The following is a 114948-nucleotide window of genomic DNA, read 5'->3' as shown; positions in this document are numbered from 1 at the left end:
TAAACTTTTTTTTTTCAAAAACACAGAAGAAAACCCAAAAGCGAAAAATATGACAACTCTATATTTTTTTGTGTCAGCTGATTTCGGAACATTTAATATGCAGTGCTGCCAATTTTTCTCGGTAAGCCCCGGGGCGTTTTTTTTATCCAGTTAAGACCGGTGGTAATAAAATCACGCCTATTATTAGATGTGTTTTTTATTACCACCGGTCTTAACTGGACAAAAAAAAAAACGCCTCGGGGCTTAACCTGAAATCTTGGCAGCACTGTATATTGAATGTTCCGAAAACAACAGACACAACAAACATTTAGAGTTGTCATATTTTTCGCTTTCGTCATTTTCTTGTATTTTTCATGTATGTTTTACAAAGAGATTAAAAAATGTATGCTAGCAAAACTATTTTAATACATTTTGTCCTTCCAAACGTGAGTTTTCACGTTTTTAAACAAATTCTAAACAATTTACGAAAAAATTAGTTTGGTAACACAGATTTAAAACTCTTCAAAAAGTTAAGCCCAGAGAAATCTCCGGGCTAAACAACTAAGCCCAAGGGGCTAAGGTGTTGTTGTATTTAACATGTAAATTGCTTAGCCCAGACTGCGTTTTTTTTGTCTAGCTAAGACCGGTTGTAATAAAAAACACACCTATTGTATTTTTACTTGCTCTATAGGGCAAGTATTGGTTTCGTGTAGAAAAAAAATCGAGGTTTTAATCAAAACCAACATTACGATTATGGAGAAGATCAAAAAAGTGGTTTTCGTCATGCCGTCCGTCGGTCTGTGCGTCTGTACGTCCATCTGTACATCGAGCTAGGGCCTAAACGGATGGATGGATTTGCTTGAAACTTGGTACAGATGATTTTTACATAATTCCCTAGACCCGTTTTTTTTATTTTTTTAATATCTCCATTTTAACGCATATCTCCTATATAACGTTTTCGAGGTATTGCAAATTTTTCGAAAACGGCTCTAACGATTTCGATTAAATTTGGTGTGCGCAATACTCTTATTGATTCTAACAAAACTGCGTTTTTAGTTTTTCTCAAAAAATTCGGAGAACGGAAATATGGCGTTGCCGTTTTTCAAAAATTAACATATTTTTTAAGTTCATATATTTCATCAAAACATGAGTTAATTTTATTCAAAATTTACAGACATAATTTTGAAGTGTCAAAAATAAAAAAAAAAATTAAAAAAGTTTTTGAAAAATTTTTTTTTTTAGTTTTTGAAAAAAAAAATTTAATTTTAATTTTTTTAACTTGCAACTTTATTTTTTGATTTTTTTTTCTCGACTAAACAAAATCTTAAATTTCCAATAGCTATTTAAGATAACGATACTTTGAACTGCAAGAGCAAGTACGTGCGACCCCAGTCGTGCATTTTATTTTTTTTTGTAAAACATACATGAAAATAAAGGAATAATTCGAAAGCGAAAAATATGACAACTCTAAATTTTTGTTGTGTCTTGTGTTTTTGGAACATTCAATATACAGTGCTGCCAAGATTTCAGGTTAAGCCCCGATGCGTTTTTTTTTTGTCCAGTTAAGCCCGGTGTTAAAAACAACAAAAACTTTATCTGTATAGATTTTTGAAAAATTCAGATAATTATCCAGATTTTACTTTCTCTCGATAAAAACAGTAGTGCCAAGGTAGTTTAACTGTTGTGTTCATACTTCATACAGAAATATCTTAAAATATTAACAAAAAATAAGGAGAAAATGAGGTTTGTAAAAATCTCTCATAGAAAAAAATATTCAAAAATTTGTTTGACATGGTTGTATTGAAATGTTAATATTTCGAGATATAAACAATGCACTTTTCAGATAAAAGTCTCAAATGGATCATGGTAAGATTTTTGAACAAATATATGTATATATAAAATTACCAAAGTTTTTTCGAAAAATTAGAAATACAAATAAAAAAGTCTCCACGTTTGATTTTTAAAAAATCGAAAAAAAAATCAATATGGCTACCTTCAAACGCTTATAACACAAGAACGGCTCAACTTATGTTAATGGTCATGGTCCAAAAATGTAGCTAAGAATATACAAATGATTTTTGGTTCTTTGTTAAAAATTTTTTTTCTAAATCCAACATGGGTGCAATGGCCATATGAATAGCTTTGGTTTTTTGTGAAAAAAAATTTGTTTAAATCCATCATGGATAACCCCTACGGAGTTAAAAAATAACTTCAGCACGGCACACTTTTGACATACAGCTGCCAAAGTGTATGTACAGTGGTGCCAAACATTTGGACCGATTTCAAAAATCCCGATGTCGTTTTTTTGCTCAAAATCTATATAGATAAACAAAAAAACACACCTTTTATCATTAGCTGCGTTGCTTTGGAAATATTTATCTACTGCTTAGTACTTAAAACTACTTTTGCTATACTGAAAAATTAGTTCAAAGCAGCTTTAAGTACTAAGCAGTAGATAAATATTTCCAAAGGAACGCAGCTATTAAAAGATCAGCCCTATCGTGAGTTTCACGTGGAATGTCCGAACGTGAACAACTTTTCGCCCGGAACTCACAATAAAGAAAAAGTGAAACTGAATTTTTCCGGGTGGCATCTTGTTCACGTTAAAATCACGATAGGGCTGAATGTGTGAAACTCGAGATTATTTACCACAATTTTCACCAGTCTCGAGCGCTCTTAAGTCCCATTCATATGGAGACACGAACTGAGTCTGCGAATTAATTTGATATTTCATTCATATGAGAGCGGCTAATTTTAATACAAAAAATGAAATAATATATTAAAAGTGAGGTTAAATTCGAGCGAAAGCGAATTATTAGTTCGCAACTGTGCGGAATGCGTTTTGTAGTTGTGAACTGCGAACTTACATTTTATAGTTTGTAGGTCGCAGTTGGTTGGTCGCACAGAAAATATAAAAATGCGTTTTTTAATACTTTTAAATAGTATTACGCAATATTCTATTTTTATATATGTATGTAAATAAGATTGGATTTTATGGGGAATCGTAGCAAATTTCCTATACGAATGGAATTCGAATAATACAAAACTTCAAATTCGCCTCCTAAAGCCTAGTACGCTGCTGAAGCGAAAAGAAATTTTCCTTGCAAAATTTCGTTAACGAAATCCTGAACGGAAAATTTCGTTTTGCTTTTCCTTTTTCAGTACGCAGTTCTAGCGAAAAATTGGAGATTTTTCACTCATTTGTCACTTACTTTTTACTGTCGTGTGCATTTTTCTTGACTCCAAGATCAGTGTTGACGGTTTTTTCAGGTTCACTTTTAATTCATTTATTTCTTGCTTTAAAAATTATTTCCTGTTGATTTTTCTTGATTTTAAATTAATTTTTATTTTGACTTTGACAGAATGCTCTATTCATAACTGAAAACCAAAAATTTTCTCCAAATCCATCGAATGGGACATCAAAAGAAGGGACTCTTTAGACTCTATTCATAACTGAAAACCATACGTTTGTAGGAGTTCGGGAATTCTTTATACCATTATACCAGTAAAATATTAAAAGCCAACCAAAGGTGAGGCCATCAATTGGTGAATGTAAGGTATTAAACTAATTACATAGAAAACAAAGGATAATAATAACTAAGATTTTGCAACCTTCATATGCATTACATGGGAATAATTAAAAAGTACAAGTTTTTTTATATTACTTATTATTTTTTATTACTTTTTTTTTGTTTTTATTTTTATTATTTTAACAATGATATACATACAGTTTTTTAAAGCAACGTAAAGAAATTATGTAGTTAAGCGATAGGATTTCCACATTGATAAAATTTCACATATTATGTATGTATGTAAGTCGAAGACTACTATTTTTTTGAGATTTTTCTTTTTACTTTAGTGTTGTTGTTGTGTATATAAATTAGCTTAAGTTTTTGTTTTTTGTTTCTTTTTTCTTTTTAATCAATAAAATAAAAAAATTGAAATTAACAAGCAAGATAAATCAGACACGACCCTCTTCGAGAGTGGATTGTGTGTTTGTTTCTTTTCAGCGGAATGTATTATTTTTTTGATCTGATTTATTTTAAATAAAAAAAAAAAATAATTGATGAAAAGTTACAACATTTCGTTTTAAATTTATATGACTTTTTTTCATTATATTCAATATTATCTAATTATATTATTCTAAGTTGATTCAAAATCTGTATTTTTTTGTTTCTTTCTTTCTTAAATACATAACAAAAAAGAATAAATATGTATTTGTTATGTATGTATAAATAATGCAATAAATTACTTATAATTGAAATTCATAAAAAATAGGTCGAGTTATACATAAGTTTAATGTATAATATATATTTCTTTTTTTATATATTCTAAGTTTATATATAATTTCTTATAAAACAATTCGTTTTAACGTAACGCAAATTATTTGTCTCGAACACGACAGAACAATCGATCACCATGTGTGTCAGTGAGTGTGTGTTTGTGTGTATGGTGTGAGTGTGTCTGTGAATGGATGTTCTAATTAAATGAAAATAGAATAGATCATCTCCAGACAAATAATAAAATAGAATAATTAAAATCAATTTAAAAATTCTTTTTGCAAGAAGCTGTAAGCAGGAGGAGCACCTTAATCATTTAACTTCGTCTGTTTTTTATTTCTTTTCTTAGTGCTCTTATACATTTATTCGCCAAATTGCAAACCATCAGTACTGCTTGCCTCAATGGCACGTTGTTCTTTTATTAAAATGTCACGAATAAATATATCCTCATCGGTTTTCACATCGATTAGATCCAACTCTAGAATTCGAGTATCTGGACTGATCTTGTCACCGTTACTTATTTTCTTAATCACTGAGACGAATTTTTGACCAACTGTAAGCTCGCGGAAGCGTAAACAATCTTCTAGAGCCCAGTCAACATTACGAGCAGTAATGCCTTTAAAAATAAGAAATTAAAGATTATGTTAATGTTAAATGAATGATTTTTACCATATAATTTCGCTTGAATTGCTTGCTTAGGAAGCTGACGGAACTTGGCTGGGAGTGTCTTCAACTGATCACATCTGAGAATATCAACATCTCCAAAGTCACAGAAGCTCACATGGATCATATCTTGGTATTTGTTCACGACAATTACTCTGAAATATATAAATTTAGAATATTTAAATTGACCAAGTAAGGAAGTAAAGCTAAAAGCGTTGAAAGAAAACTACATTATATATTTTTTTTAAAAACAGTTATCATATCTCAGGAAATATAATGAACCGTATCGAAAAATTTAAAAAATTTATTGGTTTGTAAGACATCAGTTATAATATTTATGCCATTTTTTTTATAACATTTATCGATTATAAGAATAAGAAAGTACCTTGTGTTTATAAAATGACATGAATTTGCAAAGAATAACATCGCAGCCAGCCCCAAAAACTAATAGCACCCCCACATTGCATTTATCTTAAAATTTATACTCAAATTGGGTATAAACTAAACGGAGTAAGGCTAAAAGTAATAGTGTTTTCAAATTAACTCAAAAAATTTGGGTCATAAAACTTTTAGAAAATACAATTTTCAACAAGTTTTGATTTGCATTTTTGTTAAAATTGGACAAGTTATTCACTAAAACTTGTTTTTCGTTCTATACACCAATGAAAAGGTCTAAATGTCTTCTTTCCGAAATAGCAACAAAATAAAATTGTATAACAATTGACGGATTATGGGGCAAAAGTTTTCTAAACGGTGAGTATAACATTGTGACCTTTGACTATCGGACGGAGGTTTTATAGGCTTTGAACGGCCTATAAACCAAACCAAATATCAGCCTGCTACGAATTTTTTTCTTGAAAAATCTGTTTTTACTGGGCTAGGGAGAAAAAAAATTTGAAAATGGTCTAAGCTACCCAAAACTTAAGGTTGAATTCGTAAAGGCATTACTGCTTTTGCATCACAACATGAAATTTGAAATTAGAGTTACTTTTGAAAAAAAAAAGTTTTTTGTTTAAGCCTGGAAGTCAATTCAATTATTTTGTTTTTAATTTTTGTAATTCTATTTTTAAGATTTTTACTGAAACAAAAAACTCAAAACAAAATACAATCCTGCTCAAATTTAATGCACACTATTTATTCTACAGATAAAATCTATTATAACTTTATAACTCATGTCACTATCTCAGTTGGAGTTGTAAAATATTGTTTATTTATTTTTTGTTGTTGGTAAAATGATCAAAAACGGGTTCTAACTGCAAAAGTGTGCGTTAATTTTGAGCGGGAGTGTAATTAAATGGAGTTCCATACTTAAAATGAAGCAGATCGCACTTAATTTTAGCTGATATTTTTTTTCCGCGGGAACAAAAATATAATTTTTTTGGCTAAAGCTGTGTAAAACTCGGCTGGCTGAAACTCTTCAAAAAATTTTAGTTCGGCTAAATTTTTTAGAAAATTATGAATGGAAGCTAAAATTTAGCTCGATCTACGTAATAGGCTTTAGGGCCATATTTCGAGTCTTGAGATATTACAGTTATAAAATGGCAAAAAACGTCATTAATATAAGGAAGATTGAAAGAGGAAAATAAGTTCAGATTGGAACCGTTACAGATTTATCTGTAGTGAATTACTCCACATAAGAATTTTTCTGACTTCAGATTTGAGTTCAGCACTCAAAAAACATTTAGAAAAGTATATTTTGGTTCTTGTGTCAAAAAAAAGATCCTTAATAACTTTAATTCGCCAAATTTGTCAAGCGATTCGCTAGATCATAATAGGACTTTCAACTTTTTTCCCAACAACACTTGCTAAAATAAGGCATATTTAGAAAAATAAAAAAGTTTCCATGTTTGAAGAGAAATTTTTCTTACGATTGCCCCAATGATGAGTAATAAAAGTATTGACGATCTTATTGGTAATCAAATGACAATAGCAACAAAAAGCATAGCTTTTTTTAGCTGAGTTAAGACAAGCGTTGGACTTTTGTTTTCCCAAGGTCAAACAGAATTAAACATTAAACAGAAAATTATTTGAAAGATAAAGTGCAAACTAAAATTACCTATGAAAGAAGCCATCCTTATTTTTGCCAGCATAAACTTGTCCAATTTCCACCATATCAACAGGAATAAATTCGTCATTATTTTCACAATATTCTTGTAGATCTTTCATAAGTTTGCGTAATTCTGGAAAATCTTTATATGGTTGAATCTACAAAGATACAACAAGAAAATAATATTTATTATTCAGTTTCATTTAATATTAGAAAATAAAAAAAACCTACCACAAAATTAAGTGGATTCGCCGACATTGTAACACGTACATCCATAAATTCACCCACATTTGGCACATCTTCGTAATTTTTTAATTTTAACATATAATCACTTTTTTGTGGTGAATTTGGCACAGAATTCGTTTTAATAGTTAAATTTCGAAAAGTTTGTTGTAAATCAACAGATGAATTATTACGGGAAGTTGCTCCGGGCGATGGTAGACTACTACCATCACCGCTGCTACTCTTTCCATCATTTAATGTAATCGTTAGACTATCATCCAAGAGGTCAGTTGATGAGCTGAAAAATAAGACAAAAAACAAAACATTTTTAATCAACAAAAAACCTCTTTAAAGCATGTAGTATATACCTTTCTAATTCCTGTTCAATTCGAATGACTTCATTGACATTGCAAAGAGCCTCACTGCCTTCAAAACGTTTGTAGACAATTATCAAAGGTATAGAACTTGGTGTTCCAATTTTGACCTACAATTCCATTTATTTTACAAAAAATCTACAATACAATCTCTTCACAAACATACCAACGCTCTGGAATCAGCAGGCAAAAGACCTCGCATCCTAGCAATAATAGCCGAAGTGGTCGGAGGAATATTATCTAATCTTGCTTTGATACCCTGGCGAGGGAATTTACTTAGCGCAGTACTCAACGATTCCAATTGGAACATATTCGAAATATGAGTCTTTTTCGTCATTCCATAATCAATATAGAAAATATCAAATTCGTCTTCATCCAAATGTTTATTGGTGGCATTGGCCAACACTCCTCGATACCATTGGTTATTGGTTTTATCACAAATTAAAAACATATTCGAACTTTGAATATCAGCTCGGGTAACTTTATGCTGGTCTTTCTTGAATTTTGACTCAATTAGTTGTTGAATGAGTTTCTAAAAATAAAAACTGGTTAGAAGAATTTTCTTTTTCTAATAAAACAAAATACAAACCTGAACATATTGCAACTCAGAGTTCCGTACTTGCAAGAAAACATCACCAGCGTCAGTAATATGCGTAATTAACACAGTTGTAAGTCCGGTACGTTTAATTTCCGGTGGTGGTGTATCATCACAGATTTGATGCAATACCAATGGATTTAAATTGACGTCTTCCTGTGAAGATGTGTCATAAAGAACAACCTGTATATTAATTACACTGTCCTCGGCATTGCCAGCAGTATAAACTTCCTCCTTCGTTAGAATCTCTCCAACGACACTCTTGCTTGCAAGCATTGCATCCAAGTGTCGTTTGGCATTTGGATTGCCAGCAAAGTCTTCCAAACCGAATAAACTAAAGGAAACAGCTTGCGGGGCCAACTTCAGGAACTTCTTTTCACAAATGTGCAACTGGCTGACCGGCACCCAGTCTTCATCACCGAAATCAATAAAGAAGCACTGACCAATGGCGTTCAATTTATCAACTTCGTCCAAACGCACTCGATGCCAACATTCTGCTATGCAAACTAAATAAATTTGTTTGCATGCCACCGAAACGGGACGGGTCTTCTCAGTCAACATGTGCATATCGATTTCGTTCATCAAATTGTCAAATTCTTCACTATATTCCTTGCCAAAGAGCCGAGCCCAAATCTCAGTAGTCGACACACAATGGGTTATGTAGAGATTCCAATATTTCTCGCTCCATGGTAATTTAATCGAATCGAGTGTATAAGATTCAGTTTCGGGCTCTTCGTTGTCACCAGCCTCAAAGTCATTATTTGAAAATATAATCAAACTATCACGTGTTGATGTTTCAGTTATGAATTGCTTTGAACCTTCAATCAAAGACCACCAATGATCGGGCAACAGTTGTTTGAATGTGCTCTCAAACCATTCGGGGAGATTTTTAGCAAAGATGCCGTGGGGATGAGATTTTAGTTCTTGGAATATTTTCTCTGTCAATTCTTGATCAGTGTCCGGACAGACGGGCAAATGCCGACGACTTTCTTGAATTTTGATTTCATCAATAGCCATACTAGCACAAGAGTATTTGGCCAAATTCTCATTTGGATACTCATTGGGGTAGGTTGAGTAAATACTTTCATTGACTAGTACATGACATTGGAATAGCTTTGAGAACTTCGATCGGAAAAAGGTGTATTCGGGTTGCGAACACCGTCTAACTACACAGTATTGTGAGAGTGATGTTACAGGATCGAGTTTCGGATTGAATTGGAAAACTTTTGGCGGAATTATTTGCTGAAAAAAAAAACATTAAATAAAATTTAAGATAAAAGAAATATTTATTACTATTTATTTATTTAGCAGAGTTATAAATCTCTTATAGACCAGAGAATATAATGATTATAATTATAATAAATAAATTCTACCCACCAGGGAATAAATAATCATTTTTATCAAAAAAAAATAAAACCGACTTCCATGGATCAAAACTGGGTTTTATGGTTTTTTTCATAGTTTGTATGGCCATGACTAGACGACATTGAAATGAGATCACACTGCAGGCAACAGCTTTCCAATAAAAAAAGAATTATCAAAATTGGTTCACTTAGTCCAAAGTTATGAGGTAACAAACATAGTTAGTCTGTCCTCTATAATTATTTCGCTCCAGAAGCACAAAAACTAATTGTTTCATTTTATTCTAATGAATTAAATCAAAATAAAGGGTTGCAAGCAATCCAATATACACTTGTCCTCTGATTTATAAATCTAAATATTTTTACATACATCAAAGTACATACAGCCGACTAGTTGAATTCTCAAAGGAAACGAAAATTGTGTCAGAGAAATTCGACTTGGAGGAATGAATATTATCTTTTTGCTTCAAACGGTTTCATTCAAAATGGTGAAAAAGTTCGTATTATAGGGAAATTCGACTTGGAGGCATTCGACTGTATATTCTTCCAGATTCAAGAGATTGAAATCCCAATAACAAAAGAAGGCATATCAGCATTCCAGTGAAGAATTTTAGTAGCCATTCTGGTGAAACGCTTTTGAATCCTTTTAATTCTAATAGAATGATAGGGTTCTATACAATGCAGCAGTATTCCAAAATAGATCGAACGAAGCTAAAATATACTGATCTAAACGTAAGAGGATCTGAGAAATCTTTTGAATTAGGCTATAAAACGAAGCATTGAGATAGCTTAAAGCCTAGTACATACTTGGTGAAGCAAGTCGTAAAGTGATTCCATAAATTTTTTTTTGGTCACCCGTGAAATTTCGTGGTGAGAAACAAATTGGAGAGTTTTGCTTCATGACGTGAAGTAGTTCACGTGCAAAATGTACGGGAATCTCTTTGACTCGTGAATCTACTCTCCTTATATATTTTTCGAAAAAAATTAATTTGAAAATTGAAAACAAACAAAAATTGTATGAATTCACTTCACGACTTGCTTCACAAGTATGTACAAGGCTTAAAACAATACAGTCAAACAGCCCTATTGTGAATTTCACGTGGAAATTTTCAATACCGAAAAATTTTTGTTAGCCCGTAGTTTTTAAGACTATTGTTCACCTGAAGGGAATTAACATTTTCTGCTTAACTAGTTTTGAGAAAACAAAATGTTCAACTTTTGTTTCAACTTCGAGTTGAAGTCAACTCTCAAGTTTGCCAACTCTCTAGATTGCTTCAAGTTGAGAAATAGTGAAGAAAATGGTTGTTAAAGACTACAAGGTGGTCATGGCACGAAGCCATGCTGGAGTGTAGAAATAACTTCTTTCATTACAGGAATTTTACACATCGGGCATATTTCATTTTTACACCCTGATTCAAAAACTGGATGAAAGTAGGATAATTTCTAATCATCAGGATAATATGTGCCCATGATTATGAAAGTGGACTAAGTCACTTTTTGCATTGTTTGAAGAAAAACTTACATAATAATTTTCTTATAACGATTTAATTATATTTCTTTTATGAAATCACTAGAGGAGCAATAAAGAAGTTTATTTACTGCGATTTCGCTTTCAAATAAACTTTACCCCTTAAATAATAATTATTTTTAGGCTAAATTTGATGCCATTTTTGGGAGTGACTAAGTCCACTTTCATAATTAAGGGCACATATATTCATTAAGGGAACGGTTAAAAATTACTGAGATAGGACAAACCTTTGCACAATTTTTTAATACAAAAGGAACAATTTTGTTTGTTTATCATCGTTCAGAAGATATTTGTAATTCACCGATGTTTACTAAATTTAAGTAAGAATCGGTGTTATCGAAATTTAAAATGTTTGGAATACCAGCCTTCAATTAAAATACAAAATCAACAAAAACTTACTTGAGTCTCATGGGTTTCATTATTTTTTATCACATTTGATTTACGATCGCCAAATGGACTTGGCTGATCCGATCCAGCAGATGACAAAGCTGGCGACGAATCTGGTGTGATTCCTGCACTTCCACCGCTGCCATTGGAATTGTTGTTATTTTTGTTGCACATATTATTGGTTATCTTTATTTTCAGTCTATCTTGAACGGAATTCTTTCCTGGGACACCGGGTCCTAATGAAACAACATGCGATGGCTGTTTATTATGGTAACCGCCGGAAGCAGAGTTTTGATGATTTGATTTTTGTTGTTGTTGCTGTTGCGGCTGATATCTTTTTTGTTGCTGCTGTTGTTGCTGATGCTGGTGACTTTGTTGGTGTTGCGGTTGTTGTTGCTGCTGTGACATGCGTTGAGCTGAGGCCTGGTAGGACTGTTGTTGAGTTTGTTGACGATTTGCCTGCTGCAAATGTTGCTGAATAACCATTTGCTGTCGTTGAGCCAGGATCATAGTAGAGGCTAAAGCTATCGCATTGCTATTCTGCAATTGTGCAACCGAAATCGCTTGTTGTTGTTTAGCATAGTTTGGAGCACCATTGGCTCCATTGTTGTTTTGGCCAAGTATTGCACGAGGACTGACTTTATCTTTATTCGCCTGTTGTTGTTGTTGCTGGTGGTGGAATTGTTGTTGTTGCTGTGATTGATGCGATTGATTTTGTTGAGCAGAATGTTGTTGTTGTTGTTGATTCTGCTTCATGTTTAGCCTTTCTCTAAGATCCTGGGTCGGTTGTTGTTGTTGTTGTGGCTGTGACTTGCCACAAGCAGTTGGCATAATCATGTTGTTGTTGTTCTTTTTGGTGTTCAACTTTTCACGCAAGTCTTTTTGTTCTTTTTGTGGTTCTTTTTGACCGCTTTTCAACTTTTCTCGTAAATCCTTTTGTCCACCAACTAAAGCCTGCTGTTGCTGCTGAGGTTGTTGAGTACGATTATAATTGTTATTGTAATTGTTAGTTTGCTGTTTATGCTGATGTGCGTTATTTCGGTTATTCACTTGACTGGTATTATTGTTACTATCACCACCACCATAGCCATTCATAGCATTTTGCGATTGAATAAATCTATTCAAAGTAGATGGCAACTTCTGATATACATTCGATGAATATGAACTTTTATTCCAACTTTGATCAGATGGGCGGTAAGGTTGTCGTATTTGTGCCTTCTTGATTGCCTTGTTCGACTTGCTGCCACTACTCTTCTGTCCACGCACTAAAGACGCTATATGCGAAGAGTTCTTGCTGTACTTGGCAGCGATGCATGTCTGGAATAGAGAGAATAAAATGGAAAAATACCATCAAGTTATTTTTAGATACATTTGCTGTCTGTTTGATCTAGAAATAAATTTGAAAAAAAAAAACTTACTTCTCCACCGAGTTTTGTAAGCACAAATTCCCCACTCTCGCGGAGAAGTTCTTCAATAGATTTATATCCAAGTTGGTTGGGATAGATGGGTCTGCTCTCAACTTCAGGATATTCTCGAAGAATTTCACGTAACGTACATGGTTGTTTGCGGGATGTGACAAGCGCACGGAAAACCGAAACTATGTTTTTTATTTGTTGTGCTGTGTCGGGCGATTTCGACATTGACATTGCGTGTTCCCGAACAACAACGTTGGCGCTAGAGGTTCTGTGTGTAAATTCTTCTTGTCTTTTTTGTTTTAAGGATTTTTTTGTTTTGATTTCTTTTCAGCGCCGTGGGCAGACAGGCTATGTTTTTGTCGTCGTCGTCAATTTCTGGTGCAGTTTTTAAATATGATTATTTTTAAAAATAGAATTCTATCATTTCCTATTAGGGATGAACGTTGTAGATGATATTTGATCTAAAAAAGAGAAAACCAGCATAATTAGAAATGAACAAACTTAACACTTTGAAATGATAAAAAAAAATATGTCAGAATTTTGATTTATAATACTTCATTAAGCTGCACTAGCGTTTAAGTTTCAAACTATACAGCACAACATCTGTGTGGATGCACTTGACTTAAGATCTTATTATACTCGTACTTTCAATATTGTACATACATAGATACTCGATGTTAAGGATAGTAAAACAACAACAAAAAAAACAGTCAAACATGACATTAAAATAAATTCTTAAATTCTTAAAAATTGCATTTTCATCTTAAAGACCATATACGATTAGGATCAGGGTGAGATGTGGGAATAATTCGCCTTATCACTGCGGTCCCTGATGGGCCTATTGTGATTTTAAAGACCATATAACGCCATGGTAAACTTAAGACAAAATGTACTATGTATAGCTTATTTGAAAAGTTATATCCTAAAAATTCAATCATTAAATAGGGGTAAACATGGTAAAATTTTGTTTTTATCTAAACGGTAGGTCGTCGAAAGTAGAGTAATGATAGAACTGTTGAAAAATTAAAAAAAAAGTTCAATACTGAGTTAGGGAAGATCACCGACAAAGTGGTTATTATTAAAAAACAACTACATGTTTCTGTATGGTTTTTTTTAATGGTTTCTTATTTTGAGGAATTTATGAAAGATTGCACGAAATCTCAAACATATAGGACTTATAGATGAGATTGGTTTACATTTTATTTCGCAAATAAATAAGATATATAATTAAAGCTGAAATAAGGAGGAGCAACATATCGTCGGCGTCATAGGGAAACCTAATAACTCCACCGTTTTTTCAAAAATTACTTTTAAATGTCATTTTTTAGAAAATATGTCAGCGGAGCAACCCAGAAAACTTGAAGTCATTTCGAAAACTTTGAATATACTTAAATTCAAATTTTGCACAGCACGTTACTCCCCAACTACTCTGTTGTCTCTCTAATTTTTCGTCTCTCCTGTAAAATTTAGAGTTTGGGAATTACGAGGCTTCCTTATGAGACCGACGATATGTAGACTTCAATGTATGTAGTTTAATTCTTTAGAAAAAATATTAAGCTTTTAGATAGTATATTTTTGTAAATAATTTTGTTCGCTTTTTTTTTTTTGTAAAATACGATTGCTTTAAAAAAATTAACATAATAAGATCTTACTCTTCAGCTTAAATTTTATACCATCAGATCGTATTATTATCTTATAATTTTTATTATACAAAAAAGCTTAAAAAATTTTTTCAATTGAATTAATATTCATGATTAAAGCCTCGATTATTTTTTGCTTGACATCAATACTTTGCTTTTAGAGCGAGTAAATAGAGTTAATTGTGTTCACAAGTCAATGTAAGACGATGTCTATTTAGCTATGAGTCAAACATCTGTTTTGATGATAATAAAGTTACGGAAAGCAAACATTCATTTGAAAATGATTTCGTCGAGACGATAGCGATTTTTAGATTTATAAAAATAAACACCATCGTTTGCCCTAAATCGTGTTATGGAATGAATGAACAATGAACTTTTACTTCCTTGTTCTGAAGCTTTTTATGTTGTTTTAGTTTATTCCATAGAGTACCCTTTTAAGACGTGTTAAAACTATTTTTGGGATTGCATGTTTCTTCATGCCACAAGGGGGTGTCCGGATTGAAACTAATTTGAACGCGGACTTGCACGCACATTTAGGTATGTCTATGTACGTCAAAGGTAACATTTTTTTAAACGTTTGTTATTTTTTATAGTTTACAAGCTCACAAGGGAAGTATTACGTTGATTGACCAAGTGAATGCTGAAATGAAAGTGAACGCTGCAGATTATTTTGAAAGCAGAAAATGTGTACACGGTATTAATATATTAACTTTTTGACCAATGTAAAAATGCATCAAGCTCAAAAGAGAAAATATTGTTAAGCCAAATAAAAACATGAGAGGTAGATTTCGGCGATTTAATTCGAAGTAATTTGAAAAACAAATTTTTGCCATTGACATTTTTCCAAAATTTAAATTTCTTTGTCCAATTATTTATTATTTATTTAATCTGAAATTAAATTTGAAGAATGCCATTTTAAGACAAAAAAAAAAGAGAAAATTCAAATAAAAAGTCTTTTGCTTCCCAATGGGCACGTTCAAAGAGCTAACATAAAGCTATCGGATAGCTTTTTGTTGTTGTAAACAATGTTAAAAATTAGCAAGGAAACGAACCATTTTCTGTCAAAAAATAATCTATAGGTATCCCAGAATTTCTGGTATACCTCAGGTATCCGAGTGATCAGCTGATATACATTTGGCTTTTTTTTATTTTGATTGCTTTTCGGGCTATTAAAAATAAAAAAAATTGCAAGAAATAAAGTCAAAGCGATTGTGCAAGTACTTTTCAACAATAAAAAAAATGTAATTTGCTCAAAAGAAAAAGTTTCCTCTTCTCAATATTTACATATTTTTTAGTAGCTGCTTGGGCAAGCTATCTGGATACCTCTTTGTTCAAAAAGATATTCCAGATACGGGTATCCCAGATAGCCTATCCGATAGGTGTTTGAACGTGCCCAATGGCAATGACTTCAAAGGTCACAACGATTAATTGTAATTTTCTTTTCTGTATTCATTATAGGAATCATTTAAAATAAACAAAAACGAAAGTTTTTCTAGGTATAATTTTTCAATGATCATCAACTTTTCAAGAAATCTAATTGCTAAGTTCATACCCTCTAATCAACCAATTTCATCTTCATTGTAGGTATATTTATAAACATTTATAATATTTTTTTTTTATTTAAACAGACAAACAAAGAAAATAAACATACATTTGCAAGCAAGACAACCAAATAAAACTGAATATACACAAAAGAAATCTTCAAATACGATAACTTCCCGCACGACAACAAGAAACAGAAAAACAGAAACAATTTTAAATATATTTCCCATTATCATTCCATTGAGAAGACAAACACAATCATTTTGCAAACAAAATTGCACAATGCAGATAAAAAAAAGTATCTCCATACCATACAAACAACAGAGAGAAAAGTTTAAATTTCCAAACTCAGGTGAATCACCCTTTATCAGCTCAAACGAAGTAACATACTTTCTTCCACTTATTTTTATTTTTTTTTATATTTATTCAGTTTGTATAAATGATAATAAGCTAATGCAATTTATACTTCTGCTCTGTTTGTATATTTGTGAGTGAATATATTTTTTTAAAGCAAAATAGCCAGCAGACAATAAGTAACACACTTTGCATGTGAGTGAGTAAGGTTGGTACAAAAAAAAAAAATATATACATATATGTACATTAGACTGGGCCAAAAAAATAAAATATTCTTTTTTTTAAAAGTTACTTCGAAAATCTTGTTCAGGATGATGAAAAAAAAATTTGGTGAAAATTTGAGCCGTTAAAAAAAATTTTAAGAGGTCTATCATCGGTGTTTTTTATTTTTATACATGATATGATGTTTTACAACAGAACTGCTAGACGATCAAAGTAAAAAAAATTTCTGTTCATTTTTTCTTATATAAAATTAAATTTCCTACAAAAAAGATCTAATTGAAAATTTTCGTCAGACGAGCCGTATTCGAGTAATTAAGCTTTTAAAATCGAAGTGTTTTTTCAATTCGCCTGTTTCACTTTGGAATTTTGTGATGAGCAAATAAGTGAATAGAAAAATAAAACCTCGACAGATTCTTATAGGAAATTTAATTCTCTACAAAAAAGGTCTTGTAGTAATTTTCCCTAAATTGAGTTTTGAAGAAGTTATTCACGATTTAAATCGAGAAAAAAATTAAAAAATCAATTTTCAATTTCAAAATGTTCTAATTCACTGAAAATTCAATATTTTCAAATTAGCAAGATGTTTTCTTGTAGGGAATTAAACGTTCTATAAAAAGTTCCTTGGCAGCAAATTAATTGCTTTAACCGTTTAGAAGATAATCGTATTCAAATTGCAAATGCATACTTGTCATAAGAAAACTATTGAAATCAGTGGGCATTGGTTTTGATACGAATATCTTCTTAACGGTTAAAGCAATTAATTTGCTGCCAATGAACTTTTTATAGAACGCTTAATTCCCTACAAGAAAACATCTTGCTAATTTGAAAATATTGAATTTTCAGTGAATTAGAACATTTTGAAATTGAAAATTGATTTTTTAATTTTTTTCTCGATTTAAATCGTGAATAACTTCTTCAAAACTCAATTTAGGGAAAATTACTACAAGACCTTTTTTGTAGAGAATTAAATTTCCTATAAGAATCTGTCGAGGTTTTATTTTTCTATTCACTTATTTGCTCATCACAAAATTCCAAAGTGAAACAGGCGAATTGAATAAACACTTCGATTTTAAAAGCTTAATTACTCGAATACGGCTCGTCTGACGAAAATTTTCAATTAGATCTTTTTTGTAGGAAATTTAATTTTATATAAGAAAAAATGAACAGAAAATTTTTTTACTTTGATCGTCTAGCAGTTCTGTTGTAAAACATCATATCATGTATAAAAATAAAAAACACCGATGATAGACCTCTTAAAATTTTTTTTAACGGCTCAAATTTTCACCAAATTTTTTTTTCATCATCCTGAACAAGATTTTCGAAGTAACTTTCAAAAAAAAAAATTTTTATTTTTTTGGCCCAGTCTAATGTACATATATATAAGCGAACGCCGCCGATCAACTCGATGACTATTGAAATGTGGAATTTCTAGGTCATAAATACTGAGAGCACTTGCTTCCACTGCTTTGCTACTCATTGAAAACTTTGAAACAATTAAATGCAATGTCGTATGCCCACCACTCTCTTTGGAATACATATTTACAAACAAAGTTATGTGTATAGAATTCTCCAACATTCAAATGTATACAATTTTTTTTATTTTTAAGATTGTTCATCTCTTCATCGTATGTCGAAGAATCCCTAAAGAACAACATTTAATTCATTGTTTTGGATTTTTGTATTTTGTAACAACTCTGACCGCAGACCGCCGTCAATGTCCAATTTTTTTTTATTATTTTTAAACATTTTAGATAATTGCATTAATTGCTTTAATTTTCAAATTAGTTTATAAACTTTAAACTTTTTGAGTGTGCGTAAAATTTTGGTTTTATTGTCTTGAGAAAGTGCATTGTAATTATTGTCGAGTATACATACGGTGACCATCCGTCCCAGTTTTAACGCGACTGTCCCGTATTTCTATACCTTGTCCCGGCTCTTTATTTATGAAACTCGGGACTTATTTTGTTATTTGTAAAGTAATTGTTCCGAATTTGCACATTCTTTGGGGCGAAATCGGCTAACGGGATAGTCGTAAATTGATAATCAAAATCGACGATATATGGAGCAAAATTATGGTTTTTTTGGCTATCAACTATCGCGTTAGACGATTTCGCCCCTGATTTGTCGATTTAAAATTTGGAATACTTTTACGGAAAACAAGAAAACATTGGTTGGAAAAGTTTTTCTAATTTTTCAAATAAAAACACTAGTTTTTAAAATTTACCTTCAATTATCTAGTTCCAGCTTTTGTTTGTCAAGTTGAAAAGCTACACATAGAAAATTCTGGTGAATAATAAACAACATTATGAACCCTTTTAAATTTCAAAATTTTTAAGGACATGTTAAAAGTTAAATTAAATTTTATGATTTCACAACTTCGAAATCCTTTAAAATAAAATTTAAATGTTAAAAAACAGTTCTCTCGATTTTCATAAAAGAAATATGTTTTTAAGAGTAACTTACGGTTCCTATTATAAAACCGTTTTTTTCATTTTTGTAATCAATGTTTTCAAAACATTTATTTGTCAGTAGCATTTTTTTTTTCAGTTTTTGAAAAAAAGGCTCCAACGATTTTTATTATTTGTTATACATATGTATATGAGAAATAACAAAATGGTACTTCCTTGAGTGCCAAAACCATTTAAAAAGATGTTTTTGTAACTTTCAAAACAAATTTTATACAATTTTTTAAATTCTTGTTTAAATTAAATTACAATTTTGTTGTGTAAATAATTATATAAAAAGCAACTTTAATTATGCGATCCTGTCCTGCATTTTGGTACAATTTTATAAAACATTTTTTTTTGTCCCAGGTAAGTAAGTATACGACTCTTTTTCTAACTAGGAACATTTTCCAAAAGAAAGCCTAGCAAAAAAGCTAACCACAGAAATTTAATTTGAAAAAAACTTGATGCACACTAAAAACGGAATTTTTTACCACTGCAAAAACCGACAAAAAAAATAAACAAACAAATTTCCAACCACTACTCAAGGAGAAAAAACAACAAAAAAAAACTTTCCAATTCACCTGCCTCACCGAGGTAGTTTGATGACCCATTTCGACGACTTCAACTAGAGAACAACATTCACTTTGTGTTTCTAATAAATAAAACATCAGCGTGTGCTTTTTTTTTTGTATTCTATTCATTGGTTTCCCTTCGCATTCATGCCTTTACAACAAAAACATACACAACAACAAAAAAATCAACAATGCATAAAAAAGCCACGTGTAGTCTATAATTAGAATAAAACACAACATACATTTATCATGTTGATTGTGTAATATTAATACAAAAGGAATAAAAAGCATTGAAAAGAATGTAAACACTAACCGATAAAATAACTGATAAAAACAGATTAACAACAAGGAATTTATTATACTTAAATGACAATGACGTATATTATGCGTACATACAGAATATATTTTTAAGTGGTAACAATTTAGCTAGTCTGCTGCTGTGTGTTCGATCAGGTGCCAAACGAGTGTGTGATTGACTGTTCAGTTTAACTGATACAGCAAAAAAAAAAAAAAAAAAAATTAGCAAAGTAGAAAAAAAGGGGCTTAACCGCAAAAAAAAATTTGCAAACTTTCTTGAGAATGGAATAAAATGTGCAAAGCAAATGTGTGAAATTCTATTGTTAATATAGGGTGTGTTATGATATCGTCAACAAAAAACAGACAAAATAGGTCTGTCATTAGCTTTGAAATAAGAAATTATCACAAAACTATGCTGACTAAGGTTGTTGGTCTAATCAAGATATCTTCTGATCATGAACTTGACTGGAACTCATATTGCCATTCAAATTAGGAAAAGTTTGTTGACAGTTGCGGTAGTTTTGATTTTTCGCTGCTCTTATTTCATACCTATAAAGTTGGGCAAATAACAGAAAATGAAAAAATAGTGCAAGAATTAAAAAAACATTAATAATATTAACGAATTCAAACGCAAAATAATAGAATGTGTTCAAAATAAACATAGATTCAAGGATATAAATTATTATACAATTTACAATTTACTAATGCACTATAAAATAGATAAATACAAAGTATGTATAGTAAATGTGATATAGTTATAAACTCAGTTTAAAAACTGTTTGCTGTTTTGATTCAATGAATGCAATATTGTGTTACTCTTGATTGAAACTCGATATGTGTGATATATTTAAAGAAAACAAATGTGCATTCATATCAAGATGAAACTATAAACAATTGTAAGCAAGTTTTTAACTTTTTGTCAGGTGGTGTATACATATACATATTTATTTCAAAAAAAAGTTGAGACAAGTTTTAAGCTTGAATGTACACTAGAAAGAAAATATGTAATAACTGGTGTACTAGTTATTACATTAAACCTTGTAGTAAACTTTTCTATTCCAAAAGTGAAAATGCATTTTTAAGTAGGCACCTACAAAAAAAAAACTTAAAAACACAAAATACATATGATGAAAAAACTGTCTGTTTTATAAATTTTTTTTAAATTAATGCTAAGCTAGAAAAAGCAAATCTTCTTGCAGGAAAAATGTTTCAATATTTCATAAATTGCCAAACGATTACAATCATTTTCTTTCGTTCTTTACGTTATATAATTTTTTAGCACCTAGCTATTACAAAAATACTTTTTTAAATATCGCCATGAATACAGGAATTTCTAGCTACATATGTATGTTAATATAAAGTTTTTGAATGATTTTAAATTTTGTATGAGGTGATGAATTCAGTTTTCTAATGATTTTCAATTTTTTACGAGTTGATGAATTCATCGATAAATAGAATGTATCTGGTATGCTAGCGTTTTGATTATTGGAATAGCAACCAACAAAATTGAATAAGTGGTTTCGTGCTGTAACCACCGTTTGGAACATTCTTCAGGAGTGATACAATTATTAAAAATTGTCTTATGGGAGTACTTACAAAAAAAAAAAAAACTTGATGGGAATTTTTATGATGGAAAAGTATACCTTCAACTCTGTGATTTCATCAAGAAAGTGCAAGTTTACAGAAAACCATTCCCAATATGGCAGAGTTGCAATGGAAGTTTGCAAGTAAAACAATTTCAAGAAATTTATTTTTTTCTTGATTTTCAAAAATAGATATGCATCTACACCTGATTTTTTCTTGATCCGTTATTGCAACCAATAAAACGATTTAAAATAATCCACTCAACCAAAATTCTTAAAATGTTTCATTCTGAGTTACAGCTCTATTTTGGGAAATCTCACCGATAGCTAGACATTTAAAAAAAAAAATTACACAAAATAAAACAATTTATTACATAAAAATCCCAAAAATTATTTGAATCAGTCGACATTCGAGCTGAAAATTTGTGTAACCAATTTTGGCCTCGTAGCCGAAATTTCCTAAACTACAGTTAAAGCTCTTATTACGGACACCTCCTTTAGGCGGACAATTTCTTACGACCGTGGATCTTGAATTGAAATTTCATACATTTTATGTTCTTAAACGGACACGGACAGCCATATCAGCCGCAATTTGGTAAAATGTATTCTCTTAGACGGGCAAAAACTTTTGTTTTAAGACTTATTGGAGACAATTTCGATGTGAATGTATTCTTGAACAATTCCTGATTACATTAACACAAAAAAAGTTATATCTTATTCGTTCTTAAGCCTTAAATACAATGACTTAAAAAGTGGGAAAGTAAAATTTTTTATTTCTTTCTAGCGCTATTTGTTTTTGGAAAAAACTACAAAAATTGTTTTTTTAAACCAACAAATAAGCTTTCTGCATCATTATTTTAAATTTTTTGGACGGAAAAACTGTCACAAAATGAGTTTTCGCAAATACAATTGAATGTTGTCCATAATTCAAAATCTAATTTGGCGCTTACGAATATTTGGTGGGAAGGGGTCGATATGTCTGCAGCTGTGGTCTGTAGTTTATTTTGTTTCTTCTGTCCTCATGTAAATTTTAGTTTGTTTATGAATTTCATGGATTACGGAAGTAATTATTTTTCAGGATGCCAACAAAACGCAGTGTTGAGTTTTTGTTAATAAAGATAAATTTTCATTATCAAGCCATTTAAAAATCGTTTATTTTTTGATTTTTTCCATGGACGGACAACTCCGTCCTGTACTGACAACTAACAAACGTAGTTTTGGAATTAAAAAAATATATCACGTTAGCCAAAAAGTACAGCCAACACTCCAAGGTAAACAAATTTAAAACAAAGTATTAAATAATATAACTATTACAAACCATTAAAAAAGAACTCTGAAAATAGGTATGATTTTTTTCTCAGAACAAAATTATTGGGGTAAGACCGGCCACAAGCCAAAAGAATCTCACAGGAGTAGGTGAACTTGATTTTATGAGAAAGTTCTTGCTAACAGATGACAAACTTATGAATTGTGACCTGCTTCACAGAATATCAGATCAGATCAGTTTTTGTGATACGAAAACCTCAAAAAACCCTATTCACCTCACTTTGTGGGGTTTTTTTTTTTATTACTTGTGAGATTTTTCAGAAACGTTAAATCAAAAGCCATATCAACAAGTTTTGTTATTTTTGGCCAATTGATGGCTACTTGGTCATGTTTGTTTACCTCTTCACCAGTGCAGATTGACCAATGAGAAAGAAGTGGAAAAACCCCATATAGGACAACTTATTCATAGGGTATATCATGTACCAATTTTCGCACAATGCATATTTTCTCTATTTGTTATTTGAAAGTTTTGTTTTATCGTGCTTTTTTTGCGGTCGACGTGTTTTGTATTTTTTATCTCTTTTGCGAAAAAAATGCTGCCACACAAACAAAAAATCTTTTTTTTTTCTAAGGAAATGAAAGAGAGCAATCAAAGAAAAATAATTTGAATTAACATTCCCATAGAGACCATAGACATAGTTGACTTCCTATCTCCCTCCTGAGAATTCCGGTCGGCCTACTTTATACTTTTTTTTTTATTATTAAAAAAAAAAATTAGATGTATAATGGAAATTAAACTAGAAAAACTGCTTGCTTTTCATGTCATTTTCTTTTGTCTTTTTAAATTATAATTGCCAAGTGACAATTGTTCAAGTGACATTCTAAAAAATAAAGCCCACACATTTTTACAACAATAGGCGAAGGAGACTCTTGAAACAGTTAACTCTTCAGTTCTCCTTCCTCCTCACTGAAAAACCTTACATACCGCTACCTACTCCCTTTTTCATAACCAATAACAAAATGTGGTTGAATGAGTGAGGTTGTGAATTGTGATCTTAAGCTGTGTCAAAATGCGACCGAAAATTCCGACGCAGTTGCCATTGCCATTAAATGGCTGCAGAATGCAAAATTTATTTTACTAAAAAAAGACAACAAATCCCAAACTGTCTGCCATTTGTCAACATTTTATTACAAATACCTATAAATTATTTAACATTTCTATAACAAGCTTGTCATTATACAATAAATTTACAATTGGAATTAGAAACATAAATAAATACAAAAAAAATAAGCTCACCTTGATTTCGCTTAGTGGTCAATATAAAAAAAAAATTCTTTTCAACTACATCGAATGCACACATAAATAGTCTATTTCTTTTTGTCTTTTGCTTTTTCAGTTTTTTAAAAGTCACACTTTTGGACACAAAATATATTGAATATTTTGTTGTATAAATTCTATTTATAGATTTTTTTGTTTATATTTTAAAATTGCATTGTACACATTAAAATGGAAACAAAATTATCGCAGCCAAGAAGTCAGGTCAGGAGATTCACAAAATTCCGCTTCCAATATTCGATTCAGTTGTAGCAGGCCACCAGACTAGTCCAGTCGAGAGAAACGGTAAATTGCAATACTTGTGTGCGATGGGGTATATTATTGCCTATTCTTTCATTTGCATGAAAGCTTGATGATGTGAAAAAGAAAACATCAAAAAATGTTTATAAAGAAATATAATATTTGTCTCATTTTATTGAATGGTATTTCTGTGAATTGTTATGATTTCTCTTTCTAAAAGTTTTCATGATGAGTGAGAAGAAGAAGTGCGACATTGGAGTTGTGTTGGCATTTTTATTTTGTATTTTTGATTCCCACTCACATGATATCTCTTTTTTTAGAAGAAAGAGAAATCTATAGTTTGTAATTTCCTGTTTTAAAATAATGAGCTTTTGAGAAACACACACACAAGTATTTTTTTTACATTTGGCTTTTTAATATGGTGGATCCCCAAGAATATGCAATGTTTGAGTACGACCCATTGTTGATGGGATTTTTATTCACTTTTTCGCAAAAAAGTAGACTTCTTTTATTAATTTTTGTAACACATATAAGAATTGACGGTTATATTTAAATAATTTTATGATTATTGTTCACTTAAAAGTGATTCTAATGGAATGAAAACAACAATTAGACGTGAATATAATATTTTCCGAAGTGAAAAGGCTAAAGCACGAAAGAGAACTGGAACTGGCGTCAAAAGATATCGAAAGTTAATCCTTGTAAGCTAAAGCTTTTTTTGTATGTCCTTATAATTATTTCATTCGAACATTCGAGTAAATTGAGCTTTTTCAATAGGGTGATGCATTTTCTGGGAATTTGGTTATTGATTTATTTTACTTTTACATCTTTGATGATGTTTTTCTTGGTAGTTTTTATCTTTAAAGTCATTATCAAATTCATATAGACCTATAACTTTTTGATGATAAAAAAATGCGCTTAATTTTTAAAAGAACCTTAAAAATTTAAATTTTTATGTTTTACGCACATACAATAGCTCTCCTTCCCTGCGTTTTTACTCGTCGTTGGTGTGACTCTTAAATCGACGAAAGTGGTCTAGAAACATTGTGAATTTTAACGAAATTCATATTTTGAAGCCATACTTCTTTTGGCGCGTTATACACAAAACACAAGTACAATTTACAGTTGAGCGCCCATTTTCCATTGTAACGGGTGTGACACATTTAATTTAATTTTGAAATTTTATTTGTGTACCATTTACTAAATAAGGTATTAAAAAAAATCTTCAAAATCTTATGTTAATATTAAGTTAATATATATTTTTAAAATTACATTTTGTTAACCTGTCTTGTAACGTATACCTTTAGATTAGGTGTAACGGGTGTGACGTTTATCTGTTTCGGTAAATTTTAGAAGCGATGTTGAGAATTTTTTTAATAACTCGTGGATATCGTATTGAATATTAAAAATCTTATTTTTGCAGCAAACATAAAATATAATTCCATTGAATGGTCATGAAAGATTTTTGTATGTTTTTCAATCTTATTTATTTAACTATTCACTAAGTTTAGTATTTTAATACATTAGTTAACCCTTTGTAACCCAACATCGTAAATTTTAAAATTAATAATGTCAATCGACAGGGCTTTACCTATAATAAAACACGTAATTTTTAAAAATTTAATAAATTCATTATTTACTTGGTTATTTCGATATTTAGGGAGTAAAAAAATAAGTTTAAATAATTTATTTTTATATAGGTAAACATGCAGAAATTCAAACAAAAAACTATCTAATATTTATTTTTAGGCACTTTTCAAAAATCCAAAAATAAAACCCCGTTAGTTTATGCAGGATAAATATTTTTTCTGGATTTCGTATTTTTTACACAAATTTGCTTATTTTCAAAAGAAGCCGAACTTTCAACATTAACTGCCAATTAAAAATATTGGTGGTATTTATTAGAAATATGGCGCATTATTTCGATAAATCAATTCTTAAAGATTATGTAAGAAGCTTTAAAAGAATAAAAATATGTTTTTTACAGATTTTGGGCGATCTTTTTCGGTTTGTTGCCTGTGGTATACTATATGTTATAGAGGGTTAATTCATTTTTTTTTTTCATTGTTTTTTAATATCGAGAATATCTTCAAATAAAATGTAACGGGTGTGACATTAGAAAGTCAAAGATATTATACAGGCTCAATGCAGATCAGTTGAAAGGCTAGATGGACGTCTTACGTGACTTAAGAAACGTGAAACTTTAGATATTTCTCACAAAAAAAAAAACGAAATATCGGAAAGATTTAAACAGTTTTTGAAAGTAGAAAAACAGTTCTTATAGACACCGCTCCAAACTATGTTGAAATTATTACAAACTTACTTCACATTAAAGCACAACCTAGAAAACAATCATAAATCGTTTTTATTATGGTAATATTTAAAAAAACGGAGGCTAATAGAATATTTTTGACTTTGGATTCGAGTTTAGCACCCCTTAACCCTTCACAAAAAATATATTTTGGTTCTTGTGGCAAAAATAAAAGTTTAATTTTTGCTGAATGTTAGATATTTATAATATTTTATTTAGATATTATGTATTTGCATATTAAATAATTCATTATAAAAATAAAATTATAACGAAATAAATATGTTTCTTATGTTCAAACTATAAGAAAAAACTATTAACCTAAATAAACTGGTCTCAAGTTCTCCATGCTTTCCAAAAACAATTTTCGCCTTCTCCGGTGTGCTTTTTCTCTGAATTCACGAGTATGGTCATCATTACTATCTTTTCTATTTTCAATCATCTTGTTTTGTTTTCCTTTCATTTTTTCTAACTTGTTAGATTTCGCCAATTTCGAATTGTTCAAAATTGATTTGCAAGCTTTAATTTGTTCTTCCCAATGTTTTATTTTTTCTTTTCCTTCTTCGAGGATATCAATTTTTGGTTGATTTTCCTTTGTATTATTTGCAATATTCTTACTCGGTATTGTCATATCCTTTAATGCATATTTACTTGTAGTTGTTGAAGAAATAGAAATATTTTTCTTATTATCAGAACGATTTTCCAAAAGGATATCTTCAAGATCTCCAATATCTTGTAAAATATCAACTGAACTTTCACGTATCGATGCAATTATTAAATCTATTTTATTTGCAAAATCTGTTTCATTCGAAGAAATGTTCGAGGACATATCGGAAGAGTCTACTTCTTGACTGGAATCCAGTTCATTGAATTCGTAGTCAATATTGAAGCTGTCAGCATCTTCGTTGGAAGACGATAAGGTGTCTTCGTTTAGTATCGAGGGAATCAATAAGGATAAGCAGAAAAATGTTCGAATAATTAATTTCATTTCGATTGATTTATTAATACTTATTTCAAAATTAAATTTAAAAAATAAATGAAAGATAAAGAGTGATAGTGTGTAAAGTCAGTATTTTGTTGAGGTTTGCATACTGCTTAAAATGAAAAAGGCAAACCAAAATTTGAAATCCATGCTAAGGAATATGCAATTAAAAGTGCAATGCACAACAGTAACTTGGAGCAAGAATGTATAAACAAAAATCATAGATTTTTTTATTTATTTCTCAACTGCAGACTTTCTAAGTTGTTTTGTGTTAGCAATGATTTTCCAAACCATTTTATTTCATACGGGCGTACGTTATTAAAGAGTTTAATTCGAATAAAATTTGTATTCACCGAAGCCCCAATAGACGGAAAATAACTATGTAATAGCTTGTATCGGATATTAGAAAAGAGATAAATACCCATACGAATTTTAAATAAGGTGGTTTCCACCTTATTTCCACGAAATGAGCTGTGATGTAAAGTAAATATTTACGAACATAACCCATACATTAAGGTTAATCAGGGGTCGAATTACGGCACACGATTACGATCATACGTTAACGTTTTGACTATTTCTGTCTCTATTTATTTATTAGAAAACGATAGGGACACATAGCAACCATTCGTTTACGAACGTATGCCGTAATTCGAGCCCAGGTTAATTTGAGAGAAAAAAGTAAATTCTACGACACCTTTTTCTAAGAAAAGAGTGTACTGGAAGCGCTTAAAATCCAATGGCATCGTCGTCGACTGCTGATATCTACTTCCCACCCTTTGGACATTGTCACCTACAACCATAAACAAAACAAGTCTGATTGCCATCCAACCCACCTGTAAGTCAGCGAGGTCTGCAATTGCAATTGACAATTGTTCCTTCCGATCAAAATCGGAACAATTGTCGCTTAGATGAACAAGAGAATGAGAGACACGTTCGACTGGAAACTGTTATCTCATCACACTCCAGATGTAAAGGGCCCAACCCATAGAATCCGTTGCGTCCGTTCCGTCGAAGTTTTTGACTGACATCTCGATAAAATACACACGTTCTTATGGGAAACGACCCATAAGCGACGGATCGGACAGAGACGGACGGATTCGACGGAAGAAGTTGCCCAACTTTCTACTTTTTCGTCCGTCGTATGCTTTGACATTGGTTGTCAACAATAGATCTGTTCAATTTTCTGTTTTAGAGTGCACACCGGGGAATTTCAGAACTAAGAACTGTGTTCTTTCCTTCTCCGATTTTATGAATTGTGAACTTTAATTGTATATTTGTAAAGAAAATGTAATAAAAGTAACATTTAATGATACTTCTAATAAATTATATCAATTAAATACTCAAATTCTGTTGTAGAGTTCAATTTTACTATGCCAAAGTCATACCTACAACTCATAATTTGTTATAAAAAATTGTTTTTAACTGAAGAGCAAGTATCTAGAGGAAATCTAGTCGTGCATTTAATTTTATTAAAAAAAAGAACAACAATAATAGTTGAAAATTTCTTGCATCAGAACTTCCTTAGTGCACATTCAGCGATAAAATACACTGGTCTGCAAGGAAATTCTCCTTTAAATAAAACTAAAGTTTTCTAAAGGATTTTTGTATGTTGATTCCGAATCCGAAGTCAGAATTGATCTAGCACGTCACGTTTTTTAGATATTCCCGTTAGAAAATCTCAAAAACCCATTTTTTAGCTGTTTTCGAAGAAATATTTTGGCATAATGTAATATTTTTCAATTAAAATTGTTACGGTTTATAAAAGAACTTATTTTTTTTCTTTCAAATTCAGTTTCAATCTTCTCAATATCTCTTTTCTTCTCCAAGATATCTTAATTTAAGTAAGTTTAGTAGGTTTGGCATATCTTATCATAAAAAAAAATGATCTCTAAAAATTAATATATCTTTCTCCCTAGAACAAAAATATACTTTTCTAATGGACTTTAGTGTGCTGATTTTGAATCCGAACTCAAAAAATTTCGGTCAGCTCTGGTTTGTGAGATATAGTAGTTTTTATTGAGATTTTCTAAGAAAAAACTTGATTTTGTGATTCTTTAATGCGAATATCTTAAAATCCTCACGTGATAGAATTTTTTTGACTTTGGATTCTAACTCAGCACATCAAAAACTAAAAGAAAAGTATACTTTTGTTTCTACTAGAAACAAATCTGAAGCAGTTTATCGAATGGTTTATTACAAATAAGATATTTCTAAATAGATAAATAGTATGTAAAATTACAAAACAAGTAAAAGTTTTGTTTAATGTATTTTATTATGGTTTTCTTTGCATATTTGACTTTTTAAATATAATGAGCGTTGATATTTTACATTTTCCTTAATTAAGGTGTTTTTGTTCATGTTGGATTTACTAAAAAGTAAAGGATTTCGATATTTCTGCTTTTTTTTATAAATCAGTATTTTAAAAAATGAGAAAACATTAATGTAAAAGGACATATTTGGTGTCAATCGATATTACGAGGGATAAGTCCTCCAAATTTGAGCTCAATGCTACAAATAGTTTTAATTTTGCACGAGTTCAAATAAATCTAAAAGGTTGATTTTTTAGAAACTACCCACATTTTTTCAAAAATCATTTTTACAAAAATGGTACCTGATAGAATTTTTCTGAAACCAGATTTAGATTCAGGAAAGTCTAATCTTTCATAATATCAAAAAAATATTTGAAGGAGAAAAAAAAAAAAGTTAAATTTTGCAGACCAGTGATATCGAACACACCTTGGAATTTGAAGTGAGCTGTCAAAAAGCAATCCGTCGTACGACGTATTCTATGGGTCACCCCTTTCTGTCCCAAACTTCAACTTCAACGGATGGATTGACGGAACGGCCGCAACGGATTCTATGGGTTGGGGCCTTAACTAGATTGCCAGACAACGAACGTCAAGAACTTAAATATCAACTTTAACAATCTTTATAACTTTTTTCGAATTCTCCTTCGAAACTGTGAGTCTCGGAAGGGCAGATTTTTTAAGTTATAAAGAGTGAGATGGTGTGAACAATGAACATACTTAATTTTAAAAGATTTACAGATTTTCAATTTTTAATGGCGCTTTTAAATAAATGTCAATAAATTGGGCTTTAGAGTCATATTCTGAAACGAAAGTTGTATATCAAAGTTGAACATAAATACTTAAATTTAAAGCTGCCTTTTAAAAGAGAAAATTTTAAAATTTGTTTCCGATTCGACCGTTTTTTTTATATTTTTAATGGGAACTTTAAATAAAATGGGGAGTGAAGAAATTTGGCCTAGGTAAGGTATTAAAAGTAAAAGCAATTTTTATTTATTTCTACTTCAAAAATGAAGTGGATAGAAGACGAACTAAGTGTATTAAAGACTATGCATATGTGTCCTTAAATTATTGTTTCATCAGATTTTTAAAAACTTGGAGTTATAATGTCTAAAAATGTTGAGATGATTTGGTCCCAAAATTTACAAAACAAGTACATATTATCAATAAAAGTGATTTAAATGCTTTTTCCACTTCCATCAACTTGCCCATCTCCACCCTGAACAAGATTTTCATAAATTTCCTTCCAATATTTGTCCTTTCTTAAGCGCATATTCACCAAAATAACCTTGTGTCAAATTTATCTACCACGTTACATATAGCTTCGAGCATCCAAAGACTGATTTAAGTCCATATTTATAAAGCTGCTTACTCTTAAAACTGCAGTCTTCTTTTAACCACCGTACGCCACTCTTTGGCGGACGTGTTTTCTGCAATTTCAGCAAAAGAAATTAAAAAAAAAAAAAGAAAAAAACTAAAAACGTTTCTCAAACCACTAAAAAAGTGTCAGAATTTTTTGTTAAAACGTTGTTCTTTGTGTTTTATTTCATCAAAAAAATTCTGTTTCAATTCGTGTATTTCGATCTCTTATTTTCTCAAACAAACAGAATCATAGTTTAAAAAAACCTTGATTAATTTTTAATTCAATATTTTAAATGGGCGTTGCTATGTTGAAAGTTTTCTAAATTCGTTTTTGGAAAAACTATACCTTTTCTAAAGGTCTACAGTGCCTTCTTCTGAATGAAAAATATAATCTTTTTGCAATGAACTTAATACCAAATATGTGTGCTATACAATTTATATTGATTTTATTTTTTTATAACGGTTCGTATAATTGGAGTAAAAAGATCTAAATAATTTTTCGAAGGTAAGTAATGGAAGAAAAGTTACAATTCCCTTAGCCCCTTTTGAAAAGAAATTTTTCCATATCGATTTTTAGCCAGACTTTTTTTTTTTGTTGTGTGTGTTGCCTTGTCTGACAGTTTGTTCTTTGTATTGTTTCGGTCATGGTGAAAATTAACGTAACACGAACCACAATCTTCTCTTTTTTTCTTTTCTACTCTATTACTCCGAATATGAATTTGTAAAAAGGTGGAAATATATAAGGGAAAGAACAACCTTCTCCCCTCCTCCCCTATTATTTTTTTTGTTAGGATTTTTAAAAGTATTTTTTTTTCTGCATAATTTCAACACGTGTCAAAAAATGGTGGGCTGTAACCAAGGTAGTTATTGGCTTGAGTTTGGCCTTGTTAAATTTTTCATAAACATGACGTATTGGGAATTTAAATTTTACATGAGTTGGGAGCAAAAAATAGCAACCTGACGTAAAAGATATACCAAAAAAAGCTATAACCTCAGAATGAGCCACTTGAATGGCTTCCAAGAACTTATGACCTTTATTTTTACAACCGATTCATCTAGAAGCTAAAATACAACATTATGGAGAAGTGTGACGCATTATTTGCTGGCTTTAGCTTTAACAATATAGAATCGCCTTCGTTTAGAAGTTGTCAGGCTTCCTCGCGACATGCAAGAATCACATTAGTTATAATTATGTTGATAATAATGTGCTCATGCAATAAGCAATTGTTTTGCTCATTGCTCATGGGTGTGTATAATTGAACTGCCAAGTAATTAAATTTAATCTAATTGATATTTTGCCATAAGGTTAATCTAATATATTTTAGATTATATATTATTTAGGTACACTATACCCATTTATTAGATATGAAACAGGTGATTTGCACATATCAACAAATTAGAAAAAAAAATAAAACTTTTGTAAAAAAAAGGAGGAAATCAATAAAAATAATTTGATGCCATAAAATGAAAGCAAAGTCTAAAACCAAGGTGGGACATATTTTGAACTTTTGAAAATTAGAAAAAATCTAACAAAATTTTTGAATTCATTTTGTTTACCTTTCGTGCTTATTGATTGTCAATTTTACAAATGTTTCAGCTATTTCAGAATTGTCACTTAATGCCCAACTATAACACGCATAAGCAAACAAAAAAAGTTTTGAGACAAACTTAAACTGTAATAAATTCTTGATTGGTTGTAAAAAAAATCTTTCAAATAAGACGTAGTTTGGCAAAGATAAAGCCATTTAAAGGAAAAGGAGCAAAAATTATAAAAACCGTCATAACTCGAAAACGGGACGAAGACGAGAAAATTACCTCTTATGTTTTTCGACTTAAAACGACCTCAGGAATCCATGGTTTTCGTTTGGGGCGGTGACTGTGGGACACCCTGTATATGTACATATGTATGTAGGTATTAGAAACGAACAAAAAACCTGAATTTGATAATCAGAAGTCAGGCTCAAAATTTGTAAGGGCTTTCACGAATTATGCATATCAACTTATATCATAGAGCACTAAATTGTGTGAAAATTAAGTTAAATATTTAGCCGATTTCCAATTTTGTAAAAAAATTACACATAGTGACTTGTTAATTTTAAAACTTCAAAATTAATAATGTCTGTGTTTTGTTGAGTCTTCCCTATTCTTTTATATTATAAAATAATAATGTGGAAGCCATGGCAAAACCAATAACCTGAATTTCAATTTCTTATTTAATTAAAATCAACAACAAATAGGTCAAGAGTGTCGAACTGATTGTAATTGCATTAAATTAAATAACTACTAGGTATACAAATTTATTTTGTTTATAATGCTGACGGATTCGTGACGTTAATTGTATGTACGTGACAGACTAATACCAAATAGCCAAAAGATTTGTTCATGTGTTTTTATTTTCGAATAAAAATCACTGCTATCCAAACAATTGCTTCAAAAAAAGCTAAAATGCAGCGCGCAGAAATCAACTTTTATGTTATTTGTTTTTTTTTTTTTTTTTTTTTTTCAAAGTGACATACCTACCATAACTAATGACGATACTCAAATTAACAGGAACAAATAAATATGTAAAAGAAGTAGCGCCAGTTTCTCTTTCTATCAACTTGCTAAATAATTTAAATAGTTTACTTGACAATGACATGAAAAGGAAGTTGTTTCTTTAATTAGCTTAACACCAACAAAACTTTACTAAACTAATCACCATAACAAGTACTGTAAAGCTTTTTCTTGAATTATTGTGCAATTTGGTACATATATACAAATATACATTTGACAACAAAACTATTTTTAAAATTAGCAAATTAAAATACTGTAATGTTTTATTCCGGGTTCACAATAAAACTTATTTAATTTCCACTTATATTTCCGTTCAAATAAGAACACACTTTATTTCAACTCAATTTACTTTTATTATTCGCTCAAACAAACACACTTTTAAATCACTTTATTTACTACTAACAATTCGCAACACTTTATTTCACTTTGTACTGTACTCTTTCACTTTCAAGATTAAACTGTATCCGGTCGGTGTCCACGCTGCCCTTTTATACCTGAAATTCGGAATTCGAGAATGTCTTCGAAGGTTCTCGTCTTTGCTTCTCGAAGCTTCCTTTCCAAGAGGGGGCGCTTCATACTTCCAGTCCAGTGGGATATTTTGGGATATTCAGCAGTCGAGGGAATTTCTTTGGATGCGTTCAGAGGGTAGTTTCTTAATTACTAAAGGTCCGTTCACATTTCTACCTTTACTGTAGCAGGTAGTGTGTTCAGACTTTTATCTTAAAAGTAGTTCGGTAATTCATCGTTACATTGCCCCCCTCTTAGGATTGTTCGTCCCGAACAACTCCATTGCTTCTTTCACCATTATAACGATGTAAACGGTCACAATGAACTACCTTTAATTTGCCTCTTACCCCTCTCTGTATACGGTAAACCACGTCGTTGATTCTGGTTATTACTGTGTAAGGGCCTTCCCAGTTTTGTTGTAGCTTCGGTGATAGTCCCTTTTGTCGGTGGGGATTGTAAAACCACACAAGTTCTCCTTCTTGAAACCCTGTTGCTGTCGCTCGCGCGTCATATCTTGTTTTCATCCTGTCACTAGACGCTTTTATATTTGTCCTTGTCCGTTGGTGAATGTCAGCCAGTGTTTCTTTCAGGTTATCAACATACTCATCTATTTCCTGTGGCTCATTTGGAACACATCCGAATTTTATCTCACTTGGCAGCCGTATTGTAGAACCAAAAAGGACTTCCGATGGTGTATGTCCAGTGGAACTATGTGTTGCACTTCTATAAGCCATCAAGAATAATGGAATATGTCGATCCCAATCTCGTTGATTATCGTTGACTACTTTTGACAGGTGTTCTTTAAGTGTCCTGTTAAATCGCTCAACCATCCCATCAGATTGTGGATGAAGCGGTGTTGTTCGCGTCTTCTTGATGCCAAGGAGTGAGCAAACCTCTTGAAAAATCTTAGATTCGAAGTTCCTTCCTTGGTCGGAATGAAGTTCCATGGGTACTCCGAACCTGCTCACCCAATGAAAGACAATCTTATCCACAACTGTTTTGGTTTCCTGGTTTGGGATGGCAAATGCCTCAGGCCACTTGCTGAAGTAATCCATCACTACGAGGATATACCGGTTTCCTTTGTTGGTTTCGGGAAAAGGACCTGCCACGTCTATTGCAATCCTCTCAAAAGGTGTGCCCACATTGTACTGATGCATCTTGCTTTGCATTTTTCTAGCTGGTCCTTTGCTAGCGGCACAAGTATCACATTTTCGGCACCACTTTTCAACGTCTTCTCTCATACGTAACCAGTAGAATTGCTGGCGTACCTTTTCCAGCATCTTGTTTATGCCTAAATGGCCTCCAGAAGTTCCCTCGTGCATCTCTCGGAGAACATCATTAACCTTTGACTGAGGTACGATTAGTTGCATTACATAAGATTTACCATCTGCGGATTCCCACTTACGCCTGAGTAACCCTTCTTGCACATGAAGTGAGTCCCATTGTGCCCAATATGCTTTGAGATTGGGGCTTCGGTCGGAGATGTCGGCCCATTCTGGTTTCTCTTCATGTTCCTTCCATGCAAGGATGGGTTCGATGTCCGAATCTTCCTGTTGGGCCATCCTGAGTTCTTCATTACTCCAGCCGCAAATGGGATCAGCTCTCGTTCTTCTTACAGCGACAACTTCCTTTTCCTCTAGCCGTGTGCAATGCTTGCAGTCTTGCTTGCACGGGCGCCGAGATAATGCGTCTGCATTTGAATGTAGCTTTCCTCTTCGATGTTGAATCTGACATTGATACGTCTGGAGTATCTCGATCCATCTTGCTACTTGACCCTCTGGATTTTTGAAGTTCAAAAGCCAATTTAGTGCACCATGATCTGTGCGAAGAAGGAACTTCTGTCCATAGATGTACTTATGGAAGTGCTTTGTTGCCAATACCAGAGCTAGAAGTTCCCTTCTGGTCACGCAATAGTTTCTTTCTTGTTTCGAGAGTACCTTGCTGAAATAGGCAACGACCTTTTCTTCTCCGTCATGAACTTGCGATAAAACAGCACCAACTCCAACATTACTTGCATCTGCGTCAATGATGAATTGTTTGCCTGGAGTCGGATAGGCCAACACAGGAGCTTCACATAACCGCAGCTTCAGTTCCTGGAAGCTTTTCTCACACTCACCTGACCATTTAAAGGGTTTACCCTTCTCCGTTAGCTGGTGCAAGCTTTTGGCGATTCTCGCAAAATCCTTTACGAATCGTCGATAGTACGTTGCCAGACCGAGGAAACTCCGAAGTTGATGCTTGTCCTGAGGGGTTGGCCAGTTCTTCACAGTGTCAACTTTTTCTGGATCAGTCATTACTCCTTGGGATGAGATGATATGCCCCAAATATTTGACCTCGGTCTTGAAAAGTGCACATTTCTTTGGATTTAACTTAAGATGCGCTTCTCGTAGCCTCTGGAATACAGCCTTTAGGTTTTCACAATGGTCATCAAATGTTTTCCCGTAAACGATGACATCATCCAAATAGACTAGGCAAGATTTCCAGGTTAATCCATTTAAAACGCACTCCATTAAGCGCTCAAAAGTAGCTGGGGCATTACATAGCCCAAACGGCATGACATTGAACTGCCACAGACCATTTCCTGTGGAGAAAGCCGTCTTTTCACGATCTTCTGGATGGATTTCTACCTGCCAGTAGCCACTCTTCAAGTCCAAAGTCGAAAACCATTGTGCTCCTTCCATTGCATCTAGAGTATCGCTGATTCTTGGCAGTGGGTAGCTGTCTTTCTTCGTCACATCATTCAGTCTGCGGTAGTCGACACAAAATCGAGTGCTTCCATCCTTCTTTTTGACGAGAACTACCGGTGATGCCCAAGGGCTTTTGGAATTTTCTATCAGCCCGTCTTTCTTCATTGTCGATATCATTTCTTCAACTTCACCTTGTTTGGCCAAGGGGAGACGTCTTGCTGGTTGACGAATCGGCCTAGCGTCTCCTGTATCGATTCGGTGCTGCACCAGTTGTGTTCGGCCGTATTGCCCGCTGGGTGAAGAGAAGATATCAGCATATTCATGAAGAAGCCTTCCAGCAACATTAAGCTGATGTTGACTCAAGTTGTCTGATTTGAGAATTTGAGTCTTTAGTTTCTCAGAGTTCATAGTCATCTGTGTATCCACCTCGTTGATCTTAGTTATTGCGGACACAGATTCACATTGCCCAACAACTTCTCCTTTCTTAAGCTTGATTGGGTACGGTTTGATGTTAAGTATCCGTACAGGTACCATGTTGTTCTTTGGTGCCACAAGAGTCTTCCCGATGATGATGCTTTCGGAACTTTGCTCAACTTCTGGTTCAACCATGAGGTATCGATGGCTTCCAAAGTTCCCCTTTAACTTGGTCCACACAAAAACTTCTGAAGAAGGAGGCAGGCACATGTCTTCTTTGATGACAGTTCTAATTGTTGTCGAGTTTTCAGTGCCATAGACCATTGGGATCTCTACATTTCTGTATTTCAGGACTTGATTACCGATATCCAAAATGATTCCATGCTCCTTCATGAAGTCGATTCCAATGATGCACTCGTCACATATATCTGCCACCAAAAACACATGCAAAAACTCTAGTTCTACCATACGGATCGTAAGACGAACTTCACCGTACACCCTTGCTGCTTCTCCTGTGGCGGTCTTCAGACGGTAGCTGTTGGTGTTATGTAGCCATGTCATCTTCACCAAGTCTCTTCGTACAATGGAGGCGGTGGCACCGGTGTCAATTGTAGCCACGTGTTGTTTGTTGTTTATGGTCGCCTCCACTGTCAGACTTTTGTTGTCTCGTTTAGTCTGTGAGACTTGAATTGTGGTTCTGGGGCCATCGATACCAGAAACCAGCTTCTGCCCCTCGAAGTTGGTTCTTACTCGTTTCCCGAATGGGAATCAAGATGAGCATGAGTGTTAGTTGTATCGCTTACCTGTTGTTGGGCAATATTCCTGTTTCCACAGTGTTCGCAAGCAGTTCTTCTTGGTGGCAATCTGCACTGCCGCTGGAGATGTCCTGTCTTGTTACAGTTCCAGCATCGAGCAGCTCCGTCTCGCTGGTTTCTTTGGAATGCGAGTTTTTGACAAGAGCATTCCTCCACTGCAACTTCTCTTACCCGATGAACGCCTTGAGAAGCCTGTTCTGCTGCTTCCATAGTCAGTGCAAACGCTAATGCTTCAGGAAGGGAACGTTTTCCAGCTGTTCGAATTGCTCGCTGAAGATTTATATTAGATACAGCACGTACAAAGGCTTCTGTCGCAAACTGATTGATAATGTCCTCTCCTGCTGTCGGATATGCCAGATGAGCTAACCTTTCAATATCTGCTTGGAGTTGTTGCAGAGTTTCTCCTCTTTTCTGGACTCTTGTATTGAGTTGGACGCGGAAGACTTCCTGCATATGGCCATCTCCAAAGCGTTTTTCAATGACCTGGACAAGAGCGTCAAAGTTACCATTCTTTTCTGGTGGTAAAGTTTGTAACAACTCAGCAGCAGGACCTCTAAGAGCAAGAGTCAGCGCTATACATTTGTCTTCGTCATCCCAGCCATTTGTTGTTGCAGCTGCCTCAAACTGTTTCTTGTAGATCGACCAAGAACTTTGTCCATCAAATGTTGGTGGATGCATTTCCTTCTTCTTTGGGTACTCACCAGAACTTTCTCGGATCTTAATTTTCCGAACCTTGTCAAGTTCCTCAGTAATACTTTGCATTTTAATTTCTATTTTTTCAAATTTGTCATCGACTTGGTCGAATTTTCCTTCTACTTTCTCGATTTTTTCTTGAGATTGTTTTGCAACGTCTTTTATGGAAGCATCAAGAGCAACAAACTTGTTTTCGATCATATTTAGCTTACCTTCGATGAGGGTTTTCTGTTCATCTAGAAGGTTCTTTTGCTCTGTGCGTTGTTGTTCCATTTGTTCTCTCTGTTCTTTGCGTTGTGTCTCTATTTTTTCTAGAACACTACTCTGTTGTTTTTCTATTTGTTCGAGAACATTCTTCTGTTCATCCTTTTGTTCTTTACGTTGTTGTTCCATTTGATCTTTCTGTTCTTCAAATTTTGCAAGGAGAACAGCCATCATGGATGACATATCGGAACTAGTACTTACTCGTTCTTCTATCATTTCAACTTCGAATTGAAATGTATCCAAATCTTCGTTTTTCTGGGTTAAATAATCCTGTAGACGAATAATGAGATCATTTTTCGATCCAGCAGTAGGAAGACCTCGCTTAGTTAATTCCGCCTTCAGCTCAGTCAAACTTAACTGATTTAGTGTTTTACCCATTTTAACTTTTCAAAACGCGAGCACTTTTATTTATTTCAAAATGTTTTACACTTTGTTTATTGTTAAAACACACGCGCACTTTTTATTTTATTCGCGAAATTATCTGATTCGCACAAATAAATAAGTTTTATTCCACTTTTCTGACACCAATGTAATGTTTTATTCCGGGTTCACAATAAAACTTATTTAATTTCCACTTATATTTCCGTTCAAATAAAACACACTTTATTTCAACTCAATTTACTTTTATTATTCGCTCAAACAAACACACTTTTAAATCACTTTATTTACTACTAACAATTCGCAACACTTTATTTCACTTTGTACTGTACTCTTTCACTTTCAAGATTAAACTGTATCCGGTCGGTGTCCACGCTGCCCTTTTATACCTGAAATTCGGAATTCGAGAATGTCTTCGAAGGTTCTCGTCTTTGCTTCTCGAAGCTTCCTTTCCAAGAGGGGGCGCTTCATACTTCCAGTCCAGTGGGATATTTTGGGATATTCAGCAGTCGAGGGAATTTCTTTGGATGCGTTCAGAGGGTAGTTTCTTAATTACTAAAGGTCCGTTCACATTTCTACCTTTACTGTAGCAGGTAGTGTGTTCAGACTTTTATCTTAAAAGTAGTTCGGTAATTCATCGTTACAATACATATGTTTTTTTTAGAACTTTCTCAACAAACATTATCTTGCCCACGATGCGGCCAAGATAATTTGAAAATTTAATTTAATTTTATATTTTCAAATAATTTCAGCTATATTCGGTAAATTATACTTTGAGGTACGTATTTTGTAAACATAATTGGACATTGAAATTGAAAGCATTTTCTAACGAAGTACTTGAACATCATACAAATTATTTTTACATTTATCATTTTGTTATATTTTTTAAAAAAATATTTAAATCAATAACAAATGCAAGACTTTATTTCTCAGATAAATTATGTAGATTTTTGTGTTACAGACAAATGCTTTTTCACACCAAATTAATATAGAGATTTTGAGAAAGAATTTAAAAACCTCATCGAAACCAAATAGCTTTCCTCTTTGTTTCCGTTTTCATAACCTGGAACATAGTGGAGAAAAATTTCATCAAATTCATACCAAAAAGTTCAGTCACACTTTTGGTTTTATAACATAAAAGAATAATCTAGTTTATTTTCACAATATAAATCAGTTATGTTTTTTTTTAAGCAATATGGTTGTTTGACAGTAAAAAAGGTAACAAAAAGCTAGGGCGTGTAAATTATACATAATAATATTTCCCACCGTTTAGGCGGGAGGGAAAATTTAACACTTAAAATAAAGCGTACTGTACCTTTTTTTAAGGTCAGGTATCCATTCTTTAATTTCTTTTTTAAATTAAGTTATTTCGATCCTTACCCGGCCTCGTTTCGTAGAACGAAATTTCATGGCACCCACAAGATCGAGATGTAAAATATTGGCGTAGAGACGTCACATAATCGATATACGGGCCACAAGTCCATAATGAATACATATCTAATATCTCGCTAGCTAACAAGTGAATGATTTAAAGAATACTCCGGGCCCAAAAGAATAAATGTTTCAGAGACATAACTCCATAACATAAACATTTAGGTGAGACATATATAAGTCCACAAAAATTATTGCAACTTAATTTTATGTATATCAAAATGTGTTGTGTCAATTACTGTATTATCCTTAATTTGAGTTCATTGTGCTATGATTGTCTAGACACTTCGTTAGAAGTCGAATAATATAATTGAAAATGTATCTACCATCAAAAAAATAAAAAAAACATCTTTGTTTCTTGATTAACATGTCTGTGAAGAAATGGATATTTATGTAAAGGTATGAATGCTCCAGGATTTTTTGCTACTGCACCCATCCCTACCTAGAAATAATTTTAAATTAATCGATATCCTTTGTTGTCAATAAAGTGAACAAAAAAAAAATTGTTCTACAGGAGTAATCAATTACTCAAAGAGGGCACTTGAACATCTTCTTGGTTTTGGGTATATAACAATCTATCCTTATATATCGGTTGAAAGAGTCAACAAATTTTGATAGTGGCATGTGACAGAATCGATTTTCTATTCATTCACATACCTTTATAGAAGACTAGCCCCCAGAATGTTGTATAGTGTTATTGACTCAAGTCAAGGCAGCCAGCATAGTCATAAAAAGGACAATACGTACACGAGTCGATAACCGTATGGTTAGATTATATTCATTTTGTTGGATAAAAGGATACTAAGAAAGAAACACCAAGTGGCAATATGTTGCTATTGGCAATAAAATAGTAAACCAAAAACTGATACATAGTACTCGTATTTGAATATGTATTTGCAAATGTGGGTTTTATATTAATTTATTGATGAGAGGGTGTGTTGAGGTTAGTTAATTGCTTTGATTGTGTACAACACATGTAAATAATTTAGATTGAATTTGTCGACATTTTGCTATCGAATGAACTAAATTTTTAAATTTTTTTAGAATTAAATATATTTGGTTAAAAATCAAAAAGAGAATATGAAAATTGGTTTGTAGGTAAAGGTGATTTGTCAGCTAGGATGCGAGTCTTGGAAACAGTCTATCTATGGTTTAAACTGTTTGTTATCTAAATAATTTTAGATTTGTCTAGCCTTTGTTTCATAATTTGATAATATTTTGAATCGATTTCCAAAGTTTAAACTTCAACGGTCACTGGGGCGTATACGCAACTTTTTTTTACAATTTCTTTTTTTTCTTTTTCTTTTGCTATAATAATGATACTAGTTGACATATGAGAATCTTTTTTGGCAATTTACATTCTTTAGTTGCCAATCAAAAATTGTATGTGTAAAATTTTAAGTAAAATGTTAACAGAAATTATTGTTTTTATATTAAAAAAATACATATAAATCAATTTAAAACAAAGTCAATAAATTATGATAATTGAAATAAAATTGACAAAAAATAAATGGGGATAAAGATTTGCATTCTAAGGTACCTATATGTACATAAAAAGTATCATTTAGTTTTACTGTTTGACGCACTGGCGCATACTTGAAATAATCTAATCATAAGTTATTTTGGTTTCAGTTTTAAATAGAAATTTTTTCTTCGTTTGGTTTCTAATATAATACTTATGCAAATGCTATCAAATTGTTTTTTTTTTTTTAATTTTTTTCAACTACGCTTAAATTATTTTGTATGCTATTGGTGGATTTATTGAAAATAATATTTTTAATTTTTGTAACCCGCCTACTTCTACCCCCTTTTTGTGTTAGTTCCTCCTACTCAGAAGCAATAAGAAATATGAAACACAATAGCTATTAGGCTACTCTTTTTTTTAAATTTTGAATTGTCTACCACTCTTTTTGAAATACATGTAAAACCTTAAGGCACATAATCATTGGGCACGTTCCGGAAATGTTTCTGAACAAAAATTTGAGTAAATTGATTAAATTTGTTTGGATACTCTATTATTGTCACATTTCGAAATTTACTTCACTTCAATAAATAAATGATATTAATTATAACCGATAATGCACTTTTTAGTCGTTTTTTACACAAATAAATAAAATTCTGCTAACGAAATTCTATAATTAAAAACAATCAGCTGTCATGTTGACAAAAAAAAACTTTCCTAAATTTTTAGAGACAATTTTCTTGCCTAATTTTCCAGTTAGCTTGTAATGTAGGAGTATCAACCAACATTACCAACTTAATGACTAAAAAGTGATATGAATCTGAAGTTATTTAGCAAAGCCTTTAATGAAGATTCCCCTTCTGGCTACAAAATGGACTCTTAAGCTAAAAATAGTAGTGCTTATAGTTATTGAGAAAATGCAGGTATGTCATCTTATCCGACTGTGTCATCTTGCACACAACTCCCCCACTTGTACTTAAAATTTTCAACTAAATGGTAGTTATACTAAAGTATTACTTGAGTACCAAATTATTTAAATACTTTACAGGTATGTTTGAGTCCATATTATTGTTAGATAAATCGATTGTAGATTTTTTAAACTAAATTCTTTGGCGGAAATTTTCAGTCAAATTTGAGAGAAAAGTAAGTCAAACCCTACAACAACAAAAAATTAACAATTTGCAAAAAATAATTAAAAAGTTAAAGTTCAAAAGCGTCACGCCATTTTTTACGAATGTAGAACTTCACCTTGCGAACTCCAATATCGAGTTAATTCAAAATTGACACTTTTTTAGTTGCAACACTATACTTCTCAACGTAGGATATGTTTAAATACCCAAATCCATGATTGACCCAAAGTTAAACCACAGCTAATCGGCTGAACCACGGTTATTATCATTCTCATTTGATGCCAAGGCAGTGTTCTTTTAGATTCTGGAAAAATTTCGCCTAAATGTGGAATAATGGCAAATAGATGATATATCACGAGTCCATTATCTTAAAACAACATTGCATTAAAAAGCATAAGAAGTTTAAAAAGATAAAAAAGCGTTCTGCTACTCTAAAAAGTCGTTTAAAACTACCAAAGAGTCGACCCGCATTCTATTTCGCATTCTCATTCTTTTTTAGAGCCTACTCCCATCTTAAAATTAGTTTAGAGTAGGTTTTAGGCGTTCGAAAATTTGAAAATTTGCGCTCTTCCTTTGATCATATTTAGCTAGGAAGATCTACTTATCTTATTGGTAGACATTTTGTTGATATCATAATAATAAATAATTTAAAAAAAACATGCATTGTATAACTTACCTTTTTTTGAAAAAGTTGGACGAACCAGTTATTTTGTGAATATCAGTATTTATCGATTGATTATAATCATTTTCTGTTCATACTTGAGATAGGTGGTCCAACGACAGCCCATTTTATTATAAATATTTGTTTATCAAGGTACGTCAATATTTATTTTACTAAAAGGTACTATTAATAAAAACCTTGGGATAGTTACGCATGTTTTTTATTTTTTAGGCTTCTCGGAAATGATACGACGATAAGGCCCAGTATTGAAAATAATAGCAAAGATAAAACTTATTGTATAGCAATCAATGAGTACATGAGTAGTCTTTAGTCGTTTGTGAGCAAACGGAATTTTTTAACTACCGGATATGACTAATTGATATACCATCTAATTACTTTTGTTTATTTAATTGCATCTGAAATATATTAAATGTATTGTGGGGTTCTATTTTCTATCAAAAATTTTCATTAAGATAATGAAATTAAAACCCAACAATCACGTAAAATACCAGGCAAATAAACCATAACAATATATTGTGTTCCTATGCTCATAAATGTATATAATTTCTCTAAGATAAAGCCTATATTAAATGAAAGAATTTTTGCGACGCAATTCTTTTGGCTCTACATTAATATAATAAGGCCTTTATACATTTGCACAACTATGGTAAACAAATATTTGCCGACCAATACGTGTAGTTTCATAAACAAGAACAATATATCATAAACACAAACAATATACGTACGGACAGGTTAATTTTATTATAAACAATTGAGAGAGACGACTTTTGCCCCAAAATGTTTGCCAATTATTAGTGAAAACATACATTTGAAGGACAGAATCGCTCGAAGTAATCAAATTTCTTATCATTTGTTTTATTCGTTAATACAAATGTATATGTATCATCAAAACCTGTCACGTGTACTTTAGGTCACCATTACTATTTAAAAATGAACAATTACTATAAACTTGAGAAATAAGATTTAGATAAGATAAAACTAAAAATTCAAAACTTCGTAGAAATAACTGGAAAATTACTGACAAGATTGCAACATCATCATTATTCCTATTTGCGTCGTTAAAATAAACTTAAAGAAAACAAAATATTATATTGTACCTGATAATTCAATAAAAACGAGTAAACATACAGTGGTGGCCAAAATAATAAGAGTGAATCAATAAATTTTCTTAATTTTAGGTACTTGTTCTTAAACACTTTCCAAAATAAAAAATTTTAATACACGAATTATGCTTGACGTTAACGTCAAATATTTTCGAAACACTGAACATTTTCAATTAGTATTTGCAAAACCACCGTCATTTTATTCAAGAAACTCATTTTTTAAGTGGACAAAATAATAAGAGTGTTTTGTTAAATTGCATTATTTGTTGGTAATTTTTATATTATCTTTATTGTTTATATGAAACCAACTTAAATAACAAATTTTAGTTTTGAAACTAAAAAAAAATGGGCCGCGCGAAGCATTGTTCAGAAGAAGAACGGCGATTGATCATCCAACTTAGGGATGATGGTAAGACCTACGATTACATTGCAAATGCGCTCCATCGTTCTCCTTGTGTTGTGGCGGGGGTATTAAAATCCAGGAACAAATCAAAACCGGTCGAAACAAGAGGACGTCCAAAGAAAACGTCACCCACTCTCGACAGAAAGATTGTTAGAGAGGCTCTAAAGGATCCCTTTTCAACATCCACCTTTATAAAAAGAAATCTGTCATTGGATATTAGTTCTCGAACCATTCGCCGTCGCTTGCAAGACAATAATTTACATGGAAGAATTGCAAGAAAAGTACCACTGCTTAGTAAAAAGAATATAAAACATCGTATTGACTTCGCAACTACTCATCAATCAACTGGTAACCCAAGGAATTGGCAAAATATACTTTATAGCGATGAAACAAAAATTAATTTGTTTGGATCTGATGGCCGAGTTTACGTCCGAAGGCAAAAAAATGCAGAACTGAACCCAAGGAACACAATAAAAACCATTAAGCACGGTGGTGGCAACATAAAAGTTTGGGGTTGTTTTTCACATGCTGGTTTAGGTCCTATCTTCTGGATAAAAAACATAATGACAAAAGAAGTTTATCTTAAAATATTGGAAGAAGTTATGCTTCCATATGCCGAAGATCACATGCCATTAGTGTGGACATTCCAGCAAGATAACGACCCCAAACATACCGCTAAAGTAGTTACAAGGTGGTTTGATGAAAAAAAAGTGTCAGTTTTGCGATGGCCATCACAGTCCCCCGACCTAAACCCCATCGAGAATCTGTGGAAAGACCTTAAACAAAGAGTATCATGTAAAAAAACCACAAATTCTGAGGCACTTTGGAAAGAAATCGAGCGTCAATGGTATGCGACACCCGTCGAAACATGTCAAAAACTTATTGCCTCTATGCCAAGAAGGTGTGAAGCTGTTCTTAAGAACAAAGGCCACGCAACCAAGTACTGAAGTCTTAAGGTGACTCATTTACTCTGACATTCCTGCTAATGATGAATTATAATAGGTATTTTCCTTTTTTCTTAGGAAACATCTGATTCACTCTTATTTTTTTGGCCAGGAAAAATGTACATCGAAATAGATTTTTCTCAATTTTCACTAGTTAAATATTTTTTTTGTTTGAGAAATTGGCATTACCACTCTGGTAATAAGACTAATTTTTGTTATTTATGGTAACTTAAATTTTATTGAAAAAATAAACTGCATAATAAGATAAAATCTTAAAAAAACGATTTCACTCTTATTATTTTGGCCACCACTGTACATGCAAATGTATGCATTTACAACATGCATAATTAAGTGATTAACAAAAATAGATTTTTTTGTTTTATTGTTCTTCTTCGAAAAAAAAAAAAAAACAGTATTATGCGATAAATTTATAAATTGCTTTCAGGCCATTTTTGTTGAGGAAGCTTTTTTTTTAATGTAAGACAGCAAAATTAATTGATTTTAAAATAATAACCAAAATAAGAATCGTTATTATTTAGAACAGAACTTTCCAAATGACGGACACGCCTTTTTTTGGAAGGCAAATATTTCAGAAAAAAATGGTGAGTCCCCAACCCACCCAATATTTCGTTTGCGCGTTATTTAGGGAAGAAAAATTATTTTATTATGACTTCTTAGATGCCTTCTTCTTAGAAATTACTTTATAGAATGAATTCTAAAATTGTAGCCAATGCCATTATAAAATATCAATTCCATCTTTTGACATTAGATAAGTTTTGGATTCTCCTTAATTGCCTCCTTAATTGCCTGGAAGAATGATGGCACCCTCGGTATAGACAAATTGCAGTGAATTGGCGAATTCACTGTTGGAAGATCAAAAATCTCCGCTGGGAGAGAAGATATACAGGATAATATTATAAACAAATCTGTCAAAAATTTGAAATGTTGGATTTTAAGCTTGGCCTTGCTCTACAGAGTTGCCAAAGTTACTGGCCTAAAACCAATACAAATTTTAATATACCAATACAAACTTTTTGTAAAAAGGCCAATTTTGCTTAAAACTAAAACTGCTATTAATTTTATGTAGTTAAATAATTCTTTGTGAAAGATTGAGTGCACTTTCGATGCCAAGAAATTTCAGTTTTCATAAGTCAATATCAAAACAACATGCGAGAAAATTGGAGCGAATTCACCTGTTGATAGGGACAAAATTCTTCGTTGATACGGCGACTTGAACTGAAACTAGTATTATACCTATTGTAAAAATGTTTGTAACAAATTTTGAAAAGCAAATTTTATGAATCCTTTAGGCACACAAAAATAGTTTTTAATTATAGACTTAAGACTAAAAAATGAGTGTGTTTTTAGATACTCTATTGAATTCTTAGAAATAATGTATTGCTTGATACTTAAAGTACAAAATTGAGGTATTTATTGAGCCAAAAATTTAAATCTAAACATCTATGCCAAAAATCAAAACTTTCGGATTTAACAAACAAACGACGATTCTTTAAAATTGGGAAAGTTAAATTTATATTTTTGATACCAAATGAAAGAGCTTATTCTTATTTGATCAAAAACCGAAAATTGCAATTTGGGGTTTTACCCCTTTGTACCGTCGGCAAGCTCATACCGAAACTTTCATACTATATATTTCATTGAACTTAAATGCTTGAATAAGGAAAGAAAAATACACCGAGTACAACGAATAAAATGTTTTTTTTTTTCAAATGCAATGACATAGGTGTTCACAAGCAAATAATGCTGTTTGCTAGCAACTTGTTCCAAACCAGGTTGAGTGATACCTAAGTATCCGAAAAAATTCAGCGTTAGTCGGAATTGATTATGTGTGTACACCTAAATCAGCTTGAGTATTCGGTGAACTCGCTGTATTCTAAGCATAATGTGTACTTACTTACGAGTATCAATTTTTATGGGTACTCTGAAATAAATGTTTTCAAATGAAGGAGTGAAATACATCCTCAGAAATGCTAAAAGCAAAGATTCATTTGTTTTGTTTGAAAGATTTGAATACAGCTAAAAACCCTAGTATCTTTAACATGATGTTCAAACAAACACAAGAGTTTGGCACGTTTTTATGATTTGCCATGAACTCTCCCATTTTGCTTCCTTGAAAATTATTTTAGATTAAAAATATTGCCATCCGTTAATAGTATAATTATATAGTATAAAGAATGTTATGAGTAAATAACATTCTTTTTTAATCTCTCTCAAAGGAGAAACATGCCCTGTAAAATTTTAAATGTTGTTCTTAAAGTAAAAAGCTATTCATAGTATTCATTTAAAGATCAATATCTTTTTACATAGTTGTTCTATACATTTGGCTTTGGGTGTTTTATTAGACCAAAAGTGTCTCATCATCAGAAATTGGTAAATGAGGTTGGAAAACGTATTTTGCGACGGCTTTTTTGGTCGTATTATAATAATTAATACGACCAAAAAAACCGACGGAAAAACGTGTTTTAACCCAAATTATTAAGTACAAAGTGGTCAATAAAATCATCTGTAACATAAGTATTTCATGTGCAATACACCAAAAACTCTTGTATCGACCATTTTAGAGCAAAGTCGTCCAATTTTCAAAACTAATTAATTGTAGAGAACGAATCAAATTTAATGCATTTATAACGAAGTGCAGTACCTATTTTCTTTCTTTTTCTTGCTAAGCCAGCTTACTATTGCAAAAAATTGTTATTTTGAATTTTAATTCTCAAAAATCTGCAACGTTTGGTTTTTTCCTCCACAAAATGTTGATGACCAGCTCTATAAATCATTTCTTATTTGAGGTTACTGCGAGGGGAACAATTTTTACTTCAATATATGAATATCAACACCAGCAGTTTCAATAAGTTTTAATAAGCTTGTCAGAATTTCAATAAGTACCGCTAAAAACTACACCCGGGCGCCACTTTTAAATATAATTTAGCTTTAAAAATCAAGTCTTTTCCATATGCCATCAAAATTTAGAGAAAAGTAAATTCTAAGTAGCTATACATAGATTAAGTTTTACAATGTCATCGATCGAAAAATTTCCAATTTCCATAATTAACATAATCTATAAGGGTTCATTTTCTTTAGGTCTAAAATACTTGTTTGTCAACAAAATATCACATAATTTGTATACCTTCTATTTTTACAAGCCATATTTGCTACCTAAAATTCACATATATATTTTTTTTAATTATATTTACAGATTATAACAAAAGTTGGGCCCGTGAGCAGCAGACAGCGCTTCCTTTTTCTTCGTGAAAAGCAAAAGTGCAGTGTGATTGATTTTCTTTTTTTATTATTTATTTCGTATTTACGTATTTGCGGGATAGAGAATTTTTCGAAATACATTAAATTGCATATTTGGCAAATAATTGCATTGAAAAAAAATATATAATTAAATACTCAACAATATATCTATAAAGCGCGTTCTAATCAGCTGTTTCTTGATAATAAACTAAGTTTATGTGTAATATAAATTGTGTACGTTTAGATACTTTTTTTTATAATCATCAAATATATAAAAAAAAAATAACAACAACAATAACGTATAATAGAATCTATAACGCATACTATTACACATCGAGTATCTGTGCGGTCATTGCTGTTATTTTGTAGTGGTATTTAGGTAAATATACGTCAAATACTTGTTTGCTGAGAATCAACTTTTGTGTATATATAGCGGACGGGTTGCGATCATTTCTACATAGAGACTTATTCAGTCGGTTAATATCTTTTGATCCGTTAGGATCGTCTAAGAGACAAATAGTATACAAGTGTTAAAAAAACAAAATCTATATTCATATAGAGGACAAAGAAACACATTTTTGAATTCGCCGCATTTGAAGCGAAAGCAATTTACATTAGATTTTATTCGGGTGTGAATAATTATTAAAATATTTTTTTGGTCCTTGGTTGTCAAGGAAACAGATTTGCTCCTTAAAAAAGGGCATTTATTTTAATTTCATTTTAATATAAAAGAAACAAACAAAAACGGACCACATTAATCAAGATATTATAAAGGAAAATTCAACAATCGAGTGCAGTAAAAGGGAACACAACTTTGGATATTGGGGCCTTGGCCATTGTATGGGTAAGTGAAATCTTTATTTTTGTATTTATTTTAGTTTTTTTTTTTTTAATGAAAAATTACTTTGTCTTGTTTTAAATTAATGATGAGAGAGAAAATGCAAGGTGTTTTATTTTTTTTTGTCTTCAAAATAGTGACGGGCGATAAATAAAATGGCGTTGTAAGCAATTGTTTTCTAATTATATGCATAACTGTATCTAAGTATATGTACAGTTCTTGCTTAAAATGTATGACAAAAGTTGATTACACTTTGTAAATCATAAAAGTGTGATATTTTATTACACTTAGGTCAGTTGTTTTCTTACAATTTTGTGTCGCACTTTCGGGGAGGGTTTTTTGTTGTTGTTTGCTGACAAAGAAAACTTGTTTATATACGCAGATAATGTGCAGTCTAGTCATAAAACTTATATTTTATTTAATTGAATAAGATACCCGCATCCGGTAGCAGTGAAGAAATTTTTATGATTAATGTGAATAGTTTCGAAAATATGGTAAGGGTAACTACATACCATTTTTTCAGTATAAATCTAAATTAGAAAGGGGCTTGGCTTCGTCCAAAAAGTTAAACTTTAGATATTTGTTTATTTTTTTTAAATTGAAAAATTTTCTAACAGAAATTTAGATAAAACAAAAATACTTACTAAAATAATCTCTGTAGTAATTACAATAATATAACAAGTTTTAATTGAAATTGACCTTGTGATTTTCGAGTTATTTGGTCACAAGCATACACATACAAGTTTTTTGCATACATTTCGAGAGAAAACCTACAAAGATGTAAAGAAGTTTTCGTTTTCGCTTCTCTTTTCATAAATAAAGTACACTACTTATTTATTTCTTTGGGTGATGAAATAATCTATTTCTTCCTGTGTTTAGTGTGGAAAATCACACTCATTTAATGGCATGTATAATAGAGTGGGCCGAAAAACACTTTTTTTCGAATTTCAAATCGTAATAGCGCGGAAAAGTTGCGAATGGTGATGACTAATAAGGGTTTAAAAAATAATCAAAATCAGTTCATATCTTCCGGTCGCGCATCGGCTCTGAAGTATGAAAAAATTTTTAAAAAATGGTATTTTTACAAAAAAAAATTTACCACCCTAACATATTATTTTTTGAACATTATAGCTTTAAAAAACTCTCATGTGAGCTAAATATTAAGCAGAAAAAAAAATTGGCTCAAATTGATTAAGGACTTCGGTGGCACATGTGTTTCAAAATTTGTCAAAAATGGCAAAAATCATATTTTTGCGATATTTTTTTTCCTTTTTATAAACTATTTTTAAAATTATTATTTTTACCAAATAAGAATTAAAAATGAAGTTGACACAATCAGTGAAAGCCGTGAAGTTGCTGAATATATAAAAATCTTTCGGTCAAGTACGCTTTGGCTATTTATTATTCTCTTTGCCGCACAGTGGTGCCTTTGGTGCTTTTTTGGCTTCAAAAATCATTTTCACGGCCATTTCTTGATGAAAAGTCATGAAATTTAGAACACTGAAATATATAAGTATAAGATATACGAAAAAGCTACCAACTTTTTTTTTACTCAAAATGGTGGTCCCAAAATGGCGATCAGAATAAGCATTTATAGAATCTTCTTTTGCGAAACTGTTTATAAGCTAAAAATTTAGCTAATTGATGAAAAACAGATGTTCGACTTTTGAATTAGGTACAACTGTTCATATTTAATGAAAAAAAATTCAAACATTGTTGAAACAAAGTTCAAAAAGAGTCAAAATAGTAAACCGCACTTTCGACCTTTTTTTTGTGCTATTTTTTGATTTTTTGTTTATAAAGCTCAATTTTTGATATCTTCCTTCTTTATTTTCATAAAAAATTGACTATTTTGGCTTTATATAATTCCCAACTATGTTTAAAAGTAGATATTAAGAAAGAAAAAAAATGAAAAGATAAAAAAACTGTGCTAACTTCAAAAGGAAACAAAAAACAGCACAAAAAAAAGGTCGAAAGTGCGGTTTACTATTTTGACTCTTTTTGAACTTTGTTTCAACAATGTTTGAATTTTTTTTCATTAAATATGAACAGTTGTACCTAATTCAAAAGTCGAACATCTGTTTTTCATCAATTAGCTAAATTTTTAGCTTATAAACAGTTTCGCAAAAGAAGATTCTATAAATGCTTATTCTGATCGCCATTTTGGGACCACCATTTTGAGTAAAAAAAAAGTTGGTAGCTTTTTCGTATATCTTATACTTATATATTTCAGTGTTCTAAATTTCATGACTTTTCATCAAGAAATGGCCGTGAAAATGATTTTTGAAGCCAAAAAAGCACCAAAGGCACCACTGTGCGGCAAAGAGATTAATAAATAGCCAAAGCGTAATTGACCGAAAGATTTTTATATATTCAGCGACTTCACGGCTTTCACTGATTGTGTCAACTTCATTTTTAATTCTTATTTGGTAAAAATAATAATTTTAAAAATAGTTTATAAAAAGGAAAAAAAATATCGCAAAAATATGATTTTTGCCATTTTTGACAAAATTTGAAACACATGTGCCACCGAAGTCCTTAATCAATTTGAGCCAATTTTTTTTTCTGCTTAATATTTAGCTCACATGAGAGTTTTTTAAAGCTATAATGTTCAAAAAATAATATGTTAGGGTGGTAAATTTTTTTTTGTAAAAATACCATTTTTTAAAAATTTTTTCATACTTCAGAGCCGATGCGCGACCGGAAGATATGAACTGATTTTGATTATTTTTTAAACCCTTATTAGTCATCACCATTCGCAACTTTTCCGCGCTATTACGATTTGAAATTCGAAAAAAAGTGTTTTTCGGCCCACTCTAATGTATAATGACTTTTAAGCAGGGAAGTATTTATTTACATGTCTCTAATTTTGCTGATATCAAATGAAAAATTGGCGCCCGGGAAGAGGTTTCAACGATACTTGTTCAATATTGACTCTTTAAATTACGCGAAAATATGTATAATGTCTTTTTATATTAATTACTTGTATGTGCCAACAATTTTGCACTTCTTACAAACACAAAATTGTGCTTAGAATAATTGCTAGGTCATCAATATTTTCGATAAAAAATTTTATTTCAACGAATATCAGCAAACATTTTTTTTATAGTTTTTCCCTTCAGTTAATATTTGCTTTTATACCTAACCAAACCATCACAATCATTTTTCGGTGGAAAATTCTTTCCTGACAAACAACCCTATTCTGCTATTCGATTCACGTGAATCGAAAGATTTCATTCTTTAATCACGTCAAACAGGCTCAACTTTTCGAAAGCAAAGCGATGTGTTCCGCTATCTTAGAAATTCTAAGGAAAAAAACTTGCTGAAATTTAATTTTAACCTCCATTTAAAGGCGTCTTATTTTAGACTCTCACGTGAATCGAATAGCTGAATAGGGCCGTTAATTTTGGATCGTGATACAATTTTTAACTATAAAAGTGTAATCACAATTCACAATCTCAATAACAAGATAATTATCAAATTTATAAAGAATTTTTTTTCTATAATTTTGAACATGTTTAGTAGCACGTTTTGATTAGGAAAGTCCAAAATTCACGGTTTATCTTAAGTTATAAAATTTTTTGTATCAGTTAAGCTTTTAGCAATTTTATTCAAGGTCTTTCAAAGTCGAGTTTATTTTGGAGGTGATCAAGCACTCTTAGGAAGATGAAAACCATAATCTAGTACTTACAATAGTTTATACCTGCTCTTCTACACCAGGAAATGGGGATTGTGGTTTTATTAACCGCGTCCCTTTCGATGTGTTAACCACACTTATGAGTAGAAATCTAGTACAATAACCATACAATTCTATCTACTTAAGCAGAAAATTATTTGTTAATAATAATAATAATAATTTTAACTATATGCCTGTAAGACCTAAGGTACTAGATTTTCTAATCACCTGCTCATCCACCAGCTATTGTTGATTGTGTAATCCACTAAAAATAATTAGCAAAGTATTCATAAGCACTTCTCCACCTCTAAAAAGACGCAGCTTAAACGTGAAGTCTTTTCTTCAGTTTATGTTACAACGCAAAAGACTGGCTTTTAATATGATAGTTATTGTTATTATTATATTACGTTTCTAGAACAAAAAAGAATTACTGCCAACCTTTGTTCTACACTCGGGCGCCATTTTTAACTAATTGTTTACACAAATGGCTTTGAAAAAAGGTTTTTGCGATATAGAGGTTCTTTGTTATTGTTATTGTTATTGTTTACGTTTTTGTTTTTTCTCTATTGATAATTGCAACAACGCAATTAAATAAAACCACACAATGTGGTCATATGTCTTTAATCAAATATCATATTGAGATTTAAAAAAAAAATCTCCAGCACTTTTCATTCATGACTAATACATATGTACGTGCAAGATCAACGTGACCGCAAAACCTTCAATTTTCTATCAATTTATAATATCACATTACACTCTCATTGACAGATTCTACACTTTAACTCAAATCCCCACACTATAAATAACATGCGTTAAAAACGTGTCTGAAATACTCAGACTCACATGCCAAGTCTCATAACACACATATGTAAAAAATTATTAAATCATCAAATACACATTCAATAAAAACTAACTGTAACTTGTCAATATTCTTTTTCCAAGTATCACCTACTCATTCAAATATAAAACTTTTTTCATCACAAACAACAACAGCAAAATAAAGATACAATAAAAACTTATGGATTCATGTGTAGGTCGGTATCGTATCTTTAGGTTGTCAGATAGTAACCAGACAAAAATGTTTTTGGGGGTTTTACTTTCTGCGTCATATAAGAAGACGAGACGCGTGAGCAATCTATTTTTAGAAAAGAATTCATGAAATACCTACTAAACAATTATAATGGAAATGGAATGTAAATATTTTTTTTTGTGTTGTTATGGTGTTTAATGATGACTCACTCATGTTTTGTATTTGAACTACAAAAACAAGATGTGTGTCACATTTAGTAAGAAAGATAATTTTTTCAGTAATTGGAAATTGCATTCTTAGAATTTGACACTTGGAAATGTAAATAATACAATTTTTCCATTCAAATGGCGCCCATTTTAGGATTAAAAATGACTTTGTTTATCAATGTTATTGTCTATTAAAGGAGAAATTGTAATTTCCTTTGATGTATTCTTATGTTTAGATGAATTCAAAAACAACTGGAATGTAATTATATAATTTTTCGTAGAATTTCAATCAATATTATCGTTTTTTTGCACATGAAGGAACACATGTTTTCGATTAGATTGCTTGCATAGAGACTTGTTTTGTTAACTATGCATTTGTTATCGGTTCGGTTCGATAACATATTGCTTTTCTCTGGCACGTGTGTAAGGGCGTTCAAGTTCATACATTTGGATTTTTTGTTTAGATTTTAAGGTTTTTTGTACTTTTAAGTTTCATATTTGAAAAATTTAAGTAGATTTTCATGTTTTTAGAACAAGACAAAGAATTTGTTTTTGAAGTTATACTTCTTTTCTCGCGTTTGTATCAGAGTGTAAATCTACACACATGTCAAAATGACATTTACATAAATTAACTAACCTAGCGATTAAATGCATGTTCATACTAGTACTAAAAAAGTACTAATAAAATTGATTGTCTGTGAGTGAGAAGTATAACTTTAATCAGGATTACATACAACTTTTTTTTTTAATTCATTTATGTAGAAGAAGTAGCATTATTTATTTTTTGTATTTCTTATTTTTACAGAGCGTTCTAAAAACTCTACGATACTAGGAGACGAGCCGGACCTGTTCAAAGGAGCACAGGGCCGGATTGGTCTAAATTCAAGCAACGGTTTTGCCCATCAAGCATTTACCGCTGCCTCTGCTGCTAAGCCTTCTCCACTTATTCCTTCATTAAGAACAACCAAAATTAATTTAGACGCTACATTAAATGATTGCGAAAGGGGCTATGTGCCGACGGTTGGACGTTGGGGCGCCGAATGGCCAAGTTGACTCGCCGAAGCCAGCTTGGGACGTCATATTAATGGATCGGTTATCGGATCAGTTGGATTGACTACAGCCACTACTGCATCGATTACCGCCGATCCGGAGACAACATGTAATCTATCACGCAACGATCATAACAGGGCAATTGTCCAAAATGGTCAACAAATCGTGGACAACGATTATGATGATAATGATTATGATGATGACGATGATGAAGACGATGACGACGATGAAGATGACGAGGCAGATGTTAATAAGGATATTTGCGGTGCATCAGCAACATCATCCGGGCAAAAGTCATATAATGCAAATAAAATCATTGAAAATTTGACATCATCTAATAATGATGGAGGAGCAGCTGCATCATTGTTTGCCGATGCAGACAGATGCAGAAGCATTCTTAAGCTTCTCGAAGAACAGCAACCAAAAAGCAGCAATCAAGAGAAAAAAGAAAAATGGTATGCTGCTGAGGATATCTATAATTTAAATGCTTTCAATCAAAATAATGGTGTCTGGCCATTAGAACATCCTTTGCCATTGCCAGATTGGTCTACCGAAATTAAAGAAACTATTAATTTCGATAATGTTTGGCAATATGAAGATCTTAATGCATTGATTGAAGCAAAACTCCATCATTTGCTTGAAGAAACACACTACGATACAGTACATTTGTTTGTAGACTTCTTTAAGGCCTTCAAAAAGACCCGACGTTCTGATTTGAAGTCATTTTTCCAATTCTACGATGTTCCAATTAATCGTCGCCATCATATGTGTGTTAGTTTGGCCATGGAAATTATGACAAGAATTATGGATATCTTTCCAATTTTGGCCAAGTACATGTATATTGTATCTTGCGAGGAAGATGTTGCAGCTTTGCGTGATTATATTGAAACTAGCGAAGAATGTGGTCTTAATTCTCCAGAATCGAATGTTGAGAAAGAACATGCCATGGTTGCTATGCGCATATCAATTGGAGGACGTCGTGGTATAATGATTTTAGATCCCGGTTATCATGTTGCTAGAGCAGTTACCGTAATGGAAGATCAAATGTATCCTCATACAGGTAAAATATTATAAATGATCATTTTTAGTACAAAAATGTACTAAACTATTCTTTTTTTTTTCTATTAAAAAGGTTGGTTTACACAATCCATCGAACAGCATTGCCAACGTGAATATTGCTATAACTTCAGCAAACACAGCAACAAATACATCGATTGGATGGAACGAGAAACACGTAACAATCAGCAGACCTATAAGACATCATTGGTCTATGTTGAGCATCCTTATTTGACAGCAATCGATGTTACTGTGCGCAGGAATTTGGTTTATAATTTCCGTTCATTGTTGGCACGTGACGCTAAGGGAAGAGTTTTGGCTGGAATATATTTGCCATTATTGTCGAATATAAATGAGGCCCAATTTACAATGTTCTATGATGGGCCAAATGATCAGCGCATTAAAGTTAAATTTATGTTTAACGTTTTCAAGAATCCAACAAAGGTAGGTTTACTTTAAAAATTATTCAAAATACCATTAAGAGAAGTCTCTGTAAGCAAATTTAACTGTCACATTTTTAGTTTTCTCAAAATTTCCAACAACTCAGGACGGTGTTTACATTGGCCTCACTTCGCCGAGTCGATTCATTTTAACATTTCTTCGTTGCTTTCTCATTTGTACCTCATGGTCATGGTGAGAAAGAGAAAGCCAAAAGAGGCAGGAAATTTTAAACTCATTTAAAATCTTTGGATTTACAGAAATGTCAAAATGAGTCCGCGGAATGAGCCCAATGTGAACACCGTCTAAATGCATTGGTTTGCTTGTGGTGCGTGACAATAATTGTTGACATTTTTCGCATTCTATAGAAGATTTGGCATGGCTTTTTACACGAGTAGCAATTTGACAGTAATTTTGTCACAATTTTATTTTTTGTCGTTAAATGTTCTGCTCGTTTTTTAAATAATGACAAGCCGCAAATAAAAGAATGAACTTGCTCATTCTTTGTCAATTAAATGAGTATTTTTTGACAGTTGTTGATCAAATTCCTGTCAAATTGTCATTCGTGTAAATGTAGCATATGTCAGGGTTTGCATTCGACGTTTATTCCAATAAAGATTTTTCTTTTTTTTTGTAATAAAAGTCGCTTTGGTGGTGGCACTCATTAGTAGACAATTAGTAGATCTAGTACTATAATCTACACATGATTTTTTGTTCGAGTAAATATAAATTTGTAGTTGGTAGTACTAGATTTCTTTTTCTACTCATGAGTAGTCTACCATTTGCAAAAAAAAAATAGCTTATGAATAAAAACCAGCTCCTTTGAATTTAAAACTCCTAATTTGTTTTTTACATAATTTTTAACAAACAGTTTTCATTTTTTTTCTACATCATAATGTAATTTTTCTTATATTTTTCAGATTCCTGAACATGTTTTGTCACATTTGGAAAAACTAGCACCCCAATTGAACATGATCTATTCAGATCTTCTTGAACTTTGCACATCTTTAGCTGAAGCCGTTACAGATCAAGATTTCATCAAACAAGTGCTTGATATCAACAATGACATCAATTCAATGTCAGCGGACAATTAATTGACACTGAAAACCGTTAATCATCATTACGTAGAGGATATAATAGTCAACACCTTTTCATTTACAAATTCCATTAAAAAGATTTTAAATGCTTTTGTTAAATTTGTTTTTCGTTTAGTCTATTAGAATGTATAGAAAAAATCATATATAAAAAAAAAACACAAAAAAAAATTAAAACTTTTATTCCACAATACACACATTTTTTTTAAATCCTGATTTTCTACTACTTTTTTTGTTTTTAATTTTCTTTTTATAACTTCGTTTAGGACAAAAACTATAAATAAACAAACCTAAAATCTATATTATTATTTTTAGAGATTTTTGTATTGTTTTTCAAAATATCTATGGTCAGTTAGTAGAGGTATAACCAAAGATTATTCGCAAGTCCATAATCACACTAAATAAAAAAAAAATTGTAAAAAAAAAAACAAAACAAACACACACTTCGTAAAAACTATTACAAGTTTTTTTTGGAAAAGTAGGACAAACAATAACTACACCATTTTTGCTAAACTATCTCACAATGAAGAAGCGCATATACCAAGAAATCACCGGATCCTTTCTTGAGGATAATTTAGAAGACAGTTGAACTCAAAATAATGCTTAAATTGCTTACAAAAAATAAATAAAAAGCCAATAACACTTTATCCACAATGAAAAAAAAACACCCTTTACACGCAAAACATTTTTAAACCTTTCTACATTATCAAAAAATTATATACTGAATAGTAGCATCCTAAAGCGAATAATAGTAAAAAAATTATATATACAAATATTAACATAATATGTAAAAAAAAAAATTATGGGTACAAGGATAAACAGATATATTTAAACACAAAACAAAAAAATGATGATCTTTCAACTTTAGTCTAGAAATTTGTCTTTATTTTGAAACGTGTTTTTTTCGAAATTCTTGAAAATGTTTTTATTTGTTTATTATATAGAAAATCAATACCTCATAGTTTTGATTGTCTGTATTACATTCCAAATTATATACTCAGAATTTGAACAATTCAAGAATTTGAAAAAAAAAAAAGACACGTTTCAATTATTTTTTTCAAAATATATAGATTTTTTGTTTTTCAATTAAATTATTACTATTATTATTATTAATATGAATAATACATTTATTAATTATTGATTATTATTATAGAAAAAAAAAAACAAAATTTTTGTAATTGCCATGGCAAATATTCAAAATGATTTTAGATTTCTAATAAAGCATTCAAAATAGAAATGAAAGGATGAACTTTTTGCTGTCTCATTTTTTTTAATAGGGTATATTAATGGACGAAGATGTATAACGGAAACTAAAAGCTCTTGTTTATATATTAAACGATTTTCCTCTCTTTTGAAGGAGAAACAAGTGAGAAGTGAGGGAAAGGAAAAACTGGGGTCGAATCACCGCACAAGATTACGATCACACGTTAACGTTTTGACTATTGCTCTCTTTATTTAATCAATAGAAAAAGATAGGGACACATAGCAACCATACGTTAACGAACGTATGCCGTAGTTCGACCCCTGTTGTGTGCCTGGAAAATTCGCCCGATTTTTCCAGTCTGTTTTAGTTCTGTGTAGCCTACTTCCCCGTTTTATGAAATGTGTATCACAAATGTTAAGGCTTCCAAATGTTCTTATTTTAATATCACAAAAAATATGTTTTGGTCTATCCAACACTGTGGCAACCCTGCGGCAATTTATTTTTCAATTCACATTAAAAAGCGAATAGAGGATAAGGAAGAAGATATAAAAAACCGTTTTAGAAAAGTTTTTATGTATGTACATTAGGGTGTCCGTTATTTCCCAAAGTGATGTTTTCGGGGGTGACACCCCCCAGATCGAAAGTCTAGGGCCTAAATACGGGGAATTTAGCAAAAACAAATTTTTTGGAGTTCATTAACCCGTGCCTCTAAGGTCATACTTTCCCCATACAAATTTGTACGGGAAATTTTTAACTCATATATAAAATTTTTTTTCTCTCGAGTTAAATCATCTATTTTTAAAATGTTTGTTGATTCTGGTTGGAAAATAGTTCCTTTAAAAGATTACATTCAAAATTTCCCGTTAAAAATTTTTTTTATATTTTATTTCGGTTTTTGAAATTATTAGCTGTTTTCGTAGTTTTTGCTTTCACCTATCACATAATTTTAAATGCAGTTTTATTGGTTTTTAATTCTTTTCAAATATTGCATTCAAAAATTTGTGTATAAATCAAAAATTTTAATTTAAAAAATTTTTTTTTTTGAAATTTTTGCCGTTTTAGGGTACTCATAAGTACTGTTATTACCGTTTTTAAAAAAGTATAAAAGTTTCCAAAGTTGAATATAGGCGGAAAGATATTACAATTTGTATTTAATAAAACAGGGTTTTTCAGAGCAAAAATGTAGAAATAAACAAACAGTTCGAGAAAATTATTTATTTTTGTTTTTTTTTTTTTCTCTGAAAACCCCTGTTTTGTTGAAATCAGATTGTTTATTTTGTTAAAATAATAAACCATCGTCACACCATACAAAAATTTTTCGCGGTGCTGCTCTCAAATATAAGTAAGAAATTGAGTTTTTAAAAAACTTAAAAATGTTAATTAATCTGGACTAAAATAGAGTAAGAAATAAAAAATATTTTGCTTAATTAGGTAATTGTTCCTAATCATTGGGCAATGTTTTAGTGAAAGAATTGTAAAAACAAATTATTTGAAATATTACTTTTGGGACACCCCGTAGTATAATATAATAAAATATACCTAACTGGTTTTTCTAAGGAAACAAAAATTATGAAATTTGATTTTTTTTTACTAAAATGCATTTAAAAAAATGTGTACGCAGGTACATTCGATTGAATTATTTATTATTATTATTATTTCTCACTCACAGAAATTCACTTAGTTGGTTCACACCATAACAAAACTGTTTTACAATTATGAGCACTACCCTTCAAGCAAGAAAACCGAGTTCAGAAAAGACACTCCGACCTCAAAACGCGAAAAACGAGGTTGCACTCACACACTTGCAACTCTTTGTGTATGAACACAAAGTCGAAGGAGAAATCGTAGTGAAAATACCCATACATATTATGCAATCGGCTTTGCGGTGATTATAATTTCCATACGAATTTGAGCCGCCGGCCGTGGGACCCGTTTCGTAGTCGAGGTCGGACTCACGTTGGAGCCGATTCGGACCGAGGTCGGACTCGTTTTCTTGACGGGCTGTACTGTCCTGTCCTGGACGGTGTTCACATTGGCCTCAGTCAACCGACTCATTTTTACGTAAGGCCACACCGTCGCGTCGTGTTCAGACACAAAAGTAGTGTGAACACTCCACATTCATTTTGACGTTTGTCAAAACATCATATAGAATCTATATTGCAAGTAAAAATTACCTGTGTAATATTTGAAACTGAAGGTGTTGACTTTAGGAATTGGTCCAAGAAGTTAAGCTCATCGTAGCACCAGAGCTTTGGCGTGTATAAATCTTGGACTCCTGCCCCACTTTTATTTGTATTTATATACCGCATTCCTTGCACGAAAGTACTGCTTTCTAAGAGTTTTTATTTTGCTTTTAATGTCTTCTAATGTTGATTCAGGTCGATATATTTTGAGCTCCTCCGTGATGCTCTTGAATGCATAAACCTTTTTTATGCGGTTTAGTGCATCCTCGCACTGCGAATTGTACAACACGGGGTGCTGTTCGTATAACTTAATTAAATGTGTCGTTTGAACTCTATTCCAATTACTCATCTTAATTGTTTATTTCAGGAAATCAAACACGAGTTTGCAACTTTATTTCAAAATATTTATGTATAACGTAGTTTCGTTGACATAACACAAAGGAAAATGTAAAAAAAAAAATATTTTTTTTCTCGCTCCAACCCTAAGGCAAGATTGGGAAACTTCAAATGCCAAAAATGTTCCAAAAATTTTTAAATCTGTTTAAAATTTCTGCCTCACTTCGCCATCTCTTTCTCACCATAAAGAGCGAGTGAGAAAAAACACAAAGACGTCAAAATGAGTCGGTTGACTGAGGCCAATGTGAACACCGTCATTGAGTTTTTTTCTGTGCTGAACTGTTCTAGTTTGCTGTTCATTGACAAATCTAGAACAGTTTAGAACAGGCTATTCTGTTCTTGCTCTTAAGTCAAATCAGGTTAGAACAGATTCGTGAGAAGTGTCAAAATCAAAGCTGTCATTTTTAGTTTTTGTTTTGATTTAATTATGCGAATATTTCTCGGGTATTCGTGGTTTTTATAACTACAACAAAATTTTTAATTATATATTCCGCAGTAAAAACACAAAAAAAAATAGATAAAACTAACGAGAACCGATATGCAAAAAATTCATATAATTCACAATTTGTTGTTTTTTTTTTTATTTTGACAACTGACGTTTAAATGACTGTTCTAACTTGTTCTGACGTTTCTCACGAAACTGCGCTGTCCTGTCCTGTTCTGATCTAAAAAAACCTCGGTGAACACAACTAGAAACACAAATTAGAGTGTCTTCAAAGTGAACAGTTTGACGTTTGAGCACTTCTTGCTTAAAGCTTTAAGGTATAACTACATTGGCTCAAAAAGTGAAAAAGTACATAAGTGAAAATTTTCAAACGCATTTTTGTATAGTTTTTCGGGCTGGAAAATTAAAATAAATGATGCAGAAAGCTTATTTTTTGGTCTAAAAAACAATTTGTATACTCTTTATTAAAAAACAATTGCGATAGCCAGAATAAAAATCTTTTCACTTTTGTACTTTTTCAAAAAGTGGTGTATGTAGTTATGCCTTTATGGAGATAGTTATATTTGAGGTGTGTAATAGCGATTAAATTTCAATTATTCACAAATGCAATGTGTTCTTGATAAAGCCTGGTACGCTGCTCGCGCTAAATTTTAGCTCCCATACAAATTATCGAAAAATTTTAGCTGAGATAAAATGGATCCCATACAAATTATCGATAACTTGTATGGGAATTTTATCTCGGCTAAAATTTAGCGCGAGCAGAGTACCAGGCTTAAAGATAAATCATTATTGGAAAAAATCATCGAATGTAAACGCTGACTTAATAAATTTTTCATCTTACCACACACCCTTATCAACTTGAAGGCAAATTTCCCAAATTTCATCCCAAAACTTGATGACGTTCATCTACGTGGGTTATTTTTATCGACAACGTTCCACACAAACTTCACTTTACTTCGTCTACGTGGAAGAACTGTCATTTTATTTTATTCTCAAAAGTGGTCGTGCGTGGTTTGGCTTTTAGTGTGGAAAAGAAAAAAAATACTTTTCATCACAAAAATAATAAAATAAAATAATTGTTTTTTAATTAAAATAATCTAATAAAATGGTAATAAAAAGAAATCATTAAACAATTTAATAAAAAATTATTCAATTTAATATGAAAAAATGTGAAATCTATTTGGTTGACCGACTTTTCACCCAAACGAATTCCATTCAACCCAAATTTTAACCACCTTTCACTTTATATTGCAGCCTGCTCCTGCTAGTGCAACTTCCGTTGGAACTGGAAGCCGTTCCCCAAGCAAACTATCTGCCCCCAGAAGCAGTGCTGCTGGTGGAAGCAATGTTAAACAAAGGAAAACTACAACAACTGCTGCCAGAAGTCGCACCACAGGTGGAGCTGGCTCCGGAGGTATGTGGCGATTCTATACTGATGATTCTCCCGGTATTAAAGTGTAAGTAGTAGAAACATAACCATCAAATAATTAAATGTTTAATTAAATTCTTGATTTTATATAAATTTTAGTGGACCAGTTCCAGTTCTTGTAATGTCACTGCTTTTCATCGCTTCAGTGTTCATGCTACACATTTGGGGAAAATACAACCGTTCTTAGGTACTTCATTTAGATGACGTCGACAGTTTTCTTATTTTTTTATTAATTTCTTCCTTTCGTTTTTAAGTAATAGTTTGTTTAGAATTTTCTACTCTTTTATACCCAAATAGTGGGTTAAATTAAATACAAAAAATAGGAAAAAAACATAAATTTTGTGTTGTAAAAGATTGAAATTAAGAAAAAACTATTTAATAATGTAATTCATTCCACAATTTGTATGTGGCCAAGTAGAAATATAAAACTTAACATAATTTACATAAACAATAAAATACATTTTTTTGTAAAAAAAAAAAAACAAATGGTTTTTTGTATTTTTTGGGCAAAATCAATTTTTTTGCCTTGCAGTTTGTTTCTACGTGATATACCTAATTTTCCGGCATTTCATGAAGGAATGTTTCAAGGAGAGGAAATAGTAACTAATCATCTTCTTCATCAAATTCATTTAAACAAAAACGACGGAGTCTTGGAAAAAAATGACTTCTTTAAGAAACATGTATCCTAGTTTCTGGAGTAAGTTGTTTTTCTGCTGATTTTTTTAAAAACTTCGAAAATGGTTCAGTTCTTTTTGGTAAAATAATGATAATGTATGAAAACAAAATTATACCTACTAGCGTTTTTCTTTGATTAAATTAGAATAGTGTTTATTTCGTTTTTTTTTTTGTGAATTCCCCAACAACCTTTTATTTAAAAATGCATTGGCGCAAAATTTTAAACGATTTAGTAAAATGCTAAGACCATTTTAGTCAGTTACTGACTGCTTTTTGACTTAGTAACTTACTAAAATGGCTTTAGCATTTTCCTAAATTGTTTAAGATCTTGCGCCATTTTTATTAAATATTTGAAAGAAATTTAAATGTATGTAAATGCACAATTAAAAACTAATTATTGAATATGGTTTATCATTGTTGTTGTTACTACACTAAAGGAAAAAAATTAATTCGATTATTAGTCGCATTTTGTTCTTGTGGTTTCTAGACTTAAGAGGAAGTATTGAGTTATTTTTAAGTACATAATTAGATATGAAAGTCTATCAACGGCAACCAAAGATCTTAAAATGGTTTTCAATCGTTTTACGATTCTATCGTATTTTCCTAATGATTGGAAAAGTTAAAGCTATCTGTGCCCATAATTGAGGCCATGAGAACAATACTGCCCATAATCTCCTAAAGGCCCTAACTAGAAAATTTCCGATTTATATTTTTTTGCATATTTGGAGTTATTTTTCTGATTTATTCTCATTTATTTTTTTGGCCTAGGTCTTCAAATAATTCATAAAATTCAAAATGTAATTTTGATTTTTTAATTTTTATATGCAAATTGCGATATTAGATTTAGTGTTTCCCTCTATAACTCAGAAGTAAGAAAAGTGTAGTTAGGGCCTTTACGAGATTATGGGCAGAATAGTAGCGTTACCCACTTTTTTTCAAAAATGAGTTTTTCATAAAAATGGGTCTATTAATATATCTATTTTAATACAAAAAAAGATTTATGCAGCTAGCTACACTCAAAACTAGATGGCACTCATAAAAGTGTTGTTTTAAAAAACCCTGTTTCTTAAATCTCTCGTAGCTCAAAACTGAATGTTATGGTTAACGCCACTATTATTCTCATAGCCTTAATTATGAAAGTGGACTAAGTCACTGCTAAAAAAAACACCTAAAACTAGCATACAACTAACTATAATTTAACGATCAAACCTTATTTCAAAGTAAAATTGCAGTTGATAGACTTGTAAAGAAAGGAAAAAAAAAAGAAAATTATTTTTATTTTTAAGCGGAGCGATAATTCAATTAAACAAATATGGAGTTGAGGTCATTTAAACTTTTTAAGTGAGTTGATAGACTTGTTTATTATAGACTTGAACTCACGCCCTAGCGATTGGGAGGACGATGCACTACGCATATTTTATAAGTATGTCATAATGGATCTTATGATGGTTAAAGTCAGTTATATAGGTGGTATTATGCTTCGATGCTGCATTTTTTGTAGTGTGAATTTCTTAATGAAAAAGACATTTTGACAAACGTTCTTTCTCAATGTTCATAAGGTAGTACATTTAAAAATTTTCAAGTACTTTTTTTTAAAACTAGCCCAAAAAAATTTAAGAAATAAAAAAAATTGAACATTGTTTTTTATTTTTAAACTATTAATTTTTCTTTGATATACATATATTTCCGAAAATTTCACCGAGAGCCACTTCCCACACAATTTTAATGACAAGTTTTACTTGACAAGTTTTCAAAGAACTCTAAAAACTGCCAACTAGCACTTGTTGAAAATTTCGTAGTTTTTTCTCTTTGATGTGCAAAATTTTAATTGCATTGTTGCGACAACTACACTTGTTAACAATTAACTTTTCTCTCCTCAGCATTTCAGATTCGAATTTTGAGCAAAGGTATTCTATCGTACATATCGTTGGTCGAAACATGTAGATAGTTCAGTTTCTTTTTCGTTGCTTCCTTATAATTTTATAGAATATCTGTTTGACCATTCAATTTTTGCTTTACAAAAAATTAACCAAAAAAGATAAGATTTTTTATCTTCAAAAATAGTTTCACAAATTGTAGCACGTCGGATTGATTAAAAAACTACTATCTCCTAGCAGATAGTCAAACAAAAAACATTTTTTGTTTGTTTTATAAAAAAAGATATTTTATTTAAATAAATCGATATATACACACGTTTCTTCAATCAAAATTTTCTCTTCTTAAATCTTTTAAACTTATAATCAAAGAAAATATATATATTTATAATATAAAACATTATTCCCTTCTTCTTTTCCTGCATTCATAATTTTTGTTTTGCAGAAAATTCAAAGAAAAAAGAAAACTTAACATTTACATTGGGAAAAAAAATAATAATAATAAAACTTAATTACGTACATTGTCGTCTCGGGAGGGAAATAAAATACATTAAGGCAAGATTTAAAACAATCTTAAAAACTAAATTCTTAAATTTAATAAAAAAAACATGTAATAAAATTAAGTTAGTCTATCTGTGTGTATGTGTATGAAAATAAGGCAACAATTTTATCCTTTTCTTTTTTTAAATAAAAAAAATCTTGTACAGTGCTACACAGGTTTGGTTGTCTTATAATTGTAAATGTCCTTAAGTCTTTTTTGCTTTTTATTATTGTTTAAATATTTATTTGTGTTTTATTACATTGTGACCCATGACCCTTGACCATTCTAGCTTAATTCATTCCCTTCGTAGAGACTCTCACAACTATCCAACAATCGCAACACTGGAGAAATATCATACGGGTATAATGATCTCGAAACCAAGCGGCTTATTTGCAATCGCAGGCGAATCAAAACACTCATCGCTTCGTCCAGAGTGTTGGCACCCATGCCAAAGTCATGACAACTCGTCACAAACATTGACCAATTCAGTCGAATGTACTTGAGAAACCTAAGCAAATACAACAGAAAGCACGTCTCATTGCTAACAAGCAAGTCCAGCAACAAATCTGAGCTGTTTGCAATCATCTTGAGGAACTCTAGAAATGTGTAAACGGGATTAAGCATTGATACAAGTTCGGGAAAGGCATTATTGCGAAATGAGATGCCAGCTGTAACATCCAACGTGCACACCATCGCTTCAATTAGATGATCATCTTGGTCGTCAAAAAGATGAATCAGTATCTTACTAAAGTGACACTCTGGATGGAACTCTAGAGTGTTCTTAATGAAAGATTCGAGTTTTCGTAACACATCTCTGATTGATCTTTCTATTAGAACCATGTCCTGGAAGGCATCATAATCGGTGCTATCAATCGAACTATCCGACGAATCACTTCGGATTTCTTTAACAGTCACTGCAATGGACTTGAGAACTAAGAGTACCATTTTTTGAAGTATTGTCTTGTCCATTTCGATGGCATCTTCATCGTGGTTTGGTGTTGAAGCAAATCTCTGCATGGTTCCGGCTTCGAATGTTATCAAACGACCCTTAAAACCCAATAAGCTCACCATATTTTCCGGCTGTCTTCTCGGTAGCGATTCTAAAATACGAAAGTCCTTCACATGTCGAACAATCTGATGTGCTAGCATACAAGTCTCTTCAGGCAGAAGATCTTGCAGGGCTAAAGTGCTACCATAGCACAGAGCTTCGTTGAAAAGGCTCAGCATTTGCTTATAGATGGTACATGATAAATTTTGATTAAGCAACAGTTCGAATTTGTCCAATTGAGCGTAAAATGGGAGCGTCTCGACTATCGAGAGATTGGCTTTTACACTAATGATATTCTCCCAGAGATGCAGAAATGTTAGCACACAATTCTCAGCGTTTTCTAGTTCTATGTGATTCGATATCAGATTGCTCATGTTTTTAACCAAAGCAGGCCATTTGTTTTCTAGAATTTTTATCGTAATACATTTCAGATGAGTTGTATCGAAACTTTCCGAATCGGTTAGCGCCACAACATGACAACCATCCTCGGTTTGCAAATGACTCAGGTGTCTTTCTTCCGATGATGCTGCATCATTCGGTCTATTGTCATCGTTAGTGCCTTCTAGAATGTCCTCAGAGTCTCGAAAATGCACAGCAAAATAGTTAGTTTCCAATGAAGGATACACATGGCTGCTTGATGTCGATCCAGAAGTTGATGGACCTGCTCCACCTGCATCGGCTTGTTCTGATGAAATGCCTGCATTTCTCGCTTCAATCTCATCTTCCAACGGATGCAAATCGACATCTTTCCATTCGACAATTCGCTTGATGATTTCCAAGCTAAAATGAATCTTTTGAATTGCCACAAAATCCAAACGCTCAAACTGAAACAAATTGTCTACAAGTTTTTTAAGCCAATCATCGTCCATATTGTGCTTGGCTATAACTAAGAAGCTGGCCAATACTCGACCGGATAGAAATTGCACATATTTATTGTTGAAATTGGCTAACACGATTATCTCGTCAATGAGATTGTGATCGTTGCGTATGAGAGCATCACACACGTCCATTATTCGACTACAGATGAATCCTTTGCTGTTTTGTTTAAGGTACACGTCGAATAGCAACTGTAGATTCGATAGGAACTGGAGCAGCTTGTTTGTTGGCCACTCGTGCAGCGTGGCCACTCGCTTTACCCCATTCGAATCCTGGTGGTAGTGACTTTGAAAGGGTCGGCGCAGTGTACGTTCGCTTATGCCACACAGGCACTGTTTGGTTAGGTACTCCTCAAATTCACCCATTTCATTTGTGATGGTAACTATTGTTGGGGTAGCATTTGTTCGTGGCACTAAGTCGGGCATAGCTTGGGCGTTAGAAATAGCGCCGGTGATTGTGTGATTCCGATGAGGCGTCGTCATCTTATCGACTTCATCAATGCCTATCGTCGCAGTCGAAGCTACCGAGCTACTGCTGCAACTTGCCAGACTTGATGTACTACCACTGTGGTGATGGTGATGATGGTTATGACGATTCGAATATAAATGATGGTGCAGATCTTCGCTTGCTAAAGATGTGGATGAACTGCTGCTGCTGCGATTAGAAGAGGAGGATGATGATGGAAGTTCAGATGCAGTGGCAAGTATATCTGGCGGTGAGGAGCCCAGTCCCAAACTTCGTGTAGAATTTGGTTTTGTTGTTGAAGTAGGCGAAGGTGGTGCAGAAAATGATGAGGATGTCGACGACGTCGTCGCCGTCGTCGTTGATGATGATGAAGAAGGCTGATATGTGGTGTTAGGATCGGCATTATTATTGCTGCGGTTTTCTATTCGTTGACGTTTTGTCACTGGCTGCTCATTGGGCATTGTTGTTGTCGATTTTGAGGTTCCCGCACCGGGTGGACGCTCTTTACGTAGGACCATTAAATTTACTTTTTTGTAAATTTATCTGTGTAGCTACCAAATCGAGATGTTGTGTTTGTTGTTTTAAGTTTTCTGTAAATAAATTTGAGTTTTTTCTTTTTGAATAATGGACAATTTGTTTTATTGTTATTTTATATCTAACCACAACCATTGAACTTAATTAAAGGTGAATTAAATGAAAATTATTTAAAATATTTTTCTGTAGACTTCAAATTAAAAGAAAATATTTAAATTTGTATGTAGAATGGAAATTAGATATAAGTTGTTGAATTTTTTCTTGAAATTGGATGATGTTGTTTATGTTTATGATTAATGCATTTTTGTTTGATTTATTCAGCTAAGTTTTGTTTCACATTTCACCATCTTTTTATCGACACAACAAATGCTTTAAAAATATCTTACTACCATATTGGATATGCGTAACATTCTGGAGATGGGTTCAAAGTTGTTTAAGCTATATAATTTTACCAGTTGGTGAATGATATAATTATGTCAGCACATGTTATGTAGAGTGACTTGGTAACATAATGGTTAGAGAATTTTTTTTTACCGACGTTTTATAAAACCAAGTGAAGAATTGATGATGTTATCAAGGTGGGCGTGGATATTTAGCTCCTTATCACAAATAAAGCCTAAATCAAGGATTAAGGAGATAATAGGAGTGGGTTTATCACGGAAGAAGTAAATCCTTGGATATAGAGATAATCAATTACGAGAGAAATGCATAGTTTAGCATTTATTAATAATTAGCTCCAAACAGTTTTTTTGCAACATAAATTTAAGTCATATTGTAGTGATTAGAAATAGGAAGGGTTGGATGGTTTTGATTCATATCATGAGCATAAATGGAAAGCTCAGAATTGTGGATAACATTACCTACATAATTAATAGAAAGGACAAATAACAGTGGACCTAGACTTCCCTGCGTGGCATCAGAAGTAGTAGAGTAACTAAAGCAAATTATTAGGGAACCAGGCCAAACAGCTCTGATTTTGACGATTTTTTTTTTCAAACGTAGGTAATTAAAAATACTTTAAAGTCTATAGATTAAAAATTGCCGGTGTTGCCGTATTGTTTTTTAAAATTAAAATTAATTTTTTTTTAACAAAACCATTTTTTTTGCTTAAATTTCATAAAACAAATGATAGCAAAAGATTCTCTAGGTAATTTAAGGAAAATATATAAAAGGCAGTAAGGGACAATCTTCCATCGTTTAAGCGATAAATGCAATTTTCTAACATTCTGACCTCAAACACAAAAAAAATATTTTGAAAACAACGGCAACACCTACAATATTTTAAAATACATTTTTAAAAAGCCAGAAGCTCATTCTTATCTCTTAAATTTAAATCCATTAAATTTAATCAAGACTTTTTGAAAAAATGGTCCTTAAACTCAGAATTAAAAAAAAAATTTTATTAGAAAAATTTGAAATGACTTTTTTCCAAACTTTTTCTAATAAAATATGAAATTATTTAAAAAAAATTTTTTTCCATAAATATTATCAGTTGAATTTCGAAGCAAAAAAGGTAAAATATATCACACTTTTGAAAAAAAAATGAAAAATTACTTTAATTTCAATGGTTTTTTTTTATTAAAACTGAATGTTTGCATTTAATTATCAAAGACTGTGGTAAATAGGAACTTTAAATTTTTGCTATTTAACTTTCAACAGTAAGGGTTACTAAATGAATAAAAAATAATTTTATGTTTAGATGTTGAACTTTAAAAAAAAAAAATAAGTTACATTTTTTTTCAAAACTTTTATTAAAAAAAGTTCTTCGAAAATGAAATACTTTTTAATTTTTTTCATAAACCGTAATACATATTGACATTTCCTTTTATAATTTAAAATCATAATAAATGCGGCCAAAAAAATTTGAAAATAAATGCATTTTATATTACGACCAAGTTTAAAAAACGACATGTTAAAATTTTTTCAATAATTTTTTTTTTTCAAAAATCTGAGTTCAATTACCATTCTTTCAAAAGCCGTTCATTCAATTAACTTAATTTTAATTTTACATATATGACTAAGCTTTTAGCTTTTAAAAAATGTATATTTGAATATTGTAGGTGTTGCTGTTGTGTTCAAATATTTTTTTTTTGTGTTTGAAGTCAATTAATAAGAAAATTGCATCTACCGCTTGAACTATGGAAGATTGTCCCTCACTCCCATATATTTTTTTCCTTGAATTTCCTAGACAATCTTTTGGCATCAATTAATTTATGAAATTTAAGAAAAATTTTTGAAAAAAATTTGTTTTTGTTCACAAAAATCTTCAATTAAATTTAAAAAATCAAAACGGCAACACCGGCAATTTTTAATCTATAGACTTTAAAGTATTTTTAATTACCGACGTTTGAAAAAAAAGATCATCAAAATCTAAGCTGTTCGGCCGGGTTCCCTAATATTGCCAATTTTTGAGCTTTAGTTACTCCACTAAAGTGGCAGAGATAGTTTCAGATAAGGAGAAACTGAAGTTTTTCAAATAAGAACTAACCCATGAGATAAACGAAGGTTGAATTCCGAAAGCATTAAGAAAAAGGTTATTAATTTCATGGGGAATTTTATCGAACGCTCTACTAAGTCAGTAGTGATAACGTAAGCTTCATAATCGTTCTGTAAAGCACGAAGGGACTTAAAGATAAATTCTGTTTCATAAGTTGGGGGTAAACCATGCTGCAGAGGAGAAATTATGGATTTACAGTGAATATGTAATACATAGATTCGTAAATAATGTTCTTGCCTTTCTTAAAGATAGGGAAATGAATGAGCCCTTCAAGGTAATAGGAAGAGACAACTAAGAAATAGGTAGTTGAAGTAATTTCATAAGAGGAATTTTCAATTTCAATTTAAGCAGTTGGTGGCTTTGAGTGACAACTGAATTATAAGGCCCATTTCACTTGAAGCCGAAAACCATCCAAACGGTTTCGTTAAGCTGGTTTCTGGAAACACATTTTTATGTGCGCCTTCACATTACCAAATTAAAAACGAATGTATAAAATCTAGCTTCTTAGGAAATAGGTCTAATGGTCAGATAAGAAAATGAGGTCCCACTGTCTATTTAATGAATTGGTGATGTTATTTGCCGCATTATAAGAGGATTGATTAGAGCTGAAATTATGAGAAGCAAAAACAGTAGCGGGAGAAACATCAAAATTTTCAAGGAAGCGCGTAGAAATGTGGATCTGTTGGGAGCCCTTCCTGTTTTATTGAAACTATTAAGTGTGTCTTAGTTTTACCATCAATAGAGACAGAATCAGACTTTATTGTATATGTAGGAAAGGTACAAACTGTTCCATCGTATTCCGTCTGTTAATATTATTAACAGAGAGAATATATTTAAAAAGCTAGAAGAGAGTTTAACAGATGGGGAACAAAGTAGATCAAATGTTGGAGGAGGTACGTGGATGGTTGAATATTTGATGTTCCTCTTAATTTATGATTGCGGGGTGAAGTTTGAAAATGTAGAAGAGGTGGACAAAAAAATATGATTCAATGTGTGATATTGAAAAAAATTACGATAAAATAATGAACTACTGGAATTTTAGTGGAAGAAGATTCCGAGAGTATCATTCTTTTTTTGTTTTGATTTTTTCCCTTGTCGTTAATAATAATAATGAAAAAGCCGAAAGAGCGCAAAATTTACCGAAAATTTTCGATTGGGAGACCTTCTCCCGAACTCATTTCCTCGGGAGTTTTCATTCAGAATCGGGCTGAATGTTTTTTGCTATTACCAAAAATCACTTGGGGAATAACTATTTTACCCAACTAGAAATCGTCTTGAGTGGATTATAAAAGCAATCATAATACATTTGTGACAAAACATCATAATGGACAGCCATATCTTCGAGGAAATAAAGGATTTAATCTACATAAAACCTAGGCCAGGGATGGCGAACCTTTTTAGAGCTTCGTGCCATTTAAAAAAAAAAAATATTTGAGTGAGGTGCCTTAAAAAATAAATAAAAATTGTTTTTGGAACCAAAACATAAGCTTTCTGCATCATTGTTTCAAATTTTACGTTCGGAAAAACTGAGTTTGAAAAAAAATTAATTTGAAATTTTTCACTTTTCAATTTTTAGATGTACCTCAACAAAATAAAACAAAGAAACAAAAAATAAAAAGTGAAAGAAATAGTGTAGTATGACTTCTCTTGTTGTGAACTCGATGCCAAGAAGTTTGTATCAGGGCTACGTTTCGTCATTTTAAGTAAAATGCAGGCTGAACTGAAAGATAAACTTGGAATCATCTAACAATATGCTTCTAAGCGAATCTTTAATGTTATTCATTTGGACAAATTATGACTCACGGGCGTAAGTAGGTCTCCAACTTTTCCAATTTCATGTTTCCATCAATTTGGAATTGTTCGTCGTATTGCCCTCCACCCTATCTAGTTTGATTGATTCCAAATCTTTCCTCGTTTTGACTAATTTTTGAGTCGATATCGGACAAATTCGTTCAGCTACATTTCAATTTCTTCAATTTCCTACCAGTAAAATTAAGACATGTTAAATTTATCAAAGGATGTCGTATCAGGGTCCATAGTAGACCTAGCATTTCCGATAATTCTTTAACTTGTGAAAACCTAATTACCTACCGATAAAAAAAACTGTTCAGTTAATTTTACTTCGTCTGGTTTTTCATGTAAATTCAATCCGTTCTTCAGAACGTGAGTATCTGAGAAGAAGAGATTTTTACAGTTTTACAAAATCTCAAGAAAAATTTTACTGGAAAAATCGTTAAATGTCGCTCAAATGGCAATTGAATTATACTTAATTGGTGGCGTGCCGGAAATATTTTATGGGGTGCCACCAATGGCACGCGAACTTTGGCAAAGTCGTATGAAAACTCCTTGAATTATTTCGAAAACAAAGTTCTTGAGCAGTTTTTGTTCCCGTCTGAATTGGTGATTAGAACTGCATAGGTTGTACAAGGACAGTTTCAACTCCAACGCAGAGGGACGGCCTAGTAGAGGAAGACCTCATATGAGCTGGGAAAACCAAGTGGAAGGTGAGCTCTTGGCGTGCGTAGCCTTCTGGCGCTGGTCACCCTAAGTAAGTAAGTATTTGCGCTGTAGTCTACGTCACTATCTAGGAAGAGTAGTGACCAATAAAGTTTTTGAAGAAATAATTGAGACCGTGACTTTCTCGCATTATAAAACAGTTATCTTTGTGGTGGTTTAACTCAGTCAGGATCTCAACAAACCTTCCTTCGGGTGTTGTCTAGCCAGAATAGCGAACTCACGCAGAATTCAAATAAAATTTTCTGTAGCCACTCAATAAGTTGGTATTAACAAACATTGAAGGACACAAAATTTTGAAAATACAATTTACACTTTAAATCCAACTCTTCTTATTTTCTAAAATTCAACTTTATTCTTGCAAGTTTATATGAAAATATACCCAATGCCTCCTATCAATTAAAGAAATGAATCAAATAAAAAAAAAACAGCAATCTCTATACGACGCGTATAGTTTAAAAATAAAATATGGATGTGACTCAGGTTAAGACCGGGAGCTCCTAGCGACGACATGCCTGCCCACACTCACAGTGACACAGCGATGCAAAAAAAAATGAATTGCAACTAAATTTTAAATTGCACAAAAAAATGCAATATAACTTTGAAATTTCAACAAAACTATAATATTTCAAATAAAACAAAATTCTCCGAAATGCTTATAGCATCGAGGCGTGTTGAAGGGACCACCTGTTGAGAGCTGTTTCCGAATCCAGCTACTGTTCACTATTGGAATTTTTTATTTTTTCCCTCTCTAAATCGAGTTATTTTACGCAACTTACTTGAAAATCTAAAGAATTCTTTTGCTATTCAACTAATATTCTTAAATCACTTTAAATAAAATGATTATTTAAATAAATTAACAAAATTCCCAAACTCACGCGATTCCAAAAACTCAAATCAAGAAAAAGACGACGAAGAAATAAAAAAAAAAGATGGGAGAGCAAGAGACAAGAATTTCTTTCCACTGACAAAGGTGCTACCGAAATACGCACCCACAAGGTTACGTGTAAAAAGCGTGTGCGAATTGATGCACTCCATTTAGACATTTAATAGTTCTACACAATTCTTATTGATTTTTTTTTATTAAAATTGCATTATTTTGAGGTGATAATTGATTTGTTTTTCTTTTGAAAAAAAAAGTAAATTTGTGTGACAAATATTTACCTTTCTAGTGGCAAAATGTCACTTTTCTTTCAAATGTCATTTTTATTATGCATTCGTTTAGTTGGCTTCATGTTTGTTTTTTTTTATATCCTTTTCTTTCTTTTTTTTTGTTACTTTTTTCTGTTTTTGTTGATGTAGATTTAATTTTTATTGTTTTAGTTTTTGAATAAACTTTTATACACTTTTATTTAAACCAATTTGATATTGAATTTCTGAGGGGGGAATGAAATAAAAACGCTGGTAAATTGGAATAATACACAAGAAACAAGAGTTGTGACTTCTTAATTACACACAAGCACACAAGCTAAAATTATACGCCATCTTGGAATAGAAAAAAAGGGAGTAAATAATAACTTTTAAACGATTGCAGCGATTTTGGTAGGGAATAGTGGAAGATGGATTTAATTTGTATGTTTATTTGTTTTGATGGGAAATTATTTATAAAATGTATGTTTTTTAACATTTTGAATGATTCCTTTTCAAATTAGAAGCTTTAAAAATTGTATTTTATTTAAATAAATATTTTTATTTTAAATAAGATATTTGTTATTTGTTTACATTTGAAAGAAATTTGCTAATAGATGGCAGTGCGAACGATAGGTGGTAGTACAGTATGAAGCAAAAATATTTTGAATTGTTTGATTCAGCTATCGGTGGAGTAGAAGTTTGTTTGGTAACTTTTTTAAATTATCTCGGCTAAAATTTAGCGCGAACAGCGTACCAGGCTTTGGATCCGAAAGTGAAAAGTTGAAGAAGAAACATATTCAAAATTATTATTTGATGTTTTTTATGTTGAACAACTTACATAAATGACCTAGTACCTTTTATATTTTATATTTTTAACTTTTAATTTTATTTTCACAATTAGCTAATCAAACGCCTAATAAACAACTGATCAGAGTGATCGTTAATTTCAAAAGTGACATGATTTACAAAAGTTAAGGCTACAGTGACTATATCGCCATTTTAGAATCCTAGTTGACTTTATATGCTTTTCACACCAGACCCAAAAACGCGGTTTATGGCAAAAAGTTTTCAAAACCAGAAAAGCGTTCACACCACAAATTTACAGGTTTTTGTTTGACGTTTAAAATTTTTTGACATCTAAATGTCAAGTTTTCGATGGGATATAATTTTTGTTGTTTTAAATCAGCTTGAGCTCACAAAATTGGTCAAATAAAATGAACTCTGACAATTTAAATATAATTTTTTTTATTTGGTCGTTAAATTGTGTAGTTTTATTTTAATTTCTTCCGGAGAATAATATTTTGGCCGCCCCTCAAATTCTGTAGACATTTTGATGTAAATAGGACTGTTTTTTCGGCTGCCTTTGAGCTGTGGCTCCTTTTCAGCCCAAAGTTCCAACAGGAACTCTTCATCTTCGATCCCTCATTTGCTCTGCCATTTTCTATAATTAAAGCCTGGTACGCTGCTCTCGCTAAATTTTAGCTCCCATACAAATTATCGAAAATTTTTAGCCGAGATAAAATGGATCCCATACAAGTTATCGATAACTTGTATGGGAATTTTATCTCAGCTAAAATTTAGCGCGAGCAGCGTACCAGGCTTAATGAAAGAAATAAAAAAAGAAATTTGATTTATATTATCAAAAAAATCAACAAACCGCATTTGTAAAACAACTAGTTATCTTTGCCTGTCAGTTCTTTTTTTTTTTGTCTGCTGTCAGTTCTTTTTTTTTTGTGTGCTGAATTGTTGCTGAATTCTTCAAAAGGTTTGTTTCATTGACCTATTATATATGGACTGCCAGGACCAGGTTCAAGCTATGGTGGCGCCTCTTGGTAGGGCAGCGGGAAATAGTAATTTGACATCTAGTTTTGTGACTTTTGCTTGTCAAAAAAAAAAAAAACAATTTAATTGTTTGCATAAATTTTATGTTTCCCAAGAATAAAAAGGCAACAAAAAATTAAAAATATATTAATATATTATATATTTCACAGTTTTATTCCAAGTTTTATAATTTAAATTTTTATTCTATTCTTTCATTTCAGAAATCAATTTAACAAAAATGGACAATCAAATCAGTTTCACCAGCAGCAACTCAATCAGAGGAACCCTCTAAATCTCTCAAAAGAAAATCGGACTCTCCAGAGACAGCAGAACTCCAAATGGTTTGTTTGGTTATTTTGTTTGGAGTTGAATGTTTTCATTTTCAGGTTTTTGGCGAGTTTAATCAAAACTTGTGTTTTACGAAAACTTGTGGTTTATGAAAAATGTATGGAAAAACTTGTGTTTTTGATATAGCTTTTTAGGGGTTTTCGCAAAAACCGCGTTTTTGGCTTGGTGTAAAAAGGCTATTAGCCGTCACAATATTTCTAACTAAAATTTCAGTTTCGGTAAAGGTATTACCGAAACTACGTTTCTATTGGAGTTATATAAAATAATACAACAGTTTTTAGAAAACGTTATAATATGTATATTTCAATGTTTAAGCCCAGTACGCAGCTGAAGCGAAATAACAGCATTTAAACAACTAATAAGAAGTTGTTTAACAAGAGCTGCGTTCCTTTGGGAATATTTTATCTACTGCTTAGTACTTAAAGCCTAGTACGCAGTTGAAGCGAAACGAAAAATTTTCAAGTCTCCAAAATCGACAACAAAAATGCTAACGAAAAATTATAATCGAGTATCTGTCAAAGTCAAAAAAGTCCAAATTAATTTAAAACCAAGAAAAACCAACAGAAAATATTTTTAACAGAAGAAATAAATGAATCAAAAGTGAAAAAACAGTCAACGTTTTGGTTAATCTAGTACTATCATCTACTCAGGCTCTTCTTCCCGAGTAGATACGATTTGTATTGAATTCGTTGAAAGTGCGTTCCATTGAAAATCGCTAGTAAACAACTAGTAGTACTTTGCCACCTCCCAAAGGAACAGGGCTATTAGATGAAAATTTCAATTTTATTAAGAAAACCTTCATATTTATGTCAATTTGAGCTCAAAGCCCTAACTACATTGGCTCAAAAAGTGAAAAAGTACAAAAGTGAACATTTTGAAACTCATTTTTGTATAGTTTTTCGGGCTGGAAAATTAAAACAAATGATGCAGAAAGCTTATTTTATGGTCTAAAAAACAATTTGTTTTGTAGTTAACTACATACACCACTTTTTGAAAAAGTACAAAAGTGAAAATATTTTTTTTCTGGTTAGCGCAATTGTTTTGTGGAAAAGAGTATACAAATTGTTTATTAGACCAAAAAATAAGCTTTCTTCATCATTTGTTTTAATTTTTCATCCCGAAAAACTATAGAAAAATGTGTTTGAAAATTTTCACTTTTGTACTTTTTCACTTTTTGAGCCAATGTAGTTAAGGCTTTGAGTTCAAATTGACATAAATATGAAGGTATAACTACAACGGCCACTTTTTGCAAAAAGTCAAAAAGTGAAAATTTTCAAACTCATTTTGTGACAGTTTTTCCGACTAGAAAATTGAAAATAATTATGCAGAAAGTTTATTTTTTGGTTTAAAAAACAATTTTTGTAGTTTTTTCCAAAAACAAATAGCGCTAGAAAGAAATAAAAAAATTTTACTTTTGTAAATTTCCCACTTTTTCACTTTTTAGGTCATTATAGTTATGGCTTTAAGCCTGGTACGCTGCTCGCGCTAAATTTTAGCTGAGATAAAATTCCCATACAAGTTATCGATAACTTGTATGGGATCCATTTTATCTCGGCTTAAAATTTTCGATAATTTGTATGGGAGCTAAAATTTAGCGCGAGCAGCGTACCAGGCTTAAATATTAAAAAAAAAAACACTCTAGTGTGCAAATGCCCTAAGTCTGTCACCTTTTAACTTTACACTTTAAAATTTCCAATCAAACAGAACCATATGAATGACAACACAAAAACGTCAAACAAATTTCCCTGGTTCATGTCTTAAATATTTCCCATTATAAAGTTTTTCATTTGACATTGACCACATAAACTTTTGCTAGTCTATCCTGTTGGCTGATAAAGTTCCAATCCAAAGAGTGAAATTTTAATTTATTACTGCCCAAACTGCTATACTACTGGACAAGAAATTCTTTCTTCTTCAAAAAAAATTCAAAAAAAACACACAAAATACCTAATACGTGTGCTTGCACTAAATCAGTGAATTCATTAACATTCATTAAAATACAAATTGTATTCAAAAAGTGTAACGAGAAATAAGAAAAAATAAATTATAATCATGTCCGGCCTACCGCTGTTAACAACTGAACCAGCTTATCAAAAATTACAACAATACTACAATGAGAATGGCAGTAAAATTAATATCAATGATCTCTTTGCTAAAGATGCTGGACGTTTTGATAAATTCAGGTAAAAAAAAAGCTATTTAGTTTAAGGTAAAGATAAAAATTTCTTATTTTTTTTGTGGGATCTTTGAAAAATAAGCTCTGTACCTGTTAAAATGGTTTTTTCATTTTTTTTTGTCTAACATAACGAAATCGAAAATTTCTGCTCTCCCTACGGAAAAAAGAGAAAATGTTTAAAAATAGCCACAAATTGTCGTCCTTTTACAACTACAACTTTACCACCTAGTAACTCTTCGGTCTCGACTCAATTCGATTCGACTCGACGTTTTTTGGTTCGTCGACGATGATAACGACGACGACGATGTGGGAGAAGATGTACCCTCTATAAATTTCCGGTATATACACAAATATTGAACGAAGAGTAGATACATCACAGAACAACGGCTAAAAATCATCCCCTTGCTACTGTTACTATCTTTCCCACTTTGCCACCCACTTTTTTTATCACCTTCACCACCCAACCAAATCTCTGTGTTTTAGGTTACATAAATTACATATATATAAATAAAACATTATTTTGGTACGTATTCCCTTTCCTTTCTGTTTTTTTTATTTTTTGGCACTTGAGTCGATTCTTGAGGTTTTGAATGTTGTTTTTTTTTTTTTCTTTAAAGTTTATTGCATACGGAAAGTGAAAGGATTATGGTTCTGAGAGGGGTTATTGGTTTAAGTTGGTTGAACTAGGTCACTGGCTCAACCTTGAATTTCGCACACTCATCATCTCCCATCGCCCGCACATAGGAGTATTTTCATCAAAAACCTGACCAAAATTATTTTTTGTGGTTTTTGTTATTATATTTTTGTATGAAATGAATATTCTTACTACAAATTACAATATGCTTTTTTTAAATTTTTTTTATCAAATGTCGTTTTCGATTGAACGTACAGAAGCGTCCGGAAGCATTTAGAAGTCTTCTGAAACTTTTTTATTGCCATGAAAATGACAGCCAAAACGTTTCTCAGAAGAGAAATTTTCTTTTCGTTTTAAAATCCGAATTCACTCAAGAAGCGTGCACTCATACATGAATATTTAAAAGTCAAATTAATCACTCAATCAATGTTTTTTTTTATTTTTTTAAATAAATTATTGTTTTCTGAAATAAATTTTTTAATTAATTTTCAAACTTGCTTAAAATATTTTGGAACCAACTTCCCCATTAATTTGTTGAAAATTACCATTTTTGAACAAATTTATAAGATTTCTTTTTAAAGGAAAAAAAATTAATATAAATATTTGACAATTTCACACAAAACCACACAAATACAAAAAAAAACACCGAATTGAGTGGAAGCGATTTTACCTTTTTCATTCGATTTCAGAATGAGTGAATCCTTGAGTCAAACCAATCGAAAAGGACAAAGAACTCATAAATTTAATTATTAGCCTAGCCTCCTGTTGACATTATTCTGTTCAAATTTTAGTCACCATGCCTTATAATGGCGTTTTTAATTGGCAATCCGGAATTGTTCTTCGATTCGGAATCCCAATTGAACAGTTTTTTTTTATTCCGAAGAATCTGAAGTTTGGTGTGAATGTATTGTTTGAGTTTAACATGTTTCACATATATGTGTATTCGCGCCAAATTTCATTTGTATTTGTGCTGCAAACATTTTGTACTGCTGACATTTAAATCTATGAATGTGTGAGTGATTCTGCTTCTGATTCTGTTTTTAAAACCAGAAGAGAAATCCTCTTTTTTTCAGAATCAGAACTGTCAGTTTTGCCCAATTGAACGCATTCAGATTGCTTTTTTTTGCTTCCAGATTGCCAATTAAAAACACCATAACTTGTAAGTTTTAAATTATTGGCGAATAACAGGGTATACTAATGTCGAATTCCAAACAACCAAAAATTCGTTCTGCATTCGACTTGCAGTCGCTACTTTTTCCTTAAATGAATTCCACTGAAAAAAAAATTCGCTCCTTTTTTCCAAAGAATCGATCCTTTTTAAATCTCTTTTTTTTTAGACGGATTAACACAGATTTCACCACACTACAATTTTGCATAATGCAAAACTTCTAACCTAACTAAACTTTTGTAAAGAAATGAAGAACCAGATCCAATTTTTGTTTATTTGAGAAATATAAATAATTGTTAGTGAACAAAATAAACAAAATTTACGTTGTTTTGTTCCTAATATGAAGTTTTGTATATTCTCTTGTTTTTCATCGGTCAGTTGGAAACACATACGTAAACAAAAAAAAAGATCGCTACCTTTTTTAATTTCCTAAACAGCTAAAAAGTATCGACTTTAGTAGCGATTTTAGTAGCGACTGCAAGTGGTTGAAAGGAATTCGACATAAAACAAAATCATTAAAATTCAAAAAATAACTCTATTTTTATATAAAATATTAATATATTTTTAATAAAATAATTCTAATCCCAAATTGAAATAGAAAACACCATAAAATATTTTCAAAACTAATTTCTCCATTTAATTTTTTTTTTAGATTTCTAACACAATACTTCGATATCACATATTGAATAACATTTACCAAAGTAGTACCTACTTATTGAAATAAAAATGAAGTAAATGTAACAGTTCAGTTTGAACTCATTTTTTAACAAGACACGATCTAAAAACCCATTTATATTTAGAACCTGCCATACTTTTTGCTGTCAATTTTGATTTTTAGCAAAATCGACTTTTGACCAACTTTTCACTGCAAATACTCCTATGTGCGCCCTCTCCCACCCAATTGTGTATAGTAACTCTCCTTGGGCCAGATTTGAACTTGATTGTGTACTTGGCCTGAGGAAAATTAAACAACATTCGTAAAACATCGATACTGGTGTTTTCCAAATTAAAGTCGAAAGTCTTGTTTTTGTTTGGGAGCTTGTAGTAGACTCGTCGGTCGATTGGTCGGTTAAAAGGGGGAGGTAGGCATGTTACCTGTATTGCTACTACGTGATTATATTACACGATGGTATAATCTTCTTGATAATAATTAGTCAAGTGTTGCTAGCTACGCAAACATGTTTATTTTTGAAATGGTCGAGAATCAAGATCAAGGTTCATCATGATTTATGTTGTTTTTCTTTTTATTTTTGTGTTGCCGGCATTTTCAATGCCAAATTTTCCTATCTCTTTTTGTTTTAGTTATCAATTCTTTTTATTTTTGTTGTATTTTTTTGTTTAACTAAATCAGATGTTTTTTTTTTAAACAAATGCCAACAAAATTTTCCTTTGTTTTGTCTTAATTTAATTGAATACAATTGTTGTATGTATGCAGGTGTATACATATGATAGTGTGTGACGTCAGTTTTTGGCTTGTAATTAATTTCAAATTGTATCAATTGATTGCGTGTAGAATAATTTATTGAATTTTTGTTTCTACGTTGAACTTGTAGGTACACACTAAACACACGTAACAGTAGGTAATTGTGTGAAAGTGAAAAATTATTATTATTTTTTTACAAACACTGTGGCAATGGGTAATCATTATAGGGAGCTTCTTGCTATAGTTGGAAATAAATACAAAATTATATTCGCCAAGTTTCAAGTCTCTAACTTAATTCTAACCCGGTCCATCAAGAAGCTGAAATTTCTTATAAGAATAATATGGGGTTTTGCTAATTGAACAGTTAATTTCAAATCCTACCCAAACTATAGTATCTAGTCTTATCTTCGATTTTACGTTATGAAAATATTTTACACTTTTTCAGGTGCAAATATCAACAACTATAAGTTATTTCCATAGGATTTGAAGGTATACCTATTTTGAATTTAAGTTCAAACTGCTTTTCGTAGTCAAGTAGTTAAGTAGATTCTATAAATGAGGGGTTTCTTACGTTTTTAATTGTGTTTTCTACTCTAAATAAAAAAAAAAAAAAAAAATTTTAACATTGTATGTGCTTGTACGATGAAGGTGTCAATTTAAATTTTTTGCCAATTTAAATTTATGTCGAATCAGAACTTCCTTTTTTGCTTCTAAATTCTCTTTTAGTTTTATTCTTATTCACAATAATGCGAGGCGACGCAATGAGACGAGAGCGTTGCGTTTTATTTATTCTAATAATTTTTTTTATTTCATTAATGTAGACAAAAATGAAAAAAATGTTTCATAGACTTTGTACCTATGAATCAAAAACAAAAATAAAAGTTGACTATTCCAATTTTTGAAAATGTCACTGAACGCCTTATCTTCTAAGCGTCATTCGATTTAAAAATCAGGGGGCTCATTCCATAACTCGATTATCGAAAAACGATATCGTTTCGACGATGATTTGCTTTCCGTACTTTCAATAATCACTATCGTCTCAAACGATAACGTTTTTTTTTTTGCTTTCCGTAACTCAATTATCATCACGAAAACGATTGTGCTTGGACGATTACTAGACGATAGCTAAATAAGTAAATTCGTTAACAAAATGACCTAGTATTGTGAATCTTATCAATTTATAGAAACTTTTACTACAATAAAAAAGTCTGTTAACGATTAAAAAAAAAACAATAAAAAAATATTGTAATATTTATATACACATTTTTTGTTCATCTCTACCTTCCTTCACTTTTGGTTTATATTCCAAAATAAAACATATTTTCTTTATTTTTTGAACCGTTGTTAACAGTACTTGGCATAGAACCATTATCTTAATTTCAAACTTTCTCGTAAACGACTGAATTGATTTCTACAAAAAATTTTGCACGAACTGAAATTTTTAGATACCGAGAAAAGTATCTGTATAAGAATTTTATTCTGGTATTTCTCTGAGCAAAATTTAACCAATTAGCTCCTTAAAAAAGATTTATGCTATGTGGCGGAAAATGTCTTGTCTTTATTATTATTATTTTTCTCAGCTTCCTACTAAGGTAGTTTCTGAGTTTTTTTATTCATTCTGGCAATATGCGAGCTTCAAAATAAAAATTATAAAAACAAAAATATTCATCTACGGCGTTTTTTCGTGCCAATTAGAAATTCAAACACTTTAGTCACTTAATCATTGACAATTATTATAAAATCGTCATATAATTAAGTACCTAATATGTCATTACAAAGAATCGCCTAAATTAAATGTTTCTCTGTCCTTTGCTTTTGAAAATAATGTCGGTCGTGGTGTAATTGATTTCAAAACATAGGTATTAGTCAATTCATTGCGTGTTTATTGACTTAACACAAATATCGATATTTCCCTTTATTTGTCATGCGTTTTATAAAATACTATTAACTTTAATTGGGTCTGTATTTTTTGATCTATTTGTAATTGAGTATGTTGTGTAGAATATATCCCTTGATATACTCGTACACAATGTGTATAATAAATAATGTTAATCTATTTTTAGGAAACACATTATTCCAAAAGACAATTTCTTTTTTGATATAAAATCAATTTTCTTTTCTTTTTTTTTTTCTTTCATTTCATTTTTAATTGGATTCTTTTGAAATATATTAATCAAGCTAATGCATAGAAGAATAATAGAAACAGAGCCTGGGGAAAATCAAGTAAAAATATTGTTGAATAACATTTAATTTGTTTCATGTATTTTTGTTTGTATTTACTTTGAACTATTGTAACGGATATTTCTATAAATAAAGTACTCTATTTAATAATTATTCTTTTCCGTTGGGTTGGGTTAAGGAAAAAAAGATTTTTAACTGAAAGTTAGTGATGTTTTTGTAGAAATTGAAACAAAAATACTACGTAAATCTAGAAAAGTAGATTTGACAAATTTTATCCCGGATATAAAAAAATAAAAAAAATGAGAACGCACTTGCTCTTAGAATTTAAGTTGTTTACTTTTATAAAATTTTAATATAAAAACTTGGTAAATATAAAGAGCCTCTAAAATCCAACAATATGATGTTTATGCATTGTTGGATTTGTTTTTTTTTTAATATTTCATTTTTTTTTTTGAAAATCAATTTTTTAAAATTATGTGTCGAATAATAATTCCTTTGAGATAGAGTATCATTTTTTTAAATTTGTATTTCAAAAAATAATTATTAAAAAAGGGTTTTTACAATAAAAAACAAAAATTACAATAAGAATTTTAAATGGCGTAATTAGTTTGCAGATTAAGGGCCTATAAAAAAAGTATTTCCTTTTTTTCAAAGAACTATTTTCAGTTAATGACTGTCTACAAACTTTAAGTAGATCTTCAAAACTTCAGGGAATGTTACAATACTGGGCCATCCGTGTTTTTTGACTTGGGGATTATACTTGACTCAAAACTCACACTCAAATTATGATTATGTTATCAATATAGCTTATCGAATTCTAAGATTCGTAAAACTATTCTCTCAAGATTTGCACTATCAATTCGTCTTAAAATTTTATATATATCAATTCTTAGGCCTATACTTGAATATGGCTGTATTGCATGATCACTATAATATTCAACTCATATTGATAAGACAGAAGGTATTCAGAAAAGATTTATACGATTTTCTCTGCGTTTTCTGAGTTGTACAGTACCTTGCCATATTATTAGGCCCAAGCGAAAAAAAATACTTTTTTTTGGATCACGTTGATGTATTTTTAAAGTTTTTTTCGAAATATGTATCTTAAATTTTGTTTTGTCTCATTTACTTACACTCATCATGTAGATACGGATTGACTTAAAAAAAGTTAGAGAATTCATAAATTTCGATAAAAAATAACGTGCAAAAGGGATTAAGCTCCTTAAGACGTTTTCGTTTCGATTCTACGGTTTTGGAATAGGGTCGAGAGGCTCAATGATTCTATATCTGTGCATAATGATATCCTTTCCATAAAGCTAAGAATGTCACGTTATTCCTCGATACAAAAATTAAAGTATTGAAACGATCTGGAAATTCTCCGGTCATGAATCATGAAAACGTCTTTTAGAGCTTATTCCCTTTTGCACGTTATTTTTTATCAAAGTTTATAAATTCTTTAACTCTATTTAAGACAATCTGTATCTTCATGATAAGTGTAAGTAAATGAGACAAAAAAAAACTTTAAGATATTTCGCCAAAAATTTTAAAAATTGAGGAACATGAACAAAAAACTTGTATTTTTTTTTTCGCTTGGGCCTAATAATATGGCAAGATACTGTATGCGATTTGTTTAAAAAAAAAAGAAGAAGTGGTCTTATTGTTTTGTACGTCACTGTAAGTGTTTACTCCTTATCGCATTAAATAAACAAATGAAGCATTGCATTTAAGCACGTATAAGCCTTTGAAGAAGAGCTTTAGTTATTAAGCCATATTGGCAGTTTCATCCGGAAATTTGAATTACACTTTTAATCATTGTGAAATAATGGCAAAATGTTATTCACTTTTGAAAATTTCGGCCTTCTTCCAAACTTTTTCCCATCTCAAATGCGAGGTAATGGAGTGCTCGGTTGGGAAACTCTGCAATATTAATCAAAATAGATTAAACATCAACTATCCCAAAACGCCATTAATATCTTATCATAAGAAAAAATAACAACATGTTTATTCTGCTGCTCCCAGGCCGGAAACAAGAAAATACTGTCAATAACATATAATATTAAGTTTTCTGAAAGATGTCATGTTGTAGAGAGGTATTCTATCGGCTTAGAGGTCGCATTGCATTTTACAATACTCAGTCATTCATTTGTATTTAAAGTTACTTCTATAATAAATTAACTTATAGAAAGAATTAAATTCACTATCGTGCATTAAATCTGATATTTTATACGATTAGCTGGAGGCTTACAAAGATTACTCAACCTCTACTTATCACTTAATGTAAAGTTATAAATTTTATTAAACGATAATCGTTGTCTATTTGTATGGCTATAACCAGCAACAAAAAGTTTGCATTCACAATATCACGATTAGGTTGTTAAATGCATTTTATTGCATAACACCAAATGCTATTACCCAATGTGTTTTATCAAACTTATAACAGCTTTCCGAAAGTGTTTTATAATTCTAATAAACTTTATTTTTTTTTTATATTGCAGCTTACGTCTGAAGACTCCCAATGATGGAGACATTCTACTGGATTACTCAAAAAACCGCATTACCCCTGAAGTATGGGCATTGTTATTGGACTTGGCTAAAGTTCGTAAGCTTGAAGAAGCCCGACAGGCTATGTTCTCTGGTGTACACATAAACATCACCGAAGATCGTGCTGTCCTACATACAGCATTACGTAATCGTTCCAGCGATGCCGTCCTGGTTGATGGTAAAGATGTTATGCCAGAAGTACGCGCCGAATTGCAACACATGAAAGAGTTTACCAATCAAGTACTCTCTGGTGTGTGGCGTGGATGCACTGGCAAACAGATTGTCGATGTTGTCAATATTGGTATTGGTGGCTCAGATTTGGGTCCATTGATGGTTACTGAAGCTCTCAAGCCTTATTGCAAAGGATTGCGATCACATTTTGTTTCAAATATTGATGGTACACACATGGCTGAGGTTCTTAAGAAAGTCAGCTATGAGACAACTTTGTTCATTATTGCCTCCAAGACCTTCACCACTCAGGAAACAATAACCAATGCTACATCGGCAAAATCATGGTTATTGGAACAGGCTAAGGATGTAAGTATAATATGGAAATGTTGGTAGTTTTTTTTTTTCAATGAAATGTCTTTATTATTCAGCCCGCTGCAGTAGCTAAGCACTTTGTTGCTCTATCAACAAACAAGGAGAAGGTAACTGCTTTCGGAATAGACAGCAAGAATATGTTTGGCTTTTGGGATTGGGTTGGAGGACGTTATTCTCTATGGTCAGCTATTGGTCTATCAATTTGTCTATCTATCGGTTTTGAAAACTTTGAGAATCTCTTGGAAGGAGCCTACTATATGGATACACATTTCAAAACTGCACCGCTAGAAGCTAATGTAAATAATATTTTTTAAATCTATTTATTTCGAATTTTATTAAGGTGTGTTTTTTTCTTCTAGGCTCCTGTTATTCTAGCCCTTCTTGGAGTCTGGTACTCTAATTTCTATAATGCAGAAACTCATGCTCTGCTACCTTATGATCAATATTTGCATCGGTTTGCAGCTTATTTCCAACAAGGTGATATGGAAAGTAATGGCAAATTTGTAACCAAGAGCTCTCAAGTTGTTAACTATAATACGGGACCAATTGTCTGGGGTGAGCCTGGCACCAATGGTCAGCACGCCTTCTATCAACTTATCCACCAGGGTACTCGTCTCATTCCTTGTGACTTTATTGCGCCGGCAGTCACTCAAAATCCAATCGCTGGCGGGGTGCATCATAAAATTTTACTCGCCAATTTCTTGGCTCAGACTGAGGCTTTGATGACTGGAAAATCTGAGGCAACAGCCAAGGCTGAACTCGAAAAAGCCGGCATGTCTGGTGAGAAACTTGCAAAATTACTGCCACACAAGACATTCACTGGCAATCGTCCAACAAATTCAATTGTTATGAAGAAAGTCACACCCTTTACACTTGGAGCAATTATTGGTTGGTTATTTGTAGGGCTACTTTTTATAAGTCTCCTAATTTAATGTATTTTCTTATAGCAATGTACGAACACAAGATCTTTACACAAGGTGTTATCTGGGACATAAACTCATTCGATCAATGGGGTGTTGAATTGGGCAAACAATTAGCAAAGGCAATTGAACCCGAATTAGCTGATGGCAGTCCAGTTTCATCTCATGATGGCTCAACCAATGGCCTGATTAATTTTATCAAATCCAACTGGTAAACTAAACTGATTCCTCATCACATTAGAAAAAAAAAAAAAAAACAAAACAAAAAGCTTTCAACTAAAAACAGGAAAAATTATTTAAAAAAAAATCTCTCAATTTTTGTTTTAACTATGTGTTTTAAGTAAAAAAAAATAATTATAAAGTAAATTAGTAACTAGCAACAAATGCCATGCACACGAAGAGATTTAGAGAAAAGGAAAAGAAATAAAATGTTTAATTGTTGTCCTATGTTTTTTTTTTTAAATATAAGTAATAAAAATAGAAATTCACTTGTGCAAAATGCAAAAAAATAAAAGTGCTATTTAAAGAAACAAAACATTCAAATAATTGTCAAAGAGAATAAAACAAAAACAAAACAAAAATACTATATGAACACAAAAATGCCAGTTTTGTAAAAGTATTGTATATTGTATGCATTAGGTCATCATCCGTTATTCATTGAACATTACATATTACATCAGCACATATTACATCTTCTTAAGCTGGCATCAAACTATTGTTCGATTGTGTTAGTCAACGTGTTGCTGAATTAATTAAAAAAAAATTAATAATAATAATAACGGATAAATAAAAATATACAAGTATACAATTATAATTATATAGATTTTTTTTGTTTATGTGCATGGAATATAGACAAACCGATTATATATTGTACAAAAGAAACTAAAAAATTATTCTTTTTGTGAACAAGAAAAATAAAGAAACATACATCACACATGAGCTTGATTGGATGTTAGATACAAAATCAATGTAATTTAAATGTGTTTTTCTTTTTAGTTTTCTTTAGTGAAGTGTCGTTTCAGAATCAGACCAACATAAGATCGCACATTCCACACTGGATACTGTTCACCATAAAAAGCCATAAAATTTGATCAAGTTAATGGGCCATCAAATTGCAAGTCATTTCTCAAAACGCTATACAGAGTCGTTGACAGATATTTTGCATGGACACAAAAAATACCTACATACACCAACCTATGGACACTGACTTGGGTATATGAGCTAACAATCGTCACCAATTTAAGTTTGTATATCATATCGCCATATATACATTCTACTTGGGCTACATGATCACTATTGTTGTGATTGTTTATTGTGATTGTTTGGTTATGCGATATCCGTGGAATGGGTCGATATATTTCTTTTTATTTTAATCCAATATAAAAAAAATATAATATATTTTTTAAGACGATAAGAATGGTGTTTGGAAGTGCATAAGTAATTTGAGAACAAAATTTAACAGCGACGTAATTCGACGTCAAAAGTACCCAAAAAAATGCGTTTTTGTCTTGTAATGGATTTAAATAGATAGATTGACTTTGGTTTCGTAGTCTGTTTGTTTGTTTGTTGAGTTTTATTTAGCAACTTGTGCCATTAATGGAAAATATTTACAATTTTACAAATTTTCTTAAAGGAGGTTACATTTTTGCTTTTTTTAACACTTTGACATAATATTAATGAATATTTAAACGTATATAATGCAAAATTTTTCTTTTAAATTCAAAAATATTTTCTGAAGTTTTAACAGAGTCAGGTAGGCTGTTGAAGGTTTGAAATCCCATGTACTGTAATGTTCTTTGTCCTCTTGCTGTTCGTACGCGTTGAATTCTTAAATCATTGTTGTTTCTTAGATTGTGTTCAGAGTCAGCACACAAAAATCCTTTATTATGGCTTGGTTACAGCTCTTGTGAGCTGTCCACTGCGGCGTATACGCGCTCTATTTCATATTTATGTGTTTCATATATTGATCTTAAGAGAGAAATTTATTTTTACAGCCTTATAGTCCAGGAAAAATGGGAAATCTGGTACCGAAAAATTATTTCATGAATTTTTGTGAATGTCAATCACAACGCAGAATTTCACCCTCTGTAGTATATTCAAATTCGCCCAAAATCCCCATATTGCCCTTTTTTCAAACCCGCATACGCAAGAGTAGGGCAAAGAAGATGGTTCATCAAGCTAGAAAATTTTAAAATATTTTATAATGCTGAATGGAATGAAATCTGATATGATCACTTTAAAAAAAAAAAAACTTTATAATATAATCATTTTTATGAAAAGATAAATATTTTTGAGAAGGAGTGAGCGGGATAGGAGCTACAGTGGTGAGAAGTAATAGTTTAAAAAAAAACATACATAGTTCTCCTTAGAATTATGTACATAAGAATTGCGTGAAAGAGAAAAGTGTTCGTATTTTCCATAGCAATTAGTCCATAAACTTCAGACGATAGTAAGGAAAGGTCTAAGGGTGATGCCAAAAAGAGCACTCTTTTTTTGTATTTTTTGTACTTTCTCTTGAACGAGAATTTGTATTATTTATTTAAAAAATTTTTTTTTTATTTGAAAAATATCGCAGATATGTTACCAAAAAGTGTTAATACAAAAAAAACCCAAATTGAAAGTGTTTGTTTTTTTTTACGAATAGTTGGCCAAAGATTGTGCATGTATCTTACTCTTACTTGCCTTTTGACCTGTTATGACCATTGGAACTGGACTGCAAATTAAGTCTTTTTTATTCTATTATGGTATTTGGTATTCAGCCGAATGTTGCGGAAGCTTGAGGAACTATTCGGCCATCTCTAGTTTAAACTTTAAACTATTATTAGTTTTTTTTTTAGCAGTGACTAAGTCCACTTTCATAATTAAGGGCACATATTACTTTAGTAGGTTCAAAAAAAAGCAGTGTAAATATCAATCCTATTGCGATTGTCAATCAGTTTGATAATTGATAAATCTTGAAGTTTTGCACTTTCAATCTCATTTTATTAAGTAATGGGCCAATGTTGCAGTTATTTTTATCAATATTATTACAATTTATGACAGCCAACATCTTTCTTAATGATCAAAACCTGTAAAAAATGTGTTTCTAAGAATTTAATTTCAACTTTTATCAACTATCAATTCGTAATTGACAATCACAATAGGGGTGCATGTTTAGTTCATGAATTAAAATTAAAAGCATAAAACTCTTACATGAAGGAAAAAAGTCATCTCCTTCGGGGTTATTATTTCTTTCTTATCCAGTTTTCTTGAAAAAATCTCCCATATCTTAACTGTATCATTTTCTTGATATAACTTGTTCTAATCGCCATATTATTATCCTTCCTTTCTTTGCTTTCGTTTCAACTGATAGGTACCTTAAAACTTCTCAAATCCACTGAAAATAAAATGCACGACTGGGGCCGCACGTACTTGCTCTTGCAGTTCAAAGCACTTTTATAATAGCTTACTTGTAGATTATAAGAGCTGCCTCTATATACATTTTTAAGAAATTTCGTTGATGTAGGGGAAGAGCCGGCATGGAGGCCAAATGTTAGTTAAATAAAATTTGTTTTTTATTTGACTTGACTTTTTTGAGAAAAACTAAAAATGCAGTTTTACTGCAATTACTTTGAATATAACGTATGCAAAATTTAATCAAAATCATTAGAGCCATTTTTGAGAAAATTGCAATAACTCCATAATGATGTACGGGAAGAGCCGACATCCGCGATTTAAAAAAATGTAAAGACCATATTTCCACTATCCGTATGTTTTGAGAAAAACTAAAAACGCAGTTATGTTAGAACTATATACAGCATAACGTGTGTTAAATTTAATTAAAATCGTTAGAGCCGTTTTCGAGAAAATTGCAATAACTCGAAAATTTTGTATGGGAGGTATACGTTCTAAGCGAGATAGTACCTGGGTGACCGAGCTTTGCTCGGTATCCTAAATTGTTATAACTTTCAGTGAAAAAAGTCAAATGTAAACAGCAATTTTTTGGAGTGGGTTTAAGTTTGCAATGACCAGTTTTTTCGCGGGTTACAAAACATCACATTCCCACCTTATAATCCAGTTTATTTAAGTTTGAATATACGATCAGCAATGAATAGAAGGGTTACAGGAATCTGCATTATCGAAAATGCTTATAGGAATGAGATCCTTTTTTGTTCAAATTTTAATTTACATGTCAGAAAGTTTTGGATGGTGAATATAAAGTTAATCTTTTTTTCAAGTTTAGCCTTGTCGGCAAAGCTTAGTATGAAGAAATACTATTTTTATCCCTGTCTCTGTTTTATTCTGTGTCAGTGGTGGATGCTTCACTCCTTTCTTTTTTTACTCATACAGGGTGTCCCAAAAGTAATGGATCAAACGAAATATGCTGATTGGGGAACTTAAGGGCTCTCAGAATTTGGAACCTTGTTCATCCCAAATCCTTACGGTTTTCGATTTAAGGCAATTCTTGTGAAATTTCGAAAAATCCCTACTTGGCATTAGTATTTTGCTTCCTGTGCCCATTAATGATATTTGTTTTTTTTTTAATTCTTTTACGAAAACATTGCCAAATAATTAGGAACAATTAATTACTCAAAATATTTTTTATTCCATATAACATTTCGCTGCAAATTAACTAACAGTTTCAAGTTTTATAAAAAATCTATTCCTAACTTTTATTTCCGACCAACACCGCAAAAAAATGTACGGTGTGAGAATGGTTTATTATTTTAAAAAGTTGCCATGTTATTGTAGCTGCAGTTAGATCGCAAAATATTACAATTTGAATTAAACAAAACAGGGTTTTTCAGAACAAAAAACAACCAACTGAAAAAAACTAATATAAGGGAAAATACTTCCAAAATGTTGTATTTGCCTAGAGGACCAAACCCTCAAAATTTCATCGAAATCTTTAAAGTTGTTACCAAAAAAAAATTCTATGTTAAAAAAGTGGGCGTGGCAGTGGGCGGATTTTTCCAAAAATACTTCCAAAACTTTTTACTCGCTTAGATAAACAAACCCTGAAAATTTAATCGAAATCGTTAGAGCCGTTTCCGAAAGAAACTTATATGTTAAAAAAGTGGGCGTGGCAGTGGGTGGATTTTTCCAAAAAAAAATTTTTTAAACTTTTTACTTTCTTAGACAAACAAACCCTGAAAATTTCATCGAAATCGTTATAACCGTTTCCGAAAAAACATATATTTTAAAAAAGTGGGCGTGGCAGTGGGCGGATTTTTCAAAAAAAAAAAAATTCAAAACTTTTTACTCGCTTAGATAAACAAACCCTAAAAATTTCATCGAAATCGTTAGAGCCGTTCCCGAAAAAACTTATATGTTAAAAAAGTAGGCGTGGCAGTGGGCGGATTTTTCCAAAAATACTTCCAAAACTTTTCACTCGCTTAGATGAACAAACCCTGAAAATTTCATCGAAATCGTTAGAGCCGTTTCCGAGATCCCAATTTTATATATATTTATATATATACATATATATATATAAACAATTTTAGCTCGTTTAAAGTTATAAGATTAAAAAACAAAAAAAAAAAACAACCTTGGAAATTACGAAAAAACATCCATACCAAATTTCAAGAAAATCCGTCTACCCGTTTAGGCTGTAGCTACTTGTACAGATGGACGCACAGACCGACGGACGTCATGACGAAACCCACTTTTTTGGACTCCTCCATCATCGTAATGTTAGTTTTGATTAAAACCTCGAATTTTTTTTTTGACACAAAACCAATACTTGCCCTATAGAGCAAGTAAAAATCTTAAAAAATAAAATAGAAATATTTAATTATTTTTCAATATCTATCTTTGGAAAATTTTATTTATTCATAATATATATTTAATTTTAATATTACAACACAATTATATTGATAATTATTTTTTCTTTTTATTTTAGTGTACAATTGTTTTTGTTTTGTTTCAGATTTCTTTATTATTTGTGATTTAAAAAATCTTAGGCCATAAACAGGTGTGTGTAAATATTTTGCAAATTAAACAAAAAATTAAAAAATAAAATGTATAATATACTATACATAAATACATTATTTATATAAGTTGTTATACTTTTACCCTGACTTTAAAAATGCCATTCTTTTTTTTTTCATCTATAACCTACACTTTGTGTCTTTTCGCTTTCTGAAACTACTTTTGTTTATTTTTTCGGTTGAATTTGTCAATATTAATTTTATATATACGATTGTTTGTTTATCTATACATCTAAGGTAAACTGGTTAAAATATTATTGCTTGCTGCACATTATAATTTCTGTGCAAAAAAAAAATATAATAAACTCTAGCTTGCAGCACCACTTTAAGACGTAGTTCTGAGCAAACAAAAGCATCATCAATAAAATGTTATGTTTAGATATCTAATTTAGATTTGTATCTCTTTTTTCTTATGTTTTTGAAATACACATATGTTTTCTAAATCTAAAAAAAAAAACGACTGTTAGTTATACCAACTTGGTTCTGATTTGGTAAGTTATTCAGTAGGGTGGGTTAAAAAAATCGAAATCGAATGACCCACCCTATTTTACAGTTTACAACAATGACTTAAAAGATATATAAAAAAATACGTTTGATATATATTTTTGGAGTCTCACAGATGAGATGATTGAATCTTCATCTGAAGCGCGAAAGTTCATATTTTTTTGTGCTCGTGAGATAATCTCGCAATTAGATTCGTCTTCTTTTATGTGCCTGCAATGGAGGCGGTGTAGTCGACGGACTATTTGACTCCAATGACATTGAACCTCTGGTTCGCTTTGGTGTACGTTTTGGAGCATCAACTAACTTGGCGACAATTTTCTTTTCCAAATCTTTTATTGGTGGCACATTTACTTTGGAGGCAACCACTGTTGGTTGTTTCTCTAAAAAAAAAACAAAACAAAAAAATATTAATTCATTAATTAGTGGAGTAACTAAAGCAAATTATGAGGGAACCCGGCCGAACAGCTCCGATTTTGATGATCTTTTTTTTATACGCCGGTTATTAAAAATACTTTAACCTCTATAGGTTAAAAATTGCCGATGTTGCCGTATTGTTTTTTTAAATTAAAATTAATTTTTTTTTAACAAAACCATTTTTTTTCTTAAATTTCATAAATTAAATGATACCAAAAGATTGTCTAAGTAATTTAAGGAAAAAAATAAGCGATAAATGCAATTTTCTCACAAATTGTCTTCAATATTTAAAACAACATTTTCAAAAGGCTTAAAGCTTATTCCTAACTGTTAAATTTAAATCTACTAAAGAGTTTTTGAAAAAAATGCTCCTCAAACTCAGAATATTGAAAAAAATAATGTTAAATTTTAAATGAATTTTTTTTAAATGAAACTTTTTCGTAATAAAATATGAATTTATTTTAAACAAATTTTTGGCCATAAATATTATTAGTTGAATTTGGAACAGACAATGGTTAGAGTTTTGAAAAAAAGAAATTAAAAATTACTTCAATTGTATTGGATTTTTTTGATAAAAAAAACTGGGGTCGAATCACGACACACGATTACGATCATACGTTAAAGTTTTGAGTATTGCTGTCTCTATTTAATCAATAGGAAAAGAAAAAGACATAAGCGGCTATACGTTAACGACCGTATGCCTTAATTCAGCCCCTGAATTTTTGTATAGAAATAATTGATTTTCTCTCTAAGACTTTGACAAATAAGACCTTCAAACTTTCGCTATTTAACCTTCAACAAATAAGACTGTTGAATTAACAAAAAATAACTTTATATAAATGTTGAACTTTAAAAAAAAAGGAAATTTTACAAATAGGAATGTATGCGGTATGGGTAATTGTATGAACAAAATTCCAAACTCGAACATCAATATTCAGGTGTGGAATTTTGTTCATACAATTACACGTACCGCTACCGCATATATTTTCCGGTGTGGTCTAGCCTTAAGTTTCTAGCTTTTTAAAAATGTATTTTTAAATATTGTAGGTGGTGCCGTTAAGTTCAAATAATTTTCTTTTTGTTTGAAGACAATTTGTAAGAAAATTGGATTTATCGCTTAAACGATATATTTTTTCTTTTAATTTTCTAGACAATCTTCTGGCTTTAGTTAGTTTATGAAATGTAAGCAAAAATTTTGAAAAAAAAATTTACGGCAAAAGCGGCAATTTTTAACCTATAGAGGTTAAAGTATTTTTAATTATTGACGTTTGAAAAAAAATCATCAAAATCGGAACTGTTCGACCGGGTTCCCTAACATTGCAATTTTTTTAGCTTTGGTTACTCTTATATATTAGACCGAGAGCCCACAGCAAATTTTGGGAGTGGAGGTATAACCAAAATGTGAGTATGCAGTCTTATAGTCTTATGCGTTTTAATAACGAATTAAAAAGTCTGGCAGCTTTAAAAAGCGGCTTTATATGGTTCCCGAGGGGTTAAATACAGCGAGTTTTCCAATTGTCTTCAGGCTTTGGGGAAATGGCAGAGCATCAGTCCTTATATTCAGAATGTTATTTTGTGTTAATTTATAGCCCAGAAAAAAATACCTACATTTGTTTCAGGGAAAAAATTTTTAACAGGCTGATTTTTGGTATACAGCTTGGTGTTAGGGTGGTTTACAATCTGTGAAAAGTCCTGAAGTTTCCTCTGTCCGCTAGTCTTATTATAAGGGGTCAAAGGTCATAACATTTTTTATTTTAAAAACGGTAGGTTTTAGACAAAATTATGTTCTACAAAATTGTAGCTGAGACTATTTTACAAAAAAATTCTCCTACAAATTTCTTGTTGATAAATATATAGATAAAATTCATTATTTCATAGGATTAAGGTTTACAATAGGTTTGTTCGTTGTGAGCTCTAGGGCGCTCGGGGTCGCTCCGAATTCGTCGTCAAGCATTTTTTGTAGCTCCTTTTTCAACCAGAGTTATCCTCTGTGTTCGATGTTCGCTCTGAACGCACCCTGAACAACTCTGGGTATTTTGTCAGAGTTATCAAAATCAAATCAGCTGTAGTCATTTAAGAAAAAAAAAAAAAAATTGTTTGGAGTGCGAAAAGTGATTTGTCGTTAAATATGAGATTTTTCACGAAATTCATGAAATAAGAAACTAAATAAAGTAAAAAACAGAAATCGGCTGATGAAACTGAAGCTCTGAAGTGTTCGATGTAAAATGAAAACCCGAGAAACTCTGACTTTTTTGACATGACTCAGAGTGCACTGGAGGGGGGAAACAACGAACAGATCTAATGTTTGCCAAGATTATAAAGCAAAATAATTTTTTTTTTCTTAAGAATAAGGACTGCCGTCTGCGTGGTATGACATTTCAAAATAAAGAAAAGAAAAAAATACATTGAAAAAAGTAAAATAATAACTGAATTATATTCAATCGCACCAATTCAATTTTCAATTTCAATTTATTTTTCAAAATGGTGTACAAATAAGGCTGAGTCTTTTATAGTACCTTAAGTTAGACTTGGAAATTTAATAAATTTAGCTTAATTTTTACTTATACATTACATAATAACAAAAGATACAATTTTAAATTTAAAAAAAAATTTAATATATTCTTTTTACTGTTTGTGTGCTAAGATGAATTTAGATGGTTAATCAATGCGTTTTTGAATTCTAATATTCCTACTAGTACATAAGGGGGTAATAATATTCAAGGTTCGAGCAGACTGGGCAAAGTTTAACTTATCATATAAATATGAAGGTGTTTTTTTGTTTATTATTTTATGCAAGAAAATACAACATCTTGCATCAAGAAAATGCTGAAAACTGCTTCCTAGGTGCTTCCTTGATGGTATTGCTAAACATGGTCAAACCTTTGCAAACCAAAAATCTAGCGAATTATGCTATTAAAAGCAACAAGCAGTTTATGTACAGCGATGGAATCAAGCTTGGCGTAAACTACTGAAGCATACTCAATTATAGGAACGAGCAAGGATTTGCTGATTCTCAACTTCGCATCGACTGGCGTTAATCCGGCAAACATATTTAGCTCCGCTTGAAAATAAAAATAATTTTCATTATTTAAGAAATCCTATGTACTTAGAACAATTTTGCTTTACGCCGACGGCGACGATTTGTTATTTTATTCAAATTACATGGGATAGTTTGAAATGTTGTAATGTCTGAAGGCCCAACTATAATAGGCATATGCGCGCATGGACTTATGTCAAAATGGCATGAGTGAGTAGTCAAACATACACAATTCTAATGGGATAGCCATAATTCGCATATGCGCGCTTCGTTAAGCATATGCCGTGCGCTCTGGAACGCACGACATGAGTAAATTTCTCAGAATAAAATGTAAACAACATGGATGCAAGGGGGATGGAAAAATTAAATTAATTTTCACTTAATAAAAATGTGACAAACGAATTGTGAATTGAATAAAAACAACGCGTTCAACGCGTTTTTTTTTTACAAATATTATAGAAAACAAAAATGTAAATTGTGACAGAAGGCTATGCGCGCGTATGTTCACTATGGCTACTAATCATGTTTTCAGAAACAGGACGAAGCAGTTCGTTCGATTTTGACATAAGCCCATGCGCGCATATGCGCATGCGCACAAAAAACTTTATATCACATTTTTTTGTAAAAATAACCTCAGCTACAATTTTGTAGAACATAATTTTTGTCTAGAACCTACCGTTTTTAAAATAAAAAATGTTGTGACCTTTGACCCCTTATATGGGACTAGCGGACAGAGGAGACTTCAGGACTTTTCACAGATTGTAAACTACGGTAGTTAGTAGTTTACAATCTGTGAAAACACCAAGCTATATACCAAAAATCAGCCTGTTACAAATTTTTTCTGTGATGTATGTTTTTATTTTTTATTTTAACTTTTATTTATTAAATGTCAATAATTTATATTTTTATTTTAGAAAATTCAAAAGTTTTTAATTATTAATTATCTGTCAACTTATAAATGTAACAAAATAATATTTTCATGTAAGTTTAAACAATTTTTGTAATAGTGTAAAAAGTTTTAAATGTAATATTTAACAGATTTAATAAAAAACCCCTGAAGAAGTCGAGAAATTACGACGAAACGTAGGGAGAAAGTATGAAATAAAGATTTTTATTTGCATATAAAAGGAAGTGACCAAAAAAGCCCGATTCAACATAAACATTAATAGTTCAAATAATTGGTCAAATTATCATTAATTCAATTTTTTCCTTTCCTTGACAATTTTTCGTCTATTCTTACTGGGCTATTAGCCTACTCACATTAATTGGAAAACTCGCTATATTTAACCCCTCAGAAACCATATAAAGCCGTGATTTAAAGCTGCTAGACTTTTGAAATCGTTATTGAAACGCATAAGGCTATAAGACTGCATACTCACATTTTGGTTATACCTCCACTCCCAAAATTTGCTGTGGGCTCTTAGACATTAGACTATTATATCTAGAATAAAATTTTTTTTTTCAACAAACCAATTGGTTTTGGCTGAGATGCAGGCTCAATCAATGTCTTCTCCTCGGTTTCGGCTTGTTTCCGAGACATCAAAGCACTAAATTCGGTCTCGGGCAATGAGAAATCTTTTTGGTCATTCGGAAATGGCAAAGGTTCCATTTCATCGAGTACATCTAAATTGTATAATGTACGTAAATGTGCCCAAATCTGTTCGGCGGGTATGTCACGATTTAATGATCTAGATAGACGTTCGGCAATGCAGGCCATGTAAAAATGTTTATTTACACCGACGGGCTTAAGACCCTCCAAAGCGAAAAACAATTGGATTTCTTCTTCGGCAGACCATTCCATTTCTTCGGACTTTTCTTTTGATGACATGGTCATTTTTTATGTGTTGCACACTTGTATTTTTTTAATGAATTAAATATATAAGTTGCACTTAGTTGATTGCGTATTTTTTGTTTATTTTGATAACAAAACAATTAATTTTAATCTGAAATGTGAGTGACGATGGGTCGAGTGGTGGTGGCTGGCGCAACAGAAAAAAACGAATTACGTTTTAGCATGATGGTGGCATTTGACATTCGGATGTAGTCGAAAAGAAACAAAAAATAAAAAACAGGGATGTCATTATAAATCTAGTACAATTTTAGTTTTTTTTTTTAAATTGGGATCAAGGCTTATCACAATTAGCACGTTTGAAGAACAACACCAAAAAGAGGCCTTTTTAATAAACCAATGCCATTTTTGATGTCCTCCATCGTTGGTTTTATATGGCCTTAAGGTGGGTGTTTCTGAAGTCATTAATAGCCCTGTTCCATTGGAGGTGGTAGTTTACTGGTGAGTAGAAATCTAGTACAACAACTACACATTTCTATCTCCTCGAGTAGAAGATCATGTGTTAATTCTAGTACTAGATCTACTCATGAGTAAACTACCACCTCCAATGGAACGGGGCTAGTATAGGGAAGTTCAAACATTTGTCCTTGTCTTCTCTTTCTATTTACAGTTACCATTTTGACGTTTTAAACTCGGCGAAAATCAAAACAAACCAGCAAAAACAAACCAACAAAACAAAAAAGCAAAAAATACAGCATATAAATATATTTTAAATTCCGTAATTTTTTCAATTTTTAGACACTAAATTAAGTTATAGTAGAACGTTACTACCAAAAAAACACTTGAAATCGATTTGTATGAGTTTTTTTTTACAAACAACAGTTCTTTAAAATTGCGCGCGTCCTTGAAAAATTTGGTTTGTTTTGATCTTCACCCAGTTTAGGAGATATTTTTTTCTATTTTCTTTTGTTCTTTTGGTACTGACAGATGAGCGAAATTCCGAATAAGTGTTATATTCTTTCAAGAAAACAAGTCTTTATTTAACAAGCTAACAATTTAATTTTCATTTTCATATTGTTCTATTACATTATAGCAAAAGCTACTTGATTGATTTCAATATAAATAGTTTCAGTATAATATTAACAAGTGTTTTTCTGTAATGCTAACAATAAGAACATGGCATTGACTGCCGTTTGCCTGAATTTACATTTCATAAGTGATAAGAAATTATAAATTATTAGAAATGTAAAATTACTAGAATAAGTTATTTTTGTTTGGCTATTATACATTTATGAATCTTAAACTAAAGCAAAACCTCAGCTATACCACCGTTTTTAAGATATAAAAAAAACATCATGAAACCTGAATCACGCTTTAAATGTTTATCAAAATTGCGCCTTAAGTTTTATTACCTGAACGTGATTTTCCTTCAATTCGAATCTACTACAATATTTATACTTTTTGACATTTCCACCTTTTCCAAATAAAAAAAAACTCTTTCATCTTTCTTTTCTTTCATTCTTTTTTCTTTCATTTCACACAAACCAACCACACAAAAAAGTTATGGCGCTCTTGAAACAGCACGTGTCGGAATTTTCTCCGGACGGAAAACTCCTTGCCGTTGTAAATGATCAAGGAATTCTCAAAATATGGGATACAGAAACAAATGAGTTAAAACAAGAGTTTACACCAAATTTGCATTTATCTAGCAAATGTAGTGCATTATCATGGGTACCAATTTCTTCCCAAAAACAGGTAAGTGTTCAAACATCATGTTGATACACATTTTTATGAAATTCTTTAATTAAACAGTCAAAAAATGACCGAAAATCTTTGGAAAGGAATACTTCACTTTATATTGCATTGGCTTCAAGCACAGGAGGAGTGTCATTGTATTCATATGCTCTAGGAAAGGTAAGTCAAAATCACTTCTTAATTTGTCTCTAGTAAAAATGTCCATTTCCCAACCTCGTCCAGATTGAACGCGATTTAAATGGCGAAGGTCATTCTGGTAAAATCACATCAATGTTTTACGATGGCAAAGAAACTTTATACACCTCTGGCGAAGATTGTCAAGTAATTTCATGGAATCTGCGACATGAGAAACAAAAGAGTTCATTTTCCATTGGCAATGAAAGGCCCCATGCCATAGCACATCTTCCAAATTCAAATAATATAATTGTTGGAGCAAGACAGTTGATGGTTTATTCCTTGGAGACTCAAGAATTGGTTCAGACTTTTACTGGGCATACCTCTGAAGTAACAATTTTGACTTCATTTTCTATTGAAGATACGGAATATGCTGTGTCGGCTTCGAAAATGGAACGAATTATATGCTTGTGGAAGATTGGGAAAAAGGGTAAAAATAAAGCATCGACTTGTACTCTGCTGATGGAAGATATTGCCCATACCTTAAGTTGTCAGTTGGATGATGAGGGTAATTTGAAATTGGCCAGCGTTACAAGGAGTGGAGTGATTCATGTTTACTTAATTCCATTGGATAAGTAAGTTTAAGGTAGGGCGGCTAGTGCAGAACATTTCAAAATGGAAGCATAAAAAGGCTATTATTAGTTAAGAAAACCACAGGTCACGATTGGCATTGTATAGTGCATTGTGCATCTCATAGAGCTAAAAGACGTTATTGGTGTCAAGTTTAAGGTAATAGCACATTATTTAGGCTTTAGTAACAATTAATAAATTTATAATTTTAAATATGTTAATATGCTTAATTAATATTTCAGTCTTAGAAATTCCACAATGCTTCTCTTAATTCTTTTAATATTATTTATTTCACATTTGACATAACTTTGTATATAAGGCATTTTTGAGCTCTGGTAGTTATAAAATTAGACAGTCTTATAGCATTCATATTTCTAAGTTTATACGGTTGAACTGAACATATCTTGACAAATACATATGTATATTGGCATTAAATTATTTTTAATTTTAAAAGCAAACATTCACATATTCATAACAATTCTTTTTTTAAAAAGCTTCAGCAATTAGGTAGATTCCACAGTATTTTAAGACACTAACAATGTCGTTAATGTAGATTATAAACATAAGAGTCCCCAATACAGATCCTTGAGGAACTCCCAGATCAACATAATTTGTTTCTTTCAGAAACACTTTTTTTTTTCCAGTTTTTGACAATAAAGTTACAGACACTGTCACAAGAATGCGCTTTTCGAAAGCCAGATTGAGAGTCAATTATTATTTTGGAAGTAGTTTTCAACTTGTCGAAAGCCAATTTTTTCTAAAAATTTTTCATACAAAGGGAAACTGTTTACTGGTCTATGTGTATCGTGATACACTGAATATGTGTATCGTAACGCAGTCTGTTTTAAGGTTGGAAGCGAGTTTTTTCATAAAGTCTTGTTTTTTTGATATGTTGGTCGATGAGTTAAGGAATTTTTTTCGCTATAAAAAAAAAGTCATTAGCATTTAGACGCAGTCAAAACTGCGAATAATTCAGGATAAAGTCTCAAAAGAAAACCTGTGCGCTTTTGTACTTGTCGAGTTAAATAGCTAATTTAATTTCAAATTGAAGGTAATAACGTTTTCTTCTTAAAACCAGAAGTCTTCCGAGAAAAAATTTGAAAGTTTAGTCATACAGCCTGTTTTAAGATCAGGAGCTTTCTTCGCTTCTAACGTTTCCATAGGCTTGACGGTAAAATGACTTGGCATTTGATCCAGCGAATCTCTACATTTTGAAAGAAGACGTTACTATCTATATTTTGACATCATTTATTCTTTAATCCCAATATTAGTAATATTTGCAGCGCACCTTTTGTCTTATTTTTTTCCTCGTGTTTTTATTATTTTTAAAATACTTTGTATCAACAAATAACTTAAAAAACTTGTATGCCAAAAAGTTGCTTAGTTTTACCTTTGATTTGATTCGTCGACCAACAAACCAAAAAAGCAAGACTTTAGAAAAAAACACATATTTAGCTCTTAAATAAAACAAACTGTATGACAAAACTGCCAGACCAAGGAATACCTCTGAATTGTGAAAACTTAAATATTACCTTTAATTGAAGCACTATGAGACGTAAAATGCACTTTACCACGCCAATTGTGCCAGGAATCGGACGGGAAGACCTGTGGTTTTCGTAACAACTAATAGGCCTCTTTCACTCCCAATTTGAAATTTTCTGTAGCTCGATGATTAAAACGTTTCTGCAGTGGCCGTCCAGTCTATTTCATTTATTTAAAACATGAGCCGTTATTAATATTGAATTTTAGCATTAAATCAGAAAAACCCATGAAGCCTAAAGTGACGATCGAAATTGCATCAGACAGTGCCTCTGTCATTCAGCCAATCCCTGCTATTGCTGCTTCCCTGGAACATGCTATGAAAGGACAAATTCTATTTTGCTATGGCGACAGGCAGTTTTTGACCTTCGAACAAATTGTAAGTTAATTCTTTTATATTTTCCTATTATATATTAAAACAATCTTTTTTTCTTATTCAAGGTTCCCAATTATAGTGAGAAATTACAAGTGCTCGTAAGAACTGATCCAAAAACGAATTTTTCAAAGAAAAAATCTTTACAAACCCACGATTATGGTAGTTCCTTGAAAACAATCACTCCGAAAATTGATCGACATGTGGACTATAATACGGGAGGAATGGTTTCTAGGAAAAAACTTAAACCAGTCGAAATGCCTTTCGAGTCGAGACTTCAAAATTTGAATTTAAATGTTGGTGAGAAACCTGAAGCACAGAGTAAAGTACAACTGCTTATACAAGCATTGCATAGTAAGGATGCAAGGTTAGTTTCATATTTGAATATTAAAAAAAAAAACTTAATTCTCACACTCTATTTTGTGTTTAGTATGCTGGCAATGGTCCTTCAAACAAAGGATACAAAAGTAATTGAAATGACATTACAAAGACTACCTGTACAATATGTGGGAAGTCTTGTAAATGAGTTGACTCTTATGATGCAGTCAAAGCGAATACAGTAAGTTTTTTTTTTTCATTTTAAATATTCATTGCATTTGCAAATTTTGTTTATGAAAATGTATTTTATTTGTAGAGTGGAATCATCAGCAAGATGGTTAAAAATTTTAACACAAACACATTCAAGTCAGTTAATGGCTTTGGGTACTGATGATTTGTTGAACAAATTTGGACCGTGTATTGGAATGATTGAGTATAGATCAAATTGTTTAATGGAACTTTCAAAGTAAGATGTTAAATTAGTTTCTCATATATGTCGGATTAAAACTAAACATTTATTATCTTATTTTTTGATAGGTTGAATGGACGATTGCAATTACTTGTTAGCCAAATAAAACGCAACAAAGAAGAAGACAATTTAAATAATGATAATGCATTACTGTATGCCGATTCAGGTAAGTTTTGTTTTTAATTAATTTTGTTGGGATTAACGTCTTTTTCTCCATTATCGACGATAAACATGATCTCGGATGGGACCCCAATTTTCCAACTTTACTGCTTGACATTAGATTTTAGATATGGCTCCACGTCCACATGTTGTGGGTTTCCACTTCTGTTCAAAAAATGTACCTATACATCAAGTGCTCGTTGCAAGGTTGATGGATTGGCTTTATTATCAGCAAAGAATAACTTATTCACTTTTGAGATCCGTCCCTTTATCTTCAAGCAGAAAGTCAAGGACTGTGATAAAGAGTAAAGGACTCGAAAGACTTCGCTAGCGCACACCAACTTTGATTGGGAAGGGAACTCTTCAGTAACTGCGGCGGGTATCTTACCGTTAGTTTCACTTGCTCGTACCTGGTGATGATCATCCGCACGTAAATTTTTGGAACCCCTCACTGCCTTAGGGAAATCTATATCGGATTTCGTGTTTGTCTATCGAATGCCTTTTCGAAATCAACAAAGCCTACAAATCTCTTGAGAAATCACAATGTTTTTCTATTCTGATTCTTAAATTCTGTGGTTGATTTACACAAACCCTCTTTGGTCTCAGACACTTTTCAAAGTCGGTCATTCAGAATCCGTTCGACAATCTTCATGGTGTGTGCCATCAGCTTAATGGAACGTTAGTTATAGCAGTTTTGTGTATCCCCATTTCCTTTTTAGAGAGAAGGTTACTTTCTTTCCACTGATTAAACCACTGATGAGCTTGGATATGAGAACCATGAGCTATTTAGACCCTATGTCTCCCACCTTTATCCAGAGAGGTTTTAAAACGCTTACCTGTTCTATTTGAGAAATTCTATTCCGCATGGCTTTGCCAAATAATAACACGCCTATTGCAAAAATTAAACCATATTCCGATATTTCGAATAGAATATTTATTATTCTATTTGTATTCCCATAAATTCTCTTTCAAGTGGAATTTTGTTCTTAACCCTCTGTAGGCACACCTCTTTTTTGTGACGTGATAGGCACACGGGTGCGAATTTGGTTTATACTTTTTCATGCCGCTAGAACTTTTTTCGGTCACATTATTTTATAGAGAATCAAGTATGAAATTGATGTAGAATATTCCGAGGAATTCGAATATTGTATTCACAATTCCGAAAAAAAATATTTTCATCCTTATAACGAGACCTTTTTGTGGCCACTTTTTGAAAAATCGTAATTTTTTTTATTATTGTAATGCCAAATTCGCACCCGTGTGCCGACAGATGGTTAATAATGAATCTCTTTACCGTCTAGTTATTTACATAACATTGAATCATAATTATAAGTCTTAAAAAATGTTGCTAATAAAACTTAAGTTTATCTTTTTCATATTTATTTTTAACCTGTGAAAAATTATTTCACCAAGAGAAGAAATATCCAGAAGAATATATTGAGAACAAGACCTTAGTTGTTTATTGAACAATAGTTTAACGTAGAATGAATAATATGAATGAATAATAAAATAACAAATTAATTTATACAGAGAAAACAGATTTTTCAAAGCAAAGATTTAGAAAATATTGTTAAGTTGAAATTTCAACAAAGTAAATAGAGCATAGAAAACGTTAGTGTTGATTATGGATGTTGATAATAGAGTAAATATCCAACATAACCCATTCGTAATTTAGTTGTCTGTGCAAAATAAATGTGTCCAACTTTCGTAATAAATTAAGTAAGCAAAATAAATTTGCTTTTTATAATTTTATAGCTGTAGCTTTATCTTGTTGTAGAGTCAAATTTTAAAAGTGCGAAAACATTTGAAAAAAATCGTTGGAAATGTAGCCTGCAGCTGAAATAAAAGTTGACAGGACTTCTAATTTAACTACAAGCTTGAGTCACAGCTGGGTTCTACGCATTTGATTGATCAATGCCATAACAAAATAGGTTGGATGCAGTTTTGGAGATTTTAATAAAATAATTTAGTAGGTGGCCATGGTACAGAGAAATAGGTAGTTGAATGCAGTGATGGCATCGTGGGTCTGAGCTTAAGGGTCGGCTCAGAAGTTTTTTTTTTTAAATCGCCAGCTTAACTGAAGCCACCTGTGCGATAATATGATACAATTTTCTACTATGTCTCTTGCTCTGCGCCACGTAGTACTCTGTTAAGTATTCTTTCTCGGTTTCTATCTGTTTCTTGTGTTAATGTCATATGTTGTGTCAGCCTATGTCTATGTTATCAGTCGCCTGTGCTGTTAAGTGTCTGTACTTTGCACATTTACTATGTGCGTTTTACTGTGTAAATAATAATAATAGCCCTGTTCCTTTGGGAGATCGCAAAGTGCTACTATTAGTTTTCTAGCGATTTTCAATAGAACGCACTTTCAACGTATCAATGCAATTCTCATCTCCTCGGCAAAAAGACATGAGTAGTTCTAGTAGTAAATGTACTAGATTATCTTTTCATGATTAAACTACCACCTCCAATGGAACGGGGCTAATAATAAAATAATTTACTATTAACATTCAAGTTGCGTAAAAAATCACGATGTCTTACAGGGGCTAATTTAAACGGCTATGATTCACTTATATTTACATAACTGTCTCTCTGTTTTATTTCTATTGTTGCTTTTTTAATATTATGTTTCTTTTTAATTCCAGATACCTCAAACTCGGATATGGAAGAAGGAATGGTAGGAAAAAGTGAATCAGATGGTGAATGGGAGGAAGATGACGATGAAGAAATGGAAAGTTAAAATGTATTTTACTTACTAAAAAAAAAAAAGAAATTAAAAAAATTGATATTTAGTTGTTTTTTGAAATAACACTGAAAAATATGTTATGGATGGGAAATGGATTTGATGTTCAGTTGTGAATTTTTAGTAACAAAGCGTTATATCTACTTACATGAACGTCGTTAGTACTTTTTTTGAAAATTTTGTTTCATGTTTGACACCACTCTAAAACCCTCTGAAAGAGTTGGAATAAAAACTAGAACTCTAAGAACTGATCAAAATTTACTCTGTAGATCAAGCAGGAGGGGTATTACGTTATTACGTAATAAGAAACGAGCGACAAGTGATTGCTAAATTCATCGAACAAAAACCGTTAATCTCACGATTTCGCATACAGTTTTGTATGGTAAATCTCGTGTCAATCTGGAAAATTAGTTTTAAATTGATTGATTTCACTAAATCGGTTAGAAATCTACGAGTTAGTATTTGTTGCTTACTTTGGTTTGGACTGAAGGCACTTCTTGTCTACCATCGTTTAATCGCGAACAAAAGAAAAATTTTACACCAACGACGACCGGCGACATAACAAACCTTGCCGAAAGCCTTTTTTTATGAAACACAATCTTAATCTGAACGACAACATTCAGGTGCGTAATTTTTTCCATACAAAACAATGTCGGCTGCGATTTTTATGGTAGGTCCTCGTTCGTATGGGTGGTCTTAATGCTAATTTTCTGGAGATTCTGCAAAATATTTGCTATATACCTGTTCATTTTATGATCTTGATCTTATGATCTCACCTAAAAAATTGTACCTGACTACATTTTTAAAGTTGAAATAACACCCATCAACAAACTACAAGTTTTGGCGAATAAAATATTTAGGGCCAGTTGTACAAACGTGGTTCAGCCTCGGATCAGGAATTTAACTAGCCGATTTCGGCGGATTAGCAGTGGATCAACTTTGGTTCAAGGATGGATTTAGCTATTTCAACCTATATGGACCTAGAACCAGTGCTAAAAATCAATTTTACCAAAGAATTCAGAAGATAAAAGTTGCTGATCCACGGATCAAATATTTGTAAAACTGGCCCTTAAATGGCCATATTATTCAATAGTTTAAAAAATACATCTGGATGTAAAAAATGTCGAATGTCAAAATTAAATAGAATTCCATAATATTCAAGACTTAAATCCAAATCTTATATCCAATTTTTTATATCCAATCTTGTTAAATCCAAACAAATTTAAACTGCTCTCTGGAGGTCTGTTTAACATTATAAATCCAGATGTAAAATTCATTTTCACAGTGTTCAGTTGTTTTATCAAGAAGTATTATGTGAAGGAAAAAAAAAGATAAATGCAAATCATACAAAATTTATTGAATAATCACATAATTTTTTTTGAGTGAATAATATGAACAAATTCAGATTTAATGGATTGGATTTAAAATTAAATGTATTCCAAACTAAATCCAGAGTGAATAATATGGCCGTTAATATTCCCTTTTTTACATTGATCCGTCAGTTTTGGTTCTACTATAAAACTACAAATAATTTTAACTCCTACTTGGGCTTGAAGTTAAAATTATTAATAACAATTATTTTTATAACTACAAAACCAAAATATAAATTAAAATAATTGTCTTACAGCACTGAATGCATTCATTACTAATTATCTTTAAACACAGCCCGATGCCCAAATTTATGACGCATAACATCGCCGCCCTCCGTCACTTTGAGCTATTCTACCTTTTTTTTTTATTATTTTTAGTTTGAGTTCAGTTGTCGTAGTGTAAAGTTGAAGATTTCTTTTATTTTTATCGCGTACAAAAAAAGTAAACAAAGTTTTAAAATTAATTTAATCATACTTTCAAATATATTTTACATTATAACTTTGCATCTTTTCATAGCAAAACAATAATGCCTGCTCTAGAAGAAATTCCCAAAACAAATGGTCAACCAATAACTCAACTATTTGACAATGAACTACAACATCCTCCACCACAAGAACAACCTCCACGAGAAAGAACTCAAACAGATGTGCTCAACAATCGTCTATTGAAATCGCTATTGAATCATATGAATACAACAAATAATGATAGTGGAGCAGGCAGTAGCAGCAGTTCCAATCAAACTCAAGACGATTCATCACAACCATCAACTAGTGGTGAATTTGATGAATAAACAATAAATATTTGTTGATTAATATCTTTCTTTTTTTTTTCTTTGTACTACTTTTGCCTTAAATAAATACCTACTTTTATTTCTGATAATTGAAATTATAATTGATTATTTTATTTCAAAACTTTTCTTTAATACCTAGAACATTTTCAGAGTAAAAATTATCAAAATTCAAATCCAAGACAATTTAAAACGAATTGTATTTGATTTGAGAGTAGATGGGATTAGTTTATCTTTAAAATAAAGGCCAAATTATCCCCAGTTTAAAACACGTACCTGTTCTTTTATTTAAAACCTTAATCAAAATTCAAAACCGATGCACTTCAAACTGAGTAATTTTGTCCACCATTTTATTTATTTTTGGTGGAAACGCCTCAGATAGTCCAAGCATAGCATATTCTTTTAATTTGGTGTTAACAAAAGTTCTGATAAAAAAAACAGGATACAAAGTAAAGAAAAATTACAGGTAGAAAATTATGATGATCGTCTTGGGGTTTTTCCGATTATTCTAATTTTACCTACAGTGCAGTCTGTATAACGTGAACAATTATTTTAGATAAGAGCTTGTTAAAATTCGTCGTTTATATCGCATTCGTTTGAATATTTTTGTTTACATTTTTTGTTTTGTTTTACCTATGTATATATATAAGATGCGTGTGATTGGACAGAGTATAACTTTTATCTTGAGTACGTATGAGTGAATTCTAACATCTTTTTACCTACAAAATTCAGCTGTTTAACGTTTATCCTTTTTGTTCAATATCGCTGATGTTCTGGATTTAATCATGGTATCCTATTTTTGTTTTACCTAAAAGATAAATGATATAAAGTGGGTACATAAAAGCTCTTCTTATTTAATTCCAAACAAAATGTAGTTCTACCAGCCTTTAAAGTTTTTTTTTATCGTAAATTCACTGTATCAATGTCGTGCAATTTGCATTTAAAAGACCTTATATAGAGATCTTTCATAGAAATTTCATGAAGTTGCTGTGAATGTAATATGATGTCATTTCCATTAAACTTAGCCTATTAAAAATATTGAAACGGTTCTGAGCTATAATTAGAGCCCTCAACCCAACTAACACAACACCTTCTGTTAATCGAAGTCTCGCATTTAATAACTTTTATAAAGCTTGTATTAAGCTTTCAGAGTGAAATTGCTTATAGAAGTTCGAACTTGTTTAATAACTTCTAATAAGTTGTTTAAAAACTGTTAAAGAAACTTAACCGAAAAAGCTTGTTTCTCATATAAGCTTTGGTTAATGATCTTATAGAAGTTAAATGAAATTTGATTTGCGAAAAGACTTGGTTTTTCGGTAAAGAGTAGTATGCATATTTCAACATTTTTTTTCTCCGAATTTCTTCGCTTTTTTCCGTTTACTTAATTTATTGTGTGTTAATTGAAATGAGCAATTGGGAACGAAAATATGATTTTTTAACCGAAGCTCCACATAAATCGGTTTAAATTCGTATAAATGTATGCTAAGCTTTAACAGCCCTATATTCTGGCAAACCTACTGAATCAAATAAACCATGCAAAAGTAACCCGTTTTTCGTTACTCATTTTCAAGCATTTTTCTTGACTCCAAGAGTAGTGTTGACGGTTTTTTCACTTTAAATTCATTTATTTCTTGCTTTAAAAATTATTTTCTGTTGATTTTTCTTGATTTAAGCCATAACTACATACAATGACCTAAGAAGTGGGAAATTTACAAAAGTAAACATTTATTATTTCTTTCTACGGCTATTTGTTTTTGGAAAAAAAACTACAAAAATTGTTTTTTAAACAAAAAAATAAGCATTCTGCATCATTATTTTTAATTTTGTAGTCGGAAAAACTGTCACAAAATGAGTTTGAAAATTTTCACTTTTTGACTTTCTGCAAAAAGTGGCCTTTGTAGTTATACCGTTAAATTAATTTTGAATTTTTTAATTTTGACTTTGACAGAATACTCGATGATATTTTTTCGTTATCATTTTCGTTGTCGAC

At 31.5% G+C, this 114948-nt stretch overlaps 8 protein-coding genes across 11 annotated transcripts; 5 read left to right on the top strand and 3 right to left on the bottom strand.

Annotated features, from left to right (window-relative positions):
* Window positions 1-4292: 4292 nt before the first annotated feature.
* LOC129920052 (tudor domain-containing protein 7) lies at window positions 4293-24809 on the bottom strand. 2 transcript variants are annotated; one of them, XM_056001209.1, is made up of 10 exons: window positions 24072-24809; window positions 12855-13312; window positions 11449-12753; window positions 8155-9402; window positions 7732-8097; window positions 7560-7675; window positions 7201-7489; window positions 6979-7127; window positions 4929-5077; window positions 4293-4875 (listed from the first exon to the last, which is right to left on the bottom strand). In XM_056001209.1, exons 2-10 carry the CDS (start codon window positions 13080-13082, stop codon window positions 4622-4624), a joined length of 4104 nt encoding a protein of 1367 aa, XP_055857184.1. In that variant the 5' UTR covers window positions 13083-13312; window positions 24072-24809; the 3' UTR covers window positions 4293-4621. The 2 variants fall into 2 exon arrangements, with proteins under 2 accessions (XP_055857184.1, XP_055857185.1); XM_056001210.1 differs by lacking the exon at window positions 24072-24809 and adding an exon at window positions 20025-20126.
* A 25427-nt stretch (window positions 24810-50236) lies between these two features.
* On the top strand, window positions 50237-59898 carry LOC129920056 (uncharacterized). Its single transcript, XM_056001215.1, is given in 4 exon segments — window positions 50237-50876; window positions 56588-57892; window positions 57965-58332; window positions 59247-59898. Coding segments are annotated over 4 exon segments (1851 nt in total). The 5' UTR covers window positions 50237-50872; the 3' UTR covers window positions 59421-59898.
* A 4698-nt stretch (window positions 59899-64596) lies between these two features.
* LOC129920055 (protein transport protein Sec61 subunit beta) lies at window positions 64597-65536 on the top strand. The gene is made up of 3 exons (XM_056001214.1): window positions 64597-64756; window positions 64903-65105; window positions 65177-65536. Exons 1-3 carry the CDS (start codon window positions 64754-64756, stop codon window positions 65262-65264), a joined length of 294 nt encoding a protein of 97 aa, XP_055857189.1. The 5' UTR covers window positions 64597-64753; the 3' UTR covers window positions 65265-65536.
* Window positions 65537-67945: 2409 nt separating this feature from the next.
* Window positions 67946-77583, bottom strand: LOC129920054 (protein lines). 3 transcript variants are annotated; one of them, XM_056001211.1, is made up of 2 exons: window positions 77266-77583; window positions 67946-71146 (listed from the first exon to the last, which is right to left on the bottom strand). In XM_056001211.1, exon 2 carries the CDS (start codon window positions 71072-71074, stop codon window positions 68453-68455), a length of 2622 nt encoding a protein of 873 aa, XP_055857186.1. In that variant the 5' UTR covers window positions 71075-71146; window positions 77266-77583; the 3' UTR covers window positions 67946-68452. The 3 variants fall into 3 exon arrangements, with proteins under 3 accessions (XP_055857186.1, XP_055857187.1, XP_055857188.1); XM_056001212.1 differs by lacking the exon at window positions 77266-77583 and adding an exon at window positions 77094-77236; XM_056001213.1 differs by lacking the exon at window positions 77266-77583 and adding an exon at window positions 76980-77096.
* A 3620-nt stretch (window positions 77584-81203) lies between these two features.
* Window positions 81204-91255, top strand: LOC129917948 (glucose-6-phosphate isomerase). Its single transcript, XM_055998197.1, has 5 exons — window positions 81204-81584; window positions 89479-90061; window positions 90124-90363; window positions 90427-90955; window positions 91015-91255. The coding sequence occupies exons 1-5, from the start codon at window positions 81454-81456 to the stop codon at window positions 91200-91202; spliced, it is 1671 nt and encodes a 556-aa protein (XP_055854172.1). The 5' UTR covers window positions 81204-81453; the 3' UTR covers window positions 91203-91255.
* Window positions 91256-96839: 5584 nt separating this feature from the next.
* On the bottom strand, window positions 96840-102921 carry LOC129918936 (MRG/MORF4L-binding protein). The gene is made up of 2 exons (XM_055999703.1): window positions 102382-102921; window positions 96840-97840 (listed from the first exon to the last, which is right to left on the bottom strand). The coding sequence occupies exons 1-2, from the start codon at window positions 102743-102745 to the stop codon at window positions 97647-97649; spliced, it is 558 nt and encodes a 185-aa protein (XP_055855678.1). The 5' UTR covers window positions 102746-102921; the 3' UTR covers window positions 96840-97646.
* A 1297-nt stretch (window positions 102922-104218) lies between these two features.
* Window positions 104219-110828, top strand: LOC129919153 (WD repeat-containing protein 43). Its single transcript, XM_056000000.1, has 9 exons — window positions 104219-104455; window positions 104513-104614; window positions 104678-105204; window positions 106949-107117; window positions 107180-107478; window positions 107542-107670; window positions 107746-107895; window positions 107967-108064; window positions 110703-110828. Exons 1-9 carry the CDS (start codon window positions 104264-104266, stop codon window positions 110795-110797), a joined length of 1761 nt encoding a protein of 586 aa, XP_055855975.1. The 5' UTR covers window positions 104219-104263; the 3' UTR covers window positions 110798-110828.
* A 1653-nt stretch (window positions 110829-112481) lies between these two features.
* Window positions 112482-113062, top strand: LOC129918926 (uncharacterized). The gene is made up of 2 exons (XM_055999695.1): window positions 112482-112612; window positions 112688-113062. Exon 2 carries the CDS (start codon window positions 112698-112700, stop codon window positions 112959-112961), a length of 264 nt encoding a protein of 87 aa, XP_055855670.1. The 5' UTR covers window positions 112482-112612; window positions 112688-112697; the 3' UTR covers window positions 112962-113062.
* Window positions 113063-114948: the final 1886 nt, after the last annotated feature.

The sequence above is a fragment of the Episyrphus balteatus genome, chromosome 4 (assembly GCF_945859705.1).
Source record: "Episyrphus balteatus chromosome 4, idEpiBalt1.1, whole genome shotgun sequence".
Taxonomy (NCBI): Eukaryota; Metazoa; Arthropoda; class Insecta; order Diptera; family Syrphidae; genus Episyrphus; species Episyrphus balteatus.
This window is presented reverse-complemented; position numbering and strand designations above follow the sequence as displayed.

Bases quoted from the DNA above. Each gene is read 5' to 3' on its own strand.
- LOC129918926 (XM_055999695.1), top strand. From the start codon at position 112,698: ATGCCTGCTCTAGAAGAAATTCCCAAAACAAATGGTCAACCAATAACT.
- LOC129918936 (XM_055999703.1), bottom strand. From the start codon at position 102,745: ATGACCATGTCATCAAAAGAAAAGTCCGAAGAAATGGAATGGTCTGCC. The intron at 97,841-102,381 runs GTTTGTTGAAAA...TTTTTTTTTTAG, and splicing joins ATCTCAGCCAAAACCAATTG to AGAAACAACCAACAGTGGTT.
- LOC129920055 (XM_056001214.1), top strand. The intron at 65,106-65,176 runs GTAAGTAGTAGA...TATAAATTTTAG, and splicing joins GATTCTCCCGGTATTAAAGT to TGGACCAGTTCCAGTTCTTG.
- LOC129919153 (XM_056000000.1), top strand. From the start codon at position 104,264: ATGGCGCTCTTGAAACAGCACGTGTCGGAATTTTCTCCGGACGGAAAA. The intron at 104,615-104,677 runs GTAAGTCAAAAT...AACCTCGTCCAG, and splicing joins ATTCATATGCTCTAGGAAAG to ATTGAACGCGATTTAAATGG. The intron at 108,065-110,702 runs GTAAGTTTTGTT...TTTTAATTCCAG, and splicing joins ATTACTGTATGCCGATTCAG to ATACCTCAAACTCGGATATG.
- LOC129920052 (XM_056001209.1), bottom strand. From the start codon at position 13,082: ATGTCAATGTCGAAATCGCCCGACACAGCACAACAAATAAAAAACATA. The intron at 12,754-12,854 runs GTAAGTTTTTTT...TCTCTATTCCAG, and splicing joins TTACAAAACTCGGTGGAGAA to ACATGCATCGCTGCCAAGTA. The intron at 4,876-4,928 runs GTAAAAATCATT...TTATTTTTAAAG, and splicing joins AATTCAAGCGAAATTATATG to GCATTACTGCTCGTAATGTT.
- LOC129920054 (XM_056001211.1), bottom strand. From the start codon at position 71,074: ATGGTCCTACGTAAAGAGCGTCCACCCGGTGCGGGAACCTCAAAATCG.
- LOC129917948 (XM_055998197.1), top strand. From the start codon at position 81,454: ATGTCCGGCCTACCGCTGTTAACAACTGAACCAGCTTATCAAAAATTA. The intron at 90,062-90,123 runs GTAAGTATAATA...TTTATTATTCAG, and splicing joins TATTGGAACAGGCTAAGGAT to CCCGCTGCAGTAGCTAAGCA. The intron at 90,364-90,426 runs GTAAATAATATT...TTTTTCTTCTAG, and splicing joins CTGCACCGCTAGAAGCTAAT to GCTCCTGTTATTCTAGCCCT.